This window comes from Lepeophtheirus salmonis, chromosome 9 (genome assembly GCF_016086655.4).
Source record: "Lepeophtheirus salmonis chromosome 9, UVic_Lsal_1.4, whole genome shotgun sequence".
In the NCBI taxonomy this organism is placed as follows: Eukaryota; Metazoa; Arthropoda; class Copepoda; order Siphonostomatoida; family Caligidae; genus Lepeophtheirus; species Lepeophtheirus salmonis.
Genome location: NC_052139.2, coordinates 839,279 through 983,457, shown reverse-complemented (window position 1 = coordinate 983,457; position 144,179 = coordinate 839,279). Strand labels below are relative to the sequence as shown.

Genomic DNA, 144,179 nt, shown 5'->3' with positions numbered 1-144,179 from the left:
TTTTATCTAGTAGACAGAGCTCCTTCTATTTTTGGAGTTAATTTTTTAAGACGTCACGATTTAGCATTGACGTCAGGAGTGGCTCCCTATTCGAAAGACCGGTGTGCCTCTACCTTAATAATCTCACCCTTGAGGAGCAAGAGTTCTCAGAGCAGTTCCTTTGCTCTTCTCTTCCTGGGATTATCCTAGACCTGTATGGCACTTGGTGAAACACTCGATAGTTCCTCCGGGTCGCCCTGTTTTGCTAGGGGGCGGAGAATCAGTGGACCCAAATAGGCTTATCTGAAGAAAGAATTGGCCGAGCTCTTGGAGCTTGTAGTTCTACGAGTATCCTTATCCTTCTTCTCATCGGCAGTGTACATCGTACACAAGCCAAGTGGAGAATTCTGTCTTTTTGGGAACTTTTGTAGCCTGAATTGCATGTTTGAGGAGGATAGCTATCCCCTTCCCAACATGAGGAACTTTTCTCAAGGTCAGGGCTACCATCATATCCATGTAGTGAATCAAAACGCTCACAAGACGGCAATCATTACTCCAGTTAGCCTCTTCGAGTATAGTCGAATGCCTTATGGGCTCAATAATGCAGAACAGTCTTTCCAAAGTTGCATGGATTCCTTATTCAGAAATGTGCCGATAGTTTTTGTTTATTTAGACGATATCCTTATCACATCCAAGCTCAGAGAGGAACATAGAGGATTACCTTTTATAGTGCTGCTGAAGCTCAAAGAAGCAAGTCTCCGTTTCTCAGAAGATATATGTAAATAGGCTGTACACTCTTTAGATTTCCTGCACCACCACGTCTTGGCAGAGGGAATGACACCTCTTTCAAATAGAGTCGAGGCTATACCAGTCTTAGCTCCTCCAAAGTCTTGAAATAGCTTCAGGCCTTTTTGGGGATAGTTCAATATTATGCAAGGTTCATACCAGGCATCTCTAACTACAAAGGAACCACCCATCCTCTATGGCGAAAGCATGCCAAGTTTGAATTGTAAGAAAAGCAGCAGGAATCCGTTCAAAAAAAATTAAAAAGACGCATTCATTCATTCAAGAAGATAGCACCCCTTTGGCACTGACAACAGACGCGTTGTTGATTGGGATGGGAGCTTCTTTAGAGCTATGGACAGGAAGTGCTTGGACACCATTGGCTTTTGGTCCAAATCGTTGACTCCTGCGCAACAAAAGTACTCGGCATTTGATAGGGAGCTGCTTGCAATCAAGGAAGCCCTAGCAAATTTTTGCTAGTATTTGAGAGAGGTTGACTTTACAATATTTTCCGAACACAAGCCTTTTGGTTCGGCATTAGAATCGAGGAACCCCTCGTAGACGGCAAGACAGTTTATATATTTTTACTTTATATCTGAGTTTCATAGCCAGATTAAAGACAAGTTGGGGAAGAGAACCTCATGCCTGACACCTCGTTGGGAATGATAGCTCAAGTCAGATCTGAAATATTTCCCCTCCTTAAAGAGGTGTTACAGAAACAGTCTTCAAATGCCCCACGTAGCTTGGATTTTAAAGCAAAGTCTTTTTTTATAGGAAGTTTGGAAGTGGTGTCCTGGTCGGTTTTGGGATATAAAGAAATTTCAGAGCTATAGTGTCATCAAACAAGTTGAGTAAAAAAATATTTTATTAAGCTCGCGGTCTTTCACACCCAGGTTTTACAACTACTTAACCCAAGGTCTCCAAGTCATTCGCGTGGCCTAGTTTGAGAAAAACCATCAAAAAATGTGCCCAAGAGTGCCTATCTGGTCTGAAGGACAAATCATAGCTCACCCAAGGCCGTCTGGTCCTACTTTATTTTCTTCGGATCCTCCAAGATTTTGTACAATTCACATAGATATTGTTGAGCCCTTACCTCCGTCAAATAGTTACAGGTATCTTTTAACAGTTTAGGATAGGGCTACAAGGATTCACTGAAGTTATTCATATTTGTGATACTAAGGCTAAGACCATTGTGGAGCCTTTTTTTTCGGGGTTGATATCAAGATTCGGCGTGCAGAGGAGCTCAATTTACAGGAGAACATTGGAAGACTTGGCTGCAAGGATGGACCAAGAGGGCGAGTCGTAGTTTAATGTGCTTCTGTTTGTATTCATGGGGATTAAGGCATCCATCCCATCTGTACCAAGGTCCTCATTTTTGCATATGCACCATTTTTTGGGATCAGCTCTCCGCGTACCGATGTTGTTGGCCGATTCCTCTGATGCTCCGGAGGACACGGACCTTTTCAATAAAATAAGAAATATGAAGCACATTCCGCCGATAATTATTTCTTAACCTTCAAGCCGAATCTAGACTTCTCTAGATGCGCTCAAAAAGGCGATTTTTGTAATTATTAAAAATAAGGTGATCAAGCCAGCTTTATCTCTTACGTACCTTGGTCCATTCAAAGTCTAAATCCGACAGGACTTTCAAAATATATCTAGGTCATCGGTGCGACATTGTATCCGTCGACCGTTTGAAGCCTGCTTTTGGTGTTCAGCACATTTTCCCTATGTACTGAATAGCATAAGGTAGGGACACTTTGTAAGGGGAATGTTGGACCATATATCAACATTTAACATCCTCCTATTCTGCATGCACAAACAGTAGGTATGGAAATGTCATTTTGACCTTTCCTTCTCATACTTCACATAGAATACAGCCACTGGATGTTAGCTGCTATGGTCCACTTAAAAATCTTCAATCGTAGCATAGACACCTACCAACGATCTCATCTAGAAAAAAGGGTCTCAATCTATTAGTTGGCTCAGCTTTCCAGCCAACCAATACTCCATTAATATCTGAAGTGAAGGGTGAACCTGCAAAATTACCTACTCTACTCTCAGTCAAGTGTAACGTTATTATGCTTTGTATCAATAGAGTAAAGAATCATTACAAAAATACATCTCTCTAACTGTTCTAAGGAGAAAGTTACGCTGAATGATTATCGTGCATTTTATTTTAATGTGTTTAAGTACAAGGGTCAAATAAACAGGAATATAAAATATTACGCTAAAGTGGCAATGACAGTTATCCTTCTAATTCTGTGTAAAAGGTAACTTAGTGGCACATGGCTAAAAGCCCCAGACTTCACACATAGATTGTGCTATCTTTTTTAATTCTCCTCATTTTGAGTTAGTACTAACCTTCAAACGACTGTTGTCAGACTTTCATGTTTCTTGTGAGTGATTGTGATAAGTGTAACGCTACTCAAAGTATAATATTATAACTTTTTTAGAACCTTGATGGAGATCTATGTACAGTCTACATACATACCTATTATAAATAAACCTAAAATATTTTTTTTTCATTTACAATAAAAAAATGGTTAGGTTTTAATTTCTGAAATTTTTTCTTTTTATAATTAGTTACAAATTATTCAAGCTATAGCATGAAATTATTGATCTTATAGAAGACTAAGGCAAAGGAAAAATATGAAAAATTGAATTTTTAGTAAGGTAAAAAAAAAAAAAAAAACGATTCAGGCAATTATGGCTACTTTCGCATAGAGACAAAGTTTATAATTTTTTTTTCAAAAAAAAATGTGTAGCAAAAAAAAAAAACAACAACAAAAAAAAAAGAAGTCATGTCATAGAAGAGATATCAAATGCTACAGGTGCTTTCGGAATAAACATATGATATTTTATGAATGTAAATAAAATACGTATGATATAGAATATGTTCATGAAGCCGAGACGAAGTATTCCAGAGTTAACAATGATCAAAAAAACCATGTTGTCGAACAAGTACAGACCAATTATTTGGATAATCAAAATGAATTTTCTCTTTTATAGATAAATGTGCTAAAAGAAGATGAAAGAAATATTTGTACATGAAATGAGTCTCCAAGTCAAACTCGAAAAGAATGGTGAGACTCCTAATTCCAATTCAAAGAAGATTTCTTCTTCTTGTAATAATAATTGTTCCATTTGCTTTCCTAAAAGATTTTATGGTTTTTTAAAAGTAGAAATATATCTAGTTGACTCTTATTTCAAATAAAATCCTTAATTTTTCCTTCGTTTAAAGACTGGAGCTACGGCTTTTGGGGACAAGGCTACAAAATTGATTGGAATCAAATTCGAACTTCTTCAAATGAATGAGTTTTAGTTAAGTAAATGCCTATGAATCGAATGAAAACTCTACTTTCTTTTTTCAGGCAATTGTTAATAAACATTCTAGATATCGTTCTTCGTAAAACAACGATTCCATTCTTCTCTAAATCATATAAAATATCCTCGGTATTTGTTCTGGGATTAATTTGACTTCCCTGACCACTTTTCTTTGATATAAATCTTCTGAGAAGCAGTTTATTTTTTGGTATCTCAAGATTAAAAAAGAAAAATATTAAGGAAGCATGTCCATCACAAATATATGTCTTAGTAACTTTTGTCAATTTTAATAACAATGTATAGAAAAAATAAAAAGGGAGAGGCTTTGTCAATGAGTCGTTTTTTGGTGGAATGTAATGCAGAGAGGCAATGAAAACCTAAGAAATACTATTTCCACGTTGTTTCTTCTCTATTGTACTATTTCCATTTTAAAATTTTTACTGGACACACTCAGTGATGCATACAGCATGTCCTGCCCGTATGTAAAACAACAGTAAATTAACGTGATAATTCTCACAATTTGAAAAAATATTATAGAGGAGAGCACCTTCGAATATCAGGAAGTTTTATTAGATCAGCTGCAATCAGCGGTCAGAAGGAGAAATGAAGACAAATAATAAAAATCAACTTTTCAAATAAAATAATTATTAAATCTATTTTAACTATCCTTATTCACTTTTTATATCATTAAATATACAATTAATTATATATGGAAAATGATAGATAAAAACCTTAATACATATCATTCGTATGGATCAGGAACATCATCACATTTTTTAAATAAAGTAATTTGAATAATATATATAAAAAAACATTTATTTTGTATTTTTCGATTTTTTTGGGTCATCAGTAAATAGAAGGCCTCTTTTAGATCTTAACATCTATAAAAATCCGATGATGCAGTAATCTGTAATTGATCAGAAGTAGCCAAAAATCTTAAGTAGCCTCCGTCAACCTCAGCTATTTCAACCGTGAAATATGGATTAACATCCTCGTACTCTTGGTAACAACTCATATTGAATTCATTGCTGTTGTATGAGGATATGAACCAAACATGAGTTCCAAAAAAATATTTACGAAGACGTTGATTCTGTTTTCTATAAAAAATCTACTTGAAAAGAACTTCCAATAGGATCTTAAAGGATGCAAATAATGTTTTAATTATTTATCGTAAATGCATATAGATAATTAATGTTTTACCTTCACCACGGATGACTTGGGTTTGATTTTTTATATCATAATCTATATCTATAATAGTAGGTTTGCCATAAAGATATGCATTAATCGATTTGTTTGAGAAACCTGAAAAAAAAAAATTGTAAATAAAATGATCGCAGTGTGGAGAAGAAGTACTTATACCAAGGTCTGTCATAAATTTCGAAATGTTATATCGTGCTATTGCATGTTCACACCACTTTCCTTGAAATTGAGAGCCACTGAGCAAAAAATAATTATATATGCATTTTAGGTATGTATAGTATACTTACAATAAACTAGCAGAACAATAGTCTACAACAAGTAAAGAGGTTAGAATCAAAGCTATGTGATTGGTAAGCTTCATTGTTTTCCGACGTTTATTGAATTAATCTGAGTCCTTTCATATTTTATAGCATTTTGACAAATGATAAAAAATGTCTAACAGAGGAAGGAAGATGGCCAATATATTTTTTGTCAGTTGTTGATGTTTCTGCTTCTCTTCCTCTAATAAGTGTTCTGTGCGTTGATTGGTACAAATAAATTTAGCTCTTTTTAATGAATGAATATACAACAAGATACAATAATGGTAACGACGTGTGAATCCGTAAAATATAAAATATATATATTGAATTCTTAATTTTATTATTCATTTTTTTGTACAGTCAAATAAATACATTTTATAAAAACAATCCATTACAAACAATCAAAAGAGATTGGAGTTTCCAATATTTTATGAAACAGATTTTGCAGTATATATCTACTGTAAAGTGTTAATAAATATATTATTTTTGATGTAATTTTATTTAAAAATTGAGAAAATTTATGATCTATTGAAATGTTTGATTCCCAATAGTATACATGCTATCATTCTTTTGAAATAACAATAATTGAAATACCATTTATTTTTTGTTTCTGAAAAAACTTAGGGTAACTTGATGGACATTATGGCCGAGAAGCTCCAAAGCCAGATTTGGAATCTCCAAATTAGTTCAGAGGCCTTTCCTTCCATTTCGAATGAAGGCCTGTCTACTATCAAGCGTGGATATGAGAAAATGTGGAGAGAGACGAACAATCCAACCGTTTCAATTTTATGTCGAACAAGAGAAATATAAAAAAAGACCCAAAAGACAGTATGAATGCCGTGTGAAACAAATATTAAGGAGCACTTGAGAAGAGGTTTAAATACAGCCTTTTATGACGAACTTAGAAGTTGGAGCTAAATTTTTGAAAGGCCAAAGACGTTTGTGCTCATTTTGCAACACAGATATGGAAACAACGAACCTCTTTTTCTGGGACTGGGACATATTAAATGCCCTGTACAAGCGGGGCTCGCAGCTTCTTTTAGAGAATTTTAAGGCAAAGACTTATCGGGAATATATTTTATCACATTTTAAAGGCAAGGAAGTAGATTTTAGTAAACACTATAATAACAAAAGCCCAAGAGATTCTTTATTCTAAAAGGAACATAAAAGATACTTGGCCACCCTAGACGTTACTAAACTTATCTGAGATACAGGATCGAATAATATACAAACTTCTCCACTACAATTATTGTTGAAAGTATGTGTGTATGTAGTCTTTAACATAGTTGATTTTATACTGGGTGCGGTGAAAAAACCTTTGCACTTCGTTTTTGCTATCTAGGTTTTTGCGAATGCAGTAATATTGTTCAAGTCAAATTTGGACAATTTGCAGTTCTGGCCGAAGAAAATGTGCCCCCTATTCAACAGAGGCCAAACCATTGGACTTCAATTTTTAGGTGAATGTTGAGTCCAAGGCCTGCACTGTCCGTCACCAAAATAACAACAACCTCAAGAGACACTATCAGCATGCACTAGAAAGCCATGCCTGAGGACAATATCTTCAACGGGTACAAGTGCTTCTGTGGCCACGGCAGTAGAAATTTTTTGCATTTAAAAGTGCATAATTTAAGGCCTTAGTTTTGTCCGAACTATTGGTCACAGGTCCAAATAATAAAATTGATCTTTAGAACTTTTCATTCATGCCTTTCATATATAAAATAATAAAAGTTTTTAAAATCCTAACAGATTGTCAATCTGTGAATGCATATATGGTTAAATTCTACATTTTCCTATAGTCTTTTGCAAGGAGAGTCAAAATAACTAAGCCCATTGGCGATTTGGAGCTGAGCCGTGAATTGTTTACTGTCTGCGTTTCGATTCATTGACCTTAAGATCCTCGTCTTCCATGATTTCGGCAAATCCAACTTTTTTTAGATAATTATTGACAATTTCATCAACCACCTCTGGAGTATCTACACCAAAATCCATTTTCAAGTGCCAATGCATGGGACGGACATGCTTGTTTGCAGACCTCATTAAGTAGAATTTGATTTTTTTAAGGTTCCTTTAATTGGTTTGATGGAGTTGCACTGATTAAGTATAAGTAAACATTATAGTATTACAATTACTCCATCTAACCTAGGAATCTTTTTGTGAAATCCATATACATACATAAAGTATTTTATATTTCTTTCTCTAGGAATCATCTTAGATCGAACTCACATTGAGTTCAAGATAACAATATCTCCCGAGCGCCTTGTCACAGAGCTATGGCGATTCCATTGAATTTTCCATACCGAAATTGACTATTCTCATTGATATCGTGAATAATAATTACGTTCCGTCTGAATGCTAAAAGTTCTAGTTGTCCCTTTAAATAATTATTTCTTTCCACAATTCCCCGAATAATATCCACATTAGAGTTGGAGTGGAATCGAGGATTGACCTTCCATAAAAATTCATTGGTTAGCACCCCAGGAGGAAGATACGGCTGAACCATATAAGTCAGATCCTAACATCAACCATCCCTACACCGGTCTAGGAGATATAGCCAAGCACTACTCACTATTCGAATTTGTTGTCAGGTCAATAAAAATCTTATGATAATTTTTGGTTCAAATTCTTGATAAAAGTGTCAGTCCTCCTCCAATTTGAGATTTAAGCCTTTTTACTGCTTCTATGTAAAATTCATAGACACTTTTTTCTTCCTTCATTGGAACTATTTACTAATCTGAGTGGAGAAGTATCCTTATAAACTACCAATGGAATCATTAGGTTATTGTAAATATCGATTCTTTTTTTGCATATTGAAAGATCTTCAGCCTCTAATTCAGGGTCAACCAATCGGAGCCCCCTCACAAAGGATGTCCCATTGTAAAGCATTGCACAAATGGGATTAAAATATTCTTTTGTTAAAAAACTTTTCACCAATTTAAAGATGAAATAATATGGTAAGGAGTCAAAGACCTTTCTAAAATCCGTCAAGCATAGGGACTCAAAGTGAAGAGAAGAATATATTGACTCAGAAAGAGAAGAATATATTGACTCAGGAAGAGAAGAAGGATCTCTAGTCATTCTACTAATTAGCACTTCGAAGTATCACGAAAATAGATCCAAGGTCTTATTGTGTGGAAGAAGTTGTGAATTTGATTTTTAATAAAATTTTCTATATGGATAAAGATTGGTCGACGAAGGATTTATCTTCATGTCTTTCAATAGAAACATGTTTTACCTAAGAACATAGTACTTTTGCACTCCCTAAATTAGCAACATACATTCTGGAAGTAAATTTCTTTTGAATATTTTATGATTTGAAAAGTTCATCTGGATCCATTGAAAGCACATTTTGGGCAATTTATAATGGTACTCGTCAAATTATAGAATCTGAAAAAATCATTCGTATAAATAACTTTATAAAATAAAATAACTTGTCTATAAAAGAAAGTAATAAGTTAAATGGAGAAACTGATATCCTAATTTCCGAAGGAATATAACTGGAATGGGATTTTTCTATATAAATATAATGCGATTCTAATGTTTTTGTATTGATACTATTGATTTTAACAGCAAAACTTTGATATTTTATGTCCGTGGATATATTTGATACTCTATTTCAAAGAGAAAAAATGCTCTATTGTCTACAAATGTTAATTTCAAAAGAAAAAATACGAATAGATTACACGGAATCAAAAATTCCACAAATGTTTGAGAATAAAGAAGCCTACCTGAATAGAATTTCAATAGGATGATTCACTAGTCTAAGCAACCTCATTTATACACTAGGATTTCTTATGTATAGTTTGTTTAATTTAATTGTGGGTAATAATATTTATAAGAAATTCTTAATCAATTCGAAGAATCCACGAGTTGTTTTTTCTAAGTTCATTCTCGAAAATATTAAGGAGACCAATGACTTAGAAAATCTTTTGTATATCAAATGTTATTATTCGATTGAAGAAATATCTACGACAGAATTTCTTAAAACTTTTTCATTATTTTTTTTTCCTTCCAATCATAATAGTTACTTAAGAAATAATAAAAGAAGCATTATTCACGATAATCCATCTACAACAAAACTTTGAAATGATCTTTTCATCCAAATGAACGAAATTTTTTTACTGGCCTCCATAATATTAATTCATTGTAAAATTATATTTTCTTATATTCTTTTTAGATAATATTAAATATCAATAAGTATACAAAAATACGTTGTGTATATATTTATTTGCATTAATAACTCTTCTCTTCTCTTGCTTTATTTAGTTTCCCCCTTGTGCACACCTGAAAAAATAAAAGCTTGCTGTCCTTCTTTGTAATTGTCCGTGGTTGAGCTCCTTCCCATTACTACAAACTATTTGCTTTTGTATATTTTCGACATTTTTACAGGACCTTGAGGAAAAGTTTGCAATTTTTATTTAAACGGCATTAACATCCGTTTGAAATTCATGAATCTCATTGCTTTTAATCCTGTGTTTGATCTCAATATTTAACTGTTCATTGCTATCCTTTTCGTGTCAATAATCTTTGGTCCTATTTTCATCATCCTTGGAAAATTCATCATATTTGTTAGAATAACTAAGATAAGGTTTGCATTTTTTTTCAAAAAGGTTTTTATTAACAGGCGAATGAGTTCCACGTTTTTTTTTTTATTACATTGAAGTTCTTTAAAATAAGTTTTGCATTTACTCTTCGTATGGGTGTCTGGTGAAGTAACTCCGTAGTTAAATGGCTTGAAATGAATGAAGCAAACTCTTTCATGTTGACTTGGCTTTCAAATAGATCGTGGAATTGCTTGAGTCTATTCATGATGAATATCTTCTTTCTTCGGGAATACATGAAGAATAACCACTGGATACTTCCCTTCCCACAACATATTTTAGGCATTCTATTGGACCAGCGGAACTCAAGAGGACACGATACTCGATATTATTTACTCAAAGTAATTATTAAAAAGAACAGAATAATACAATTTCTTCTCTCTATTATACCCACCGATGTAAGCTTTCCTTTTCTGTAAAAATTAGTTTAAGTCCATGTATATATAGTAGCCCTTGGATTATGTAGCTATTTAATTCATACAAAATAAATAATTATTTTGACAAATTTCATACCATTTAAAGATATGTAACGAAAATACATAATATAATATATTCGAAAGGTATCATTTACTAAAAAAACATGATAAAGTTTAATTGATTTCCGTGTTAAGTTATTTTTCAAACTTTCATGAAGTAATTCTATAAGCATTTAAAAGTCCTACTTAAAAATATTAAATAATTTTATAAAAGAAAATAATTATGAGGAAGGAGTTAAAAGTTCTTTGCTTCAATATGGAAATAACTGAAGCTTCTTTTTGATTAATCAATATGTATTTATTAAAAATATCTATATTATTCAAGTACAAATAATTATTTTAAAAGCTAGAAAATTGTTCAAATATTTTTTTTTCTATTTTTTAGATTTATTATAACATAATATTTTTTCAAATTTACTTAAATTTCTATTACATAAACCATACATATATATTATATATACATATATATAAATGGTGAGGTTTAGTTATACTCTGAAAGTTCCGTTTATATAATTATTGCTGTCTGATATTATGTCATATGTGGTGCGTCAATATAAAAACAATATTGAATAAAATTTAAAAAAAAGGAGAAAAACACAATTGTTTTAAACTTTCATTTATACCAGTGTAGTCTGAAAATGTTCACTTTCAACGTGAAGATGGCAGTACATAAAATATTTCCACTACATATAAATGTAAAATTTTTGTTATGATAAACAACATCTTTAACTTTAGTTTATAACCTACATTTGATTTAAGAAACTTATATTGGCCCCGATATGACCTTTTCATATAAAATCTATTAATATAAATTGTTGATGATTTGTCAAAGAATACAATCCTCCGAATTTGGAAAAAAATCATTCTGGCTTGCTTTAGTGTTGATAAATTTTCTTTTATTGTCCTTTTATGCCAAATAAATATCCATACTACACATAATTATCATTTTGAACCACAAAAAGTATCTATTAAATGCTTAAATAAAGGACCTATTGAAGAATCAAAAAAACAATTATTCATTCATAGTTCCTTTTTGAAAGATTATTAGAAATTAAAGAAGAGTGAAAGGTTTTTAATGATTGGATAATATAAAATCCTTAGAATATAAATACATAAATTAAGATAAATCAACACTAGAAATGAAGGTAGAATAAGTAAAAGTTGTATTTTTAAGAGTTAACAAGACAGTTTTTGTGGTCCAAAATGATAAATAGTTATAATAGGATTTCTGATTTGCATCAATTCATAAAAAAAGTATACTTTAATATAATATATTGGATACTTGTTAAAAAAAATGAAATGAGAGTTGAGTGGAAAAGATGAAGAAAACAATAAAATTGCTAAAAAGGAAGTGTCTGTGAACCAAAGAATAAATATCCCTGAATGTACATATAATTGAAGATTGTAAATTAAAAGATGCCAAATTAGAAACTGCTGTTTCACTTTCGAATACTTTATTATTATTAATGTCAAAAAATCAATATTTTTCTAGCTGTATTCAGAGGATTTAGGTTCCAAAAATAATCAATATTTAGAGAAAAATTGTTGTATAAACTATTTTTTGAAGGGTAGAACAGTATGATATAAATAATTTGCAGATATTATAATTAATTGTTCACGGTATAAAACTAACTGAATTGATTGTTGTATTATTCACCTCTTAAAGAGATATCGAAAAATAAGTAACAAAGTAACCATATTGTTCAGTTAATTCTAAGAAAAAAGTAATATAAATAAATTACTTTTCCTACAGAGTAATATGTAAGAAGTAACTCATTACTCAAAAAAGTAATATTACTTCACAAATCATTCAATAAATATATTTTTATTAAATATTTTGGTGACACATGCATAAAAACCAAAAATTAATAAATATATTTAAATATTTTCATTTATTGCCCTTTTTAATGATTTATGAAATGAAAAGGTTAAATCCTCTTAAGGCATTTTATAATGATTTTTACATAAGAAAACCAATATATCAAATGAAAAAAAAAAAGTTCATATTTCAATGTTAATTCTTTTTAGAACATCTTTGTAGAATAATGACTAAAATAAGGATTGTTGTAACCATTACGGTACCGAAAGATTCAAGTTCTTATTATTCATGAACGTGACAACTACTGAGTGTCACAAATATATAGTACACTTTTTAAAATTGATGTAGCATGTAACTGATTAAAACAATCGGATAAATCCTTTTTTTTTTTTACGTAATTGCATAATGTTTAAACTAATTACTCTAAAACGTTAGTTTAAATTGATTTTATTATTATTAACTATACTATGGATGTCTTCTGTAGGTTTAGGGTCTCCAGCACCAACGTCTACAAGCTCATGTGCCTCATTGGAGGTTATTCCAAGTGTACAAAAAGAGCAGTACGGCCCGAATCTGTCTGTTCTAAAAGATTTGTGCAAAATGTCCAAATCAAAGTGCATGAGAACCCAAAAACATAGATTCACCAACTGAAGAGAAGTAGTTGATTAAACCTAAGATAGAGCCTCCCCTTACACCCACTAGATCGTCCAAAGCTAAATGAAGAGCAAGTTGGAGTCCAAGGGATTCTCATCAAATGACTTCTGGTCACTGTCAAGTCCCAACCTGAACCCCTAAACTATATTTATACGAATGTTGGTCAGAGGCATGTCTTATCCAACACCTAAATGTGGAGTGTCTAGAAACAACTCTTGATCTCAATTGGAACAACATGTAGACCGACAACTCCAAGTTCGCCTGGATGTTTTTCCATCACCATTTTGAGGCATACATCAGTGAAAATGGTGGAATCTTTGAAAAATAAAGTGATGAAACACATGTTTTACTCTAAAAAAAAAAAAATATTATTATTAATGCACATCTTATTACCACAATAGATCTGGATAAAATTGTATTAAAAAATGTATTAGATATTTAAAGACATTCCATATAAATTATGAAATTGAATTACAACTGATAACTCTTTCTTGTTCAATTGAAATATACAAAATGGTCATTTATTTTACGACTAAGAAAATTAATCATTAGTTTTCAAAGATGAAAGAATTGTATCTTTTATTCGGTTTCATTCTTGATTTGATTCTATTTTTTACCTTTTGTATTTTTAAGTGTTTATCTAAGGATCCAAAACAAGACTTGATTCATCCATTTGGAATAATATAAGAGGGAAAGTTTACAATAAAGCTCTTACGGGACTTTAATGTCCACTTGAAATTTTGATACTAAATTTTTTACAATAATGAACAAACATCGAAACAAAAATATAAAGGTTCCTTTTTTTCTAAGCCTGGTGGCAAAACGTTATGAAAGATTAACTTAATATTCCGTTTTAACCCGATAAAGCAAATTATTAACTGTAACATGATTGATTATGTTCTTTACAATTTAGCAGCTCAATAAAGCCCAATTGATTAGTCAATTATTTGCATTCCACTGTTATTTAAATAATTTAATTGTTTTTTTCCCCCAATATTTCTATGATTATGTTTGGCAAGATATTCCTAACATTTTTTTATTTGTCTAATGATGGAAACGTATTTTAATTATGAAAATCCGACCAAAAAGGATGGGATCGCCATAGCTCAGGGACAGCACGCTCGAGAGTTATTCTCTTGAACTTGATGTGTGTACGTTCACGCCCCGGTGATTCCTAGAGAAAAAATATACTACACGTATATTTATGTATATGTATATGGATTTCACCTAAAGATTTATAGGTTAGATGGAGTAATTGTAATACTATAATGTTTACTTATACTTAATTAGTGCAACTTCATCTAACCAATTACAAGAAGAAAAAAAAGGACGGGTCGTAAAAACAAGCCTGAGCTCCCACCCGCACTGCTCGCGTCAAAAGAGAGAGAAGTCTTCTCATCAAAATTTGCCTTCACACCCACTACCACTTTAGTTTCTTATTTATCTAAGAAAAACAAAAATGTAGTTCTTCTAAGCACACTGCACAGAGACGGGAGCATTAGTAATGGTGACGATATAAAGCCAATCATAATTATGGACTACAATCGAAACAAAGGAGGTGTGGACAATCTAGAGATGGTAATTGGAGTATACAGCTGCAGAAGGATGACTGCCCGCTGGCCCCTGGCCATATTTCACAATATCATTGACGTTTCCTCTTACAATGCCTTTGTAATTTGGAGAGAGATCAATCCGACCTGGATGTCTCACAAGAGCCACAAGAGAAGAGTGTTCCTGGAACAGCTAGGAAAGGCACTTGTAGCTCCACTCATTGAAAGAAGGGAAAATGTTCCCCGAACAGAGGCCTCAGCTCAGATTGTGAAAGCTTTTCAGAGTTCTGGACTTCCGGATCGACCTGATGATCAAGCCTCAACTTCTACTTTCAAAGCAAGTAAGAAAAAAAAGATGGCTGTTTTGCCCTAAAGAGAAGGACAATAAGACGAATAATACATGTTTTAAATGCAATAAATACATATGCAAAGGCTGTTCCTTATCATACTGTTCATCATGTGCTCAATAGATGAATTTATTTTACTATTTCTATTATTTTGTCATTGTTTAGTAAGTATTTATAATTATTTAGAGGAAAATTGAAAACAAATAAAGAAAAAAATTGCTGTCCCATATTTTTTTATTATTATTTTAGCTATAAAGTTGATTTGGGCAGGGTAAAAACAGTCATTCAATGATATTTTTTTTCTGAATTAAAAAGTGGTTCTTCTGGCAAACTGAATTATAGTCGTTAAAATATTAAAAAAAAGTCCAATAATTTTATAGCAAAGTATAGAGGGGTCATTTTGACCCAAAGGGCAAAAGATGTGTACAGAAAATGAAGACAACTCAAGGGGTAAAACAGTTTATTTCACCTCAATGGATGTTGGAATTATTTTTGTACCGACAGATTTTTACTTGTTCAAACATGTACTAAGACATATCGAAATTTATTCTTTTGATATATTGGAGCAAATTAATTCTTGTATTGTAAATAATTTTGCAATATTATATATCGAATAAAAAGGCCAGCAAAAACCTCTTAAAGTTGGTAGCATTTATCTTAAACTATTACGCTCCAATGTGGCTTGCAATTAAATGTCAACCAAATTGCTATGATGGTTCGAAGCATTTTCAGCTTGAAATTTCACCATCAAGATTGATCAAGATTTGGCCCCTATTGTACAAAAATTTTTATCCCGAAATTCTTTCTTCGCTCATCATGAAAATATATTGTTAGCAGCATTGGTAGTTGAAGACTAAGAAGTTCGTAAATTTGCATTGAACAGAGTCTTGAAAGTAAAAATTTTATATGACCCCATAGGCAATTCATAATTCCTAATAAAATAAACTATGAATCAAATCATTGCTAGGCTATTAATTCCATATATAATATTGCAAAATTATTAACTTATATATACTAACTTATATAAAATAAAAAAAATAAGATATCGGCAGAATTTTCTCCTTTTCATAAGTAATTTTTATCTTTTATTTACATCAAACAGAAACCTTTCCAGACAAAAAGGGGGGTATAATTTTTTTTCTCCCGGATTTTCTTATAAAAACAGATTTCTATTTACCCTTCACAATTTTTGAGGGGTAAGAATGCGTGATAGCTCAATTTTGGGCTCCTGTGATACCCCCCTAATGTACATACTATAACCGTAGCTCCAGCGTTAATAGATATCTTAGAACTTATTTAATTAAGGAAGGGAGAGACTTGGAACTTGAACAATTATATTAATTTTTTTGAATGCATTTCGCGACCCCCACTTTGGGAACCCCTATTCTAGAGCAGTGAGTAGCTTGGCTAATATTAAATATAAAGTGTTATAAAGGTACAAAATCTTTATAAAACTTCCTCAAGATTAAAAAAATAAATGTACATATTCTATTTTTTACACGGCGTTAAGATCAAATCGGTACTTGGGTGTGCCAGCGATTTTGTTATGATGGAACAATCCGATGATATCTCTTATTTGCTTACAGAAACGATCTTGTATCAACAAACTGTAATTAAGTTTTGGGCATCATAGTGACAGCTGCTCCAGATATAAAGAAGATTTAAATGACATCGACTTAGAATCCGGCTACAAGACTCAGCACCTTACCGTGTCTCAGAAAGGTCGGTGAAGAGGTTAAGTGAGTACTGCTATGAGTTCTTCGGAAGGAAATATACCCCCAATATATATTGGTATATGGTATACATCAGGTAACATAATATACTGTGAACCCGGTGATTGTTTTTCATAGATACTTACCTACTGATAAACTTTGCTTTATAAATATATAGATTGTACACATAAAAGCAAAAAATACTCATATGGCAATAGGATAGATGCCATCTTTATAAAAAATATCTAAAGTTCCATGATCTAACGAAGAACATTGCCCTTTCTCTATTTAAATATTTAAATAATCATTAAATTTGTGAAAAACATGGATAATCATGTTATCAGCTATATTTTATTTTTCAATATTTTATAACTTTATTAATTTATAAGTTAATACCTATTCAAACTTATTTCATAATTTTTTAAATAGAATGAAAATAAAGTTACATACTTAAATTTATTTTCAATAAAACCCTTCATTTGGCATATTATAAAGATTATAATATAAATATTGAAATTTTTAATTCTAAACTTTGTTAAGTATGTCAAGTTTGGTAAGAAAATCCTTTCCCAACTAAATATTTACAGATAAAATTAAATGTTTTGATACAGATTAGTTATATTAAACTATTTACATCTTTAACTTATTTAATTAATGTTAAAGTGACCGTTAATGACAATTGCTTACACACATTTTTCTACAGAGACTAAACTTTTTTTTTGTTGAAATTCTTTCAATTCTTTTTATATAAAATGAAAGTACTGTTATAAAAAACTATGTTGAGGCTTATGACATGTCCTTCTAAAATGTATTTTGTTTTTCGTGTGGTTCTCTTAGAAAAAATACTTACTTCAAACTTTTTTAAGTATGTAGAATAATATCTAATTGCAACCAATGCTTTTATGACAAGGTTCATCAGTAACAATTTTTAATTCCCATTGAAAATTGACTATCATAATGGATGTCGTCATTGGGACCCCAAAATATAGGAATATGACGATGAGTCATAATTAAATAATCTGAATATAGCTTAAATAGATAAGGAATCAATAGAAGAATAATTTTTTTTTATTATTTATGTATTACATTTAGCCAAACAAATGCACACAATGACGTCACTATAAAGGGAATGAGAGAGTTACTGAATAAATTTACTATCTAGAAAATGAAGCTTTATGAAAAAGCAAAACATAAAAACTTAGTGGCATCCTCCTTTATATTCTTCTCCAAACTTAACATGAACATCGTATCCCTCTTTAAATTATGCCCTTCACTTTCAGACATCCTGGAGAGGTGTTGTCCATATTTTTTATATTGACCAAATTAAAAACCAGGCTCCTGGACCACCTAACAATGTCCGTAATTTTCACCACATCAACTCCAGCATCTAAGAGATCTGAGATGTGCACCCTTTTTATTTGTTGCTCGCTAATGATGATAAAATGACTGAATGATTAGTATAGTTTGTTTATGTACAAAGAATGGCGGAAACAGAATATTCAAAAATAATCACTAAATCTTTTCATAATAATGAGAAAATAAACATAAATTAACAGTCCACGTTTTGCTGCCCTACCCTGTGTATAATCACTTATAAAATGTTTTGATACTATAAAATTCTGGTAAAAAGCTGCAAATCATCTGGTAGTTAGCCACATAAGTCAATTACACTAAATAGTATTGATTGAATTTCGACTTTTCACGTATGCATTTTTTAATACTGAGATAAAAAGGATGACGTGCGGTAGACATGGACTGCTGTCAAAATATTTTTAATCTGATCTGTTATTATAAAAAAATATATCGTATGATCCGATATTGGAATAAGAGCGGAATTATATTAGGTAGCTAATTTTTTATTTATTTTCGGAAGAAGAAAATTAGATGTAATATTGAAAATACTTTGCAGGGTATACTTATAATTTTTCCCACATCTCATACTTTTTCTTTTTCTCTCGAAATTGGAGAAATCGCCGCCAGCGGAAAGTTGAAATTCAATGATCGCAACCTCTTAATAATAAGTTCATAACTGGATGAGATTATGCCTTATGGAGTATTTGGGGGAAGAAAGGGAATTTTAGTCCATTTGTTGAAAAAAGTTGTATTATCTTACCAAATGAGAAGCAATCTCCTACGGCCTCATCACTCAGTCCTTGGATCTACAACGAGTCCCTTCCTCCTGATACTCCCTAAGAAACAAGCCATCAATCTACTTTGATGGTGTAACAACTTGCTAATTGTCCAAATACCTCGAAAAAGATCCCCCTCCAAATCAAGTTACATCAGGATTAACTGTAGGGGATAACCTAGAAGGGCTTAAGCTCCCCATACATCAAGGACGGTTTATGGAAAATATTCAAAATTAAAAAATGGGTAAATAAAAACTTTTATAGAATTTAAATTTTGTAACACAAAAAATTTCTTTCCTCAAGTTGAAGGCTGCCCAAAAAACCTTATTTTTAAATCTTTGTAAAAAAATTAAGCATCCTGTTGGATCTTATATCGATGTTTTTTCCTTATTACTAAAAAGTTGCAATAATTGAAATTCAACTTTCCCCTTATGCGTTCTCTCTCTCTTTCTAAATACACTCAAATCAACAATTTATTTGAATTGTGATATTATCCTAAGTGAAGAAAAAATTCCCAGATTTTTTTTTGTAATCTGGACAACGAAATTATACAATTTAGAGCACAATATAATCAGATATTTTATTGATAAGGAAGATTGATTATACTCATATATAATTTTTTTCAATGTCTTTAGAGTTGTACATATAAATAAACAATGAAAAGATAAGCAGACATCCAACCCATAATACCACCAAATGGTTGTTCAATACAAATAAAAAAAAAAAAAAGATTTTTTGGAATTCAAATAATATTTTCATTCTAATATATATTTGATTTTTCGATGATTTCCTAGGAAAAAAATTATGTCTAAAATTTACAAATACGGTAATATTTTAGCGTAATTTTTTTTGTATGCGAAGAAGTTTATCAAGTATTGAATCTGTTTTATTTTTTGGGAAAATATTACTATTTCTCTACTTTTTCTTCAATTTCTTGATTATTAGATTATTTATATAGCTCCACATGTTCTATGAAACTTGCAAAAAAAGTATACGAAAATTATATACAATTTAAGACATTGTCACATAGGCAACAATTCGACGTTTTCGGATAACACCTTTAAAACTTTGATGGGTCTCAGTAGAGCGCAAATATCCCCCTAAAAATATTTCCCTTAAATTTAACATATATTTGAGTTATGTATCTCATTTTGTTCAAAAATGATTGTCGATCATGCGTTTTTAACGTTTTATGTTACTTTTTTATTTTTTCGTTCTTACACTTAAATACTGAAGCTGTTACATAAAATATATACATAAATAAACATTTTAGTTTAAAGTTAAAGCTTGGGGGTAAGATTTGCATATCAATGCTACTAAAATTTACAAAAAAGTACGTACCTGTAAAATTAATACTTCGGAGGTAAAAAAATGCGGCATTCACAATAAAACAAAGATAATTTATGAAAATACTAAAAAGTCTCAAATTTAATTTTAGAATGTTGTAAAATCTTTTTTAATGTATGTAAATGGTGTCCTGAAGTTTATGGAAGATACTTAATTTCTTCTCCAGCCAAAGTACGTAAATTATTTCTCAGAGACGGAATGATAGTGGAAAGAGCAGTATATTTTGCTACTGCTGCAATAAAAATTGCTCTCAGATCCTGAGTATGCAACACATCAATATTTGTTAGCTATTAAGGCTTTAGAGTTTAGTAAAGCAAAATCTAAAGCATTGGTGTCAGATGACACTCCTCTGTTCCTTTTGGAAATCCCAAACTAAACCATACCTTTTGCAATGTCAGTATTAGCATGTTCTAATCCTTTTATATTTAACTTTAATAGAGACTTTAAAATACCCACATCCGGACAATCCAGAAAAACATGTAGATTATCATAAAAATTATACCTCAATCCTTGCATGGAAGAAAAACATAATTATTCCGGCGGAGATTTGGAATTGAGTAGTAAGCTTTCTGTCATCCTTCAATCCTCTCAGATAATTTAATATTTTCTTTCTCCAGTTTTCTGGAAGCCCTAACAGCTTGATATGATAATCACAATTTTTTTCCCTACATCTGATGAATTGGGAATTTTCGTTTTAAGATGACAAAGTTAAGGTATAATGTGAGCATTTGCTGCTCTTGCGAGGGGAAACTTGAATCTTCCGTTCCTAAATGGAACCAAATTATTAATATCATGGGAATGGTAAGAATTCCATTATTGATTGCATATTCCTCCAGAGATGCAGAATTTTTGATGTTAGTGAAAAAAAAACTTTTCCCTAAATTTTACAGATTATATCTATTAATGCAAACTTTTTGGGAGTAACCTCCTCATAGCTTGAAGAATATAACTATGACAAATAGAGTCCAAAGCTTTTTTGAAGTCTATCCCTATGATAGCGCAATTTTTTTTTCTTGTTTTAACAGAATCAATCACAGCTTGAATATTTTGCGAAATATATGAAATTCGTACGTGATTTAAAAACCCATTCTGTGCCATTCCAATTTTTTTATTCAATATAGATTACGAACCGTTATTGGTCTCTAGTTTTTAGAATCAGTTCCGGCACCTTTTGTAGGAATGAGGACTATTCTTCCATTGGTTATAGATTTTGGCATTTACCAAGCTTTTCCAAAGCTTTACTAAGGTGTAGGAGATAAACTGCACTTTCCTCGGTGGAAAGAGTAAAAATTTATGTTACTTTGACCTTAGGTTCGGAACTCACAAAATGTAATGACCTCTAACTATTTATATATAGGGTGAGACCAAATAATTTCCTTTTTTATAATGGATGGTTTCGTTGTCGAGGCAATATTTTAAAGCTTTCTTGGAAATACAATCAGTCGCTATCATGTGTTAGAATAGAAAAACACGTACGTTTACCATCGAAATAAAATTTGTTTTGGTACAATAATTTATATAATTGAACTATTTGTAATAGGATTTATGAAGATAAGTTAATTACTTCAATTTCTTATATATTGTATACTTTATATACAAAACACGATTTTTTCAATTTATTTTCATTATTTGCAAAATTTTTGAACGCAAATAACTACATGGGGGATGAATTTAAATAGCTGAAACTGTTGTTATCTGAATGTAATGTTATGCCAAAATTATAAATTGGTGCAGTTTGTTCAAATCGGGTAATAGTAACTTGATTAATTTAGAGCAAACCAACATTTTAGAAATTTGCAGAATCGCCAAAAGCTAATTTTGTTAATAAACTAATCAAACGTATGAAATAAGATATCTGAATGATTACATTCTGCATCTTTTTGTATCATATAAGTATTACTCTAAAATCCTTAATTGAAAAATTATTAAAAGAGAAACAAAAAAAGGAAAAATCAAAGTGATAAAATACAGAAATTCGATTCATTCAGTATATTGACAATGGGGCATGTCAACCCATCTGATATTATTCCTGCTAAACATTAAGTTTAAATCTGTACTATCCTTACGAAAAAAAAAAAAATTGATTTATAAACTTCATTTTATTATCGTGTGGAAATAGAATGTTTTGTTGCCGCACCCTGTACATACCGAGTGGTCCATTAAAATATGAACACTTTGTATGTTAAACTTTAACAATATATAATTTATTAGTTATTAATGTAATTTCAATAAAATTTATACTATAAATAAATGTGTGTCTAAGCACTGTTAATAATTTATGTAGTTGCTCTTAGCGGGAATGATGTCTTACAGTCTGCAACAGAAGGCCGGGCACCCACTGTAGATGTAGTTTCTATCATGACGTCCCAGTACAGACTGACAATGGTAATTAAGGCCTCGGTGTTTGGATGAAGGCCATTTTTGTCCTTTCCCTGGGTATACACCGAAAAGGTAAAGTCAAGGGGGTTGACATCATGGCAGTAGAAAAGCCCAAGATTTCAAAAAAAAAAAAGTTCAAAATAACTCAAAAGACTCATTAAAAAGACTGTTGCAACTTTTAGAGATGTGGTTCTTTCATTGTTGGTGTTAAAAGTGACCTCTCCACCCTCAGAAGGCTCTTTTCACCCACTTTTTTTTAATGCTTTCAGGATAGTCTGGTGTAAAACCCTGAGATCTCTTGCATGGACCCTCATGGATTGAGGGGATTGACCTAGGCTATTTTTTTAAGCTCATCCAGATCCAGTTTTGCCTTTTTGATAGATATCTTCTTTCTTTCAAACGTTTCTGACTTGCTGACGGCTTAGACGTTGGTCCTAGAGACCCGTAACTCCTTGTAGTCCGCAAATAGAATTTACGGTAACATTCAAGTGTCATTTTTTTTCCAGCTTGTGTGTTAGCTAGAGAGCTCTGGTTGGTTTTGTTTTGTAACTAACTGATTATACTTTAACATTTCGATGTATAAATTAATTTTCTATCACTCAACCTTCATTAATTATTGAAGTAGTAAGTGGACAGATTTCAATGGAACACCCGTATACAGGGTGTGGGATATTAAATCTTGAAAATTTATAGATAATACTTATTATAACTTATTTCCCAAATTTAATTCAGCAATTCAAAAATCTTTTGCTCCTACATATGTAGGGCTCCATCGTGAAATAAATTACTCAAATACCACCTCCAGTAGTATCGAACGTGACTCAGAACTGGGCACATGAACTGATAAGAAACTTCTTGTCCATGTTGGCTTCTGCCGCGAGAATGGAAGCCCGCAAGGAGTCAACCGTCTAATGTACACGTTTTTTTGACTATTTCTGTAAGAAATACCACACAAAGTAATCCAAGGATTTTAAATCCAGCGAGGAAGGAGACAACATTTCCTCTTTCCAAAACACTTTAGGAAGTCGGGAGTGTGTTTATTTTCTGTCAGAAAAAGCATGAGTCTTCCGCGCAGGCGACCCCAACCAATCAGACTCCCAAATAGCTTTGGTAACATCATAAACATATGAGTTGGGCATCTTCTTAAACTGAAGAATCTCCTTGGGGGTGTAAGCCCACAAGATTGGCCTCTTGGCCTTCGTATTTGAGGATATTTCAAAGATTTTGTATTTTTTCTTATACAACTTTGTCATATAAATCTCATGGGTACACATTCACAAACATAGAAATCTGGCAAACCAAGGTATTCAGCTCAAACTTGTTACAGATTTCAATTCCCTCCCAGTAAAATCTTTTTAACTTTTTCCGTAATCCTACCCACAAACAGATAAGCAAATGACTTGGACCTAGGAAAATAAATTGTCTTCATATAGTTAACGTATATAATCCCTCTACAAAGTTGTATGAATATAAATTCATAACTTTTTCCGTAATCTACTTACAAACAAACAAACCAAAAATGATTTTTTTAAGGCTACTCCTTTATATACTTTGTTGTTAGCTACTCAGAAATTAAAAGAATCAACAACTTTCCTCATATTTAATAATATTATGTCACATGGATAATATGTAAAGTGTAGACATATACATTTGTAATTATAATTTGTAATATATGGAGAGAGATGATGTCTCTCTGGGAAACGTAAATCATGAGCTAATGTATGTATATTTGTAGTTACCTAAGAGCATCATTACACTAATTTGATTCTATGTGTATACAAAAAAATGTTTTATATGAAAATAAAGCCCCCCTTCTCTAACTTGTTTATTTAATTATGTAAAAAAAAGGAATGATATATTTGTATTTGTTCTATACCTTTATAGGTATATCCATATGTACATACAATATCTAAATAATGTATGTAATCTATGTACTATAGTAAATTTACAATAACATTAACATCTAAACTCTATTTATTTTGCAGAATTATAACTCATATATGATCCAAATATAAACATATATAATACCATTACTAAACTACGAAAAACGTGATTTTTATGGAATCAAGATAAATCAACTCAAAAACAATTTGTGTTATGTTGAAATACTATTTTTAGATACATTTTTTATACATAACGTCTTCCTTCACAAACAATACTAACCTTGGTAAACTCTAGACAATATTAGGCCGTGTCCATGGGAAAACACGCTGCTATGAAGATAGCTCAGAGCAAATTTGGCTACAATTCTTCTCCAAGACGCCATAAACTGCGATGTTCCAGGGGTGTAGATCAGGAGGAGAGTCACATGGAGGCAGACAATGTAAGTTTTGGTTCATTTTGCTCTAAGGGACTGTAATGAACTGATTAATGTTGTAGACAGTCCGAATAGAGAATCCAACTGTCTCCTCTTTCTTCTTGTCACTGACATTGGCCTGGAGGCAATCGCACAGGCTTCACCATATTTATTGTTAAAAATCCAAGTTTGTTTGAGAGGAGTGTAAGATATTATTTTCCAATTCGTTCAAAACTCCAAAGTCCAGTGGGCTAGGGCTGGAGGAGGTCTATAAGGAGACACCTCAGAATTCAGCATATTGTTGTATTAAAATTATTGGTTCTTGTTGGTTGTATGGGATGTAATAGACTTCTTGACCTTGTAGGCTGTCCAGATAGAAGTACCAATGGGTACTAATGACACTGCTGCGGTCATAGATCTCACACGAGTTGCCTTTTTTGATATTGCTCCGACGTTTATACACTGAGCGATATGGTTAAAAACAAAACTTGCATATTTTTGTTTCAACTATCGGTTGGCTCCGTAATGAAATCTCATTCACCAAATATACATTGAGCACAATATTTTATAAATATATTTTGGTCAATTATAGACTTTGTAGTCAAATTTATGATATTTAAAACTCCCATTAAAAATTTTCAGAGATAGAGAAGAAGACTATACAAACACTGCTCCATAGATTGACGTTATTTGAGTTATTTGATCCTGAGAAGGAGTCTATGATATTAATTAAGGTGGACACGCAGCTTTGGATTCGAGTTGAATAATTCTATTTGTATGCTTTGCCACGTAGAGTACTTCCTGGACCTGAGAAACAATGTTCTCTTTTTCGAGACACTCGACATATGAAGGGGACATGACGACTAGCCAATCCATTTGGGGCATTCTCACTCCGTAGTGCCGCCATACCATGTCCTCCACATCTTTTAACATATGTACAACCATTTGGCAAAAGTAAAAAAAATATGAAATGATGTCTCCGCCTACTTTTTACAGAATGAACACTTTCTATCCATTTTTGATGAAAATTGCATACGGGGTTTTTCAAAATTACTATTGGTTTACATTTGTAATCGATACTTGATTTTTGAGAAAAATTGATTTTAGTTTCTTTTTTATATAAGGCTATGAATCTTCATTAATATTTTTGTATGTAGTTCAAAGAATTTACCTGACAAGGTTGAAAGGTTAATGCTGAATGTTGTCAATTAATTAGTAATTCTTTTATTAATAATAACGGATTTTGTAAGGTTTATTACTCATGGCTCATGTTAGTTGAATATATTTCGATTAAAGTATGTATGGAAACAAAATTTTAAACCCTTGGATCTTTCGACATTAAACATTCATATATATCATTGTGGTTTTTTTAATAATGAAAATGGGTTAAATAAATTATTATGATTATAAAGAACGGAAGGGATTATTTAAAAAATACATTCAGGAAATAATTTTTTAACTTGAAACAAATACTCGTAACTTGAATAAAATGGAAAAATCAAGAAGGACTCAAGCCCAAATGACGAATGAATATTATTCACTATGTATTTGATTTCGAAACATTATCCTCATCAATCGGTGGTTTCTTTAATATAGAGGAAACAGAGTTCTCTGTCAATTTTGTAAAACCCCCCGTTAAACATTTCTTTGCTTCAGCTAATTTTCGAGCACAAATATTAAGTCTTTTGTGAAATTCTCTCTCAGTTATTCTTTTATACTCATGATCTTCCTTGGAGACCATCATTAGAGGATAAATCATCTCTTGCAATATAGTACCTCTCCACTTTGTATAACCAGGATCCACACGTCCTAAAGTTTCTAATACGGACATACAAAGTTGAATCTTTCTTTCTTTTTCAGGTCGAGTTAAAGTCTCTTTGGCTGCATACACGTGGATAAGGTTATGCATGATGTCAATAACGATATAATGGTTGGGATGTAGGAGTTTTTGATAATGGTATAACATTTCCTCCAACTCATCAATTGTCTCATGCTCTATGGAACGAACCTATAATTATATGAACAAAAATTATATAAGAAAAAATAATCTAGTCATAAATTTGTCAATAAATACATACAAATTTGTAAAATAATGTACAATTTAATTATATTTATACATAAATATCATCAAGAAAGAAATGAACAATTTATTATACTTAAAATATAACCACATCTGCCTTTACTGTGTCGAGTTGGGACTCAAAACTTGACTAACTAACGAAAAACTAATTTTTATGGAATCCAGATGAGACAACTCAAAACCAATTTGTAATATATTAAGCTATATATTTTATTCAGTATGTCCTCTTTAATCAGCAATAACTGCATCGACAATCTGACGAACAGATTGGCAGCTCTTGCCGATACATACAATTGCGTTCTACATTGGCATCATGGCACTTGACAGCGATTCCAAATTTGTATGAGAGTTGTGGTAGACTTTATTCTGTAATACACTCTAAGCGTCAAAGTCAAGTGGGGCGAGGTCAGGGCTGGAAGAAGGCTACATGGAAGGAGGTCAGAAGTTAACCATATTGTTGTTTAATATGATTGTAATATACTTCTTAGTGTTATAGGCAGTCTGGGTGGAGATGACAAGAGTCTCTGCAGCCGTATTGTTACTGACACTGGTGATGAAGAGGAGATCATCCACACGTTGACTTTTTGTTGTTGCTCATATATTTTTACAATTAGAGACACGTGATAGAAGCAAAACTATTTTTTCCCCCGGATTGAGGTATTTTTGGCTGTATATTGTAATTAAAAAGAATGCACATAAAATCGTAGTTAAATGCTACAGTATGTTTTGGATCCCCAAATCTGTCGTTCTTAGATTGTTCAAAAATATGTTTATCTAGAGTCATGCTACAAAATATTTTAATATTTAATTAAAAGTACCTGGGATTCAATTGTATCAATAATATCACTAATTGTTTTGTAGTTAACAATTACATCACAATTATTACAGGACCAGTCAGATTCATAGTTCAAAGAATTAATAGGCAGAAGATAGCCATTTTTGCAATGTTTACAATTAATTCCGGACATATATGTCCCCAGTTCTGTTCGATCTATACAGCGCTGGCATTCACAATCAAAGAACCAATACTGTTTGATGTCTTGTCTCCTTCGCAAATTTCCTAAAGTAAAGAAACATATTTTATAATACCTTGGTGAAGGATATTTAATATTATAGATCCTTCATTTACCAATTGTTGAAGAAACGTAGCGAGTAAAGATTTGCTCCCCTTTCTTTATAGGGATTTGTGATCGTAGCTCAAGATGAAAGTCAGGGAACTTAACATAATTCGTATTATTGAAACAAGCATGATTAATCAGGCAGTACACTGGATAAAGAGCCACACCAGGACAACCTCTTTCAGGACCCAGCGGCTCAAATTTCATTCCGTTGGTTTTTAGAATCCCAAGCATCCGTTGAATTTCTTTCTGATCAAAATCATTTGATGTTGATACTTCATTTTGATTAAATTCCTTGGATGAAGATACTTCTTTTAAAAATAAAATGATGTTGAGTAGTTGTATGTTGACTTGCTTATTGATTACGACTCGCTCTTCAATATGATCCATGAGCATATCTATTTTTCTAAAAGTATTCGGATCACTTTTCTTCATTAAGAGCATTCGTAATGGAGTTACACATGCCTATTAGTTAAAGAAATACATAACATTAAAAATACATCATTATTGAGTTACACTTTTTACTTTAAAAAAATATTTTTCAAAACCCCATGATAATGAGTATATTTTTGTATAAAAAAGGATAATTATAAATAAATTCGAATATCAGTATGTGAATAGAGAGTTTTACATAATAATATGCCAACCTTTTATTAAACTAAATAAAACAATTTAGCTGCTAAAATATACCTCTTAGAAGCAAATACACTTATGTAAATAAAAGCCAAATAATTTAGGCTTCAAATGAACTCTTTTAAAGTAAAAGCAACTGAAAAATTGAGGCGTTATTTCTTTTCAAACAAAACCTTCAAAATATAGTGTTTTTTACTCTATAAATAGTATTTTCTCAAGATTGAATAATTGCATATAAAACTCAAGCATTAACATTTAATTTTGCCAAGAATACATTTATTTTGATTTTGGTAACTGATTTTTTTTTCTTACAAATATAATCCTTTCAAATAATTAAAAAAAAGATAGAATAGACATGTAAAAATTGGAACTTTTCGAAAACTGGATTGTATATAAAAAACTAACTACGGATTCGGAATCAAAGTGTTAAATACTATTTTAATTCTCTATATACTAATAGCTAATAAATTTCGCACAATATAATTCTCACATGCAAATAATAGCAATATTATACTTAAAAAAGTTAATTCCACACAAAAAACTAAACGAAAATGTCCTTTCACAACTTTTACTCCAATTAAAAAACTATGTTATTACTCAACCATTTTTTCATATCCAAACGGTGATAATTATTTAGTTTTTTGAATGATAAATTTTTACTTGTCTCTCATGTCTGTTTATTTGAAGAAACATACCCCAACTAAATAAAAACAATAGTAATATTTGCAATTATGACCTAAAAGTGAAAATATCCTGGTTGTCATTGAATTTAGCATATTAAATATATATTTATAAATATATCTTGAAAAGTTAAATGTGAAAAATCTATTTTTCGACAAAAATCATAATGGGTCCTCAAGAGAAATTTTTTGTCATAACGTATTTAAAATTTTACATATACATTCAAGTAGATACTATTTCAGGATATTCAATGAAGAAATTTTTGAATTTACTTCATCTTAACAAAATTTATTTAATGAAATAAATTATAAAATTATAATTTGGATTAATTAGGACATAAAAGTGGTTGTAAGATTCTCTCTTTTTCACATTGTTTTTTTTTACCATTTATAACATTCTTGGTTTTCAAGATTTGCAATTTTTATATTTAAATTTTATAATGAAAACTGTATTTTAAAATCTATTTTTATATTTCTAGTTGTAATATTTATCGTTAAAATCAAAGAGAAAACTTGAGAAACCCTTTCTCCTTATTTTATCAAAACATATTTATTATTTTACTAATTTATCCTAAATCCTTCAAGATAAAGTTTCTTTCATTGTTAAGCATTTATTTTTTGAATGGATTATAAAATACCTTATTAAATAATGTTGTATTTTAGCTGACTTTTTTCAAACAATCAACAGTCTATTTACCAGATGTTCCATTAAAACCTGAAGGCTTGGTAATTCAATGATTAGTGAAGGTTGAGTGATTGAACTTAATTCATATTCCGATCTATTAAAACATAAATAATTACTTACAAAACAAACCGGAGCTATCTAGCTTACGTACAAGACAATAACAACACACTTGACAGTGATCGAATAATTTCCATTCGGGCACACCTTAACACTGGGGAAAAACTCGGACGGAAGTATCGAAGCGGTTTGGTGTCTCCAGGACCAGCATATACGCTGTCAGCAATTCAGAAACGTTGCAAAGGAACAGGGGCTAATCTGGATCCAGACGAATTAAAAAAGACAGGCCATGAGGCCCCATGGAAGAGATTTCGGTGTTTCACGCCATACTGTACAGAGAGCTATCTAAAAAGAGGGTGGAAAGAGCCTTGTGAGGCTGGAGAGAACCCTTTTGACACCAACAATGAAAGAAACCCATCTTCTCTATTACAAGACCCTTCTGAAGGACGTCAAGAAGGCAAAATCCAAACATGACATCATTTTCAGCGCCAAGAATACCAGGACCGTTTACCCCGCCAACAGGCAGAATGACAAGTACTCAAACATTGGAGACATTGATGAATCAATAAAGACACTTAGTACCACAAAGCATCCTTCCCGTCCTTGGCCCATGTCCTTGGGCTTTGTGGGCTCTGACGGCAAGGAAGCTCCTCTGGCATGGTTCCCACTATGTGACTGCCTGGGAGGAAAACGCTTTGTAATAAGTGCATGTAAAATATCCTGATGGAAATATATTTTTTCCAGCAAAATGGTGCATCTTTACATACCTAAAAAAATACAAACAAATGGTTAGCCGACTCTAACAGGGGTATCGGTAGGAATTACTCATTTATTGATCCTCAATTTTACTTTTAGTCAAAAAATGACTTATATTCATAGCTCCTCAAATAATCTTAGTTGTTACTCTCCGACTTTCATGAGCCCACACTCTCGTAGAGGATCGATATTGGATAAATTTCTGGACATGTCTTTAGCAGGCCTGTAAGCCTTCCTATATTTTGGCGTTCTGTTCAACGTTCAGCTATTTTTTCAGTTCTGTTTTCCGTTCTGTTCCACGTTCTAATAATAAGGTAATACCATTTACATTGTACAACAGCTAATCGTGTCTTCCAGTTTGATATTGTGAGGGAGGCCTTATTTGCAAACTAAGTTTCAATATTTTTAACACAATAATCCAGTGAATATTGTCGTTTGAATGAGTTACAACTGAGTAAAATCGGTTAATTCATTGTCAAGATGGAGGCCAAAAGGGAAAGTATAGCTGATTTTATTCGCGCCCAGCTTAACAACAAGAAAGACAAACTGGACCATGGGCTGATTGAGAAACTCCGAAAACTACTGTTAACCTGCTTACGCGGTCTATGAGGCTTTGTCCATCAACAAAACTTACTTACCAGCCTTTGCAGTGATGCTGGTAATTGTAGCTTCAAACAGGAAGAGAATGCCCCGTACTGGTTCTGGAAAGACCTAAAAATTAGGGTCAAGGAGTAACAAGACGTTTTCAAGGAGGTTGTCTTGCCCTGGGCAAAGTCCAACAATCCAAAGGCAAACTATATCTTCCCTCGATACTCCACCTCGTGGCACAAGGCCAGGACCACGCAACAATGCCTCGAGAAAATTTTTTCCGATTTCTGGAAACACGCAATCGGTATCCCTCTTCACCCGGAATGAATCCTCTAGAATATGGCTACGTCAAAAGTAGTACCTGTGTCGTCCTCCATCCCAGCCTCAAGGCTCTAAAAACCTCTGCTGATAGGCATTTTGTAGCCATGTCCAAGCGCAACATTCTCAAGGTGTGTGCAGCCCTCTTACCCAGGCTGGAGGCCATGTAGTAGCAGAGGGCGGCCATTTCTATAAATAACTTTTATTATTATTGTTATTTTGAATAATATACATCCCACTCATTCGTCAAATGTTGCATTTTGCTGTCGCAAACTGACTATAAAAGAGAACCAAAAATAGGGAATACAATGTAACTATCAGAAGATACCTAGTTATCCTGGGATAAGAAGCTTATAATTTTATTAGGGGGTCCTCAGGAATATTTAGTGACTCATTTGCTTACATTCACTTCCAAATGATAATCCTCGGCCCCATAATTCAGAATTATTGAACTGGTGAAGTTTAAATATTCGAGTTAAGGTATAGTACTATAAACTTTCATTTTCGATAAGAGCCGTCAAAAGTGGCCCCCTTCCTCCTGTGTCACTGCCACAAAATAGGACTACAATGCGTTATCCTTTGCTTTATCAGCCCTTTAAATCATATTTAACAAAGTAAAAAATTATCTTTACTTTTATTTATTATATTTTTGTAAGTACTTTAGAACCGAAGGCTGAATTCTCATTTTTAGCGTTCAACAAAAAAAAAAAAATCCTGTTCCGTTCACAACCCTGGTCTTTGCTATTTACCCAAAACATCATTATTTGGTCATATTTTAAACCAGTCTATGTAAAGTTCTAAATTACAGGCATTCTTCATTGTGGGATTTTATTTGTCGTTGGTAATTTGAAGAGTTTTTTTGTTTTCCTAAGCGCATATCATAATGATTTAATTCTTAAAGAGAAAACATCTAAGTATATATTACTCACCTGTGTTGGTGGTCATGAATTTCGGAGAATAACATACATGATATGATAGAGAGATATAAGTTTAAGTTTTCGTAAACTTAGAGTAGAGTTGAGGATTGACATCAAAGTAATTCTTACTTATGTTCTTTCTAGATACGGACTAAAGTTTGTCTCTTATTTTCTTCCTCTTTAATTAATCTAAATAAACGTACTATCAACTTATCAGCTCACCTCAAAAAAAAAAATTCAAATTGTCCGGGTAGTCATACAAATTAGCTTTTTTTTTGTCAGAAACCGAAAGGGCTTAGAGTTTACAAATTATATGATGTGGATCGTTTGTAAATTTTTATTCTATTACAAACACTTTTATCCTTGTTTTTGTTTTCAAAAATGAAACATTAACAGCTCAAACCAAAAAAGGATAAAACACTCTCTGTTCGTGTTATGGAATGAGTCCTTTATAAATTATCAAAAGGGAGGAAAGAAAGCACTATTCATAACAGGGGATATACAATGTATCATATATTTACAAAAGGGTAATTACCTTTTTTAAACTTTATATGTTTGAATTTTTTTAGCTAAGTTTATTATAGTAGATAAAAAAACTTTAATTTTTAAAGTGATTTCTGGAAAAAACGTCACGCATAATATGATTTCATATTATGCCTTAGGGGGTAGTCCATTGAAATCTGTATTGATTTTGCTAAGAATCTATAGTTAATCTATAAGTTACATCTTGTTGAAGTTTAAAATTGAAAGTTTTCAGATTGTAATGAACCACTCGCTATATAAAAATACTTTAACTTTTCTGGAATCTAATTGAGTTATAATTTAATCAACCATTAGAAGTGCGATAATTAAGAAGAATACAAATCTTGTTTTTAATTTTACATTTTGAAATTTTCAGCTCCGGGGAAGCAATAAGATATTATATTTATATGTGTGATCCGTCTCTACGACATACCTATAAGAGAGCTGTGATGCACTTTGGTTTAAACGTTTGTGTATGTGGGAACCAGGGATGATCGGGGGTTAGGGGACCCTCGATATAGTTTTTTTTATTTATGAAACAACCAAATTTCGAGATGTTTTTTTTATTGGAGTCCCAAATATATAAAAAACTATGCAATGAAATATATTGAATATTTTACTAATAAATTTGTAGACTTTTAAAGTAATTTATGCGTGATTTTTTATATCTTTAAGTCAAAAAACAGGTAATTGGTGCAATTTTGTGTTAACAATCTATACTTTGATGTTAAAGGATATTAATAATAGATATCAAGTCCATGAGGCATTACCCTAATATTAAATATACACACATATATTTAGATACATGCATGTATACACGGTAAACGACGTTCTCTAGAGAATTTAAGGGGCATGACAACATTTGATAAATGGCAAATATTCATATAAAATAAACTGATGTTTGAGTAATGTTCATATTTTCCGTTTCATTTAAAAAAAAAAGAATCTTTGTAGCATATGCTGCTGTTTTTGTTTGTTTCACAGGTAGAGAGTTTCTCCTATCTGAAATATGTGGAAAAGCAATGACAAGTTTTCCAAATGGGGTTAAATTAAAAGAGGGTAAATCTTAAGAAATATCTTCAATCCTAAAAATAAATTTTAAGTTAATATCCCCCATCAGCAACTATTTTCTAAATAAATAAAGAAACAGAATATTTTCAGTCTAACAAGACGCATATGTACTTTTGACTTTCTTATAAAATTTCATGATATATTTCTTCTTTATAATACATTTAACAAAATGTTCAACCCTTTATAAGTGAAATGGACCGATGTTAAATCTACTTATTAAATATTTGTATATGTTTAGTTTTGAGAAATTTATTGTCATTCTCATTATTTTAATATGGCATGGATACCTATTAATGTAGAAATTGTGTCAATTTAATGAGGTGTAACATTTTAATGAGAGGGAACTATTGATTATTTTTTAGTAAATTACTCAGCTAATTGCTTTTCGTTTATTTCAAAGAAATATAAAATGCTTTGACCAAAATCCAACCCACATTCAATATATGGGTTAACTATTTAAATCCATTACTCTAATAAGAATCAATACAAGATTTTATCTTCCGGAGACTTTGGCTTTGGCCAATGAACATGTAACCCAACTCCTTCTCAATAAAGGTTTACAGGAATTCAACATTGTGATGGGGGAATTTGTCGGTCTTGCTCTCCAAAAAGCAGTATATTCCATTGTTCAGCGTTGAAAAGTCCGGTGATTATGTGTGTCCATCAGCTTGGATGCCAGAAATCGGTGAGGGTTTCCTTGCATAAAGCTTGAGTTGTTCAGACTTATGGCTAGGTGTTGAGTCTTGTTGACAATAGTAACCCCTTTTGGAGTAGTTGGCATCTAATCTGGGGTTCACTTCCTCTTTCTTCACATCTAGATACTCCTTGGCTTCAATTTGAAAGGCCACTCCGGTCAAGAAGTATTCAGTTACAATCTTGTTCTGTCTTCTACTTCCAAGAAAGGTTCTCACCGCTGTAAAATAACATTCTAACCCTATGGACCCATTCACAATGCTTGCAACCTCCATAACAGAAGATCTGCCTTTTTGCCTTCATTGTTGTTGTTTGTTGACGATTTGCAATCAAATATACGATAGCTAATAAATTTTAAAACAATTTATTTTCCTACAAAAACACCGATTGCAAGTAATATTGGCTTCATGGAACATAAATTGACGGAGTACAATATACTTACGCAGACTGTAAAAGCTGATAAAGTTATCAAAAAAATAGCTTCAACAATAATTAATGAATAATAATTTTTTAATTTACCTTCAAATGTAGGAAACATGAAATAATTTTTGATCTTTCACAAATATATGGATATGCTAGCCAAAAATGTATTTTTTCTTATTTAATTATAAAATAAATTTCCCAACAGTTATTATTTATTTTATCATTTAGAAATTTCCTGAAAAATGAGTAACTATCATTCATATTGAGTTTATTAATACTTTGATAAACTTAGTTTTTAATATTTAATTTTTTTTGATATATAATCATTTTTCTACGTTATATCAGTACTAAAAAGACTTATTTATGCTCAGGATTCTTCAAAAATAAGAAAAAAACGTTTAACATTGTATTATAAATTAAAAGAATTCTCTTTTGTATTTGAAGCATCTGTGGGTCTATTAAATATACTATGATACCCCAAGTTTATTAACCACAACTCTTTGACCTAGATGTGTTTCTATTGGTTTTTATTTTTAAGTTACACTGTTGGTTTGCCGCAAAGTCCCATGGGTTTTCCTACAGGATTGGGCAGCATAGCGTGGATTCAAGAGGTTACTTTGGAAATAATTAATTTTTTTTTAAAATTTCAATAATATCTAAAAGAATGAAGACAATCCCATGTCGCCCTTTACGGCACTCATGATTGCCCTATCAGCCCCGGAGATGTTGTTGGCCAGGTGATTCATCGATTTGATGAGGTCTTCATTACTCTTCTTCTTCAAGCTGAACAGAAACTCCTGATCTCTCTTTAAATTGAAGTATCAACGTACTGCTTTCTCCGAGAGTTATTCTCTATCATTCTTCATCTGGGACACCTTGAAAACTATGCTCTGGGAGTACTTGTTCATAATCCTCGCCACCTCAACTTCAGCATCTAAAAGATCTGAGATGTGCTGCATTTTGGTTACTTACTAACTCATGGAGACGAGATGACGAAATATTTATTAATGTTTGTTAATGCACAAAGAATGGCTGAACCAAAGTGTAAAAAACTAATCAGTAAACCTTTTTATATGAATTGGAAAATTAACATTCCACTTTTTTTCCCCAACACTGTACAGAAATTCCGTAGGTCGGGGGTACAATTTTAGGAAATTAAGATACTTATTTTATGGTTGCTCATCTATAAATGAAAAAAACAATCAATGGATCCTTAAATTGGCCAGACTCCGTCTGTAGACAAGATGGATTGTTTAATGAATAACTATAAATGTAGTATAATAGTTGGCAATTTTCTGCAGATATTAATTTTCCGAAACGCTATCAAACATTTATTCATCTCACGTCACATTTATCTCCTTTTTTTCGATGCTTTACATAAATTATCATGTTGTAGCTATCTAACTGATTGGAACTTTTTTATCGATATAATATATGTATGCTAACATACAAAATGATTTTATGTTTTAATATTTTCGTACGTTATATCCACTAAAACCATTTTAAGTTGAATGAGAATTTGCAAAAAAAAAAAAAAAAGATAAAAGTATTTTATCTAGCTCATCTTATTTATGGGATATACCAATATATTTATGTGAAAAAGTATACTATGAAACAAAACAATGCAACATGTAACTAATTGATGACGATTAAAACTTTTTTGAAATAAAATTATGTGGAGCTTTCTTTAAGATCTTTGAAAATATATGAAATTACATTTATATTCTTAGAAGACAACAAATTTCACTAAAATATTCATGATATTATTTGTGTGTTTAAACATATTTAATTCCTTGCATTTTTATATTAAGCAAACAGAATTGGCTTCATAAATATCTCATTTCTTAGAAGATGCGTTATGGTATGCTCTTCATAACTTGATTTAGAATAAGTAGAGCAATTTACATTGGTTTATTATGCTTGAATTATAGAAAAAGTGCATTAGAACATATTTATTACAGATATCTGCAAAAGTATAATTAAGTATGAGCTGATGGGAATAGATAACTTTTGCATACATCAAGAAACAAACAAATTAAGTAAAACAATAAATTAATTTGATATATTGACTATCTGTACAGTCGAATCTTGTTGATATAAATTTGTAATTACTTTCAGCTTATAATAATGAATCCGTTTGGGTGGTTCCAGGGCTTGATAAATTACATTATACCTTGTATCCCTTCAGATACTCTTCAGGGTTTGATAGCTCGAAATGAAATGAAAAGGCCAGGTAAAAGGTGTGTGAGGTAAAATCTTGGACTTTCGGATTACATACATATATGGTAAACTCTTGTAAGAATAAAAAGGAGTACAGGATAGAGGCTTTTATCACAGATTCCTCCTTTGATATATCCATCTACTTTTAAAGATGATTCATTTTAGCTGCTACTTTGGCCTCCAACCTGGTCCCAAAGACGCCTTAGCACATTTTGATGAAGGCCGCCTCGGACATGACCACTCAGTGTTGTTCGATGAGGGTAGAGGTCATCCAAATTTTGGTGAGGGGTAGAAAAGGCTCTCTTTTCGATAATGATCTAAATAGAATAGTTGAGGGGGGAGGGGAAAGTCTGTGGAGGAAGGTGGCCAATCACGCCATTATACATTAACCTAGTTAACAGTTTCCAGACTCTCTTGATCTGGTTGGTCTCGGTTGTTATTCAATGCAGTTTTAATATCTTGTACATAAGAGGCCCCCAAATTTTTCATATACTTCCTCAGAGTCCAATCACTGACAATGATAGCCTTGTTATGCTGCCTCATCAACATGGCAAGACATCTGATGATCTCAGTATCCACGTCCTCCATGGTCTCGATTTTACGGCGTCTGCCGCTGTTAGGGGACATCTCAAGGCTCTGACCTAAAGCCACCATTATTATAGTCTTTTAAACAAAACTTTGGGAGTACCCTAAAACTTTCATGATCTCCTTGACACTCACATGGCCGTGGAAGAAATCGGACAGCCTTTTCCTTTTCGCTGCCAAGTTGGCAACTGTTGACTTGTTAAAGTTTTCAATTCTATTTTAATGAAAAAAATAATACTAATAATATAAAAATTATTCTTTTAACATTTTTGGAACTTTTATAAATACAAAACAAGAACCAGGAAAATTTATAAAATATCTACTATTGATGAAGGAATAGTCTCGTCATCTTCTGACATTTCTTCTCGTTAACGTTTTCATTCTCTTTGCACTTGCAATTCTACATATTTTTAGTGGGTGGGCAGATTGCCGAATGGACACTTAAATTTATTTGATGATGATTCATACTTCGAATCTATGTAACTATGCAACACAAAATTTAAAGGATAAAATGTGTATTGCAGTTATTATTATAGAAGTTGCGTGAATATATGAAAATAAAATATTTAAACATTTTTTGCTTCATTGCTTTTAAATTATTCAGATGAGTCTCTTATTGAGAGTGTAACTAAAACTCAATGAACATATACAACTTTATAATTTACTTCATAATCAAATTTAAAGGGAGTTTATACCTTGAGATTAGTACAACTTCTTTATTATTGGAAAAAGTTTTCAAATAAGATGTCTCTTCAAATTTCACTAACAAGGTACTAATAAAGTTTGTATATTTGGAAGAGATGGAAAATATCTTGAGTAGTACTTGATAAAAGTGTTCCATAATTAAATGTGAAAATGTTACTTCAATAAATTTTTAGTCAATTTATATTTGAATCAAATATATATAAAGTATACAAATGGCACATATGTAAAGTCATTTGTAGATCTAAAATTTTTTGGACATGCCCTTATTTGTCTAACATAATTTTATAATAAGTAGCAAACTTGATGCATTTAATTAAATCCATCAATTATTGAATATAGTTCAAAACTAGTTTAGCCGACTCAATTTTTTAATCATTTGAAATAAAAAACGATTATTATTTTACTAACCATTTTAATATTTGACTATACAAGAAAAGAAAAACTATTTTTTAAACTAAAGCTTTAATTTTAATAGTACTTGGAGTCCTGATTTTCAAACTTTATTTAGTTTTTCCGTATCAAATCTAGTTTTCAGTACGCCTGCTACAATTGAATATAGAATATGAACAATTCTTGAAAAATTAAACTTTTTGACTTGATTTTATTAAAAATGTTATTACTATAAGTCGTAAAATAACTTTATTTTGATTCTTAAGTAGATTTACGTCTACAAACTAAGCATACACCAATCAAAGGCCTATCGAAATGTACATATCTAGGAAAAATTAAAAATCTAAAGATATAAAAATTTAATTACCTGACTTGAATAATGATTTTCCTTTTTGATTACAAAGTTATTTTTTTGAAAATAACCGCATTCTGGACGATGCAAATCTCCAATTTCACATTCTTTGTCACAGACTGGAACTCCACACTTGGAACAATGGTAGGAACCATCCACGAGTCTAAAACAATTTAAGCATCCGGGAAGCTTTTTTGAGTATGGTCCAACAACAGCTGGCTGTTCGCTGAGAATTAATTCTAAGGGATTGATGTCTCGAGCTGCTACCATGTATCTATAATCAATAAATTGATAGTTATACACTACTTCAATACAAACATTAGTATATGTTAATAGTTATGAGTTAAAACAATCTTGAACTCAAATTAAGTAAAATAAGAAACCTTATTTTTTTTACTTATCAACATATAGCAATTCGTAAATGGCTATATGTTTACTAATAAAAATATAGCCATTTACGAATGAAATTTTATTTCAAATTCTTCATATCAAAATTTATGGGGTGAAATAATAAATTAAAATAAAGATTGTGAGGAAAATCGCAACCCCATTTGCTAAAGGGATAAATAAATATAGGCTTGTGAATATCAAATATGTGGTTGTCGCCAGAAAAACAAGTTAAAATGTGTTGTTTTTTCCTCGAAATTGAGTATGGATTATAATTGTACTTTTCGAGTAGTTATCGTCGATTTCCATCATTAAATCATTCTTATTTACCCTTTGGAAGATCCTCAAATTGAACTTATAGACCATTTTAAAGGAACAATGTCGGGGCCAATTTAAGTCATTTCAATAATAAAAAAAAGTTTTATACTATATCTAAAATTCTTGGTTATTGTAACTCATTACATAAATTTATGTAATAAGCATACAATTGACTCTTTTACGTCTATGATATATTGGGCATTATGTAATAAAATAAATGGAATCGCCGTAGTTCATGGACAACGCACTCGGAAGAAAATTATTCTCTTGAAATCAGTGTGGGTAGGATGCACCTAGGTGATTCATAGAAAGAGGAATATAAATACTTTTTATGTTTATGTACTTTGCCCAAGATTCTTAGGTTAGTTGGAGTAATTGTAATACCCTAAAGTTTACTCATAATTAATCAGTGCAACTCCATCTAACCAATTAAAGGAACATTAAACAAAAGGGGATTTTCTCCATTTTTTGATTTTTGTTCAAAATTGTATTTATGTTAATGCACAATAATTGTCCGTATTGCTTTACTTAATTCCTATCTTTTTTCAAAGCTGTAAATCAGAATTGAGCTTTTCGTATTATAAATATTTAATTAGGTAATAAATAAATGTCCGTTTCGTATAAATAACTCATTTATTATTCTATTAATTATTTTCTTTTTAACATTGTCTCATTTTTATCTTAAATTCCTTTACGAATACTTGTTATATTGATAAGTATATAATTAATATTAATTCTTTAAAACAATCTAATACTAACCTCAATAGCAAGTGTTCGGAAAGTAAAAAGAAAATTGCAAAAATTATATACTTGAATGATTTCCTTTCATATTTGGTGTGAATTGTACATATATGTATTTTTATTTGTTGCAGCATGTGTAAAATAAATTAGGAAAACATTGGTCAAATTTATACATATATTAATTTTATTCTGAAATAATTATGGGGTTTTTTTGTCTATTTTTTTTTGCAGCCACAAATGCATGTATTAAATTATTTAAAAGTATATTTATTTTCAAAAAGTGAATTGAATATTTACATTTATAAATTAAGAGGAGGAAAATTGTAAATAATTTACTTGATCTTAGAAATTTGTTGTATTCAGAATAATTCCAAGACAATTTTCACTTAAAAAATATAAATTGCATTTAAATTAGTCCTATTTATTTCAATTTAGCATGTACTAAATACATTGAACTACCCGGGAGATAAAACTCACATTTGTCATTGTTATTTATGCCGTAGAACACAAACATGATCATTAAAACCTCCAACCTCTATGGATTTGTCCTTGATTGTTTTTCGAAAAAAAAAATAATCAAATGGTTAGGCTTTATAGGGTGATGAATAAGTTTGTAAAGTTATGTTTTAGTATAGAAATTCATATAATTTTATATACATATACATTTTGTTGAAAAGGATCATATTGTAATATAAATTATTAAAAAAACAAAAAAAAACTTTTGTTAGAAATAGCCAGATTAATTAGTGAAGACAGTACAAACAAAGTTGTTCACTTTTGAAGCCAACCAAACCGCCAAAAAGTCTCCTTTTATTTTTCCTCAAATACTTGTGTTTATATCTGATACTTAGATGTTATCTCCTCAAAAATGAAAACAATCATTACAGCTTCAAAATAAACCTGTTCAGATTGCCTAATACAAAAAAAAAAAAAAAACCGCATGCTAAAAAAGTCTTAGGATTGATAACCCTAGCTATATATTTATATTGCATATACCTACTACAATTTTTTTGGTCAGCTCAATTACCAAGAGTTGGTTATCAATCACGTTAATTGTCGTTCCTTATATTTTTTCCCCGTAAGTAATAGATTAATATTTCACGTTCTTGTTTTTTTAGTAACTAATAATAGGAGATTGACTCAACCATACTAATACAGGGGTACACAAACAGTTTTATATGCCCTACTTAAATTCTTGTCAAGATATATTCATCACTTTACGGAATGTGAACTTATGCAATCAAGAGCAAAACTTTCTTTTAAAAATAAATACATTTTTAAGAATCTTATAAATATTTTTTTTTGTTTCTTTCATAGAGTCCAAAACGTTCTTACAGATCAGTCTGAAATTTAGCAAGTATATTTATGAATAATAAAGCACATTGTTATGCTTATTAGGGGTCCTCTGAAGTCGAAAAAAAGAGGCTGTTTTGACCAAAAATGAAAAGAAAAAAAACATCATTTCCCTTCTCTCTTTCTATATGTATATCTCTATATTACACTTGCCCATTCCTTTCAATGTAATAATCTTATTAGCCTTTAAGATGGGCAAAGAATTGCATTTAATCTAACAAAAATTGGACAATAAAAGTATGAGAATTTGATACACTTTATTTGAAGTGCAATATCAGGGTTAGTATAAATATCTTTTATCAAATAAAAGTTATAAACTAGAGGCAAAAATTTTGTATATCTTGACTCATATGACAAATTTGAATACAATGCCTATTTTTGGGTCAAATATGTCTATGAAATATTGGTTTGTAGGTATGTCTGAAGTAAAAAACTTGGGATATTCTCTTTTTCTCGCTTTTTGAAGAGGAATGTTTCTATGTTGACACATCACAATTCTGAAACTTTTCTTCCACAATTTTTTTTGGGGGTGGGGGAACATTATTCTACTCTAATCACATTGTTATATAAATCCTAATATATGCAGAGGAGTCGCTACAAAAGTTCTAAATCATAGCTAAAATTCTTTGCTATCTTAAAAACTTAGACAGCCAATTTTCACAGGCCTCTGTTGAAGCCAAATTTGTACCCCCAAGCGCGTTGGTAAGGGACTGGAACAGGTCGTTGTCGCTTGCTGTCAGGTCCGGACTGTAGGGTGGATGCATAGAAACTTCCCATCAGTGTTTCTGACACGTCCTTGCAGATATATTGGACCGGCGTTGCTTTGATGTCTTTATTGTCACCAATGCTGGTGGCTTCTGTTGGATCACCAGTTTTAAACATTCGAAATGTCCACAGTAGAGGGCAGAATTGAGGGGTTGATCATAAGGGAACAGCTATAAGTAGATTATTCCCTGCTAATCCTAACCAATACATAGCAACACCTTCCTGAAATGTAATCCTGGCTTGGATAAGGTCTGGGCCGCTTTGTTGGCATTCGACACCGATCTCTATCGCTTGACATTCACTTACGTGATCCATTTTTTATCACTAAATCTGCATCTAAAAAACTGTTGGAAATTTTTTTGATAGTTTATCAAAGGATACAAATTATTCCTTGATTGTTTTTATGTTGACTGACCACACGTAAGAATATATATTTCAGTAAATATTTAATAATGTAGCTGCTTTAGTATCGTTCTATTTTTATTCATATATTTTACATGTGCAATTCAAGTAAATATTCATTATTAAAAAAAAATCTTACATTGCCCTCAAGTCTTAAACTATTTCACTTAATTAAAAAAAGAGACAATTTTTCAAGACATGTACAATATACATAAATAGGTACATACTCAGACAACGCAAAATAAAAATACCTAGAATACTCAAATAAGTTGCAAATTATAACGGCTAATTTTCTTAGTTTTTTTTTCTTTCATGGTAAGGTCTGTGCATATTAACAAAATTTTATTTCTTAAATTGTTGAATGGAAATTATTACATTTCTTTTGCATCTCTTATTTTGCTTGTTTGCTTTTTTTTTTGCAGACTTTATGCATATAAATATATGTAAACTACATTATTTAATCTTGAAATATATACATTTGTGGCTCAACAGCACAAAAACAAGTAGGAATGCTTTTCCTACTAAATTAAGCGTGTATTACATTTATATTCTTTTAGAAATTATTATTCGTTGATTTCTTTCAACAAATTATTATTATCATTTATTTTTATATGTTTTAAATTGCACACAAAGTAGCCAAAATTGATTCTTACAACAATTGAATGATAAATTGACGTATTTTATTCTGAATTTATATAATCGGGGCTAATATAAGTCACTTAACTCAAAGTTAAAGTCTATATACAATATCTTAAACTCTTTTTGTATTTATAGTACAGCAGATCACTTTGCTTTGAGATCCATATTTTCAATTCTGTTACTTCAATTGAATTTTTTAACAGAATGTCAATTAATACATTTTTTTAACAGAATGTCCATTAATACATTTGTTTTAACAGAATGTCCATTAATACATTTTTTTTAACAGAATGTCCATTAATACATTTTTTTTTATAAATAACATATCTTATTGAATGTTTCTTAAAAGAGCTATTTTAAGTTAAAATCTATGTTTCTCTAATTTATCATACCTAATATGTGTATATGAAGTTAAAAACTGGGATTTTCTTCTTTCATTGATTTTTGTTCAAAGTTGTTTATGCGTTGACGCACTCCATTTGTAAATTAAATACTTTATTTGAATCAATATTACTAATTTTTTTAATGACATAAATATACATTGTGTTCATAAATCAAATTATTAAGTGTTTTTTTTTTACATAACCCGTACATAATATGTACATTATTATAATAAATTATTTAAATAATTTTAAAATCCCCATATGTAGTTAACGGTTAAAAGGTAAATTAACCTTAAAAACAAAATATTTGGTTACCCAAGTTATTTGTTGGTGTATTTCAAGAAAGGTTTTTTCTAAAATTTTTTGTATAGCCACAATTAGAATTGACACAGGGGGGAAATATACTCATAGTTTATCTTCTATAACGAATGTATATCTAAAGAATATCAAGTTTACAAGTAGATAGAAAGTATTTAAAAAATGACAATTGCTTTGTTGCACAAAATCTTTTTTTTTCTCGCAGAAACACACAAACAAATGATTCATTTATAGGGTACGTCATCATAATAACAATCTTAAACAAGAATGAAGAAAAGTCCCCAAGAATTTAAGCTATACATTAAAATCTTTATTTGTTTTGATAAACTCATGTTGGTCAGGATATGACCCCTTCAATATAAAATCTTACATTTTTGATTCTTTTATTGTGACAATCAATTTTAATTAATATAAGAATAAGTACAATTTCCGGTGTCTGCAAAGAATACAAGAATAAAAATGTAATTAATACTCATTTTTGAGAAAAATAATTACTTTTGTGTCGATGGATCATGTATGTACATAAAAAACAGTGTCTATTAGCATTTTTTATCCCAAATAAATATATCTATGTATTTTTAATGGTGATCAAAATCACATCTGTATTTGTCAACACATTAGAATTATTCTTTTAAAAATAGATTAATGTGTTTAAATAGTTGATTAAGCTTTGTATTTTTCATTTTTTGACACACCTTTTGATTTGTTGAGTGGAAGCCACGGGTTTTAAATAATTTATATTGAAATTTAGATTTAATTTTATCCATATATTTCCTGATACAAATGGTCATTGATGACAATGAGCGTAGAGAGTAGAGGAAAAGAATAACAGTCGTCCAATATCATACTACTTCAAATGATACTTAATGTTTAAATATCCTTTTTTTTTTGTCAATTTCTTATTTAACATCACAGGCTGCAGTTATGTTGACCCATCACATATTTGACCGTTTTACTTTGTAAGTATAAAAATCAGGTCCAAAAAGTTAGATTTAAATCCATTAACAATAGGACATTTGCGTGTTGTTTATTACTTTGAAAATAATAGATGGAAATTACAAACTAAAAAAGAAGTATTTACAACATATTAGAAGTATACATAGCCTTGAGTATAATTTGATCAGCTTTCTCGTCTGTTAGTTGATTTTTTTAGCTACATTTTTATTCAAGATTGTTTTTATGTTCACTCCTCATTTATGATTCATATTTGAATATGCTTAAATAAATGTTACCTATAAATATTTGGTCCGTGAGCACCAAAATACAAGCTAAAATGATTTTAATTAGTATAAAAAAAGAGTGTGGATTACTTACTTATTTTTTGACAAATTATAGTCAATTTTTGTAAACAAATTATTCTTTTTAATCCTTTAAGTAGCTGCAAATTGCACTGATAGCTGCAAAAGCAGATTGTCACACTATTTTTTTAATAGATTTTAAATAGGCGGTAATATCGGGGCGAATATAAGTCTCTTAAATCAAATAAAGGTTGTAAACTATATTTTAAACTCTTGGGGGCATCTTATTTATCCCACAAATAAAATAAAATGCCTTTAATTGACTTAATTATATCTATAAAATGTTAATCCGTATGTATATAAGTATATGAAGCAAAAAATAAATTAAAGTTTTCTCCTATTCCGAGTTGTTTTTAATTTGACCCACCACATGTGTTCCACAGAAATTTCCATTAAATTAATATTTATTGCAAAAAAGTACAATGCAAATTATACTATTTTATGCTTGTAAATATGACAAATATACATAAAATTTTAGCGCTTTTTGGGAAAACAAAGAAAAAAAAAAAATATATAACACTACAAAACATTAATTCATTAGTAGTTAGCCAAAGCATCACTCATACCAACTACTTTTTATCTCTTAAGTTCACCCAGTCTATTCTTGACAAATTGTTTATACACAATTTCAAAAATGCATTACATTTACATATATTTCATAATATACAAATCCTATTTATAGGATTATATTCAAACCTATATTATAATATTACTTAGTAATTTGATAAAAATAGCGTATCTGTACATTTTTATGATTTTATAATTTATTATAGAAATAATAAAATGAACAATATATATATATATATATACGACAAGGAATCGACAAGAAATTGTATTCTTGTCCTTATCGAAACGGAGCATATTATGTATCAAACAGTTTATTATTTCATTTTTTCTCTCGAAAATAATTAATTATTAAATAGACATAATGTATCAAGTGAGATGAGTATATCGACAGCTACAACAAAAAACATATGATATTTTTGTGTTACCGAAGTAAGATTGTTTATAATTTATGCAATCCTAATCAATGGTATACAACTATCTTTTTAAAAAATGGACGCAACTGAAACATAAGTATAAAAATAAATGTAAAATAATTTAGACTAGCTTAGTACGGTCTAAATTTTAAGGTTAATAAGATTAGTTTAACTTAAATCTAACTCAATTTTCTAAGAAAAAAAATTCTTTTTGTGTGAAATAGTTTCGTATTATTTCATTGACCTACATTTGTTAAGTCAATGATGGATTTAATGTTATAATTTCTGGGATAGGTTAATACACATATGAATATTTGCCTCAGTGTGATAAATGATACTTTGTTTAGTTCCGATATGGTCTAACTAACATATAATCTGTTGTATCCATTTTTTTATACATGATCTGTATGTGTAAAGTGAGATGCTTCTGGATGATTGATCAAAATACTTTAAGACTATAAAGATTGAGTTGGGAAAAAAATTAATTTTGTATCTCCCACGCTTTTTTTTAAAACTAAGTATATCTTGATCATTTTTGATCACATAGGATCATACGATATGTCATTGTAAAGGTGTTAAGAACAAATGCTTTTGGACAGTATTGCGCTTGGTTGGTTCAGTCATTAATTATCGTGCGTCAAGTTATGAGGTCTCAAAGAAATATATTCGACATAATTTACATTTTTATTACCTGAAATAGAAACACGCGTCGAAATCGACCAAGAAAATTTGCAATGTGTAGGGTACCAATAATCTTTAGTTACGTGTTGCACAACAGTGGTTCTAGTGATTCCCCCCTCCTCAATTCTGCCTTCTACTGTGAGTCACTTGAACGTTTGAAGCTGGTGATCGAAAAGAAGCATCCGTTATTAGTGAATAGGAGACAACAAGATGTCATCGAGACAACACCAGGACGAAAATCTCTGATAACACGCCAAAAGCTCCGTAAGGTCGGATTGGCAGTTCTTATGCATCCAACCTGCTACAGTTTGGCCTGGCACCAAGTGACTAATACTTGTTCTTATCTAAGACCAACGCGTTTGGGGATACACGTTTGCCCTCAAGAAAGGCCTGTTTAAATTGGTAGTCTGTTTTTTTTTGCCATTAGGAACAAGGGTTTCAAAGAAAAATACATTTTGAAGTTGTATTCTTGTTATCAACAAGCTTTAGAACAGAACGAGGAAAAATTGGCATAAATCGAATAATTGTAACAATAACCTATAAAGCATTGAAATAAAGCTAAAAATAATGCATTACTTTCCCCCCTACCTATTATAAGGTTCTTAGATTCAAAATACATTTGTAATACAGGCTAATATGTGGCAATTTTTTAAAAGTAGAGTAAATATTTTTAAAAAAGAAATAATTTAACAAAAATGAAATTATTTTTTTCATAAATGCTGTACACTTTTGGTCAGTTTACTATTCACCCATGTTCTATGTCCTTCATAAGACTCTACTATGTACAATAATAAGTCATTAAAAAATAGTTTACATATTCTAGGTCAGGGTATAATCATATATCATACATAAATATATGAACTTTTTGGAGTGTGAAAGTATTGAGGTTCGACACTGAAACATTTTTGATATTGTTTACAATAACATTTTTACTTAGCATATTGATAGATTTTAATGACTTTCTATAAAAATTCAATGACTTCAATATTAGGTTATTATGGATCAACGTACATAATCTCAGTACTCAGTAGTAATATATTATTATCAAATAAGGGGAAATGGGGACTAGTTGGCGTATTTTTCACTTTTTGGAATATTACGTAGTCTAGACAAGTTAAATTAAAAACTGAGTTATTGTATTTTCATTAAGTTTCTAAACAAAATCCAAAATTTTGCTAAACTTTCATATTTATTTTAAAGTTAGCAACTTTTTGAGCCAACTTGTCCCATTTATGCAACGTTTTAGTCCCCCAGGTTCAACGTGTAGGCATCCATAAAAGACACAAATAAACACTATTATATGTATATACATACACATTTTCTTTTAATGTTTTTCAGCAAGTATATTCTTATAATTTAAGTATATAAGTCAGAACAGACTCAAACATAATTATTCAAATCCCCAGCATAGTTTTAAAGCATTGCTAAGACCATTTTTTATTTGCAAAGGAAGTTCCATTTGATTTACTATTATTTGTTAAAAAGCAATTTAGAACCTTCATTTCACATTTATTTTCATTTGGATATAATATGTGTCAGAACTAAGAGTCAATTTACTTTAAGTTCTTTAAGCTCCAAGCTATAAAAATTCGTAGTTGACAGTGATAAAAGGCGTCACGAATTAACCTATTACAAGCAATTGATTATTTAAATTACCTCTACATATAAGTATAAATTGTTCAGTCTAAATGTACATTCATTAAAGTATTTTGTGTTTATTTGTCTTCTGGAATACTTTACTTAATATTATACGAGTATAAAAAAGAAATGTGTATATCATTGAATGGGGTGCCGCATTACTCAAGATTCTAGCTCGAATCAAGAGTGATGTTCAATTTAAAAGAAGGAAAAGAGGGATATTTCCTATACGATTGACATGTTAAACAGAAAATAGAAATATTTTTTTGTTCCATGATGTTGCTCAAGATCAATGTTTAATAATTTCCATTCATTTTTATACACTTCTATTTTTTTTAAATTGAATGGATAACCACTTTAGAAAGAGTTATGAGACTAGGCATAGAGATTTATAAGAACACATTGTTTTCATAGGAAATATCTTATTATTAATGAAATTTTAGAGCCAATTTCAAATATATTTTATTTTCAAAAGCAAGAGTTGAAATAAAGTATGTGAGCCTTACATTTCCCGACAGTTCCTGAACAATTTTGAATGTAATCATTAAATGTAATAAATATCAGAAGGAGGTTAACACCTCAATTTTTAATTATATCTGCAGTTATATTGTTTATGTTATATAATTTATGAATAAATAGTTTATGTTCTCGACCAAAAATGAAAGACACAAACAATAAGTAAATGAAAACATGTCAATCTGTACATATGTAAAAAATAATTTCTTATGGGCAGCTATTCCTACTTACACGTCTTGTCAATAATTTTATGAATAAATAAAGATATAGAAGTATAAAAATATACATTATTTACAAAGATATGCCATATGTGGGATGTCAACACGAAAACAAGCTAGAATGATTTTTTTAATAAATTGGGTCGTGATGACATATGTTATCCTTGAAAAATTATTGTAAATTTCTGACGAAAAATATATTCTTATTAACCTTTTGAGAGTAGCAAATTTGACTTTAATTATCCGAAATGAATCATCACAATAAAATAATTATAAATTCATAGATTTTATTTAAAAGGATCATATCGGGCCTAATATATGCAACCTAAATCAAATAAAGGTTTTAAATTATAGTTAAAACTTTTGGGTATCTTGTATCATCCCAGAAATTAGAATATAATACCTTTGACTGACTCAAATATGTCTATGAATAATTGGGCTGTATTTATACAATGTATACAACATTATGGATTACGAAAATAAATTTGTATTTTCTCCTTATTTGATTTTTATAAAAATTTTACTTTTACAAAACGACAATGTTAATTATATTTTTTTCCCCTGGAAGTATAGAAAAAACAATTACGTTAAAAAACAAAATTTATGTGAGCATTGTCATTCAAATTCTTGTCCTCAAACAAAATAACCAGTTATTACCATGAAAAATTGACTATTCTCATGTAAATGCTTTTTTTACAAACGAAAAAATTCGTAATAAGTTCAGTTGAATTGAATTGATCTCGTAAAAACGAATTTGATGAGACACCCAGTTCAAGACAAAATGACAACTGAATTTTGATTGATAGGACTAAATACCTAGTTGCAATATTTATCATGGTTGTTCTTAATTCGGACAAGTATAACTTTTTTCTCGCTGAAATATTGTTTTTATGTTTAGTGATGCAAATTCACATATTCAAGACAGAACATCTAAATATAACGTAATAGGTAATACATGTGTCTATGAAAGACGCAAAGTACCACTGTGAATTTGTTGAGAAGTTTTAAGTCCTTGTTGGACTCAAAGTATAATTAAAGATTGACATTGGAGTAAATCCTGCCTATTCCTTTACTAGATATGAAGTGGGATTTGTGATTATTTCCTTACTTGCAGCTTATGAAATAAACCATCATGACCAATAAAATGCTCTTGTCTAAAACATTCTTCAAATTGTTAGCGTTTTGAAGTTATTTTTTGATTTCACTTCTTTTTACTTACCGGTTGGTTATATTTTATACGGCTCTATTTACATCATTTCGAATAGAATACCATTTAATTATTTTTTCTCAATAAAATATATTAGATCATTACGGAGTGGGAATCCCGTCTTCTCACGGCTGCTTACAGCTGATTAAATAAAGCGTTATGAGAGCTGAGTTGTTCTCCCTCTAAATATTTTTCAAAATTGCCTTCTTAATTATTACATACTGGTTGGCCATATTTATTTCAACTCTAGATAGAAAACAGGATTTGGTTTAAAATACTGCCAAAAATTATAATCTTTTAATTGTTGATGAAGTAAGAGATGTCAGTATTTTTTCAGGTTATACGTATTTTAATTAGTTTGAGAACTACTAATTTAATCTAATTAATTTAGAAAGGAACAAAGAAAATATGTGAATGATGAAGAAAAAAAATTACCTGCAAAAATGTGTTTACTGAAGCAAACAAAAATAGAAAGGCATATTTTGATGATGGACAATGTCTAGAGCAAATGTTTTTTCATGTCAACGTTTTAACGAAATATTTATGTTTCTTAGAATTTTTTCATTTATTTTAATTTTAGAGTTGAGTACTTGTAGTAATTTATGAAATACTACAAAATGTTAAATAGATTAAAATTAATTATCGAAGTAAGTATGTACAATCTACATACATACGGCAAAGAATACGACCCCACAATGAGGGAGATGTGCTAATACAGCCGAAATTGATCTTAAGACCTTCTTAATTTTATAGTTATCTTCAATAGTTTGTTTAATTTTTTGTACATTTTATAAATTTATGAATACGAAGATCTTCATCCTCTTCTCGCATGGCTTGGTATCTCTCATATGAGAGAGATGGACAACTGTTAATAGAGAATTCTGGAACAAGCCATACATGTAAATAATTAGCAATTCAAATGCATGCACTCGGTTTTGACCCATGTTTGTAATGGATAGTATAACCACATAGAGGGATGCTTTTTGTTGAGTCATTACTGGCGTATGGCTTTGTTATTAAGGCTATCTGTGATTTTTTGAGTTTTAATTCAGAGTTAGCAACTTTGCAGTGCTAATTGTTGATATAAGAGCAACTAATCATTTTGTTTTCTTTTGTTTGGGTTTATCCAATAATAGGGCTTCGGCATCCAAATCGAAGAACTTATCTATTTGGGATTGCTTTTTGACATGACAACTTTTTGAATAATTATTACAATTTTTTCAAGCGTCTTAAACACCTGTTTCTTGATTGAGAAAGTCTTCTCCTGGCTGACCTGGCATTCTGTGGTCCTCAGTAGCAGTTTCTCTGACACTTCCAATTTCCTTGGCCTTTGGCGTATCTTTATAATTATGTTATTATTGGCAGCATCAACACAGGGGTATACAATTTCCTCCGTGCAACACAGTCATTAACAATGGTAGTTGTTTTGTGTTGATTAGACTTATCATCACAGGGTTCACAATTTTGATCTTGGTCTGTTACCTTTTCCACAGTTTCCTCACTTTTTTTGAGTTGGGGATGCGTTACGGGGGTCCTGAAAGCACACCTTTCCTACGGAAACCACTTTTATGGTACAGTCAATAGCTTGTAGACCTTCAAATTCTGCTTGATCTACATCCAGGTATAGGGTTTTTCCTAATAGTGTTATTTAAGATTGGGTCAGTTCTACCTTACTTCGAACGCTAAGGGAGTTACATTGATATGCAATGATTTGAGCAAGTATATCATCGCCAATGTTTCCTGTAACCCCCCTGATGAAGCCTGTGAGCCTTTTCTTGGTTTTTTTTTCTCTCTCATTTTCTCCACCTCTCCAAAAGAGGGGACAAGAGAGGTGTATGATTCAAGATTTGTTGGTGTAGCGGCGACCTTCAAAGTCAGGAAACGGTTTTGTGGAAGATTCTGTGGTGGATAAAGGGCGTATGTGTCTAGTATTTTTATTACTTTGTTCCACTCAGCAAGGGAGGTGTGATCACCATTTTTTCTTACAATAGTGATTTCTGTGGCCTCTTTTGCAATTTCTGCATCTATAAATTTACGCTTAGGCTTCGATTATTGAACCTTTTGTTGTTCAGGAGCCTCCTACTTTGAATGTTGAGGCCTTTTGGATGGAGGAGTTTCGTTAGAATGTCCCTCCCTCTCTCGATTCTTACTTCGAGGCCTTTGATTTATTGTTTTTTCATGAGCAGAGAGTTGCATTTTATGATTAATATCCTTGTATGGAGCTAAGCTTTCTGACTTCGAGTTTGTTATTTCTCTTGTGAGGTTGTCTCTTACCCCACTTGATATATGTGACGGTCTCTCATTTCAGGTTGACATCATTTTATTCGGCCCTGTCTTATTACTATTATACTGTTCACTTTCCAACATTGTTAAAGGTTGAGTGACAAATAAGCAAAAATGTTTCTCTCAACTGGAGAATGCTTCTTATTTGAAGAAACACCCCTATTAAATTGCAGAAGAAAAAGAAAAGAATAATGTCCTAGCTTTCGAATGAAGATCCAGATAATGGTAGAATGAAGATGGTCGAAGTTCAAATCTGGCTCAGAAGAGAATGGATGTGGACTAATAACAATTTTAAATTAATAAAAATGTGAAAATGAACGTTAAACCCCTCTAAAACGAATTAAACTCCAAAACAAAACAAGTGACGCATTGATAGTATAATGTAGGAAGTCAACCATAATTCCATATATATATATATATGTATTCTTTTAAATAACTTTATATGACATTTTGGGTGCTCGTAAAATTAATAACCCGACGTTTTGTAGCTATATAATTTTTCCATCGGACTACTAAAATTATACACTATTTGCCGACCAGCTAGCTAACAATTTATCTGATATCTTGGCTGAGGATGAAAGGAGGCATCACCGTTCTATTCATTTTGGAATGTTGCCCACACAGGGTATATATAATGTACACAAAATAGGAAAAACAGAAAAGAGAAGACCGTGGTACAAGATGAAAATAACAGAAAATTATTGTCTATTACTTCAAAAAAGAAAAAAATAATAATAATAAAGATAATAATAATTGGCATTTTTAATTTACCAGAATAATTCCTTCCATAAAATATAAGTAAACATTTTTATTAATGATCAAAAACGTATGTACTTTCCGGCATCAACATAGCTTCCCTGACAATTTTCAGAATTTTTGGGAGGATATTATATATTAATCCTCAATTCTACTCTGAGTCCAACAAAGAAAATGCAATTCTTCCTATTACCAATTGAAAAAAAAAAAAAAAAAGCAAGCTAAAAATGGTACCAGATTTTTATAAATAACTTCAGTATTATATTTACTCTATTTGAACTTGGGATTGTCTTTGAAGTTCATATACAAAAAATATATTTCCTTCTCTTAGAGGGATTGTGAATGGAAACATTGAGTTTAAGAGAATAATTAATCCTGAGCACGTTGTCCATTGAGTCCAATTTTTTGTTCATATTCCATGCGAATAAATGATCCAAGAATGTTAGATAGGTTTAATGTGTTATTACTTGCATTAAAACAAAATATAGACCAGCTCATTTAATTCCAGGCTATCAAAACCGGAAGAATATTTACTTGAAGGGTTATTAGAGCTGTTTTAATTTTGCAAGCCCTGTTTATTTTGAAGGAATAATTTCATTCTTGAATGAAAATAAGTCTTATTCAAGATTTAATTTCCTTTATTATTAGACCATGAACACATAAAATACAATTTTCATATTCAGAATGTCATAAAATGATTTAGTAATTATAATAATTTTATAGCATGAAGTACCAAATCAAGACATAAATACTACAATATTTATATATTATAAACTAAATTTTTATCTGAATTTGCAAACATTCTATTTTTATAATGCTCTTCCACTAATAACTTATATATATTAAAAAATAGACGATAAATCAAAATGCTTTTTTAAAATTGTGTATTTAATAGGGGATCTCTCATGGGATTTCTTGAGGTTTTATCCATAGGGGAAATTCTCATAAAATATTTTTAATAATTCACTAATTAATTAATAACATTTTTATTTAATTATTATAATTTTATATGCATACAGAGTGATGCTTTAGCTCAAGATCGGGGTGTGTATTTGACTATTCTACAGAGACAACTCTTATTATTTACTCATCTCTATTATAAAAAGTTTTATTGGTTAAGAGTCATATTTTTATAATTTTCCTTTGATCAATGTTATAAAACACATAATTAAGTATCGATTTCTAAAAAAAACATTGTCCTAATCGCCAACATGAGCACACAATGCGAGAAAAGGATTTAAATAGCAGCACTCCTCTGCGTGGGATTATCCTATAAGGTCTTTAGGTATCAGACTTGAGCCTCGAGGAGGACAACCTCGATGCCTCTCTCGTGCTGTGTGCTGATGGTGGCAACTAGGACAATATTTTTTTAGCAATCGACAGCTAATTATGTGTTCCACAACATTGTTCAAAGGAAAGTATTAAAAAATTACACTTAATCTCTTAAAATTTGCAGAAATTAAAGAATAATATATCAATTTTTTTTGAAAAAATACAATAATTCTTTTAAAAATACATTTTACTATTACACAATACTTAAACGTGTAAACATGAAGGGCGTAAAGCAGTTCGTACCGGACTGTGAGTTGAGCAATCCGTACTAGCTTCAATATTTAGCTTCTTTTTTTTTTGTTATTTTCTCCTTTACAAACTATAACAGACTCGACAATCTGGGAACAGATTTACACCTCGTGACGATGAAGGCCGTGATCATGGTGCCACAGGTTGGCATAATGGCAGCTTGGAGGGAATCCAAATTTGGATGAGAGGTACGGGAGAAATTTTTCTCTAAGAAGCCTCAAACTGCAAAGTCCAGGGGGTAGAGATCAGGGCTGGAACAAGACCAATGGAGGGATCCTAGAAGTCAGCTATATTGTGGCTGTAAAAATTTTATTACTTCTCGGCGGTATGGGGCTGTACTGGCATCTTCTCGTTATTGACAAGGGTGTGGAGGAAATTGTACCTTTTTGCTGTTGCTCTGACGTTTTTAAACTTAGATGTACGGGATGTTTTTTTTTTTGTGTTTTTTTATCTGGCATTTGATTGTGCAACGAAGCCCCATAGTTTAAAATAACCTGGATAACATCACAAATACTAATGTATGTTTTGAGTCCTAACTCTATCAATCTATGAATCAGTGTAATCATTCATTTTAAGGTACAATACTTCATCTTTTAAGGATAAATAACATTTGTTTTATGTTAGTTCATGTCTGTTTAAATGCTTTAAAACATTTCTTATATTGGTCAACAAGTGAAAGTATGTGTGTTTTTTTTTAATACTTTGAAGTACTTAAATGTAAAAGTTCAAATAATTAGTTTTTTTTTAAAAATAAATAGTTGTATATTTTCCATAATAAGAAATGTAGAAAAAAAACAAAAACAAAAAAAAAACTCTTGATGAATGAAGTTTTTTTGCAATGCACAATGTACAAAAAAATGAAATAACTTTATTCGGATGAGTTGTAAAGTATACTTTTTATAAAAATTAAATTTTTTAATTAAATCTCGAGCTATGAACGTTTTTCAATTTTTATTGGGAGATATGTGAAGAGATACAGATAAATTAGGTTATTAAGATGTTCATGGACACAAGTGCAAACTTTAATAATTTTTCTCAAATGTGAGAGAAGATTAAAATCGTATTCTTCAGCAAATTATTTTCAAATTCTATGAAAGAACTATTCTTGTAAAGGAATTATTTATATAAAGGAATTATTCATGTTAACGCATTCCTCTTATTAATCCCTTGTATCCAAATTTAAATTGTAGTAGGTAGACAAAATTGATTATCACAATAAAATAATCAGAAATTTCCAGATATATTTTGAAATTCTTCAGCAAATTAAAATTTTTCTAGAAAATAAAGTCAGTTACTATCGTGTCTTTGCCGTCGAAAATATATTGCCACAAAAAGGGTTATAGCAAAATTATTTAATTTAAAGAGAATATCTTTTGAAATGACCTAATTATAATTGAGCTCATGAATTTTCATTGCTGTGATTTCAAAAATTCAGTAAATTTCTTCAATTTCTAACATACAAAAATGATTTTTTAAACAAATTCGAAATTTGTAAACTCTTCGACCGCAAATAACTCCTTCACAAGTTGAGATGCTGGAAAGTTAAATTATTGCAATCAGATTTTGTGTTATGAAATTTTTATATATTGGTGTAATTTGTTCAAATTGATTATTTGAAACCGGATTTAAAACCAACTTGGTAAAATTTTGTTGAATCCCCAGTAGCAAATTACCACATCAACTAATAATCTATAATTACTAAAAAATATATGCTTCCAATTTAATTTTGTATACAATAATTATACATCTAAAAGCTCTAAATGATAAGTTATTTAAAGAGAAACAACAAATTGAGGGTTGAATTGGTATTAAATTACTGAAAATCAGTTTATTTAGTATATGGACTATGGGGGAAGTCACTTATATAATATATTATTTTATTAAATATAATAAACTATATATTTGTTATATAATTGTGAAACATCTGTTTTGAAAGCTATGTTTGTCAGCTCTGTAATATTAAATATATAGCTGATGACCTTGAAAACAAAAATAATAAAAATCGTCGGTAAATTTTCTAGTAATTAAGGGATACAATCTTTAAACTTTTCCAAAAGAAAAAAAGATCATTTTTAAATATTTTAGTCAAGCTTTTGTCCCCTGTTCTCTATGACGTCTTTTTTAACATTTGGAACATTTATGTTGACAAGAATATGCTTGGCTTTAGATTCTACATCCCCTTTCCCCCTAAGTGTCTACATGGGTAGTGAATGTCCCCTAACAATAACATTTAAATATTATTTTTAATCATTGACTTATCTTTTTTTTTAAACACTTGTAGTCTTTATTTCTTTATAATTCACTTTCTGAGTAACATTTAAAATATACATAATATTCTGTATTGATCTTAATGGAAAATGTCAAAGATTTTAAAAAGAGAATATTTACAAAAGAGAAAAAAAAAGATTGAATAATATCCTATTTTATGGTATTATACATATGAACTGCTATTAATATTTTCTTTACAAATGGAAATGAAACAAAGGATTTATTTCTTTATTTTTAAACCCATTAACCCACTGCTTTTATGAATTAAAATTAGAAACATACAAATATAAATCAGCTTTTTAAAAATGTTTTCCATTTATTTAATGGATAACATTTTTATACGAATAATTAAAGAATTTACATATATTTAACGTTGAGTGTAGAAACGAATAAATATATACTAAAAGTATTTGAAAGTCAGGGTCATTTCAATATTCTATGTCAATATATTTTTTAACTAAACGTTATGTATTTGAAGTTTAAATATATACTTCTTATACTCGGTATTAATAATTTTAATAAGATAAGGGAGAAGTGATCAACCAAATCAAATCAAACTTCAACAATACTCCCCCCTAGACGAGAGAAACAGGAAACAAAGAAAAAAATTCTTTTTTTTTTCTTTCTGGTTGCTTATACAAATGAAAAAAGAGAATAAACAAAATTAATTAAGGTAAACAACATTAAATATGAAATAGATCTTGCATAGCGTACAGTTGGAGTTTTTGGAAGGATCCTGGCGATTCCAAAAGCGGGAGGGACTCTATCTTTGGAGACATTATCGACTTTGGCGCCCAAATTCAATTGAAAGTAACGTTCGTACTTCTTCAGGATTTTAAAAGGACCAAAGAAGGTTGGAGAAAAATATTCTCTGATGGGATTATTTTTACAAAGACGTAGTCAGCCTTGTTCAGACAAATTTTAAACGTTTCTCCTTGGGTTACTCGTGGGGGAACGTATGCCACCTTCTCCATCGTCTCAAGGAAGCGCCCCACCTCTAGGGTGCTTCTTTCATCTGCTATAGGAAATGAAAAAGCCTGAAGCCAAAGATCCCGAGCAACCAGTTAGTAATTGGGAGGGCCAATGCTTATATCCTTGATACATTAGTACTGAATTCCTTATTCACCACATGACCTCAACTGGTAATATTGACGCCATAAGACTGCATTAAACTTTGGTATGCAAATCCCCTTCAACACAAAATAAAGTTTAATTCTCCGGAACCAGTTCTCAACATTCGAAGAACATAACCTAGAAAGGCGGAGTTCCGCAACGGTTATTGCTAAATTTGTCTCCTTCGTTATAAGCAACCCAGCTTGGTTTTGGGGAGACACGGGTAGTAAAGTTAGCTTTAAGGTAATTTTTCGAATCACGTCGGGGTCACCAATGTAAAGTACTTGAAGTTCAAATATCTATTGCTTGCATTTCAGATTAATAATAAGAAAAAGAAAAAGTAATCAAAATGATCAAATCAAAGTTTTCCTTTTTCTTATATTTTGTACGACTTTGTTCAAGTTGGAACTTATTTTAAATGAAGGATCTACAGTACGTGATATAAGATGAAAACACTAATTGAATATTCCGTGGATGATTGATATATAATGATGTAATTTATGACTATTTTAATACAAAAATACAAGTATCATGTATCACATTATAAATTTGAAATCCCCAGAGTTATTAAACTCATAAATACATAACAACCATGTAATTTAATAGATCAAAATGAAATTATTTTTAGATGCAAATTAATAGTTTGTTAATAGAATGGCCCATGTCGTTATTAAACTATGCATTTTTAAGACCAAGAATTTGATAATTGTACAGAACATACATATACAAAAAGTAAATTAATAAAACAATAATTCATCAGTAGGGAGACCGAGGATATTTGCGTCGTGCGAGGGTTGTTGCAACATGCACCTTTACCAAAATTCCTCGAAAGTTACAAAATTTGTATCACAATTGTATGATATAATGACAATTGTTGTGTCAAAAGTACAATCTGTTTTTCACCCTTTTTTAAGATGTTTGATAAAGTTGAAATTATTGTTAGGAGTACAAATAAATTTTTTTGGAGAAGCAATTTTTGTTTCGTTAGTTTAATTGTTTTTGCAGTAAATCAATGTTATTTGAATAATTGATTCTCGTGAGCCTCGTGAGGATCCACCATTGCCATCGTACTGGTTTTGTACTTTTAATTTACATTCCCCAGTTGGATCGATTAGTCTAAGGAAGACCAACAACACAGAGTGCACCTACCAATAAGCCCAAAAAGTCTAGGATACAAAAAATCATCACTTATAGAGGCCATATTTTTGGCCTGCAAACAGACCAGACCCGACCCCATGCATTTTCTATCTCTGGAAGAGACCTGTTTCAAGAATCATTCGTCTATGGCGGCCCTGAAAAAGTCCTTTAACCATACAATAATTAAGCTAGATCCGCACGAGTTCTCCTAGGCCTGCCAAAGCTCAATCGCCGTGTAGCCGAAGTTATTAAGAGAGAGACGGATTTCATTATAAATAATTGAATAACATTAAATGTGGCTTTCCAATAATAAAAATAAATGCTTTCTTCCCCATCTTATTTGTTCGTTAAAGCCTTTATAGATTTTCACAATTTATCTAGACCAACCTATATGTCAAGTTTTATTGACAACCAGAAATAAGCCACGGAGCATCAACAGTTACCTTAAATATTTAATCTAAGATATGTACTTGTTGGTTAATAGGTAGATGTTATATGTTGTGTTAAAATAGGATACCAACCTGTTAATAAGCAATGCAAATGTGTAAATATGCCTAAAAAAATATTTTGAACATAAAACAGAATAGTTGATAAACATTCTACATTTATTTCTCATAAATATTGGTAAATATGCTATGAAGAACGACGGTGGTGTAGGATCTTCCTTCAAGAACTTACGGTATCAAAAATGATATTGCCACAGTTTTAAATCTATGCCCCGCAACAAAAGTATATTACATTGATTTATTGATTATTATCATTGATACTATTTTAATAGAAGGGTAGGGTTGAATAGTAGATAATATCAAAATCAATGTCAATATGGTATCATCGTTGTTCTAGTATTCAATGGTGGCTCGTCAAAGTCAAAATCGTGCCAAAAGCTACTAGTGTTCTAACTTTACCCAGCCTCCCTTACATTTTATATGGATATCTTAATGCTATTTATAAAGACTGATAACAATACGTTGAGGATAAATTAGAGACTTGCCTTGTAGAATAATGCAAAAGAAACATACGTACTTAAAATTATTTATGACATTCATAAATAAATCAAAGACTAAAACAAATAATAAGATGTCCATATATATATTTTCATGGACTACTAAATGACTATCTTATTTTTTCTAGGGTGGAAAGTATCAGAAAATATTAGGATTCGATTTAAAATTCTCAAGTTCGGTCGAGTTAGAGATTTTGATGATTGAAGTGGAGTCGAGTTCATATTTTACTTTGAGTTTCTAATAACAGGTTTCAGTTTACTATCAAGAAATAACATAAATAAGTGAAGTTAGTTTGCTTATTTATAAAATATATAATTGATACGACTGGCTCACATTTATGCACAAACAAAGGAAGTTATTTCAAACTGTTGATGTTTCAGTTCTGATAATTATTGAATTATCTACACTTTGATACTTTGTACATTAATCGGAGTTAATATAAGGGCTACAAATCATAAACTATAAGAGTATCACAGCCCTTATAACAAGTTATAATTCGTATATTAGTTATAATCAATAGGTTGTGACGTCTTTTGTACCCATGATATGAATAATTACGTAATTATTTATTTAAATTTTAGCGTCATATAGTTCTTTTATTTTGAATAGTTAATTATAAATCTATATTTCCTAAGAATGAGATATTCCTTGATATGGGGAAAAAATTACATTTTACTTGATTAATCGAGACTCATATAATTTTTTTTTTTAGTTTACGTGAGTCGAGTTCAAACTATGTCAAATTTTTCAAAAGATATTTTAGACGACTTCAAGTAATTTACCAAAAAAAAAAAAATCGTCTTACTTATGTTTTGTATTTTTCGGGGTTGAGTAATACTTGAATCCAACTCTAGCAAATATCCATATAAATTATACTCTTTAAGTTAAGACAATTACTAGTACATAAAAGAAGAAGGTAAATAATTAAAAATTAAAGTGTTTTTGTCGCACTTAGTTGCATTGATAGTTACTACTTGACTTTTTTGAAAGCTATGTAATGGAAACCCTAATTACTTTTAAAATATGTGTTATATATTTCAATAATATAGCTCTATTTGCATGTGCTCTTAAGAATTAGAGTGTGACTTGAGATATCTCACATATTTTGCATTTTGTCACTAGATATTGACAATATTCAAAACAGCAATTTTTTTTATTTTGAATCATATTTGACAGAAAAACTCAGTCCTTTCCTACTAAAAATGTTATGCCTGATTATATGTGTCGGGTGCATAGTGAAGTCATCCTCTACTAACTCACTCATGGTATTTGATGGAATTTCTAGCTCCCTTAATAGCCTACTAGTTGACGTTGACGCCATCACCTTCCTTGAACTGCTCTGCAATTTTTGTGGGAAGAACCTTCATTTTTAATTGTTCCCGAAAACGGCTTGTAATTTGCACCAAGCTACAGATAAAATGTCAAGGCGAAAAGATTTATAATAAATTTACACAACTTCTCTCAAAATTTCAAGGCAGTATCTTTACTCAAACTGGAGCGTTGAGTCTGTAAAGTCACATTCATAAAATTTGAACGTACCTGGTAATTATCAAAAAATTCAATTCAATCGGCCATTTGTAATCAACTACAAACATGTTTGAATCTATGCCCTTAATAATTGAGAGTTTTATTCATCCTACGTTAGTAAACCTCCTTTTTAAAACAGGGTTAGTGAACTGAGTAAAAAGTAAACTCCAAAAATAAAAAGTATTTAATTACATGATCAACAGCTGAACGATTATAATAACTACATCATTTAAACTTTCTATCATTTTTTTAGTATTTCCATTCAATTATATTATAATTCTTTTATGAATATAATACATCGGCAAAAAACAAATTCTTATTTTAAAATAAATTTAATAACTTGAGTCTGGAGTTTCAACATGATAAATTTTGATGTTCTTATTATAATAACTTTTATTTTTTTTTGGGGGAAAACTTACCTGATAAATGTTTTACATTATGCGAGTTTTTATTATGTAACGAGTACTTTTTAGTTTTAATGAGGTTTGGAGTAGTTTAGAAAATAATTGCTAGCAAATAATAATTTTTTTAGCTGCTGTTGTGTGCCTGAGTCCTCATTTAAAAAAACTTAAAAATTGTAAATTCCCTAAACCTTGAACAAAATTGACTAAATATAAAAAAAAAAATTATAAATAAGGGATTATCCAGACAAATAAAAACTCCATAAAAATAGTTTTAGTATTTTAGAAGGATACTTAAAAGTATTATCAATAACATAAAGAATTTCAGGAATATAAATACTCTTTATAGTATAAAATGTATGTAAAACGTTCACTAACGGGAATTGAAATATTTGTATTAACATATGAACAATCAAGCTAAATTTATGTGTCATTCTGGACCGTAAATGTTTATTCAGATAAAAAAAATGGAGTATTTAATATAGTTTTCTCAAAATTGAAATGACTCACCTGAATTATTAATGTAAAAATTAATATTTTTTTATGTTAACAAGTTTTTTTATAATTAAAAAAATCCTTTTGGAAAAATACATTTATAAGTTGATTTTAACTTGTTCTTTTTAGAATATGTACATATATATTTAAATCAAAACCTTGGTTCATTTTTTAAGTAATTTTTCTTTTCTCTATATATTTAAGATAATGATTGTTAGATCATAATATTGACATAATTTACAAACATCCACATGTAAATAATTGCTTATTTTAAGAGTTGGCTCGTAAATAAATAAATGTAATGTTTTCTAATAAACAAATAAATGTTTAAAACTAGACGTTTCGCTTAGCCAACTTATGACTATTATCAAAGGTGTAAAATCGATAAAATAAATTGTTACTCAATATATTTAGATTGGAAAATATTATTTAAATGCCATAGGAATACATTTTTGTATTAGATGTAACCTTATTTTCTTTTGAAATCTTATACTCTAATGAGGAATATATAATTAACGCTGATGCATTTAGGCTTTGAGATAGAACATGCATTTAAATATGATTTATCGATCTTGTATGAGCGTTTGTGATGGAGAAAAAAAGTTTAAATATTTATAAACAAACCACTACAAAAATTTCACAACAAAACAAAAATATCTTGAAGGATAGAATATGTTTAAAAAAATTTAACAATAGAACCTAGTTTTATTTATTTTATCTTCATATTTCAATGTAAGTTTATTCATAACATACAATGACATCTAAATGGAACCAAAATAAGATTATATTTGAAAATGTATTAGAATTTCTAAATTTTTCCAAAATTCTACAAATATACAAAGTTATCAAACAATTGAAATATTTCTACACCTTAGAATGGAGTAAATTTATATGTACATAAATAAGCCCAAAAAAATAAACATATTTTTTAAGTTCCACATTTAGGCTCAATGACACTTAGACCAACACCATTTTGCCGAATGATGATTCATCCCAAAATATATGTTATTCCAATTTGAAATGACATAACATTTAATTATTGCCACGAATTAAAATCATTATGTGTCCATTTACTTAAAATTGAATCATTTCACTATGAGGGTGCTGCAACAGTTGTTTCTAACGGCTATTAGAGCTGTTGTAACAAAAATTGGTATGCAAAGATTAATTGTGAGGGATATACCGATATCAAAACTTAAGTCAATTCAGATATTATCTTTATGAAAGTTTCTGATTCCAATACCGAGTCCGTATTAATATTATGTATAAAGGAATAATTATAACTTTCCTTAATCTACTAAGAGTATGTGATTTTACCCAATCAGATAATGTGAAATCTCTGAGTATTTCTGAGGGAGAGGGATGAAAGTTATTTCTACCCAGAGCTCATAAATTCTGGAAGAAACTTTTCTAAAACATCTTGATTAAAGCGAGCAGTCTTTTGTTTTTGCAGGTCGAAATGGAGAGCTGTTTCAAATATAATAGACCAATAACTCTTACATCTCAATTTGAAAAAAACTAAAATTTTTTCAATTGGACTAGAGATGTATAGATACAAAAAGTTTAGCCGGTTTTGATACCGTGTTTATAAACGATTCCTTATTAATAGTATGCATATAGTAATTACATAAACAAATAACCAAATTATTTACTTTTTTTAAAGCTTTACTTTTTATTAATTAAGGGTTGACGAGAAAAGGCGTTCATATATCAATCATAATTATGATTATAATTAGTTGTTTTTTCTTAACCAGTATTCATTTATTCTATTGCTCAATTAATAACAATATAAAAAAAGTAAAAATATCTAGTACATAGGAAAAATTTGAAGACCATATAAATTTTCCAAGAACAATAAAATAACCATAACAAAAAAAACAAAATACATAAAAATAATTCATTAATTTTTTTTTAATAATTTCTTGCAATGTTTAAAATAGATGCATCACAATTTCCATTTTCTTTCCCTTGATTGCATACGCACAATACTGTCATTTTACGATTACTGCGTGCAAGTTGACCTGACCTTTTGATATGAGGATAAAAAAATCCTGTCCTCTTATTGGCCTTCCAAAACCACTTCTAGTTCTGCTGCCAATGTGTCATATATTGACCGTAGTGTTTTAAATTCAAATAGAATGTGAGATGCTGTTTCTTGCTCTTTCCTACAAAAGTAGTCGATTTTTTTGTTGCTAAAAAAGCTGACACATTCAGGGTTCCAGTAATCACACCGTAAAAAAACAAAACATTTTTCAGATGCAGTTAACAATGAGATCTGAAAACTATTACAGGCTTGCCTTTTAGTTAACTGTATGTTTCTCCTCTTTAAAAGATTTTTAATCAGTTGGCAGTGATGATTAACACCATATTTTTAGTAACGATACAACTTTTATGGTAGTGAGCTGCTGTTTTAAACAATGTTCCATAGTAAAAAAACGTAAGTATGTCCTTGTTGTATCTTTTGCATTAAAATTTTTTTTGTATGCAACATCATAGCTAAAAGATTATCTCTGTAATTTAGAAGATCATCAAAGAACAAAACCGGTATTTTCTGCAAGGAAGCGAGAATTTCTATCAAGGCACCTTTGAATGGAGCATACCCACACATGACTAGTTCAAAAGTATAAAAAGTATCCTTTACTGCGTTAAGGAGGGAGCACCAATATTTGAGTTTACATAAATAACTTATTATTAAAGATATAAGATGCTGTAGAGTTCCAAAAGTCCTTTCTTCTTAAACAATTCAGAATCCGTTTAGCTAAAAGAGATTTCCAATAACTTCTTAAATCTATTACTCCAAGCCCATCAATACATTTAGGAGTAGTGGTTCTTATTATAGAGTTATTCCTTTTTCGTTGAAAGTCTAGGAAATTCATCATTGTACCATTTATCTTTGAGCAGATTTCTCTGTCCTACATACATTTAGTAAAAACCTTTGGAAATTTATATGAGTTCCAAATTTGAACTCGCTCCCATCTATGAAAGTTAAGAGATTGACTTAGATTTTTATTTTTTTATATTCGGGAAAATAATTTCTTGCTTATTGTACTCCATTGAACCCATCCAGGTACCACTCCAAGCACCTTGATTTAGCATCCGGGGAATATACTGAATTGATGTTATTATTATTTGATACCAGCTCCGATTTTTCTTTATTAATTTTCCGTACTGACAAAATATCTAACCATGGCAGACGCCTATCTATATAGATTTCAATGATGGATACCATTATTAAACCTTTTCCAGCCGCTATAGCTGCTGACGTATTATCCTCATAAAAATAAATGGATTCACAACCACTAATCCTTATTTTTTTATCAATACTTCGTTATCCCTCATTTGCATCCACGTTCTACATGGAAAGATCTTAATATGGGCCTTGACCTATAACTTGTATTGGAGTTATCAAGTATTGTAGAAACAGCTCATATCATGAATGTTCCAAATCCTTTGCCTTTCAGTGTTCTTATAATGTGAGTATAACGGGCACAGTCAAAAGCCTTTTGACAAGAAAAGACATTAACATATCAATTATAATTATGATTATAATTAGTTACAAATAATTTGAAATTAAAATGATTAAAGTTAGTTCATCTTCGTGCTCAGGAGTCAATTTTTTCTTGGTTGTCTCCTATATTTTTCCCTCACTAATGAATAAACTTTCTTTTTAAATGGATGGACCTGAATTATGTTATGATATGTAAAACTTAAAGAAAAATATTTTTATCTGGAGCCCTACAGATTGGAGGACCTAGTCATCAACCTAAGAATTTTATATTTTGGTCCTCCCATTTATTTTTTGGTTCACCATTTCAAATAATATAATTATATTTTTTATTAATAATGTAAATCAATAAGTAATCGTTAATCCCCTATTATTAATTTAATATTCCAGTATGAGTCAAAATCAAATATATTTATCATTTTTTCGGCAAAGTTTTTTTTTTAGTATAGTCAAATTTGACTTTTAAGACATCTGATTAGAGCATTTGAATAATTTTACTGTTTTCTTATGCTTCAGACAGCTTTTGAGTCTTATATAAAACAGTAATTCAAATAAAAATGAATCAATTCTCTGGAACATTGGATTTAAAATATGGGTTTATATTTTATTTGGAGTCATCCAAACCTGAGAAATGATTTTTGGTAGTTAAAAAGCTACCATATTGTAGATATGTGTCTTGAAAGGAAGTGTGTCTCTTTTTTTCATTCTGAGTAACATAAAAATGTTTATTTAAAGTGTAAACAGTTGATATTATATTTACAAAATAATATTTACTAATAAAAATTTAGGCTATCAGTAATATCGATGTGATTTTAATTTTATTGAGGAAAAAAATACTCAAGGCTGATATAATTTTATACTCGTATGTGTTTAACTCAATTATTTATCATTAAGCTAAATTGTTCTTCAATTTTATGTTCATTTCAAAATTAAGTAGATATTTGATATGGAATCATCCAAATACAAGAAAATTGCAATCTAAAGTTTAAAAACCCACTATATTTCAAGGATTTTGTTTAAAAAGAATCAGAAATAAAATTTATTGATTGTTTTTATTCTAAGGAAATTCATTTGAAACATAAATAATTATAATTTCCTTTCCTATAGATTATTTGTTTCCCAAAGATTTAATTCAGATAAAATTTATTAAGGTTAAGTGTTGAAATTTTTAAAATATCCTGATTATGAATTATATTTTATAAAAAGTTAAGAAATAAGTTTAAATATAACTGGGGAAAAAATGGAGTGTTTATCAATTATATTATTTTATTAATCTTTTATTGACTCATTCCTCGATAAATCTTTAAACAAATGATATTGCAGATGAGTTAAATCTTTAAGAACCAAATATTCTTATTCTTTGAAACTATAATTATTTACACTTCACATAAATTAAGGGTGTAGTAAAAAGAATTATCGTAATTTTTTTAAAATCAAGTTTTTTCACTGATTAAGACAAGCTTAAATGGAAAGGTCGGCAATAATTTGTGGTTAAATTGAAAATAATATTTCCTTTCAGTTTTCATTAGGAATTGGTTTTTATTGAAATCGGATGATTCGTATAGGAGAAAATCCTTTAAAAAAATCTTGTTTGTTAGTTTGTTTCTATAATACTAAATTTAATGTAATGCCTCTCTGCGTACGTCATGACCCCACACAAGTTTTCGTGGAAGGTAAATATTTTATTCATATATGGAGCATGTATTTAGATAAAATAAATTTTCTTATAACCGAAAATAAAAGCCCTTCAAGCCACCAATTTGTGTGCATACAAGGACTAAAAAATATATTATTACGACAGTTTTAGAAGCTTTCAATGCTAATGTAAATATAAGTGGAAAACAAATCTTTCAAATTGAGGTAATAGGAAGGACGTAAAAGCTCTCATATCCACTTTTGTATATATAGGATATATACAATATATTTGTTTAAGGTGGCCCTTAAAAATCACAGTTTTGCTTTTACTTGTCTTATCTTTTCATTTTGTTATCTCTATATAAATACTTCAGTTTGCAAAATATTTTTAATTTAATGAATATTAAATAGGGACCTCGCCTGTAAGACGACAAGGGTGAGAAAATAGGGATTTTATGTTCTCAGTATGAGCCTCTCTAATAGAATAGTTTTAGCTATTGATTGAATATGATAGAATGTAAATTGTTTAATGTAAATAGATAAAATATTTTATTTTCGCTTATTTAATTTGTACATTAACGAGGGATATTTGTGTACTTATATATTTTTCATCTCAAAAACGACAAGGTTATTATTATAAGCCTTCTCTAGTGAAGTGGGATTTTATAAACAACAAGTTTTTGTAAAAGTGCTTTTAATTCTATTAAAGCTACATTTTATTTCCAGAACTTTTTAGTATCGGAAATATCTAGTCAGAGTAAATGCATTTCTGTAGTTGTTGTTATGTCTTTTTTATGGATTATTTAAATAAATTTGTATGTTTTTATCAAGGTTTTTATTTATTTATTTAACTTGTTTACCTCAAGGTCGTTGTTCTGTTTCCCCGTTTTATTTTTGTAAAGGGTACGCTTTGGTACTAATTATTATACTTATTGTGTTTAAAAAGTAAGATGACTTTTCCAATTTCGCAAACAAGTTATTTTTGGTATACTCGAATATTTTATGCTAGCACACTCGTCACAAACATATATTTACTGTTTCAGCTATATAATATGTTTTGTTTGTTTGTGAGAGGCATTACGGTTAGAATTGCTTTGCATGTTCAGCCATTTTTTGCCATTGAAAAACATGGATAAAATAATTTCTATTAAATTTTGTGTAAAAAGGAAATTTAGTGTTCCAAAAGACTTTAAATGTTGACAATAAAATACGGCGAAACTATTCTGAGTAAAAAAATAAATGTTTACAATTGGAATATACTCTTCCAAGATGGCGGGGAAGATGCCAATGACGAGGATCGCTCTGGATGCCCAACCACATCCGCAATAGCTGAAAACTTTGAAACAGTTGAGGACTTTTTTTTTGAAAACCGTTGAATCACTATCAGAGAAGTTGTTTAGGATTATGATGTTGGGTCGTCCCATAATTTTTTTTCCTAACATTTTGGGCATGAGACGAGTGTCAATGAAGTTTTTTACGAAACTGCTTAGTTTTGACTAAAAGAATCGTCCCATTTATTGGCCAAAAATCTCAATACAATCATGCCTCAGACACAATATTCAACGGATTTGGCAGCATGTTCCTTTTTATTGTTCCCTACACTGACGAGACGTATAAAATTCCGGAGATTTACAAATATTGAGAAAATTAAGACTGCTTCGCAGGAAAAGCTTAACGGTATGCCAAAAAGTGTTTCAAGTATTGAAAAAGCGTTGGCACAATTGTATTGTATGTGAAGGGATTACTTTGACGAGGACAACATAAATATTGATGAATAAACATGTTCCGTGCGTACTAACAGTGAAAATTAATTTCACTACTAAAAATTGAAATATATGAACGATATTTAGACATGGTTTAATAGAATTGTAAATTTTGCAAAATTTGATGATGTTTTTATTTTAAAACACAAATGAAACGTAGAATAGATAAAAATGTAGAAGAGTGCAACAGATAATTTTGTGCATAAATTTTGTATTTTATCCAAATGTAATTGGACTTTATAGAAGAAAATACAACAAAATAAGTGAAAGAGTGGCAACATTTATAAAGGTGTTTACACTTCCTTCTTCTTCTTTTGAATTTTTGATGGCATGTGTTACTGACAAATTAAAAAAACCTTGTAATATCCTTGTGTCTTTTAAAAAGCCAATTCCTTACTTAAGATTAATTGACAAGAGCTAAAACAAAAAACGACTCTTCAGTAGATCTATGGGATTTATTTGCCCATCCATTATACAAACCAGTTTAAATATTTTAATTTAGCTCCAAATTCCGATGGCCACATTTAGGCCACTTTCAACAGGTCTAAAATTCGAAATCATTTTTAAGGATTGAATAGTGAAACTATACCAAGGCAGTAAAGATATTTGCATATTATTTATTGAAGTTCACAAATAAAGATAATATTTATACAACATATTATACAACAGTTTATGGGGTGAGAAAAATGTGACATATCGGTCTTCTTCCGAGTAATATTTCAATACAGGACAAAATATGGAGAATATGCATTAAATATTAATTAAAGTCAAAATTATTTAGGACCCCAAAGTTTAATTATAAGGGGAACAAGATAAAAAGGCGAGGGAATGTAAATTAGAACATTGATTCTTAAGAGCCACCCTAATTTACAGACACACAACATAATGTGTATATCTCCATGCCTAAAATATTCCAAGTCTTTAAAATTCTTCAAAATACTAGGAAGTAATTTCGTATTTTTCGCTTTATTTCCATGTTTTATAAGAAGTGTTACAATCATCGGATTTAAGGCAAGTATGCCCCGTTTCATTTGAATACTTGTTGCCAACGAGAAACCAACTTCATAATGTCCTTCTTATATAGGCCATCCCCCTCCCCCTCTTGGTGCACAAACTCAAACAACCAATTTTCACAATCCTCTATTGAGAGCAAATTTTTACTCCTTGAAGCCAGGTCCAGACTGTATGGTGGATGGATAAAAAAACCCTATCCGAGCTCCGGGAGCTTCTGTCCCGTCATAAAAAAGGTGTGCTGTTCATCATTATCTAGATGATGTCTTTTTGTCTCCTATTCACAAATAATGACCGCTTCTCTTCGGTTGTCAGCTTCAAACATTTGAATTGGTCAACATAGAGGGCAAAATTGAGTAGAGGAAAAAATGGCTCAAACCACTGTTGTGCAACAAGAATCGAACCAAAATATTTACCGGACCATAGATCCTGTAAATATTTCATATTCTCTTTTGACACGTTTTTGCTTTCAGGTAGTAAAAAGGACAAATATGACGAATTCCTTCCTTTGACAACTCCATAATCGAGACACGATAATTTACTACTGAACTGGTGAAGTGTAATAGAGTCCTAAAAGATTTTGTAGGAAACACTCACTCCTTTACACCGCCATATAGTAAGATTCAATATAACTTATGATGAACAAAAAAAAAAAACAGTGCTGGAAATAAGAAATTACTTTTTGCCTAACCTAATATGAGAGTAAAGAAATAAAGTGACATGAAGCAACATAAAAAAAATGTTGAATATATTTTCAGTAGTGCATTTATAATTTAATCATGAAGGCAAAAAATAAACTATTAACATACATAGTTTGTATATAAAGAAAGAATGAATTAGTCTGTTCTTCATATTTGCTTTTGTGATAAATTTAAAATATGTTAGAGAGTGTAGTAAATATATCTATGTACTCAAATACATACATTTAGGTTTTTTTATTTTAAAAAAAATCACGGCAGGATAGTAAAACAAAAAAATAATAAACATACTGTTGATTAAAAGATTTTAGAAGATTTGGAAAAAGAGTTAAAAATAAAGATTGTCACGTTTTTCAATTAAATATATAAGTTCATATTAGTATCCTAGTTTTGAATCTCCGACCTTGACGAAACACAGTAATCTGTTCATTGTTTTAGACGTTTTTTTGTGTGTTTTATCATTAATGAGTAAGTTCTATAAAGAAAATGAAAAATGATTTTTTTGCCCACTTAATTACAAGAGATTGTTTTTGGCAAAAACGGTCCATTAATTTTTTTTCTTTTCAATCACCTTGAGTTAGAGGATGTTTTTAAATAATATGTACAGAAGTTCTTATGTGGCCTGTAAACACATAAGCAAGCTAGTATGATTTTTCTCAAAACTGATTGTATTCGTTGACAAATTATCGTCAGTTTATATCAAAAATACTTTTTATTAACACCTTGAGTGTTTCACAAATTCTAATTTACAGTAGTCAAATATTTTATTTGGAAGGGGCTATATCAGGGCCAATATATGCCATTTAAATTAAACAAAGGTTCTGAACGTTTGATAAAATCATGGATTCTCCCAGATATTTAAGTACAAAGCATGTTTTGTATTCAAATATTTATATGAAAGATGGGCTCTATGTAGGTAAGTTTGAATTAATAATATTATTGGGAGTATACATTTTTCTTGAAAAAAAAGAAGATAAATTCCTAGACCAATATCAGTCTCTTAACTCTAATAAAGACTTCAAAAAATAGCTAAACTTATTGGGTATTTCCAGAAATTTGAATAAAAGCCCAATAAATGACTTAAATATGTTAATAAACTATTTAGGCGATTGTATGTGTCAAGTAAAAAAAAAAATCCTATTTTTCTTCAATATTGTTTTTATGTTGACGAATATATAAGTTGGTATGTACAAATTCCTTATGTAAATAAAAAATACAAGTAAATTAATAGATCAATATAGACTGTATATATTTAAAACAAATTCGTTGAAAATTCAACATTAAAGATGTCAAAAAAGTACAATTACTTGACAAATACGTTAATACTCAAGAAGAAGGAAAAGTCTATAGGGAAAAAGAGAAAGGAGTTGACCAGTGACGTCATTATAAAGGGGGTAATATATTGTTGCCGGTAAGGAAAGAAGGAGGTAATATATATATAACTCTACGCGTATTGAATATTACAGTATTCTAATAATGAATGGTTTTTGAAATGCCTTACCGTCCAAATCTTTTTGATCTCTTAACGATAAATGGAAAACAACGATTGCTATGACGATGAATAATATAGTGCTCTTCAGAGCAATAGTATACAATTTTACAAAAAGGACAAAGAGTCAAGTGATTATCCTCTTCTTCCTCATTTCCACAGAAGAAGCAGCACATATCATTATCGACTTTAACATCATCTTGTGTATCAGTGAGGCCGTTTATCGGTGATGCACCGTTTGAGTCTTTACTAGAAGCCGCTGGAGACATGACTAAATGAAAAAATGTTTCATGAACACTATTTTGCGGGCGTTGACTACGTACACATACATACAAATATATTATATCGTAAAAAGCTGGATAACAAAACATAGAAAATATATAAACTAACAATAAACTCCTATTAGAATCCACGTGTGTCGTCAACATGCCTGTACGCGCGTTTACAAGTCATTTATCTTATATTATAACATTATGTAAGCATTATAAGTACATGCTATGTATATCTATTCAATCAAAGCATTTCCTTCAAAATACTTTGAACATACAGGGACCTCTGAAATTAGGGTAATTGCAAATATATTTGTCGATAATTCGTTGTTGAAGTTTTGTGATATCAGCCTCATCTTCGGCGTATTCATTCATATACTGGTTGATCTCTTAAAATTCATGAAAACATTATTTTACCAACATGACCCTGACTGGGAAAAAATGACAATTGAAAGTTTAGTTAATTCCATACGGAAAATACCTTGGAACCAGTATATAAAAATAACTCCGACAATTTGATAAATATTTGGGAGGAGAGCGTTTTAGCTTTCATGCCATTTTAATAGATTATTTACTAGCAGCCACTGAAGGAAGAAATAAAGACAAATCTAAAAGAAGAATGGCATCAAAACTACCTGATTTTTATCCTATGGGTTACTTTCTGTTAGTAAAAATACTTTTTTTTGGCGTATTTAATGAGCTTGGGCTCAACGTTATCTTAAATATTCAGCAAATTTTACTTATTATAGATACAAAGTTGATATAGACTCAAAATAACAGTAATTAATAAAAACATTATTAAATTTGGGTAGCGCATGATATAATTTGTGATGATTGTAGTTCAAATACTTTAATTTAATTATCGATTAAAACTTTTATGAAATATTAATCACTTTTAACGAACTTTTCCTACTAAAAATGTACTCATTATCTTTGATGAAATTGAGTTTGATAAATACAATAAAAGTTGATATTACATTTGAAGTAATGCATATACCAAATATACACAGCCAAAAAACGACTTAAAAGTAAAAAAAAATTATCAAATTCACAAAACTTTGATTAAAAATTGCACAAAATGCGACTAATATCAAGAAAATACATTTTTGCAGTAAAAAAACTTTGGATTTATTCTGAAAGATGTTTGAGGAGTATACTAATGCTGTTTCCATCATCAAAATCTATTTAAAACATATTTGAAGCAATTTGAACACAATTAGAGTGCAGAAAATATAAGTTCACTGACAAATGGTAAAGGCATATGCAACTGCGAAGCCTCATACGAACTTTTGTATATATTTTTTTATTATAAAGTTTGGACTTTAAAGATCAATTGTTTAGAGGTTGTGTAGAGGGGTAATCAATATTAATAACTCAGAAACCAATGAGTTCCCTGTCTAAAATCATCGATGCAGGTTGTAGGAAATACCCATGCGTCATATTTAAGTTTATACTCAATAACTTGATTATAAACTAGTTTGTGAAGACTGTGAGAACATAATTATGTTTAATGTCTGTAAATTATAACAGAAATTTACATATTTTATTCGAGATGGCCTCCCTTAGACTCAATGACGGTCTCCAAACTCTTTTCCTTTGTGGCTGTCGTAATGAGAATGTTCTTCCTCCTTGATCTTTATTCTGCTCCCAAGTTATTTGAAATGCTCCTTCGTAATTTAATCTCCCTTACATTAATCATTTTAAACATTATGCAAATCGTCCTTACTGGATTTCTAGCAAGGCATTTTTTGACACGGATAATCATTGCCTTTGTTGTTACTGTTTATTTCGACCTTGCCCAGACTTTCTGGTTATTGTTCTTTGGATTTCATGTTGCTAATTAATGTCTTACACGTCCATCCGGTTGATCCTGAGTTCATTGGCAATTTCAGTTGTAGCCTTCTGGGGCGCGAGGATTTCCAGGCCAAGATTTTTTTTTGTGTTCAATTACGTCGTTTTTGAAGATAAAGCCAATATTTAAAAATAAAAATAATTGCAAATAATTATTAGAATATAACACAACCTCACTTTTGTGAAAAAATCCTATAAAAACTTGAGCTGTGAGCATGTCTTTAAGTGTAAATTTATATATGTAAAATTAAGTAGTTACAAAGGCTGATGGTAAAATATGATATTTCAATCAGGATGTTGTATAAAAAGTTGATTATTAAATATATTTGTAATATAAATATGCTTAGAGTTGTTTGAAAAACAACTACAAAAAAAATAAAAAAATTACTTGCTAAATATGACCATTTGATTCTTCAAATGGTCATATTTAGCAAGTTATTTTTTTATAGTTTTTTTGGGAGAAAGTAGCTTTGCTTTAATGGCGTATTATTAGATAAGTTGTATTTTGCAACATGCGGACAAGTTGAAATTTTATTCAACTCTACATATGCTTGAATGTATGTAGAAAATTGTAGTCTTTTAAAGGTTTATTTATATAATAATTTAAATTATTCTTTTTTAACCGCACATATCAAAGTTTTCTTGGATTTTGATGAATAGATTAATAATGAAGTTATCGTCTTAGTTCAAAATAAACAAACATTTTTAAAAGAAAAAGCTGATTTGACTGATTTTTCTTAAACAACAAAATGTTTTGACACGCCTTATTAAAAATAATATTTTCATTTATATTCTTTTTTTATCTTGGAGTTGTATAAATATGAGAGCATCACGTTTTGATATGAAAAACTTACTTTTTGAATGTTTTTAACATACGTGTTCTGTCAACATAAAAGCAAACTAATGTAAAAATGAAGAATTTAAGGAGTAGGGATTTTTCTTTTTAAGCCATTTTATTTTTTCAAAAAAGATTAAATATTTTTATTTATTTTAACAGATGCTTTATTTACTTATAAGATATGGAAATATACCCTCTAAATAAATAAAGAAAAAAATTGTTCATTATCGCAGTCAATTTAAAAGAATAAAATATAAAAAAGAATTATTATGAAGTAAAATATCAATAATATGAAATATTAAAAAATTAGTTTTGATATAACATTTCAATAATTTTGTTCTCATAAGAGAAGTGAAGAAAGATACAAAATGAGAATATTCAGTTTTTAATCCGGGAGTTGGCAAATGGATTCTTCATTTTTATTTCGTGTTCTTCTTCAGACCCTATAATCATCTTACTTAATCCCCCCTCACAACTTTCTCCAAAAACACTTGTTTAAATTAGAGCAAGCAAAACTGCGTATGGGATATACATTGTCATATATTGTCGCAGAAAATATGCACACTTATTTATATCAACAAAATGCTATATGAGGTTATTATATATAAGAATTTTAGCTTCTTTCATGATAATTCTCTTTTAAAATTTAAGCCCTTCGATTTTTTATATCAAATACGATTAATTTTTATGTTTAGCTTTGTATATTGAATATTGGTCACACGTAATAAAATTGTTCAAAATTGTAATTTACATCTAACTAAAAATAACCAGTCACTATAATTTATAGAGAAGATCTTAATACCAATATTTTAACTTACTGATCAATTTTCACAAAAACATTTCTGGCATGATTATCTATAATGTACATGAATAAATGGGTGGACGGAAATTTGCCCTCTAAAATATTTATAAGTGTCGAAAATAACCTGCTATTTTGTAGTACATTTATAATAACTTTTTTTTGAAAAATAAGAGGGTAACAAATAGATTAAAAACCACTGCCACCACTTCAAAAACATTTAAGCCCCCTTTGAATACTTCAAAAGGAACACTGCCTCAATAGGTTTAAAAATATATTAACCAAGCAGTTCACAAAGAAAAAAAAAATATTTATTTTGTATAGTATTTTTAAATGGGACATTCACGATAAATCAGGGACTTCTGGTCAATCTAAAATAAACCATTGCAAAAAACCACATAAAAATTAACATATGTACAATAAACGTAGGCCTGAAATTTATTTAAAAGTATTCAAAGGGGGCCTAAATGCTTTGTGAAGTTGTGGCAGCGATTTTTTTCCTGCTTTGTAGCCTTGCCATTGCACAAAACAAGTTTTGTGCCGAGGTATTCTGATTTTGTCATTAACTGAACAGGAATGTTTCAATTAGAAATTATGCACACTTCCAATTTTCAACAGGACAATTTTCCTAGAAACGAATAAAGGTAAACAAATTCGGATATTTACATTGTTTTGAGAATAATTTTGACCATAATCTAAAAGATAAAGTCACTTTAACATATTTTGTTTGTACTTATGTATGTATATATGATTACACGATATTAGATAATTTATCAGTTATATTGATATATATTTACTCTAATAACATTTAAAAAAAAAAAACTAAAGATGCCATTGAAATGTTCGACCCTTTGATGTTCTTTTTACATGCTTCATAATTAATGTCTGAAATGGGATTTGAAAGCTTTTATAAAATGTTGTCATTCAAGGCTTTTTATTTAAAAAAAAAAGTTTGATATAGTTTATTATTTAAAGTAAAAAAAACCCTTATAAAACGGATGCTTTTAATTTTATATAAAACCTTGATAACTAAAAGTCCATTTTCAATCTTTTATAACTAAATAGTGTAGTATGATTAACTTTTCGTGCTTAATTAATTTTAAAAAAACAACATTAAGTCAACATGTAAATGCACATGGTAGATTTCGCTTTTTGGAGTATTACTCATCCTGTACTTAAAAGTGATATTTGCCCTACCTAGCGTAAACTTTTGAACACAAACAAAAATATACAGTGTGTGACGTAACAACCTGGACTTCACTTTAAATCAATATGTGTTACTTTAGGTAAAATATTCTAAAATACACAGTTGTGTAGTTAGAAGTAAGGACTATTCCGGTAAATGAAAAATAAAACTAAAATAAAATCAAAAGTTGTCAGCATGGAGGCAAAAAGGTGTCTGATTTGACCTGGTGGCCTCAAGCAGAGAGCCTAAAGAGGTCAACTAGCATTGTCAGAAAATGGTGGAAAATTTGGGTTATGGAGGGCATGCAAACTGCGATCACCAGGAGTTTCGGCCAAGTTGATGAGGCATCATGCCAAAAATTTAAATATCAGTAACTGGAAGATGTATATAAAGGATTTTGGGAAGACCTCTTTTTCACAACAATATTGACAACTGCTTTCAACAGCAACTAAGGCGAGAAAGGCTTGAAAATGTTAGTTTGGGTAAAGCATAATCACATAATTTGTACACCCTCCTCCTCAGACTGTTCCCCTCGACTATAACATTAAGATAGTTAAGAAGAGAGCCTGCACTACTCCTTACCGAAATTTGGATGAATTCAAGGCTTCCAGTAAGCAGCTGTGGGTGGACATGTCAAAGACCTGCATCAAGAAGTGGTGCAGCGCCTTTAAACCAAGATTAGAGGCCATGGTAACACCCAAAGGAAATAATTTTGAAAAATAGAAATATATATCTATAAAAAAGTATATGGTAAAGCTTAAATGTTTTTTTCCATTTCATTCTTACAAAAGTTTACCTTATTTGTTCAGTATCAAAAAGTCTACGATTTTTCCTCAGATATTGTATACCTGAACACTTAATCTATTAACTCCATTTAACCTCTTCATTAGCAACAAATATTTTTACTTTCAACAGATAATAGATAACCTTACATACTAATGCTATTGCTTGAGCTTAAGAAGAACATTATTGAATATAAAAAAAATTAATTTAAAATTGATAATTCAGAAAAGAGGTGACAGCACAAGATATAACGTACTCATCCTTAGAGTTGTATTAAATATGACCTGCCATATGTAAAATAAATATACCAATAAATTACATGGTAACCCTGAAAATATGATTTTTTTTTTTTTTTTTTTAGGAAGAAAGCAGCTTAACTGTCAGGACTATTATTGTGTTGATCCTTATTTAGAACTGAAGGCTTCAGTCCTGTCCAGTTCAGTCTCGGCCCAATCCAGTCCAGTCCTACGTATCAGTCCCAAAACTCATAAAGTTTGGATGTTGATGACATCAATCAACATTGCTTCTTTTAAAATCAGTTCTAGTACAGACAGTTTGAAGGATCGACAGTTTTACGGACCAATCCTGAGAACTGATAGAGCTGGTCCTAAGACTTTTCTGTAATTCAACAAATAAAGACTGTCACAACATTAGTTATGACGTTTAGTTAGATCAGCTGCAAACAGCTGTGAGAAGGTAAATGCAAATCCCACTCGATCAAGGACATATTAAGGAATTACTCCAATGTCGATACTGTTTTGAGCAAATAAGACATTACACAAATAACTCCCCAACCAACCAACCATTACAGTGTTACTATCCGTCATTCATGAGCACACAAACTACTGAGTTTTTTATTCTTAAATGTTCTCTCTTCAAGAATTTAAGAATAATTATAATAGCTTTAGAAAGTTTAAAGAACACTCTTTAGATTACGCAATATGGTTTAAATTGCACACTTTAAGGTCATATTTTATACAACTTGACCAATAACACTTAGAATGTACCTGCCAATGCTGCACTAATTGATAGTTATCCCACAACAGTTCTGAAGTACAGATCATTATCCCTTACCCCAATCACCAACAGGCTTCAACTATCTCTCCCTTTAAATCAAGGATATGCCCAATGTATAAATAGTGATAAATGATTGTTTTAGCTATACGCATAATACTTATTGAAATTGAATCAAGAGTAGAATAGTAAACTTTATTATATATCTATAAAATATTTATTGAAATGCTTATACAAAACATTAAGCTTTGATTTGCTCTCCTACTTAAAAAAACAATTATATTATAGCCAATCCTAAATCTATTTTTTCTATTATTTAAAAAAAAGAGATAAAGATTAGATTTATTGGATCAATATATTGAGGGGTATAAGACAGCAATTGAAACGATAAAAAAGAAAAGGATATTATTATATAATATTTGTAATATAATAGAAAGATTTATCAACTTCTTATATACGTGTATTTGAAAGATGAAAATTATATTTTGATGTTTGAAGGAGAGATTAATTGCATTTAATGTACATGCTTCAGCTTTTTAGACATTTTAATATCATGTTTTGATATCAAGTATATACGAGATCAAATAACTGATATATTTAGTTTGACTTGTGGAAATAATAAACTAAATAAATTAACCAAAATAGACAAAAAAATAAATTGTATTTTCCTTCTTTCAAAAAGGAATGCCATACTCTTCAATTAATGATATTTAACTATTTTTTAATTCGATCTATTACAGATACACTTTAAAATTTCATATAAAAAAGACAAAAATGGGTCATTCCATGTGGAAGAGTCAAAGTTCATCCCATAATTTGAACGGGAGTCAAGAAAAAAAAGAAGTGATTTTTTATCGATTCTTGACAGTCATTAATTACATAAATATAAACGACCATAGAATAAGAGATTTTTTATATTTTTGACAATTAAGGCCTTTATAAAAAATAATCAGAGTTTGAAATCCAATCCTCATTTCAACGCAAATGTATTTAAAATATCGGATATTGTCAGGGGTAATTTTTACAGAAATACATTTTAATGACAGTTGGCCACAGTGTGGGGATGGCAATCAATAGAAGACAAGTTATCACGTATTTAGGGACTTAAGGACTTTGAAAGGCATCGTAAAAGAACATAAAAAGTGGTATGAGAGAGAAGATTGAAAGAAATCCTGATATATAAACCTGATCATATAATTTGATTTAATGTTTTAGGAGCATACGTAAAATAATTGGTGATAGAATGTAGATTCAAAGGAATAAGAAACATTTTTATAAATATCTGGATATATTGTATTCCAGTTTACTAACGAAGGGTACATGGGATAATATAAAAATGATTTTATTCACTTATTTGGGCACTTTTTTTTTATCCTCCATCTTTTTAGTAGTCATTTTAGCTTGCATATTTTAGGTGTATTATCATTTCGGTTTCATTTAAATGCTGGCAATTCTGGTTAGATTTAAATATCATATCAGAGCTATAATGTGTTTTAGAAATTAATTGTAAGCAAACCAATTGTCCTTGTATTTATATTTATTAAATTAAATGACGTTTAAAAATATCATTAATTAGTTTCAACCAAATTGACAAATTAATAAGAGCATAAAAGCTTGCAATATAAATATCAATAGAAATGACTTACAATCAAAATAAACTACATCAATAGGTTAGGGAAAAAGTAATTTCGTTTTTTCCCCACTATACTTCAATACTAATAAGAAGTGCTACAATCATCAAATTTAAGCCAAGTATGCCTTGTTCTGTTTGATAACTTGTTGCCAACAATAATTCAATTTTATAATGTCCTTCACGAAGAAGCCCTTTTCCATATTGGCAAAAAACTCTGACAACCAATTTTCACAGGCTTCTATTCAGACAAAATTTTTAATACCCTTCTCGTTGGTCATAGACTTTCTTCTCTTAAAAAATTTTTCTCCCTTAATTATATTTCATCATTTTTCCGTTTACGCCTCATCTCAGCCATTGACATTATATTGATAAGTCCTTTGTTTCACTATCAGTTCTGTTTTTAATCCTAAGAATCTTAAAGCAGTCTTTCTATAGATAAGTCTTTTTAGTTTTCCATTTAGTTTATGTTTCAAAATATTGATATTTAAAAAGCAGAGAGCAAATCACATTTTTGAGCTATCATCGAATTAAACATTTATATAAACAATAATAATGCTATATAAAATCTCATCAGATATCACATAATTAAATGTTAAGTATTTTTTAACAGGTATCTAATTTATTGGAATAGCTGATTTCCATTTATTAAGAATATCCATATTTGATGTTGAAAATTTAGGCAAAAAGTTTTTATTTTATTATCATTCAGCTTTCGACCAGATGTTTTACTAGTGTGACAACAAGAAACCACGCCATTTGAAGGTATATTTCACGTCTAGGAAGACTAATCACTTTCTATCAAAAATAATATTTATTTATAATTAATTGACAATAAAAAAATACAGTTATATAGTTTATTGAATCAAAACAGTAGTACTTATAATAGTGAAATTGCTTGATTTTAAAAGTGAATTGTTTAATTTTAGTATAATTTAGATTATTCTTTTAGTTTTAAAAGTTTCCTTTTTTATAAATCAATATTTGTATTATATTCATGATTAAAAGTTGTTTTTGTTTAAAAGAAGAATATTTCCAATTAATGTACAAACAACCACATTTACTCCTTGTGGATTCTTTGCACAAATATGTCAGTCCACATTTAGACATATGAATTTTGATGGTTTCCCTCTCCAAAGTTCTCCACACAGCAAATTTCAAAAGTTTCAAATCTGGCAAGGAAGGGTGCCACATCTCTTTGCCTCAATACCTCTCGAGCCTCATGCCCTTCATTACTTCTGTCAGAAGGTGACATGGTGCTTTACAGTCCTCCTTATGGCTCAGGCAGCCACGGAGAAGTCGTTGGTGCGGTGATTATTCGATTTGGTTGGGTCCTCCTTGATTTTCTTCTCAAAGTTCGACAGGAACTCAGTATTCTTCTTTTAATTGTGCTTTCACTTCCGGCTTTCTTGGAGAGGTCTTCTCCATCATTCTTCCTCTTGACGCTACAATACACCAATCTTTAGTATAAAAAATAGCATTCCGTGTCTACTTTTCCACACTTAACCTTTGACAGTCTGAATATTGAAAACAACAGAAAATGTTAGAGTTCTACGGTATTATAACCATGCATTTACGAAGGAAAGATCAAGAAGGTAATAATAAATTATCATGTCTCATCTTTTTGCAGTTGATATTAAAGGTACCTCAGGACAAGTCGAAAACATATGAACATACTTTTGTCAAGCTATTTCAACCCTGGAATATTGTGGCTAGACTTGGGAATCCATTTTAAATCTCCATAATCTGGTCAGAAAACAAGTCTTAAAATCTAAGATTAAAAAAAACATTTATCTTGCTTTTTCAAGCTTTTCCGCATAGAACTCTCCATTTTAATAAAAATATCGATTCTATAAAAATGCAGAGTTATTAAATGTGAGCAATACCAAAAATTATAAAACAAAATTGTGAATAAAATGCTAAATGTAGCCATCTGGCAACAGAAAAAAACAAGGAAATATCCGTATGTTATGTCAATATATAATATTGTAAATATATTGATAACAATTAAAAGGTATAACAATAGTAATATTTACTTAAAATAATATACACTGTTTAATTGTTGACAGAAGGATCTGCAGAACTTTGAATCCAAATATGTTATGAAAGAAAATTTTACTTAATGCACCTTTGACTCATTTAGATCTAGCATGAATAGTACAAGTACTTTGTATCAAAATGCAGTTGAGAAGCTGTGTAACAAATTTATTTAAATAAAAAAATACAAATCGTTTGAAAATAACTTATACAACGTTTATGTTGTCATATGAATACGTATGTCTTTATAAGGAAAATTAAAGTCCAACACACAATTATGCCATTCAGGTCAACGACAATTTCTGTCTTATTGTTAAAAAAGTGTTCAAACTTCAGCAGAAATTTATTGCAAATTATCCAATACTTAGAAATTGGAAGTAAATTTTACATGGACCAAACGAGGTTAACTCAACTTTAGGTTTACTTTTGTTTGTAGAAGTTTGGTTCAGAAAAAATATGGCCTATTTCTTAAAATGAATTAATTTAATTTAAATTACATATTTAATTACAAAAATTCGATTTTGTTCTTAATCCCTGTAGATTTTTTAAATTTATTCACTTCAGTTTCAAAAACATTAAAAAAAAGTTTAAAAAATCTGCGAACGCCCCTGATATAATTCAATTTATAAACTTTAACCTTACTTACTTCCTCTACAAATGCTGATTTAAAATTTAATTTAATTTAATTTATAATTTTAGTTTATAATAAAAATGATAAAAGTACAAAGTATTTAATTATTTTTGAAGTCAAGCCAGTTTCTTTTTGGCATAGTAATATATAATATTATTTTATTAATCAGGGTTATAATGCGAGCCGTATATTTGTATAAAAATAAACTTTTTAATATGGCTGTATAATGAGAACAAAGACAATGTATTTCATTAAAATTAATGTGCCTTGTCAACATAAAAGCAAGCTACAATGATTTTTCTACAAATTGAATGTGAATTTAATGTATTTTCTTGGACCAACTTTCTACCCACACATGATTATTATTAGCCCTTTAGAGTCCCCACAAATATTATTAAGGCAAAATTGATTATCCCAATAAAAGAATGACAATTGAATAAATTATATTGGTGAGACTCTATTCAAGACAATATAATCATCTCATGTCAAATAAAGGTTCTATATTATAGCTAAAATTATCGGATATCCCGAAATGGGACTAGTAATTTTTTCATTATCTTAAATATGTCTATGAAATATTGAACTGTATATATCAATGATGTGAATTAATTTAGTTGTATTTTCTCCTTTTATTACATTTTTTTCAAGATTTTTTTAATGCTGATGACATATCTGTTTAGCTATGTAAATGTACGATTATTTTCGAAAAATAATATTTTGACTCTTTGGTTTTGGTTTCTATACTCAGAATCACTTAGTTAATTAAATTACAATTACTTAGGAAACAGAAATGGAAGAAAACATACTAACATAGTCGGCTAGTCAACACAAAAGTAAACTTTAATGTTTTTTATTTTTTAAATTAATTGTTGATTACATTGTTTATTCGAATACAAATTATTGTAAATTTATATTTAGAAACTATTCTTATTTATTCGTCAATGTGTGTCGGAAATTGCAGCTTATGTAGAGCTAAAATTGATTTTCGCAACAAAAGAATGAAAAATAGAAGTATTATATTTGAAAAGGGATTATATTGGGGTCAATACAAGTCATTTAAATCAAACGAAGGTTATAAACTATTACTATAATTATTAAGTACTTCAACTCATTCCCCAAATTGAAATACTTAGTCTATAACTGACTCAAATATGTCTATGAAATATTGAGTTGTACATATAAAGTGAAGTATAAATTTAGATTTTCTTCTTTTCTTGATTTTTAATCAAGATTGTTTTTACGTTGACAAACTACAAAAATCGTTTTTGTTATCATGGATTTGTATTGGCTATTTATGCCTCAAAACCATATAGAAAATAGGCATTGCATTTCAATAGTATTAGTCCAGACATATATTTTTTAACATTTAATTCAGTGTCCACGATGCACAAAAACCATTTAATCTATACTTTCATAAAAATAATCTATATTATTTAGAATAAAATCAAGCAAACTTCATTTTTGTCAAAGTTACACCTCATATTTATTTTAAGGGTTGATATATGCATTAGCTAAAACTGGAGCTTCAAATAAAAATAAAAAGTTACATAATTAAATGACTTAATTCTGATTTAGACTGATTACGGATGCATTTCATTGAAAATAAAGTAATAACTAAATAAATATCATAACACAAGTGTGTAATGTGATTTATATTAAAGTAATTGGTTACACCTAGCTCTTGATTTTTATATACGTTTCATAATATACATATATATTTCAAAATAGAATAATTATATGTTGTTGTTTTTTGAACATAAGGGATTTATTGCGGAGAATAAAGATTAAAAGACCAACTTTTGTACACGATATCTTTAAAGTAACATTACATTTAACTCTATTGAAAATTAGTAGAAAATTAGATGAAATGAAAGTTAAACGTACACACACGCAAAGAGTATTGTTTAGGCACGAGTGAAATGCTTTGAATGTACAGGGTGGTACATATAAATTGGGAAAATATTATAACGAACGAACTAGATGGGTAAAATACTGATTTTTTTATATTATGTGACAGGTATATTTAATTATTCATAAAAATATCCGTCTTTCTAGATAACCTTGGCCATATGGCGGTGAAAACTTTGGCAGGACTGTGCAACAGTATGCTGAGCAAGCTTTGCTATTGGACGTGTAATTTACTTCTTCAGGGCCTCAACAAGGGAATGATAGCTGGTAAAGGCCTCATGCTGGACCTTCCTCCATAGATAAAAATCGCATTGGCCCCATCCATACAGGGAATGTAAACTAAAAGTACAAATTTAGAACTATGGCAATGGCAATGCTAGACCTGCACGAGATCGCCCGGACCTGCAAATTTTTCCAGCGGCATGTGGGCAAGTTTATCAAGAGAGGTGGAACTCACTATATATAATTGAATTACATTTAATGTAGCTTTCTAATAATACAAAAATGATTTCCTCTATTCGTTCGTTATAAGCATTTAAAGATTTTCCCAATTTATCTGGAGCACCTTGTATGTATTTTTTAGTAAGTTATTAAAAAGAAAGGAATTATTGTATACAAATAATTGACAATTTTGTCTTTCCTTCTCTATCTCTCTCTTATTCGACTTGACCTAGGCAGCAGTGTCTAGTTTTTGTTTTAGTTTTTTTTTTGTACAATTTTATCATGGTGGCTTTTTATTTCTTTCGCTTTTGATACACATTTATTTTCTCTCATTATGTTTGCCTCTTGAAAACTAAGAAACACATTTACAAATTACCTCCTTAATGTTAATATTGTTGTTTTTCATCGGAATATTTGTCCAGCTGATATAAACCTTTTTTATTTAATTGAATTAATGGATTAGGACAATGGAATGAATACATTTCTTGAGAAAAGAAAGATATCTTACAACTGGTGTTTGAATCAGGAATCTATGTATTACATAAATAGAAAGCATACTCATTAGTACAGAGCATGATGTCCTTTCAAATAGTTCAAAAATAAATATTTGAATTATGTGTAAAATTTGTTTCGTTAAAAATATATATTTTTTCCCCATAAGTACTGTTTTTCAAGAAAATTATTTATTTTTGTGTTTTCTTTTCTGAGTGTTTAACGCGTATATAATAAAGAGTCATCATAAAAATAGGACTTTTTTTTATTGAAAATCGATGATATAGATAAAATATTTTATAAAGTTCTGTTTTTTATATTATATTAACAAACTTTTTTATTCGTTTTTGGGATACACCGTTTTTAAATTCTTTATTTACTTTTTTACCTTTGCCTAAAAAACAAATTTAAATATAGAAATATATTTAAAATAAATGAAAATAAATAAAGTCATCTAAATTCGTGAATAAGATCATGAAACCACTAATTTATATAGTTATAATATGTATTTATGGCATCAACAGCCATTCTACGGAGGGCAGGGCTAATTTTACACGGGTGAGTTGGCGTTCCTCCGTTTAAAACAAGTTTGTACGAGTTGTAACCCGTCACTTTCGCGGAATAATCACCTATTAGTCTTACAAAAGCAATAGCTCTTTGAGGTTTGCGAGTATACCAAATCCTAAAATTTCTGTGTTATCAGCCTTGAGTAATTTTATGTATGATTATTAATTTATTTAAAAACAACAATAAAAATATATCGGTGAGCTTCAATAATCAATTAAGTTCTGTTTTTTTAATTTTATAAACAATTTGTTTTATTCGTTGTCACGTTATTACCTTTATTGTATCACACAAAATTATTTCCGAAAAGAAACAAAGAAAAGGCCCAAAATTTTGTGGTTGTAATCCAAATAAGTAAATCCCACAAACTGCTGTTTACCTCTGTGCTACTCCCAGACTTTGTTCTATTATTTTCCACAATTTTTAAAATGAATTACATATTAATATTTCATAATATTATTAAACTAAATAAGAGATACTCTCTATTATATTTTAATATTGCAAAGTATGTTTGATTCAAAGTAATACTATAAATTTTTATTTTTTATATGAAATCTAAAACTTCTCCTAAGAAATCATCAAATGGCCAATATAAATATATATATATATATACGACAAGGGATCAGCAAGAAATTGTAATCCTATCCTTTTGAAAACGAGTATAAGTATTGAAGGTTAGAACTTATTACTTCATTTATTTATCAAAAATAATAAGTGTTGTTATAGCTATGAAGTACAGGGAGCCGGGATCAGATTGTCGCCTACTTTAAACCTTGATAACTTGAAGACGATATTATCAAATAAAAAACCGGTTACCAAATAGGAAAGCTATTCTCGTCAGCTGACGATATGTAGTTCAGTTATCATCATGCCGCATCATATGAGGAGATAAAGAGCTATTAGTGGAACGAGGAGCTTTCGAGGTCCGCCGTAGTCATGGCATTGGTTAATAATGGAGGGGAAATCTCCAATTCAACGATTGCTTCAACCTTAGGAGTGAATTTACGGACTGTCCAGCGTATCCGTAAGAAGCTAGAGGACACCTGGGATGTTGATGCCACCATAAAGGGGGCACCCAAGGAGGAGGGTGCCGACAGGAAGGTCAGGAACACCGACTTTGTCGAGAAGGTGAAGAAGATGGTTGAGGATGATCCTACCAGGTCCATGAAGGCCATGGCGAGGGATCTGGGATGCCAGGATAGTTGCCTGGGCGTGTCAACAGGACTCAGCTCCCTGCCATTTGTCCAAAATCTCCATGCAGTGGTTAACCGAGAACTGTTATGACGTCGTAACCAAGGATTTGTGGCCTCCTAACTCTCACGACCTTAGTCCTTTGGACTATTTTGTCTGGGGCTATGTCGAGAGATATACCAACATACATCTTCATAGCACCAAGGCCAGCCTGATGGACTCCATCAAGGGGGTATTCGGCAACATGGACAATGAGATGGCCACAAGAGCCTGCGGCCGATCAGAGGCCGTACTGAGGCCGTTATTGATGCCAACGGTGATTATATCGAATGAGTGGCTACTTTATACCTATATGCCCGTCATAGTTTTGATTTTCAATAAAAAAGTTATAAAATGTATATTTTGTGTTGATCCCCGCTCCCTGTATCAAGTGGGCCGAGGGAATCGACACCTGACAAGAAAATACAGGTATTTTTTTGTGATAGAGTGATTTTTGTTAAGCTATAATTTCTATCTGACCAAAAAGTTTGACTGAATTACAGTTATTTGAAAGTACAAATAATTGAAAAAGTAACTCCAAATACGGAAGTGATGAGATTGACAAAAGAAGGAGAGTGGATTCGGAAATTTAAGACCAAGAGAGCAGGATTAAAAATAGAAAATCGTGATGAATGTAAAACACTACTGAATATGGTTTCTTTAAAAAAAAAGTATATTTTTTAATTGTCAGATTTTGAATTTCTTTTATTTATAATTATCTTCATCAGTTACAATTGAAAAGTCTCTCAAAAGAAGGAATGAAATATAATTTTGCATACTGACAAATAATTATTTTTTCTCCTTCGTCTAACTAGGAGAATTTTTGCTTGTCTTACTCCAAAATTAATCTTCAATTTAATAGATTAACTCCTGTTTATTTGGATTTTGAGACCATAAATCATGCAATCTTATTTTCGTATGCAATTCTTACTTATCTACATACATAATTTATATTTTTACATATACTGCAGTAATAAAAAATAAAATGATCAAGATAAAAATAAACATCAAAGTAATGTTAAAATCATTTTCAATCAATTCTCATAGGACTTCCATTTTCTTTCTAATAATAAAATATGAGTTCACTCCTCTTTGCATCTCTATTTTTTTCTGTCATATTATTCCCCTGTGACCTTAAAAGAAATAGCCATATGGTATTCAGTTAATGGTGTTTTTACTACTATATTTGTAAGAAAAGTTATCAAAAAACTTATATATAGATATTTCACAATAGTTTTTTTGACAAAAAATGCATCTATTCAACAAAATCAACACATTTTTCATTATTTATAATTTTTGATTATTTAATGAAATCCTTTGACAATTATGAAATAGAAATCTCTTTGGAAAATAATTTAATTAAAATTAGCCGTGGTGCGTTACAGCTTCCAAATTGTTAGGATTTTTTTTTTTCTAACATAAAATAAAATTTGCATAACCTAAAAATAAGTAAAATACTTTTCCCCAAAATTGAGTGCGGATTACATTTGTATTATTTCTAAAATTACCTCCAATTTCTACGAACCAATTATTCTTAATAAACCCCGTGGATGACTCTTAAATTGAGATTATAATATTCAAAATTAATTATTAAAATATAAAATAAATAAATCAATTTATTTATTTTGAAAGTCCACATCGGGTCCAATATATGTAAATTTTAAAGCAAATAAAGGTTCTAAACTAGGCATGATATTATTGAACGTCTCAATTCATTCAATTAATTTTAATACAAGGCCTATAATTGATTAAAGTATTTCTATTGTATGTTATAATAATTTTTTATTATTTAATTAATAAGGATTATAATAAAAACCAAATATTTGTATAGAAATATAATTTCAACTATGATTGTATATTGCGAATATATTTCACCATGCTGTACCTTAAAATTAACATAAATGTGGCCCATCAACACAAAAGCAACCTAATAAGATTTTTGGCTATTCCATTAGTATATTTTGACCAAATATTATCAATTTCTATCAAAAAATTACTCTTATTTACTCTTTGGTTAAGGTAGTCAAAATTAGTCATCACAAAAGAAAAAAAAATTGATAAGCTTTTTTTTAAAAGTTGAAATCAGGGTCAATATAAGGTTCTTAAATCAAATAAAGGTTCCAACCCATAGCAAAAAATTACCTAAAATTGATTCAAATATGTCTATGAAATATTAGGTTGTATGTATATAAAAAATAGCCGAACAAAATTATATTTCTTTCGTTAAAGATTGTGTTTATGTTGACGCAAAACATATGAAAATGGGACTAATTTAGTAGTTGTTGCTCTGTGCAAAGTTTAAAAAGTTAGTTTTTAAAATATTTATCAAATAAAAAGGTTTTTTACTAGTTTTTTCCATTCAATCAATATTTACTATTTCACACAATCACAAAAAAAATAAATATATAAAAACATTAATTCGTAAATTAATGATATAATTAAGTTATATGAAGAAGAAAAAATTAAATCATTTTTTTACTGTTGAAAAATAATTTATAAAAGAATCAAGAATTGAAGTGTGATAAAATACCTTTATTCGTCAAAACAATGTCATATTTAATAGAAATAACAAATATTTATTTATAAAGCAAAGTAAGTATGTCAGTCTGTCTATTTTCTTGCTTTATTGTAATAAAATAAATCAATTTAACAACGAGCTGGTGTTTAAAAGTATAAGAAGCGTGAAGTATATATCTATATTTATAAAGGAAAGTTTCTAGATCTGTCTCTATGAATTTCTGAATATATGATAACAAGTCACCGTGCGCATGTTACTATTTTTCAATCCATGTTGTTTGTATAAGATAAACATATTTTTATGTGTAAAAAAAAGAACCAATTTAGTCTTATTAATGATATATTATATTGCAGGTGTTTGTATATAGCATCGAACGTATAAATAGTGTAAGACTGTAAATTGTTTTTCTTGATTTAAATCCTATTATTAATGGAATATGGGAGGACTATAACAGGAGGACTGTTTATGGTCATTGCTCTCTTATTTATATCATTCATATATTAAAATTTGAATAAAATATAAAAGTAGATAGATAATCAAAAGTCGCTGATGTTTCAAACCTTAGGTGCTGCTTCAGGCAATAACGCAAAAGATTTTTACCCCCATTTCCGGTTCAACAGATCACATCAAAACTTTTGCCCATTTATTGGCAAATTTGTTTAAGATTGAAACCCAAGCTGTTCAACTCTTCTGGGGTACTCACAACACTCTAGGATTCAGTTTAGCTATGGATAGTGACGTAAAATCGTGTGATTTTTTTAGTTGGCCAATATTTTTGGAATTGTTAATTTGAAGAATGAATTTTAATTTTATAAGGATGCTCATTAACAAAGAGTTGATCAATTTTTTTTACAAATAACCAAATAAATTCAAGCTTCTATGGGGTTTCAAGTAATTACTCCATTGAAAATGTATCTGAGTTATATTAAATCGATGAAACACACACCAATATTTGATATATTTCTTTATTAACATATCTATTGAAATCCATTCCAATTGGTGAAAACATCTGCCATTTTTTTCTTGTTTTTACTGCAGGGATTTGTTTTATACACTCTTGGCCCGACGTAATATTCAATATTTCTTTCTAATTCAATACCATCCTATTTATGAATAGCTCAATCAAGTAAGTTAATTTTTTTTAAATATAACTTTCGAGTTCATCAAATACTTTTCTCTATACCAATACTATAGGGAAACAAGAAACACCCATCTCATGGGTATACTAAATACAATTTCATTATAAAGTTCTATGTTTATTACATTTAACCTTATTAAAAAAAATTGGATTAAATTAAAAATAAAGTCTTGAGAATATATTTCAAATAAATTGCTATAATATGATTGATTACTCCTTTGTAATGATCAAACTATTTTTTATATATATATAAGAAGATGAGGTATGCCTGCAATTCAATTTATTTTACAAAAAGCATCCATCTTCGTAAGTACATGAAATAAAATACCCATCCCTCCCTTCATCCAAGGAACAAATAATTAATTTATCCAACGGTCTTTGGAAATTGAATTATCTCTATTCCTTATTGGTTATAGATTGTGAACCTTGGAAGGACTACTTTATTCACCCTTAGTATGTCCTTTCTTTTATTTCACTTATGCAAATCGGCGTAATCTCGGTAACTCAAAAATACCATATGTATTTTGTTGTGAGCTGTCAACTCCTTTGCCCCACCACTTGATACCTCATGCCTATATCACAATTTATTATTTCCGATAAATAAATGAAGTTCTACCTATATTTTACTCAGTGATGTAAATCGTGAGTATTTTTTTAGCTGTGGTACGTTTTTATCCTCACTACGTAAATGAATTAAATATATTGATGGTATAAAATTTTGGTAATTATTATATTATTCATATTCTAAATAAACTGGAGCAATTGCATGATAACTATAGGAACATTATCCAAAAGAAGTGAAAAAAGAGATAATGACTTACAAAATGATAAAATGAGGAATAATTTAGATTAATTACCCAATTTTTCCAAGTTAACTTCATGATACTTCGCAAATACAGGTACATTTGTATCAGGCAAAATGATTTATTTGTCTACAGTTGGCGATATTTGAACTACTTAAGGGTCTTGCTATTCCTACAAAAAGATTGACAATTTCATCTTTTTGCGAAAACAAAAATTATGAATTCAGGAGAATTACTCTTGTATATTTTATGTCCACCTTTGTTTGTTAGAGAAATAATGCATATTTAGGAGTAACTTATTTTTACAGAAAATAAATTATTGGAGAATAAAATATCGAAAAAACATGAAAAACTACATTAATTATATAATAATTTTATTTTTTACGATTTTACCGTAGCAAATTACATAGCGGGAAAGATTTACCATGGTTTGTAGGGTACCGTCCATCCTAACCCTTATAAATATATGTGCTAAGGTTTCTCATTTACTCCTATTTAAATAATAAAAACTGTGAAATCTAAGTATTTTATATGAAAAATATTTTCCCCCTTTATTATTAGATTGAGTAGAACCAATTAAGTATAAGTTGACATTTTAATACTTAATTTAATCCATCTGAAATATCATGCAGTTAATATACATATTATTTGTCAAATAAATCATAAACACTTTCAGTTTGTAAAAATGGTATCCCTGAAAATTTGAAGAATATTTGAGTATTGAGTAGCCCAGTTGTTAATACGAATAATTAAATTTTCTGAGAGCAACTATGAGTTAAAATAATTATACATAAGTACCACTCCATATTAAACAAGGACAAAGATAGGAAATACTCTATTTTCGATGCTCAATTCTACTCAAACATTCTGCAAGCACATAATAGTTGCTACACTTTATACTTAAATATTATCTCTTCAACAATACAAGAATAATGATAACATAATTAGAAAATTTGAAAGTTTTAAGTTGGCAACAACAATAAAAACTGGCATTCTACAAACTGATTAGGATTTACAACATAATATATTACTTTGTGGAAAAGGTAATTTGTATTTTTTTTTATGATTTATAAGAATTGATACAATTATCTGATTTAAGCCAAATATAAACTGTTCTACTCGATAACTTGTTGCACATCAAAAATCCAACTTCACAATGCCCTTCTCGTAGAAGCCATTTTCCCTAATGGAAATGAACATGTATAACCAATTTTCACAGACCTCTATTGACCTTAAATTTGTACCCCTAGTGACTTGGGCATGGAGAGAAACAGGTGGTAGTCATTTGGTGCCATTTCTGGACTGTAAAGTAGATGCATAAGAATTTCCCAGCCTAGCTTTCTGAGCTTTTGGTGCGTCATCAAAGATTTATGTAGCTTGGCGTTGTGTTGATGATGTCTTGTTATCTTCTATTCGCCAATGTTGGCCACTTCAAACGTATTAGTTGGTTACAATAGAAGGCATAATTGAGGGGGGGGGGAAATCGCTCCAAACACTATTGTGGAACACGAACTGAAATATTATCGGCCCTGTATATATTGTCATTTTTCTTGATCACTTTTAACGCATTTTTCCCTTTCAGATAGTATATATGGCTAATTTCTTCCTTTACAACCTCCATACTCGACGCACGATAATTCAAGAAAGAACTGACCAAGTGCAATAATATCCAAAAAGCGTTTTGTAGTATATGGCAACCTCACACCTTTACTATGTATTATCGCATGATCCGATGTGTCCAATAATAAACCAAATACAATCATTTTAATAAAAGTGTGGAATTACGTTTCCCTTCCTAAATATTTTATTGCTTGATTTATATTCCTGGCGCGATATTTTAGATATGAATTGCTCTTTATGGTGAACCTAGTGAGAGTATAGACAAACATTATAAAATTTAACCGACAGAAAAAGTTATCAGAAGGATCTACATCAGAAACATACTGACATAAAATCCTATAGAAAGAAGTAAGCCAACTCACAGGATTTACATTTGATGGATTTTTAGAAGCAATATCATCCAAAACATGCCCTTTTGTAACTTTTTGATAATATATTTCATAAAATTTCTATAAATTTAATGATATTACACTATCTTGTCTATGACTCTTTTCGCAAAAATACAGCTACAATCACACTAATTTGTTTCAAAAAATATTTCTCATCTTCACATATTGGCAGTTGAGCTTTTCTTAAGGCACAAACACATTCAAAAAGAGGAACATTAATAGACTTTGTTTAATTGTTTAATTTTTATTCATTGATTTGTACTTTCTCTAACCAGTTTGTATTGGGGTATGTAGAGAATATCCAGGAAATAGGTGAAATTTACAAACAAAAGTTTGTATTGGGTGGGGAATACAAGGTTGAAAATATATTTCGAAGGTTGTAAGTCAATCAAAAAATTTTGAGAACCATTACTTTATACTGTTGAATTACTTTTTAGCAGCTAAAACGTTTTCCCATCCATCAGAAATTTGGTATGTATACTTGTTGTTATGGATAACATTAAAATATAACTAGCCATATTCGATTTTCCAACTTTTTGGTTTTCATTCCACCCTAACTTTCATGTTTGAACCGTTTCTATATGTAAATATAACTTTAAGCCATCATAATTGAAATTTATATTAATAAAAAAAAAACTAACTTTCGTATTATTATTAATGATGGTGAGTTGATATAAATTACATTTAGTCTATTTGTCGGCGTGGTCTTGACAAAGCTGTGAGTTTATACTACCAACACTTTTTAGATAGTATGAAGAAAGCTGATTCTGTCATGAATTGTTGTTAGTAGAGTATGGAAGTCCTAACGGAAGAAATTTGCTGAAATTTACATTTTTGCTACATCATGAGGAAAACGCGTCGAAAGTGAACAAGAATTTTTTGATATGTATAGGGACAATATTCTTGTTCGTGTTGGACAACAGTGTTTATTGCAATTTTTTCCCTCACTCAATTTCCCTCTCTTCTGTGAATAACTTGACCGTTTAAAGCTGGCAATCGAACAGAAGCAACCAGCATTGGTAAGATATCCTCAAGACAACACCAGACTTCATACATCTTTGATGATGCGCCAGAAGCTCAGGGGGATCGGAGGGGCAGTTCTTATGCATCCACCCTACAGTTTGGCCTGACACTGAGTGACTAATACTAGTTACAGTTTATGACCAACGTGCTTGGGGTACAAATTGCACCTTAATAGAGGCCTGTGAAATTGGTTGTCCGAGTTTTTGCCAAAGGGGCAAAAGCTTCTATGAAAAGGGACATATGAATTTGGATTCTCGTTGGCAATAAGTTATCGAACAGAACATGGCATATTTGATTTCCATCAGATGATTATAACAATCTAACACTTTATATAAACCATTGAAATAATGCAAAAAAATAAAAGATTACTTCTTCCCCACGTAAAATTATTTTCATTTTTGTACCATTTTAAGAAGCTAATCCTATTATTGAATAATGAAGTGCCCATATCCAGTTGTTCAAACTCTTTGTATGGAAATCTTTATTACAAAATTCATCCTCATTTCATTAGAAGATTTGTATTCCATATTCGGTGTGAGTGAAAAGTACCTTTGATTTTTGACTACATAGACTGACAGCGTATAATACAAACATGAACTATATGAACTATACAAAAGTATTGATTCTATTTAAAGTTTATCTATTTTCGCGAGTCTTTTCCAAATTTTTGCTGATTCCCTTCACTTCAACTTCTGCTCCAACCTTTGACAAATAAAACCCCTTATTAATAAAAGGAATATGAATTACGATCAATGCCACAGTTAGCTTTTGGAGATTGAGGAGAACGGGGATCCCTTACTTCTAAGCTTGAAATTAGTGTTCCTTTGGTAGCTGAGAGGATGTTTCTACATTCATAATTTTTTTGATATCTTAAATATCATATTCTTCATTATAATATTAATAAATAATAATTTTTGAAGGAAGAGTTTTTTCCTTTGGTTCTTAATGATATTAACAATTCCCTTTAGTTTTACGAAATTACATACAAACAAATATTGTTCTTTAAGTCTATCTAAAATGCATTACAACAAACAAAATGCATCGAAGGTATAACTTAATACGGGTACTAATATAGTCCCTCTTGAGATTTACAGATGTTTTAAGAGTATATTAAAATGTTATATCGATATTGTACATAAATATGCAACACAAAACTTAGGACCAATTGTTTGATTTCTTCAAAAAGGCATTACGACAAAAAAAAAGCAAGTTATCAATGTTTTTGATTTGATATTTAAATAATCAAAACTCTTTTTTAAAAAATAAATATGCCCACGCTTGAAATGTGTTTAATTCCTATAATTGTAAGTGACAGTGGTCCAGGGAAAATTTGTAAAATCTTTAAATAGCTTACAACGAATGAACTAGATGAAGTAGAATCATAACTTATTTATTATTTGAAACTACAATTAATGAAATTCAATTATTTATTATGATATCTACTTTTCTTGATAACTTCTACCACACAGCGCAAAAAGCTTTAGCAGGCTTGGGCAGATACAGGTTTGACATTGTACGGATATTGGACTTTTTCAAAAAGAAGAAAATATAACGATTTAACTTTGAAAAAAAAAAAAAAAAATAACTGAGCATTTGCTTAAAGACTGTCCCTATACTTCTAATGAGAGCTTTTTATTAAAAGTAATAAATTTACAATAGTATATATATGTAAATTATCGTAATTTAAATTTTGGAAGAAAAATATATTTCACAAACGAATGATACTTGGCACAGGCCTCATGCTGAACTCTTTCTGACATATAAAAATTGCATGGGTTTAGGTCGAGGCTGTTTGCATGCCATAAACTAGGACTCCAAAACGGAGGACATTTTGTGGCCACGACATCTTGCACTTTTTGGCCGTGTTGGAAGGTGTCATTTTTTCCTTGGGGTTCTCTATCCATCCCGGAAATGGGGAAAAACGTGCAAAACAATGACGACGCTGGATACTGGCCTGGCAAAGCTCCCAGTTCCTTGTGGCTAAAGTTATGAAGAGAAACGGATCTCATTATAAATACTTGAATGCAACTCAATTTAGCGTTCAAATAATAAAAAAATATTGTGTTACTACCCTTCTAGTTAATTCGTTATAAGTCTTTAAAGATTTTCCCTATTTATTTTGACCACCTAATTGAAAAACTTAAACAATAGTCTTTTGTTGTCTTTCCCGAAAAAGATTACTATATTTTTGGTGAAAACAGTTTTTATGGGTTTTTTCCATATATTCTGTAATTATTGTATTTAACCTTAAAATACCAAGAAATATTTATAATTTGATAAAGGTGTGTTAGTCAAAATATAGGACTAACTACAGTAAAACATTCTAGTCCAGTCTCATTACGCTCCACTTGTCTGCCCTTCAAAAAGTTAGAACCAATCCTGCGTGACTTTATATAGGTTATTTTTCCTTTTTTGAATAATTTTGTTATATAATATAATAATTTAAATAACTAAATTAAAATAAAACATATTTGTATTTCAATATATTATATTTTAATGAAAATAGGAATATTTTTTTCAAGATATATTCACTAGTCTTTATACATATATCATATATCTTATTAGGCTCAATTAAACATCAACATTTTTAGGCAAAATTCAACGGATCGACAATTACGAACCGGTTTTAAAGACCGACAGTGCTAAGGCTGGTCTAGACTATGCAAATAAGGACAAACACAACAGTACTCAGAGAACTTATCAAATTCTGTTACCATTTTTTACATATCATGGAAAATTGTATGCTTATAATTTATGTCTTGGTTATATTTGTGGACGTGTTCAGATGTGGAACATGTTCAAAACTAAATATGGATTAGTTTTGTATTCTTCCACAATTATCCTTAATTTTTATTAACAAATTATTCTTACAAACTTTTGGGTGTGTCGGAAATTACCCTTAGAGTAGTCAAAATTTATCGTCAGGATAAAAAATCAAGATTTGAAAGTGTCACACTTATGGGGTATATTAACTCATTCCACAAATTAGAGTACACCCATTATAGGTGACTCAAAAAAGTCAATGAAATATTCAAATGTATAAAGATATGATATAAAAATGATAAAATTGATTTTTTTCAGAATAAAACAGCTATTATATATTTTATCAAAAAAAAACCAACATGTTTCTGAGTCTTGTTAAAGGGTCCATATTGGGACCCCATCGTATTTGAGACCACCCAATTTCATATCTCCATACTCGTGTGTAGAAAAAATAATTGTCTCGGCACAACTCAGTTACTTCTCTGTAAATTCATTTTTTGTTCTATTTGAATCAGCTGTTGTCATTATGTTAAAACTTATATAACGTTTGTTAATACAAAAAACTTTTCTGCCACAAAAAAAAAGGTACAAATAAACAGCTGTATGATAACAAAATTGCCTGCACAACCAAGCGTCGATTTGATCTTAAACCCTCTATTTATAGATGTATGTTTGTCTATCGGTCTCCTGTGCCAAGAATACGAATCTAAAGCAATAGGGTTTCTGCTATATTACCTCATTGGGATCTTAAATAAAAATTTGTTAATTAATTTGTTGGCCTGGTGTCTTTGGCCTGTCTTTACATTTTTTGTAAAAACTATTTAAAAAAAGTTTTAGTACCTATATTCTATTCCAAAGGCTTAGATTTTTTTGTTCCATACATAAGAGCATTTATATAGCCAAGATATTTGCTGAAGACATATTATTACAGAAACAGTAAGATAATAGAAAAAATAAAGTGTGAACAAAAATTAAATTTTTAAGAAGCCTCTAGCCTGCTTTGGGGCGGGAAATAAATATTTTATTTTATAATAAACAGTTTTTCAAAATTTAATTTATTCATCTTACATTAGACGAGTGAAGCCGGAGGTGGGCTCAGCTTGTATGGAATAAAACTTAATATTATGTACATTTTGAAACATGAATATTTGTTTATAGTTCTACGATATGTTTTGTGTCAACATAAATACAATTTTTAACAAAAAGGAAAAATTTGTATTTTACTTCATAGATACATACAGTCTCATAATTCACATACATTTTTGAGCTCATTAAAGGGCTTGTGATCAACTTTTCGGATTAAGGGAATATATTCAATAGTTTTAACGATATAATAGAACCTTAATTTGATTTATGAACTTTATAAGAAAGTAGCCTTCGATATAAAATCTATCAATTTATCACTTTCTTACCTTGACAATCAATTGATATTACTTTAAATGTAGATTAATAAGAATAATTTGTATATAGAAATCGACAATAATTAGACAAAGAGTACAAAAATAATCCAAAATTATAACAAAAGTTTGATTGATATTGATGGGGAATGTATATAAATTTAATTAAGCAGAACATTGATTTTGTACGTTAAACTCTTCAATACGAATAATGTGGCATGGATTCATTATATTCTTTCCAATTCATTTACCACAGAAATATCTATTTTAACCTTACGTTAGGGAAGATCCTTTTTAAAGCACGGTTAGTGACTTAGGTAAAAAAAGAAACCTCATATACATAAAACGTATTTAATTACAAGATAAGGACAGTTGATAATTTAATAATTACACAAAGAAAATTATCTTGAATACTTAATAGAAGAAATCTTTTTTTTCTTTTTGACGCTCTTTTTTCCTCGATACCAATATTTTTGTACCTGTTTTGTAATCGAAATATGTATTCGTACCAAGATAATTTTTGATAATTCTTTCGTAGAAAATAAAAATAAAAATACAATTAACTGAAATTTGCATGCACTTATATGGTTTAGCTACAAGATACTTGTTGAGGACTGGAGATAGTTATAAAATTTTTGGACTTTTGGAAAAATAAAAGTCTTTTTCATCCTTTTTTTTTATACATAAACTTTATTTATTTAAATGAGAAGCTGTTTTAAATTTGTGGAGTTACCTCATTATTGGACCATTTTTTACATTATTTAGTGCACTAAGTATAGTTTCCAATCCAAATTTAATATTATATTGTTTTAAATGCACTTATAATACCATAGTTATAATTGCTATGAAGTATCGGAACGTTAACACCCCAAAAAAAAAAAAAAAAAAAATATGAGAAAAATTGAGTAACCAAAGAATTTCATTGGGTTTCAATTTGTTTTTCTTCAAAACGAAAAAAAAAAAAAGATTATACTCTTATTTATCACTTGAGAAAAGGAAATTTAATGTAACTTTTGAAATTAAACATTATAACTTTCAAATTAAAACTTATGATTCCACTTACAAATACAGAATATTGTTACAAAATCATTTTCAAATGACCATAGAGGTCAAGAAACATTGGGCACCCTCGTACGCACCTTAAAATAAAAATTAAGAAAAAATTACCTCCTATATTATCTTAAAACTTTGCTTCATAATTTTAAAATCCTTTATAATTATTGCTCTAAGCGTAAACACCATTTCAGAGTTTGTTATTATTGCTTTGAAAATTGATTTATAAAATTAAAAAAATCATTGGTGAAAAATTAATTTTACGGTTAAGGGGTGGGGGGTATGGCTGGTGAGTGCTGTAAATTATAATTTTTTATTCAAAAGTGCTGTAAATATACTTTTCTATCCAAAAAGGTGGGCTAAAACTTAATTTTCTTATTTTCATGAATTAAATCCCCATATTCAGCGAACAAATAGGGCTTACATATATAACTCCGCAACAAATACTCAGTTATTTTTCATTTTTCGAACACTAGTGATTATACTTTTATTTTCTGTTCTTAAAAATAAAAAAAATTTGAAAACTACAAAAAATATTGCTGTCATATTTTTGACAATTCTAACTATGATACCAGTATAGCGAACATCACTACATTGGGAATATGTGTTTTTTAAGTAATATTTTGTCATAAAATAAATGGACTATTGTATGTTAATTTGAAGGAATCAAAACTGAAGAAATTAATGTTGTAGTGTCGAAAGTTAAAGATTTATTTGACTTCAAGGAATCAATATGCATTATTTTTGTTGGACCACAGAAAGATGAGAAAAAAGTCTAAAGTCTAACAAAGGCTAACGCTTTAGAGTAAAGCGATTAGTTATAGAAGAGATGCACGTGAGGGTGATCCAATCTCTCCCTATCGATTTAATCTAGCACTCATCCGTCTAATGGACAAAATAAATCGGTGTGATTTTCTTGGAATATAACTTGGGGATAAAAAAATCTCATGGGAATTTTATGCTGACGACAACTACATTTTAATAGAGGCTCCAAATGAGGCAGAACTCAAGAAAAAAGTAAGGTTTTGCATAAGGATGTACGATCACTTCATAAAGAAGTCTGATTTGGGAATTAATGAAGAAAAATCAATGATAATATGTAAGGTAAAGAAGGATATAACTTGCCAATATATAACCGGATGTAATGTTGTTAACTCAATTAAACGATTGGAAAAGGAATAGGAAAAGTCGGGTACCGACATAGTGTACATGATTGATAAAATGAAGAAAATTGAACATGGTGCAACATTAGTTCAAAAAACGAACTTGAGTTTCATAAAAAGAGTATGGTGGTGAAATTTTTATGTAAATTCAAAACTTGTATATTACTGGTCTGGAGATTGCTAAGAGGTTGCAAACTATAAGAAGAGTACTATTACCAAAAAACAATTTAGAAAAACTGGAAAGAAAACTGGGAGGATTTGGAATGAACACTATTGAAAAAATAATTTCCAAAATCTTTGTGAAAATGCTTTTTAGAATTTTAAACGAAAATGGTCCATGGACATTAGACAGGGGTATGATTTTGGGTGTTTACTTTTCTGCTCAAAGAATATTATAAATTCTGACGAAATAAAAGGTGATGCCAATAGGTATTTTGGAAGAAACATGTATTTGGGAGGGGATATTGGAGATGACAGCTATCCTATTTGTGCCAAAATGGAAGTACTATTGAGTCACAGAAGGGGAAGAAAGAAGGTGTTATCCGCAGAAAGGGCAGCTATATAAAAAAAGAAAATCATCAGCGACATATTGAGAGATTGTCACGTGTTGGATGGATTAGCTGGAGAAGGAGTATAATGTCAACTGTTTAAAATCCATTGTGGACGACTGGAGCAGGATGAAGTAAAAAAATAAGTTCAAGTCAATTTTTTCCTCACTAAAGAGCATAAAGAATATCACATGTAGAAATTTGCAAACGAATATAAACAGCAGAAAAATAGCTTGCAACAAGTTTGCAGGGAAACCCCTATTAGACCAGCTTTGTATCTTTGAATGGGGAGGAATTGACACCCAATTTCATATGTTTACTTCATGTCACAAGACAAAAATATTTAAGGAGTTGGGGACAAAAATTTCCAGTTTGGACCAATAACTTTTAGAGAACACCTATATACACCATTAAGATTGTTCATAGGGAACTAATTGTATGTTTTAATCATCCTAATCGAGAAAGCGTTTACACCTCAATTTATGTCAGTGATACTTGTCTTGTTTTTTTTTTTATTTGTTTGTTAAATCTTATATTGTAGCTGGAAATTGGATGACATATAGAAAAAAAAAAAAAACTGCAAAAATTTTGGGAGACATATCTGGGGACTGGAAAGACCAATAATCACAATGAAGGTATTTGTATTTGATGAAATTTTGGATCTTAATGGCTTTGTGTGGTGTAGTTGGATCTTTTTGTACTATACAACTCATAAGTCATGAAGATGTATTAGTTCTAAAGATATCCAAATATTTACAACTGTCTGAACTCTCTTCAGGCCTATGACTATCGTTTTCTAAAATTGCATTACTTTTCCTAATAGATGAGACTGCAATGTTTCAGGAAAATCCTTTATAATAAGTTTTTCCTGTCCATTGAAATGTTTGTCTAAATATATAATTTTAAGTTTTTCTAAAATTAATATCTATGTATACTTACAGCATTTGTCTAATTCACCCTTAGTTCTTTTGAATAATAAATGAAATCTGATTTATTTAAATGAATTCATATTTTGATATATTAAAACATATATAATTAATCCAAGCACTCCAAGCAATTTGGTGTCCCTAGGGCAACCATTTATTCCGTTATCAAATCCAAAACGTTCGAGAGGAAGAAAGACTCGGTAAAAAAAAGCTAAACTGGGTCTGGAAGAGATAAAAATAAAATTCTTAGCTAATCCCCTCAAGTCCGCGAGGACACATGCAAGAAATCTCAGGGGTTCACCCCAGACTATCCAAAGAGCTATAAAAAGTGGGGGGAGTGTCTACTTTTGACATCAGCCAAAAAAGAAACCCATCTCTTTCTCAAAGTTTATATTGAACTTTTGCCCCCAACAGCACCTTATGCAAACCACTTCAAGTACATCTTTTGAGTGCATATTGAGTAGAAGGACTGCTATGCCCACTTCCCCTAATCAACAAGACTATCAAAGCCCTAATTGCAGCAACATTAATGACTAAGAGAGATTAGACAAACATCTATTTATAGCACTAACTTTGTTGATATTAAAATTGTTAATTATTCAATTGTATCTTCTAGAAGTTAAAAATTCCATCTGTTCAGATTTTAATTGTCCACTCTATATGTTTTTTGAAACTTTTTTTTTTCTCGACACATATTCTGCAAACCATTTGCAGAGCCACAACACCAATAGCAAAAATAGACTACATCCTCAATTTTTGAGTCAGCTCTTCCTCCCACATTAAATTGTTCTTTAATAGAAAAAAAGAAGCAAGAAACGTCTTTTATTGAAAATGGAATTCATTTCCCTTCTTCAAAATAAAAAAAAACAACTTAAGGAGGCAATTACGGGCATGTGAATGGCCCTTTGCGAAAGTTCACGACAATTTTTAGTCAAAAAGTATCGAAATTCTCAAAACCAACTTTGGATCAGAACCGGTTCCAAAATATAGCAAAATGTTGATGGCATTACTACATTTTCACCAAGTTGTATTGAGTCGAAAGGAACTTTTTTTAGTTGTAAAACCAATTTTTTGTTAGTCCAAGGAATGTTTTAATGCATTGTCCAAGTTCCACCAATACCTGCATAAATAAGAGGAAAACATAAAATGAATGAAACACAACCTATCTAATCGATAATTCTGTCAATATTTATATTCAGTGGTATCCTAATTATAATAATCTGCGTATTTCTAAATAATTTGAAAATATCTAAAATCAACCGACAATGTTAAATGAAAATTTACCTTTAAAACTTAGCTTCTTCAAAAGAGGTATATAAGGTAATAAATTATCAAAGAAAGCTCCCTGGCAACACTTTCGCCTTATTGGCAAGTGTCATCACCACATTTGGACCCTGAAAACTCATGACTTTTTCAATGTAAGTGTAGCTACCAGAATAAGGCTCAACAAACTCAATATGACCAGAGCTACTGCAAAGTGGCCATACCTTGAAACCAAGTCTATAAATAATTAGAATATTTTATAAAAATCAAAAGTATTGCACATAATATGCCGCGAATATACTGCTTGTCTCCGTGTGATCCATAATACAGTATCATTATCTCATCCACGCTTAATGATTGGGACACAAGCATGTACTTCATATTTTTTTGTTAATATTTGAGGAACTTTGAAAAACCTATCATCAGACTATTGTCCAAAAAATGAATCAATGACAGGACATTTTTGAAAGTACCACGCACCAATGTTTTCAGAAATTATAGAATTATTGCAGTTCCGAATATCTTTCCAATGCATTAAAAAAAAAAATATTATTGCCATTCTTAACAACAACATCTAATGCACATTAATATAAACGTTATAGACACAATAAGAAAAAAACGAAGAAGATAAAAGAAAAAAAAAAGGAGGGAGGGTTGATGAGCGAGCGCTCATCCCCTCCCTATATAATTCACGGTTGAGCGTAGATAGACTATGTAAATATAACAATAAAAAATATCATTTTAAGAATCAATAATTATTGTAAAGTAGAAAAATATTTATTCACAAAACATTTTTATAATATATATTTTTTCCCACCATCCATCCATCATTTTCCATACACATTCGTCCATCCATTCTCTCTATCCAAGCTGGGATCCCCTTCCTATGCACCGGATTGCGTAAGCTATTGAGAGGACACTTACAACCAAATTTTCAATTTTTCTGCAGTTCACATGGCGGCTCGATGTCGTTATGAACAAGTCTATGACATGTGTCTACTTGTCTTGGTTTCCAATCAGCATATGGATCATCTCCTCTTCGTTGAATCTGAGAGTGACTTATTTAGAAATTATTATGAGGTTGACATTCGATACCGGAACTATTTTATGCCAAAGTCCATAAATGGATTCATCATACTTATTTTGGGAGCGTATTCACAAAATTTCCCCGAAGATTCGCTAAGTTTTGATTCACTCCGCAACTATTGTGGTGTGAACTTGAAGATTTAGTCCTTGACAGAAATGAATTTCTAATATCACATAAGAGATTTCAAGATAATGCTCGTAGGAATAAATGAACTGTATGTGGAGTGGATGTTTTTTTAAAACCTTTTATAATTCTCTCCTTAGAGTTAGAAACTCTCTGGCACTTGGCGTGAACATTCTTCTCCATAGCTGTATCACTGAGGTCAATCTGGTCGATTTATAGATCTCTTCGCCACTGATGAAACATGTATCATAATTTATCAGTTCGTTTGGACCCAGAAGAGAGAGGACTGAAGATATGGTAGGGGAACAAGACCTACCCATGTTCGACCATGTGGCCTCTATTCCCTTGACGACTGGAATAATTTTGGCTGGCCCCATGATGCCCTTTCGCTATATTAGATACCTTTTTGTTGCGTGAATTTTATTTTTATTTGTAACGCTCAAAAATCTTTGCTAAGATGTAGATCTCAGAACCAGGATAAATTGAGTTTCCAGAGTGCTTCGGTTGGGATAACTCCCATACCCCAGTCGCTAATGGGGGTGTTCATTTTCTTTTGAGATAGCTAGTGTTTTATTGTGCCTCAGATCAAATGTCGTTTTTATTAATTGTATAACATTTGAAATCTATGAAATACAGTTTTATGATCATATAAAAGTTCAACTTTTTCTAAATTTTTATTTTAGTGTGTGAACTAGGGTTTCCAATTTTTAAGGAACCGGTTAATTTCATCTTCTGTTGTATTTTAATGGAAAAGTTATGTTTGTAATGTTTCAGTCTTCAAAGAACGTTTTTCAACCTCTATAATAATTTGAAAATGATTTTTTTAACAACATTCTCTATTTGTAAATGGATTCAGAAGTTTCAATTTGAAAGTTATGTAGTTGAATTTCAAAAGTTACATTAAATTTCCTTCTCTAAAGTGATAAATAAAAAAATATATATTTTTTTTTCATTTTGAAGAAAAACAAATTGAATCCAATGTTCCAAATTCTTTTGGTTACTCAATTTTTTCTTCTTCTTTGTATCCCAAATCTGCTGGCAAATAGTTAAATAAAACTATATATCATCTAAACTCTTCTTCTCCACTACATACTTCAAATTGCTATGATACTTCATAGCAATTATAACTATGGTATTGCAAATGTATTTAAAACAATACAATATTATATTGGGATTGAAAACTATAATTGCAGTGTACTAAATATTGTACAAAAAAGGTCTGATAATGAGGTAACTCCCCAAATTTTCAGCTTTTCAATTCAATAAATAAAGTTTACGTATAAAAAAAAGCATGAAAAATACCTTTTATTTTTCCAAAAGTCCACAAATTTTATAACTATGTCCAGTCCTCAACAAGTATCTTGTAGCTAAACCATATAAGTGCATGCAAATTTCAGTTAATTGCATTTTATTTTACACTTTCTGATAAAAAATTATCAAAATTTATCTTAGTACCAATGTATATTTCGGTTTCAAAACTGGTACAAAAAGAAAAAATGGGATCGAGAAAAAAAGATTACATTCTGCTATATGAGTATTCAATATATTTTTCTTGCTTTAACCCTCCGTTGATGAAATGGGTATTTACACAACCCAACTGTCAGATTGCCAGGCTGAAATAGTCTCCAGAACTCATAAGACGATTTGTAGTCCAGGTCCTCTTCATACTCAAATTCCTTGAGAAATAGAGAAAATTGATCAATGTTGCTACTAACTCCAGTTTCAGTATCGCTCCAAACACGATTATATTACATATTTCTTTTGTTCGATTTTGAGGCATTTAAGATTTCAGGAACACTTTCAAAAAGAAAATAGGTATTTTTTTGCAGAGGTCCTCTAGCTCTATTTGCCGTTCTCTTCCTGGAAGGTGGAGTAAGTGCGATTAAAAGGTAATTGTTTTCAATATCAGGTTCTTGCTTTGTCGTTGATTTAATTTCTTTTCTATTAGGAATGGAGGATTTCCTCTTCCTTGTGGATGAAATAAATTAAGCGGTATCAATTCAAAATTTCGTCACGGTCATCCTGGTACTTATCTTTGTCAATCAACTCAACTGCAGACTTCAATACTTTCCAAAATATCTTAATAAAGTCTCCTGCTAGATTTTCTTCATCGTCACTGTCTCAATAACTTTCGAAGGGATAATTATTAGATAAATGGACAATATAAATCCCGAATAACTTTAAGGGCTAATTATGAGACTGGCAAAGGTTATGTGATATATATTTTAATACTTGCAACAAGCTAAATATATTACCTGTCGATTTTAATGATATGTCTTTGAGTATCTTGTCGTTCAAGCATGGAAAAAGTCATGAGAATTCCCATCATCAAAGCTCCCTGCATGATAATTTCCTTCTTCAAATATATAAAATAAAAAGTTTATGACGTGATTCAGGCCTTTGATAGGGATGGAAAGACTGAGAAATCATCTCATTCAACAAGATCTGATAAAATATGGACAAAAAGGCTCATAGCTGGCTTGATACGACCAATAAAAAATTATCCAGACACACAATATGCTAGGCTGCCCAACCGGAACTTGATCAAATGACCATCAAAAGTGCCATAAGGATTGACTTGAGTTACTTGACCTGGGTCAAAGCCTCAAAGCATCTGATAACAGAGCAGATTAAACAGATAGAATGAGCAAAGCCAATATTCTTATTAACCAAATGAAGAGCAAAGGTGTTAACGTGCGTTTTTTTTTTGGACGAGAAAATCTTCACCATTGACGCAAAACATATCTGTAGGAGCAATAGGTGGATCTGTTTGGACTATGGTAAGGTCCAACCGTTGTAAAAACAAAGAATCTGGCTTTGGTTATTGTCCGGGCATTCATCAGTACATAGGGATAAGTTACGCCATAAGGTGACCAAGGAGCTCTACAAGGACGTTGCCATGCCATGGATGAATGAAGTTTTAATTGGAATCCATATACAATCCAGCAAGACTCAGCCCCTACTCATTAGCCCAAGATCGTCTAAGAGTTCTTAAAACAAAATGTACCGGATTTTTGGTCTCCATTCTATTGGTAAGCCAACAGCCTGGACCTCAATCTCTGTGATTTTTACCTGTGGTGAAGGGTAGAGAGGATCGCTAATAAGAATAATCAGGCCTCAGTTAGGCCTTGAATAGTATCATCAATACAATTAAGGACCTGTACTCGCATGAGGTAGTAATTCCATGCAAGGCATTCATGTGCCATTTACAGATTGTGATTGAGTAAAAAAATATTGCATGTGGATTGAAATATTCATACTTATATGTAGTGGTTAATTAATTAACCTATCGCCTATAATGGGAATCTTGCAATTAACCAATTTATACATTGTTTTAATGTATACTTACGAGATTTTTGACAAGTCTCACATCCTTAATGATGACTACTCTAGAAAATAAAAATATTGTTCATGTTACCAAGAATAAAAAAAGTTGCACGCAAAAAATGCTTAGGATTTACAGCCCTAAATACAAATGTATTCTTGAAACAGTATATTTTAAATATAGATAATGAGAAACAAAAATACGTATTATTGTTCAGTATTTTTACTTCTTTAACAATTTTTTGAGCAATGCATCAGGCTTAAAGAGTTAACAATTGATAACAAACTTTGTTTTACCACATTCATAAATTTAGTTAAATAATGTTTTTTTAATGCGATAAAATGATTAAAAGTATACAATCTTTCAAGATGTTATCATATAATGATACATCTTGATTTTTCTTTCAATTTGCATATTTTTATGGCTGAAATGAATTAAATATAAAATTAATGGCGATTGACGCTACTTGGCTCTTAAATCGGCCTATAAATCACTATATACATTTAAAAATGTGACTTTATTTCTTCTTTTGCTTCACAAATTAATCTGTTTTGTTTATTTTTACCTTTACATTAGAGTAGTTAGCCAATTCTTTTCAATTGTGGATTTGTTTTTCAATAATAGAACATAATTAATTATTCATAGCATCCACAAATGTAATTTATATACACAGAATAACAAATTACGACACTTATCCGCAAGGTATAAAGTTCTACTCCAATGAGAGGAATATGTTATTTATAATCATCTGCCATTTTTTATCAATAAGAAGAGTAATTTCTTCTTTTAGAGGTGTATTGTACTGTGAATGCCTGTACAAATCCCTCAGATGTCCACTATTTCAGTTTTCCAATGCAATAATTGAGGCTCCAGTGCCTGTTGGTTTCAAATAGTAAAAGATCGGACAAAGTAATTTTAAAACAAGGGAGGATTTGTGAGCAACTCTATTCTCCTGAAGATTTTGAAAGAAATATTAAAGTGGAACTTTAAAAATTGAAATGCATGCAAAAATTTAAAAAGAGTGCATTAACAACGTGCAAACAATCTAGGGATTAATTGCATTTTCACATTTTAATAAAATGTGATATAGATCGACGTAGGAAAAGAAAAACGAATGAAAGGTTTTGGTGCAAGAAATATAAAAATCAAATGGGTGCTTTGAACGAAAGAGACGGCCTCATGGATACTGAAAGATTGCAAAAATGTTATCTCTGAAAAAATTTAGCCTTTCATAATCAAACCATGAAATGATTGCTACTCTTTTTTTCTTTGCATTGAGTAAAATTAATTATTAATTTACTATAAACTTAGAAAACTTCTTGAAAATCTTTACAAACAAACCAGCATGATAACTAGCAAGCAAATACATCTTTATTAATAGTATCACATATTATTGTTGTACTTCAGATGTTGATGAGATTCACCAAAGTATTGCTTTCCTCCTTCTGAAAAAAATTTATAAACATTCATGAATAATAATTGTTAATACAAGATCAATTTATATTTTTACTTTTTATTACATATTTATATAAATTGTGTTTCACAAGAAATGTAATAATTTCTTTTGTTACTTCCAAAACTGAACTTATTTAAAAAAGAAAAAAAACTACATCGATAATAGTCCTGTACAAGTCTAAAAATGATTCAATATTGATGTTACTGTCGGATAGTCAAAAAAAAAAAAAAAAAAATTGACTAGCCCTGCTTATATAAGTTTGATTATTTATATTTTTATGTTATTACACTCGCTCCTACCATATATTTACTGTTTCAGAATATAATATGTTTATTTTTTTTTGTGAGAGGCCTAACAGTTAAAAATATTTTGCGTGTTCAGCGAGTTTTGGCTATCTCCCTTGAGCTCTTCTCTTGAGACAATTGGCTTCGGTTTCGATATCATAACACTACAGGGTGTCCACGATAAATTGGAACTTCTTTAAACTTCATCCAGATCCATAATGTGGATATTCAGGCTTAAATCATACTAATATAAAAGGTTGCGTGAACAATACACTATAACTTACAAACAATAGGCGTCAGGGAACAAGCAAGGAGAGTTGGCTCACGCGGGACACAAGCACTCTGCTATCTACAAGCTTCTTAATTACCCCAAGACCACGGTGTACCGGGTCTTCAATGCCTGGGAGGTTGAGGGGAAGGTATGCCGCAAGGCTCACAACATGAGACGTGACCGAATCCGCACTCCCCGCTTCCTTGAAGGCTTCGCTGGGGACTTCCTTGTCCAGGTTGGCCAAGAGCCGTGGAGTGAGCAAGCAGCTGGTCTCCAGGGCTGTAAATGAGGACCTCGGGTACAGGTAATACCGAATGGCCAAACAACACATCCTCACGGCATCCTTGAAGGCCACCAGGCTCACCAACGGTAAGCGTCTCCTCTATGACCTGAAGATCCATCGAGGAAGAATCATCTTCTTCTCCGACGAGAAGAACTGGACTGTCGATAGAGGCTACAACGTCCAGAATAACAGGTGGCTTGCCAAGGAGAGAGAAGAGGTCCCTGCGGTCTTCACGACAAAGTTCCTGGCCTCCGTGATGACCCTGGGTGTCATCTGCAGCACCGGTGAGGTGATGCCTCCTTTCTTCTTAATCCCAAGGAAAGGGTTAACGTGATAAGGTACTGCGAAGTCATGGAGGAGTTCGTCATCCCCTGGATGAAGGATACGGCCGCTGGGAGGGAGTTCATATTCCAACAAAACTCAGCGCCCGCACACATCGCCATGAAGACCACTAACCTCTTTAACTCCCACGACATCACTTTCTGGGATCGCAACACCTCGCCCTCCAACTCACCCGACCTCAATCCGTGTGATTACTACTGGTAGGGATGTTAGAGAGGGAGGTGTGCAAGGTCAGCCACAAGAGCATCGCGCCCCTGAAGGGCTCCATTAGGAGGAAGTGGAATGCTGTCGATTCCGCGGAAGTCATCAGGGCAGGAAAATCCTTTAGGGGCAGGATGGAGAATATGGTGGCTGCTGAGGGAAGACATGTGGAATAAATTTATTGATTAATATCATGTCTAACTTTTTCTTATTAACAAATACACTCCAAATTCCATTTTTATCAAGCAGGTTGAATTTTAAGATAGTTTCAATTTATCGTGGACACCCTATATACCTATGATTTGTCAACAGTTTTGACTATTTTCAGCAAATCAAGATTATCATAGACGTCTGTTAACAGCTCAGGAGTGATGCTTATGCAACAATTATTAAGTCTTGGAACCGACTTCGCTGACACTCGTCCTTGCCCAAAAAGTTAGAATAAATTTTATGGCACGAGCCAAAGGAAATGTCAATATCCTCAGCAACTTCTCTGATGGTCATTCTCTTCATACCTTCAACGTTTTCATCTACTATTGACGTGCTTGGGCATCATTGGCATCTTACGAGCCATCTTGGAAGAGGTTGTAATAATGTAAACATTTTTTTACTCAAAACAGTTTCGCCGTATGTCATTGTCAATATTTCAATAGCTTTTCATTTTTTAAACAAAATTTGATGCAAATTATTTTGATCCATATTATTCAACGGCAAAAAATTGCCGTACACGCAATATACTTATAACTGCCATGCCATTCACAAGCAATCTAAATATATTTTATAGCTGAAACAGTATATGAATGTTCATGGCGAGTGTACTAAAATAAACAAAGTGACTGTACCAAATGTACGTTACCTGCTTATTTTAAAAGTCGTCTTAATTTTTGAACACACCTCGTATAGTAACTAGCTATTATTTAACTACATAATTAAAAATTGACAGCTTCCATAAAAGGTAAACACTAGTTAATGGTATTTCAGAGATACATTTTAATACATACAAAAAAGAATAACACAAGAAACTTGATATTTTCAAAAATTCTAAGTAGGTTTATTTAAAATTACAAGGAACAAATTTTTTATTATATCACGCAACCTCATTCGATATTAAAAGTGTCATTTTTTACTTTATGCCCAATGTTTTGTTTTAAAGAATAAAAAGACCAAATTATATTAAATGAATAATCTAAGATATTCATCAATAGTAAACAAGATAACATATTCTCACATAAAATATATATATTTATCTTGAATAAACTATTATACAACATATACATGCATTTTTGTATGCGTGCTCAAAACGTTGAGCTTAGTATATGCATTTATCTACATAAATACTTAGTAAACAAATACAATACGATAGTATATATCCTCACATTAACATATCTGCTACTTTAGATAATATGTATTCATATCATAATGAAGACGATATAGAATATAATCCCCCATATAACTTATTTGCATCAACGTATAACAAATACTTTGAAATTGCACGTTGAATAAATATTTAATTCTTACAAAAAATAATAATTATTCTAAAAATCAGAGCCAGGAAATAAGTTGAATGCAACTGATGCAACCGTGGATGCTCCGTTGAAAGAGATTTGGCTCAGATGAGGAATTGATTGTTGGAACAGAAGCATATTTTGAAGGTCTCGCTGAATCGTTCTACACCCGTGGCATGGAAAACCTAGAGAAACTTTGGAATGATTGTATCGTTCTAGAAGGAGATTATATTCATGAATAAAAATGTTGTTTTCCTATCTAGGCCAAGGGCTTATTGACCGATGTTTTTGATAGTTTTTTCATAGTTTTCAAGATTAATATAAGTATATTTCTGTTAACCCTGGAATGTATTTTTATTGTTTTCCCGCCTCATGAAGGCAGTGGGTTGCATGATATTTAGATATTTGACTTATTTCCGTTCTACAAGGTCTATAGAAACTAAATATACCAGTCATTATAATTTTGGAGCGCGGCCATGCCTGCCGCATGGGCCTTGAAAATTTATTGTCGGTGGCTCTAAAAAAGGACCATTATTTTTACAATAGCTTCGCAATGGCATATCGTATAGCATTGATATGGGTATCAAATAAAAGCTAATAAACTGTGCTTCAATTTGATTAAAAAAAATGTTATTAATCCTTTATTTGTGCCATGAGTAAATTTTACCCCAGATATTAAAAAATGCTTGTTTTTTATATTTTTCCCCCTGCCTTGTTAGGTATTCTCTTAAGTTATTATTATCTTATAATATAACATACTAAAAAAACAATACAATATAATATACTAGAAATAGTTTTAATGGTTTAAATTAGATTTGTTAAAACTTATATATTTATGTCTGTGGTATTCCACATGTTGTAGTAAATAGATTCTCTGCTCTTGGTCGATGGTAATCCTGGTTGCAAAATCACTCATGAGTTGTACCCCTCTTTCAGCAACATCATTGGCCACTTTTACGGACTTAACCCACTCCCATGCTGCTCTTCGATTTCATTTTTCCCCATGTATCAACCGGTGTTATAAACCAGTCACTTGTCATTCCGAGAGCGTCAAAAAGAAAATGTGAGTTAGGTCCTACCAAGTCTGTGAGAGATGTAACTTGAGTGATGACTGGAAAAACTGGCTTGCCTTTTCTATAACACTCCGGCTTTTCGGTTTTTGATAGCTTGATTGCCAGCTTTTGTTTTATAGTCGTTGTCATGCTCTCATGTGAACTGAATAAGGTAAAGGGTACTAATTTCCTGAGTCAGATAACAACAGTGATTTTTCATTTTCTTCAGAACAGAGGTTGCAAGTTCATTATCAATATGTTGATAGTGAATCATGTTTTTAATCAATTACAAATCGTGGATAGGAGCATCGACGGTCGATTTTGTTGTTATCCAGTCCTTTGTATAATATAAAGCCAGGAATTTATTGATTCCCTCTAGTTTAATGATGGTGTCCTTTCCCTATTTTAGTCCATTTAAAGACATTAAAATTTTCTTAGCATATATATTCCTATCCATCCAACGAGGTTAATGAATTGCACTGGGCTTGGCCCAATGAATACCTTGACTAGGTTTCTTACCAAGAATAATCAGGCACAGCTACGCTTCTTAGATGAAGTCTGGTCTTGGAGATGCCTTCTCTAGAAAATTATTTATGATAGAAATTGTTAAGATCGTTCACAAATCTTAAGTCTAATTATTTATAATCAAATCCCATCTACATAAAATTTTATCAATAGAATCCATCATCTATCCTATCAGTGAAATACCTTGAGTTTTAAATATGATGATAGGTGAAGCATAGTTCTAGAAAGATTCCCCCAAGGAATACAGCCACCCGAAAAGTTGCCCTTTGTTGAAAATTGCTTATTAAATAATTGCCATATGTGGGAAATATGTATTTATTCATTTAGCGATGTGTCCCATTAATAGATGGGACTGACCTATCTCAGAATAAGTAGATAATTTTTCCATATGCAAAAAACCCTGTAACAAATGTTAAGGTAAAAAATAATTGGGAAATTGCATGGTGGTCCAGATAACTTGGGGAAATATTTAATGCTGAAAACAAACGATTTATATGGGATAAAACTATAGCTTATTTTTTTTTTAAATATAAATTTAATGGCATTCCATTTTTCAACATAAGATCTCCTTTTCTAGATGATCTCGGCCATACGGCACCTGAAGCTTAGACAGGCACGTGCAATCTCGTGCAGATCTAGCATTGCCATTGTACGGGCAATGCACTTCTTTAGGGGCTCCGCAGAGACGAATGATTATTGGCACAGACATCATACTCGACCCTTCCCTTGAGATATAAATATCATGAGTTCAGGTCCAGGATGTTTTTGAATGCCAAAAATCTGAGCTCCAAAATTGAGGACATTTTGTGGCCAATACAGTCTGCACTTTTTTTGGCCTTATAGGCTAGAGCACTCTCTTGTTGGAAGGTGTAGTTTCTTCCTTGGGCTAATCCATCCATCCAGGGTATGTTAATTAAAAGTGAAAGCCCAGTACTACAACAAAAGGAATGCTGGATCCACTGCCATAAATGTAATATATTGGCAAACAATTTTCCTGAGGAAAACTGCCTTCAGAAAACTCTCAGCCAGTTTGACGACATATTTATGTATGAAATCCTATTAGAGATAATTTAATGTCTTTTAAACTAAAAATGTAAAATGGGAATCCATTTGGAAATAAAAACAAAAGAGTCATGCTTAAAACTAATAAAGACAATTGTTAAGATAGGCAAATATACGTACATGTGAGGGGGAAAACCCCATTACTGATGTCAGAATTGCTACATAGTAAATGGATCCCGTTATTAAGATAAACATCTTCTCGTATAATTTCAAACAAAATCTGTTTCTCTTTTGTGAAAAATACCACAAGGAGGAACAAATATTATGAAACTTGTATTTACTATTTTATATTATCAAACACAAACGTCTATGTTACCTTAAAGATACTGCAAACAAAGAGGTGACAAGCATATTAATGGAAGAAAAAAATATAATTTTGAATTATGAGATGGGATTTTTGTATGGAAAAAGAAGAGTTTTGTTCTATTCATAGTCCACATATGTTGCATTTTTATCTATTGTTATTCTAATTTTTGATTGAGCTGGTGTGAATGAGTGAACATAATTTAGGTATAGTTTTTTATTATTATTATTTTAACTGTCTTGTTGCCTTTTTTCTTAGACAGAATATACTGTAAGTCAGCGTTTTTCAAACTTTCTTCAGTGAGGGCATCTTTCCAAAGTGTAATAAGTCTAAAGGCACCCTAGTTTAATATATTATTAAAAATGACACTGCATAGATTAAATTCAAATTTAATGCATAAAATAATTGTCGCTCTATGTCGTTTTTTTTAACTTGACTAATATATATATTATCAATCTTTGATACTGACTCAGAGCCGGTTGAAAAAACCTCGTATGAAGTATACTGAAGTTCCATTTCACAGTCAATCATGTTCAGTTTTTGTAGGGGATTTCTTTTTAGAAAACGATGCACGAGGCTGTTATTTGTATCTTGCTATTTTAAATTAAACGTATTTTTGAAGCGAATGACAAAAATATTTTATGAGCCGCAGTCACGCTGACCCTGTTTCACTATTAATATGACATTTTATTGACAATATGTACTTTAGAAAAATTTTATATGTTTATTTATCTAAAATGAATTTATAATCTTTAAGACCTAAGAGTAGTTTTATTTAAATTGATATTTATGTAATTTCAAATTCGACATAAAGATAAACCATGATAATTAGTAGTGTTCTTATCAGAAGTTAACCAAAAAGTGTTTAAAATGTAAGAAAATAAATTGGTACAATTCCTAGTACCGTTAAAAAGTATTTTTTAAAGATTTAATAATGGAAAGCTTGGAGTAAACACCATTTTGAAATATGAAAAAGTTTGATTGTTAACTATCCGTGGTTTTAAGATAAGTTATTTTCTTCAGAATAATACTAGAATAATAGATTGAATGTATCCAGGAATGGAATTTGAGGGGGTTTAATAGTTTCAAATATTTCATATTTTTTATTCTTAAAACAGCAAAAGTATTTTTATAGCGCAACACTAACAAAGTGCACTAATCTATCGCTCATCCTTTCCCTTGTTTGGGATAGTATGTCCAAAAACTCATGACCGTCTCAAAATGTTTGCTGATTTTTTTTTAACGTTCCTTTCATTGGTTAGATGGAGTTGCACTGATTAAGTATAAGTAAACATTATGATATTACAATTCATCCATCTAACCTAGGAATTTTTTGGTAAAATCCATATACATAAAGTATATTTCTTTCTCTAGGAATCACCGGGGAGTGAACGTTGATTTTCAGACTCAAACCCAACACCAAAAGCTATTTACTCACTTTTTATTATAATTATGCAATACAAACTTTAATTTTATTAAATATACGACTCAACAAATAAAAAAACAGGAGAGGGGGGGGGGGAGAAGTCATTCTTTTGTTTTAAACACGCAAGGGAACTACTCAGGTTCTAATTTGAAAATTAAGTAATGGAGGGTTAAGAATTTACAAGTAAAAGTTAGTAAATTTTAAAATACTAAATGTACAAAATTGAAGCCATGAATTCCTATTCCAAATTTCAAGCTGATTAGTTAAACTGTTTGCCCGTTCATTCCATACAACGATGACATAAGTATTTAAGGTGCGTTAGTTGGTAATTTTTATAAATAAGGATGACGGAAATATAATTTCCTGGAGTTTTCAGCAAAAGAAAGTTACCTATAGTCCCGAAAATTAACCCTTAATTAATATTACATCAAAAGTATTTTATTTGAATTAAAACCTAATAGTTAAAAATTTCATATCGGCATAAAGTTCTGTTATCACATTTTTATAAAACTTTTTTCCTAATTTAAAATCCAGAACAAGTTTGGACCTTAATATCTTTGCAAGCCTGACACCCATGAAAGTTTGCTCATCAAGTTCAGCTGACAACATTGTATAAGAAAAAATACAAAATCCCTGTAATATTCTCAAAATATGAACGCTGTGCCGCTATTATTGCGCCATGTGTATCCCCAAATCAACTTTTTACGATGTTGCCAAGGTTTTGAACGAGCAGAGAATGGTTTTTTACCGCGAAATTTTTTGTTGACATATTCGCCACCTTTTCATGTTTTATAATTTTTTGGATTTAAACTCCTCTACTTGTAGAATCTCTTATTTAAATAGGAGTAACAAATAGTGTTAAAAAAAATTAAGTGTAAAAAGGGTATTTTTCCTTGAACTAATGATATCTATTAAATAGAAAGATACCACTTTCTTCAAGAAACCTGATACTAATCTATAGAGACAACAATATGTTTTAACTAATGATTTGATTACGTGGAATTTAAAACAACATTTTCCTCTCCTTTTCACAATTTTATTCTACAACTCAATTCAAGAAGTAAAAAAAAACACAAACAAAGTGATACGAGTACAAGTTTCTAAAAAATATATCGACAAAAATGCAGAAAAAAGTGGTTAGCAGTTAAATTGAATTACTTAATCAAATTGAAAGTTACACTCAACTTTTGTACTAATATAATTAGACCTCCATATTTATTTTGCACAAAAATGCAACGCTTTTCATACAATGCATGTAATAAACTTGAATGGAAAACCAGAAAATATATTTTTTTAGTGCTTCTTCATAATTGAATAATTCATTATGATCACTTTAATAGTGTATAAATGTAATTGTATAAGGTATACAGTATTAATGATATGTATACCTATTGCCTTCATTTAAGTACTATTAATGGTTTACGAAAATTACAATACATGTTGTTCAATATATTTATTTAGATGTAGCTTGCAACCCCAAGTTTTGCAATCCTATAAAGTTTCATAGAAATATAATGATATAATTTTTCCTATAATCATTACAAAAATAATCCACAAAAAGAAAATTAAAAGAAAACATCAAATACTATTTTTTAATTTAAATTATAGAAAATCAAATAATATTGTTTTTGTGAACTTGTGATACCCTATAGGTAATTGCACCATAGTGTTAACATATGATGAATCAATTTACATTTACTGGAATGGGATCATTATAGGATGCCAAACTTCCATCTAAAATCAGATAGAGTTATGTATCTCAATTTTCTTCCAAAATTATGGTCGATTATGCATTAATTTATGTTTTGTGATACCTTGATCTTTAACCTTTACCTCTCAAAATTTAATGCCCTTTTACTGTGATCATATATAATTTTCACTCTTAGTTTGATCATAATCCATAGATAACTTTGGCTGTAATACGGGTGACTAACAAGCAAGAAGAAGCAAAAAAATAAACTCTGTTAACTTTGTTTGCAATGTTTTATGTTATCTTGACCTTTGACCACTCGAAATTAAAAGTTCTTTTAGATTGACCTTATATAATCTTTGCACTAAGTTTGATAAAAATAAACTTTTGCCATTATTCTTTTGTCTAAAAAATACAGAGGCAAAAATATAATTTTGTTGGTAAGTTAATTATTTTTTTAGGCATTACAGTTATATATTATTATAGGTAGGGCTGAGTATATCAGTGAAGTCGAGAAAAGAACGGGAGTAAAACATATGGTGCTATTAATTAATGTTTATTTTTATAAATCAGCTACTTATTATGTTATGATTGTGGACGATATAAATTGATGTGCTGCCACTCTAGAAAGAGGATTCTTTTATATTTAAAATAGCATTAGGGAAGAGTTAATATAAAAATGATTTACATTTTTAATTTCAAGAATAATTGATTTACTTTGTGAAACTCATTTTTAGATTGCATATCTATTTAGATTGAGATATATTCAATTTCTTGCCTTAAAGTTGCAAATATGATATGAGATACGTTGAAAAATCCAAAAACTAATCATCATAACTTAACCCCAGGCAATATAAAACATTGATAAATTAATGTAATCTATATATTATATGTTAAATGTATATATATATGTGTGTGTGTATGTCCTTCAATCACAGCCACACCAATGAATGGGTTTGGATGAATTTTTTTATGTAGGTTCTTATGTCTTCTGAAACGGTTCTGGTAATATTTTTTGAGTTCTTGGGGCAATGGAGCCCTTTAACCTTTTTAGGACTTTGCCATTTTGATTGAAAACTAAGCACTGAACCTTTATTTAACCCGTGGTAGCACTTACTTATACAGACGTTTGATGTAAACATCTGCATTGAGGCATTCCACTCTCTACACAAAAAAAGGAGGGAAGACATCCCCTGTGCTATCCACAACACTCATGACCATAGTTCCGGCACGATTGGTTGTTCTCAAGACATGTCTACTAAAGCTGCACCCGAGCTTCATACCAAGTAAGAGAAGTTTCAAAATTCAACTCCATTGTTGCTCCATTTTACTCGTTCTAGTTTTTGTCTTTTGTTTTTAATCGAGTAGAAATTTTTGCATTATGAATCGTGAGTCACAAAACCTATAATTATTTAACTGAGTTTGAAGATAATCAACATGTAAATTTCTCATTAACTGAAATTTAAATTAGTTATATCACTTAATAAGATCAACCCAGTATTTTTGAGCTCAACCTTCAAACATGATTAAAATATAGCTTACTCACAATAGCTATATTGATAAATACTTATATTAAATTGTTAAAGCAAAATTATTTGAGTTAGAAAAAATACTTTTATCCAACAAAAGAATTTTACTATTAAATGTATACCATATCAAATCTAGAATATTTAATTATTGATAATTCTTAAATATCCAAATACATGATTTGATATACTTTTTAGTAGGCATGTGTCGCAATCTGAATTTTGCTGCATAATCATTTTGAGATTCTAAAGAAAACACTCCATGATTTACGAGATATACTGATTACTTCCTTGAATATTTGTTACTTGCCCTTACACAAACAAACTCGTCAGTCAAAAATCATAATTTTTGAAAGAATGATAAAAAATTTGTCATTTAAGTTTTTCTTACTTAATTTATGTTAAACGGATTATTAATTTTTTTTTTAACTTATCTAAGTTCTGGTCTTCGACGTTTTTATAATCAAGACGTTTATTTTTTACTATTGCCTAGTTGTATATACTGTTACTGACACTGTTGGTTTTAAATATGAATAAATAATGATTATGCAAAAAAGTAGTTTTTAAATAGGTAACATTTATTTTTTGAATTTTCCTTTTTAAAGAGATTAATTATTCATTTAAAAACCATATCTAATAAGTAATAGTTAAGATTCTCATTAGATACATCAAAATTCTTACTCGGATGGGATAAAACAGATTTCTTCGTCTTGTGGACGTAAAACTTTTCGAATTTTAGTATCAAAAATGCAAAAAAATGTTTTAATTACGAGTCTTTTGTGTCATTTTTTGAGTTCTTTACAAAATTTGAATAATAATTTACGATCTTTCCTTTTGGAGCATAACTATTTTTAAGTATGCAAATTCTTTGTTTTCATATGCATATTTTTCTTCTTTAAGAAAAAAGTATTATAATTTTTTTACATATGTTGTACGTCTGTTAACTTATTGAATTTTTTTTAAAATTTTATATATATTTTTCTTTGAAGCTAAATGCTTCTTGTGCAGTCCTAGTGTATATTGATTATTATATTATGTATAGAAAATGTCACAAAAGTAACACAAAATTCAATTTGATCAGTAATATTATTTATTATCAATAGAAAGCAAAGTTTTGTTACAATTTTTTTTTAACAAACGAGATATTCCATTAAATAAAAAGTAATCTGTAAAAGGATAAAACTGGGATAAAATGATCTTTTGGAAAAGTAATATCTTTGTTCATGCCTTACCTTATAATTTTTTGAATTATTACTTGTTTTTTTAGTATCAGTTGATATAATGTATCAAAATTCTGTACCAAGAAAACTACCCCGGTAAAAATGCTAGTGGAAAATTGCCCTGGAGATAATTACCACGGAGGAAAATTGTCTGGGAGAAGATCGCCTGTATTTTGATAAAACTTTATCATGAATAACAACACATTATAAATGTGATTAATATTATTTATTACAAATATCTAAACATAGGTATTTGTTTTTTCTATCCCCCAGGGAGTATCTTCAATTATGAGTAATATTATTGCATTTTTTTAAATTCAACCCAATCTTCTAAGAAATGGATCAAGGGATAGGTACGGAGGAGCGGCGAGAGAATAAATGGCTTGTGTCGTTTTTAAAATATGTTTGAATTCCCTCCAACCTCGGCTAGACGATAATGGGGGATTGCACCGCCAGTTTGTCCAATACATACAAGGAACCCCTCTAATACAAAAAAATAATATCCAAGCCCTCGGGTTGTGCGTGGTACTTAGTGGTTACCCCTGGATCCTTAAAAACTACTACCAAAGCATCACATACATCCAAAGAACCTCTATAATACCAAAGAATAGTTTAAACCCTAAGTTTGAAAACTGAAACACCACATTTCCTGTTTTTTTAATGGCATTTAACTCTCTTCTCTTTTGGACGCTACTTTATATGCAAAGAAGATTATTTGTATTTCTATAGTCATATCAACAATTTTTTATTCTTTCATTTTGTATTTTATAATGTACTATTATAGATAATTCAGTTTGAACAAAATTGTGTTTATATTGTGCATGTTAAAAAAAGAAGAAGCTGTCAATCAACATGTTATTTTGAATATTTAGAAGAGAGCAAGTTAGCTGTCATGACCTTTTATTAATTCAGCTAAAATTAACTGTGACATGGGAGAAGGACATCCCCGATGTTGATCCTCAACTATACTCTGATTCAAACAAGGACATACAATTGCAACCCTGCAACAAATCTTCAGGGTTAGTCTCCGTCTTTTATGAGCACACCCAAATGATCAATCCTGTTTCCTATACATCAATGTTAGCTTGTAAGTAGTAGAAAATGAGGTAAATAATAAATTCAAGAGCTTAAGAAAAGAAAACTCACTCACTCTGAAGCATGCCAACTACAATAAAAAGAGCAAGCTACAAAATGCACACGACATTCATCACTATCAACAATATAAAGCAAGCTAAATTTTATGGAGCGAGGTAGCTTAATGGACAATTTACACTGGAGAAATTATTGTCTTGAGCTCAATGTGCGTCAATTTCTCCTAGAGAAAGAAATGCAAGCAATATGTATAAGGTTTCAAAGACAATTCTTAGGGTCTGACAGAGTAATTGGAATATTGTTCTATAAACTTGTACTTAATCAGTAAAAAATTTTATCTTATTTTTCAAAATATAGTGAAAGTTAATAATTCAAAATCTTGAAAAATTTAGTTTAATAAATTTTTCAAAAATATCAATTTGTTTAATTCTGCTCCATTTCTAACTTTCTAACTCAAAGTTGATTTTTTAACTTCTGCAGTCATGCTCAAGTATTCCACATACTTGTAATATTATTCAAGTCGTATTTCAATGTATTACTTTTTTTTTTTTTTGTAAAAACTACAGCATGGTATAACATATATTTAATTGTACAGATGTATTTAAAACTATAGAACAAGTGCCTTCAAGTATACAATTTTTTTTCTTCGTTTATCATTTTTTGTAATGACTGTGTCCATAGATAACCTGGAACATCAATTACTTCCATTACAGACGTAATTTTTTTAAAGTATTTTAATTTCATATCATATATTTTCTTTTTTTTCAAAATATCCGTCTCAAGTTTTTCTTCTGCCATTGCAATTTGAACCAATTGCTCCATGATTCCGATGAGTAAAAAGTGATTTGGATGAAAATATTTGGCAATCTTACAACTCAATAGCTCTTCCAGCTTAAATTTGTTCTTAATGCACTTTTGAAATATAATATTGAATTCCAAAATCAAACCAAATATTGTTTGACTTTTTCTACTGATTGGCATTCCAAACAACTCCAAGACGAATTGAGATCAAGTGGATTGTTTGAAATCATATAACCTGGACAGTTTTTACATTTCATTGAGTTTAAATGTGTTTCAAATTCTGTTGGATCAGAACATCTTTGACATGAGCATGCAAAGTGCCAATTTGCTTGAAGTAATTGTTGTCGGCGAAATGTTCCTAATTGAGGTGTCACATATCTAATAAAATAATAAGAAAGTGATTAATTTATTTTATTAATTAATTTATGCATATTGTGTTTCATATGCACGTGTTGATAAATTATATAAAAAATGTTAATGGTAGCTCTTGAATATTTTTTCTGGACAAAAAATGATCTCAGAATAATGGCATCGGAATCCAAATTGCGTTCAAGAAAGTGCATATGTATGTAGTAATTCATATACTGATCAGTCCCATCCACAGATGGGATTCACCCATTCTATGTTTTCTTAAATACTTTTTTCATTTCCTTATAAACCACCGTTGAACATAGATAATAGCTAGGAAAGCAAACACTATAAAATAGTATTGGGAAATTAGAGAGGACCCTTTATGGTTCTTCAAGGGTGGGGGTTATTTTTAACATGTTTCGAGGTCTCATGGTTATACAACATCGATTGATCGACTTCAAAGAGCCCTCTATAAAATCCCTTTGCTCCAGATCAATAGGTTGTACAGTATAAGCTTGGGGCCTCTATACATACTAAAAACCACCACCTCCACTTCAAGAACTATAAATGATCCTTTATAATTTCTCAATATCTTTAAACGACAGCTCAACAACCGGTATCTATGTTCAGTGGTTTTTCTGCAAATGGAAATACTATTGACAGATCATTAGATGGGTTAGTCTGTAGATTACTTATTTGGATATACCCTACACATACACAATCTTGTAAATTGAGCCTTGCAATAAAAAAATAAATATTCCATCAATTAACAATTTAAAAGATAATAATTAATTATTGTTAAAAAGTGATGAATCAGAACGCACAGCCATGTACTTTTAAAATTGTCCATTGAAAACTTTCAATTGTTATTGAAGTAATACATCATGGAGATGTGGAAGTACGCAAGATTTTATTGGAATATTTCATTTCTTGGGATGAAACTAGAAAAAGTGATCCAAACGTAATAATCAAGCGTGATTCTGATTGGTCAAATTAACAGCTAATTTTTTTAAAAAGAATTTCCTTCTAGTCCTTGCAGATCTAACTCCTAATCCCATTTCCCCATATTCTGGAGGGCAATTTTCAACGTTTTATACATCAACCATATACGAATTAAAAATAATAATCATTCCTTGTAAAAATTTCCTCTCCCTTTGCAATATCAGAGATGGCAAACAACTCCAATGTACCATCGGCTTTTTTTCTTGTTTTCGTATTAGCTACGCAGCTATGATTAAAAAGACTGTAGTCTGGATAGATTGCCATTCCAACTAAGTGACCCTTTTTGCTGTCTAATTTGACACTATTCGTTTTAATTATTCCAATGACTTCGTGAATTTGTTGTGCAGAAAAATCTGATAGTCCCAATGTTTTTTGCATAAAACCTACTACAATGACTTGGTTCATCATGCAAGACTTTGTATCAATATTCCTAGAGGCATCCACATGCCCCATTAATGATTTGATATGTTTCTTATAACTTTCTGGATCCTTACGTGACTTCAAAAGTAGTCGCAATGGTCCTAAAATGATTTAATGTTAACTCTGAAAAATAAATATAAATTGTATCTCAGATATTAAAAAGATTGTGAGCAATATAACATTTAATGGTAAGTACTTATTTTTAATTATGTAAAATGTACATATCATCCCATAAGTGGGGGCAAATACTCAAGAATGCAAATTTAAATGATTGATGGTGGTTTTGAGTTACAAAATCAAAGTTGCATGAAGTGAATCTAATTAAATATTAAGTCTTACTTATAAAATATAAAAGTATCATTTTTTTTTTTTGTGATAAAATTTAATATTATTTGGCTCTGATTTTCCTTATTAAAAAGAATATATGATAGTTTTTGAAGTATGAGATTTTTAAATAGAAGAAAGGACAATTTAATATGAAAGGTAAATATTTAATAAATAAACTTTTGATAATCACATTATCATTGTTTTAACAAGGTATGCATTGGTTTGTAACATAATTTAAAAAAAAGAACATATAGCTATCATATTTACTTCTTCAAATATTGTAACACTACCTACAGTTTTGCAGGTAAAATTATAGTCCTAGCTTTAAATCAACTTTGATTAATTTATGGTGGAAATTTTAGAATACAAGGCTACGTTATTAAAAGTAAGAAATATTCCAGTGAATAAAAAATAAACTTTCAAAATTAAAAAGTTGTCGGAATGAAGGTAAAAAAACAAAGGGTGTCAGATTTGCTCAAGCGAATATTAAGGAGATTATTTTGATCATAGGGGGCTCCTATAGTCTTGTTTACAAGATTAAAAGCATGGTGGCTTCAGGTGCGAGCCTTGAGAGGCTTTTGTCTGCGATAGACCCCTGAAAATTGGGATCATGGACGACGTGAACATTTTGATCATCAGAAGAACGGCCATGTCGATGAGGCAGTATCAGTTATTGACTGTGAAGAAATATGTGTGAGATTTGGGGAAGGCTTATTTGTACGACAACATCGACAACTAATTCTAATAGTAATCATGGCAAGCCGGCTCAAAATAAGGCAGAAATTGGGGAATTGATAGAAGGATAGTGATCAATTTGGCCGATCTTCTACCCTTATCCTTAACTATGCCATGTAGGGTGCAGTCTAGAAAAGAGTCTGTGCAGGCTATTCCAAAAATTTGGATTATTTCAAGGCCTCTGTGGCGCAAAAGTGGGCGGCCATGTCTAATGCCTTCATCAAGATGCATTGGGGCGCCTTTAGGGCCAGGTTAGAGGCCATTCAGCAGATAAAGTATATTATTTAAAAAAATGGAAAATCTATCTATAAAGAAGTCTGTGATAAAGCTTCAATGTTCTACTCGTTTTTATTTTTGCAAAAAAAGACACTAATTGTTTGTTATCAAAATTTCACAACTTTACCTTGCACAGTGTATGATGTTCACTAAAGAATTAAATTAATAAATGAAACTGTATCTTGCCTATGGCCATATAGAGTGGTGAAATAGTATTATTTACAAAAATTGGTTTTGCTCCAATTTTACTAAGAACCTCACATTCCTCTTTCTTGTGGTCGAACAATTTCAAAGAATCACACTCCTCCTTTTCTTCACACAATGGAAATCCACAGCTGTCACATTTTGGTATTTCCTTCATAGCATAGGATTTAAAGCATTGAATACAAACCGGTAGACTTTTCATAGACGGAACAACAACAAAAGGCTCGTCCTTAACCACAATTTCTCCGGCCTTGATATCCCTCAATGCCAGTACATAGCGTCCACGAGTAGGATCTTCAGAGGATACAACTTCATAGATTGGACACATTCTTAACAAAGATATTTACATATACTTGACAATATATGGACTATTAAATGCCACTATGGGAAGAATAAGTTTATTTTGTATTAAATAGAACAACAACATTTGTACAATACTTTTTTGGATAGCATCCAAAAACGAGTGTATATTGTAAAATAATATAAAAAGTATGGATACAGTGTCATTAAGTGTATTTTTAAAAAGTATGAAAGGATTAGTTATAAACTAGAGTACCGCATACTAATATATTTACACTCTAAATATACCTACGGGCACACATACACTCAGTTGCGGTCATACCAATTATGACACCGTGGACAAACCTCGTCTCTGTCCCAAAAAAAGTAAAATTGACAGATTAAATCACAACAGCTATACAGACAGTAGGGCATACTCGTTGCTTGAATTAACTCATGTTTTTTTAATTACTTGAAGCAGCATTTCCTATCTAATTAAAATATTAGCCCATTAAGACTGAAAGATTGATTGTTTTTCCCGAAATGGAAGACATTCTTCTGTTGAAATGGTAGTTTTTAAAATAAAAAATGAATCTATAAGCCCCAAAAATAAGTACATATATTCCCTGACTTTAACTTAAAAATGCAGTAACGTAATACAATCATTTCAGAAGACTTTTTTGAACCGACAAGTCTTAAAATAATAACTTATATATATTTGAGATTCTTATATATTAGAGTATCACATTAAAAAAGTACCAACTGTAAAAATCAAATCGGTGTTTGATGCAGCTGTCTGATGTATATCTTATTTTGCAGATGAAACGTTGTTGAATAAACAAAATTAAGTGAAGTTTTGGGCAAAATGGTGAGAGCTTTGCGGTCAAAGTCCGTTTTATTTTTGTCTGGAGCTACTATGAATCTATAATAAAACGAATATCAATGATTCTCTGGGACCTCAATCTATGAGACAATGATCAACAAACCAAGGAACTATATTGTCAGCCTGTGATTGATGCTGGAGGCAAATTAATCAAATAAGATCTTTCTCAACATTCAGAGTACTATTTAACCAAATTTTCAAGTCAATCAGCCGAAAAATGTGACTTCAGCGATAGTTTACATTTGTAGACAGTGTGAGGAGGAAGATGAGGATGATATTCATTTATTCATGAAGTGTCCTTATTCACAGAATGGAAGAATAAGAATTAGACAATATTTAGGATTTGTTGATGAGGGGGAAGGGGTATCTACTTATCGTCAGACTTAATGAGAGCCAAATTATGGATGGATTTGTGCTACAGTTTATAGACTATTATCGATTGAAAAGAAACAAAAAGCTCCGGATGGAAGTTTTATGCCGAGCTTTTTGTTTCTTCTTTCTTTTCTTTGTTTGAGATTTTTTCGTGCTCACAAAACCAAAAAATGACCCTCGATAATTGTTTCATTTTTGTAAATATAATATAACTAAATGCTCGAAAAATTGAAATTAGTAGTTACATTCGCTTAAGTTTTTACATTTATGTGCCAGATGCATTGATTATGGCATTTACTCTTAAAAATAGAAAATTGACTTTAAAAAAAAAATTGAAAAATTATTCAAAAAAGGAAAGATATTTCAGTTTAACATCCCTTTGATGTTTCAAACTATTGGAGAACGAATCTCCAGACAAATTTATACACACTTTATTTCATCTACGAATCCAATATTGCATTGGATATCCATTTTTTTTGCACCTGATAAAACAATGTGCAATTTCCACTGTTCTCTTTATTTGACCATCACTTTTTTATTTTGAATAAATTTAGAAAAAAAACATATCCATATAGTTTTTTTTTTTTTTTTTTTTTGAAACACGAGTATTTTTTGATTTATAACTTAATCCCTTATACCTATATACTCTCCTAGAGTATCCAAAAAACGGTTTTTTGTTTTAAGTATAAAATAAGCCATATTACTCTTACCAGGTTCCAAAGAGGCACCCAAGCAAAGTTTCAGTCTCTTAGGCCCAACAGTAGGGGCAACCATAAAATACTTCTATACATTTATTTTCTATGGGCACATTGGTGTGCAAACTTTTTTTTCAAAAATAAGACAAGACCCCAGATCTGTTGATATTAAACCAGTTTTTTCAAACTATGAAATAAGCATTCTATTACTCAAGGAGGGGTCTGTGTACACACAAAAATAAATATAATTATAATATAATAGACAGATGATGATATTGGTTTTGTTATCATTTTTGTGATTGAAAAAAACCAAATAATAGGTAAACATACCTATTTATATTTGTATATATATATATATCATATAATTAATTATCTCAGAATATTAAGAATTCCAGTTCAAAACATCATTAAATTTATGTTTAAAAAAATAAAAAATTAATATTGTAAATATATATTTTTGTTGGCTTATGTAATTGTTAGTCAATGTTCCGAATCATCACTAAAGTTAATTCAAATTTAATCCATCAACATTCAAACATTAAAAAAATCGATAAATAACTAAAAAGTATATAGTAAATTGATATTTTGGGGGATACATATCTTCCCTGACAGCTTTCTGATGGCATAACAGTTGGTGAAATTACAATCTAAGATCGAAAATTATACTTTGATTCAAATTACAGCAATAAATTGTAAACTAGACTACATAGATGTATTTAAATAAATAATAATAAAATACGTGAAAATAGTAAAACTCCCAGTGAGTAGAAACTTTAAAAATAAACTATTTGTGCTCTTAATGCTTACCCCTTTTTCATAACATTTTGACTTTGTCGTTTAAGGAAAAAGTAATTTCTTATTTTCCGGCTCTTTTTTTACAAAATTAAGTATATCATGTTCATTATTGGTCTTCAGATCATTCGATTTAGTGTGATAAATCAGTGAGTGTCTATTACAAACGTTTTTTGAACAGTATTGCGCTTGGATGTACCCTCTACTTGCAAAGACATTCTTGTGCCAAATTATTTTAAAGTGATGTTGTCAGAGTATCAACAGTTTTTTGGGGATAAGTAGGTAGAAACGTTTGTCTTTCTTGACAATTTTGATAGAATAATTGTTTATATAAACACCAAATTTCACTAAGAGGCTTCTATAGAAGAAATAAGTAATTTTTTTCCCAAATTTTAGAATTTAAAATTTTTTGAAAGAAGAATAAATTTGAACAAATAGTCATTATTTTTTATACAAATTTAAGGTTTAATTTGCTTATGGACAACATTTTGACAGAGTATACAAATCCTACAATACTGTGGGTGGGGGGATGACCCCTTGGCCCCCTTGGTTCTGGTGCCACTGCATCAAACATTTTCCTTTTCTAATCCCTGAAATAATTTAATCCTTATTTTTTTTTATGCAAAGAAACTCAATTTAATTTTTCTCGAAGAAAACAAAATTAACTTAGTAACTTTTTTTTTTCAAATTTAAATGAAAAGATCTATAAATAATTCTGTTCCCATGGGCCATAAATATATATTATGAATCGTATTATTTTATATTTTCTTCAAAATAACTTTTATAATTATTATAATAAATTTCTTTTTTAATTGATTTTATTATTTTGCCAAATAATTCCATATAATTCATTGTTATTTAACAATCTTTTTGTTTAGTCGTATGTCTCATGCCTCTTGGGAGAAAAAGTATTTGGTCGTTTTCTGTATTTCTTTGAACAATTATGATTAGGTATATTCTAGCATAAGAGACAAGAGAACTTGTGTTATTACATGATTTTATTAAAAAAATAAAAAAAGTTACTTACATAAATATAAAATGATTTTCATTTTCTATAATTTTATTTAAACTTACGTCTTCAGTCACCATAAAAATTTATTATTCTCTCTTCTTTTGAAGATTATACAATTCTGATATTTTAGTCTCTGATCTTTTGTTTTTTTTTCTTCTTTAATTTAACAAGGAAGTATTCATTTCGGAAATTTTATGCTTTCTCCAGGGTTATGAGATCAAAGACATTTTCTATGAAGCACCAACAACAGAAATTGAAATTTTATAAATTAGTGCTCCACAAAAACCATATGCATATTTGTGAGTGTATTTTTTGTTTATTTAATCCTCAGTTAAATCACTAGACTGTTTTATTCATCCCAGAGACTTAAATATCTTGTGTATTGGTTCTATCAGAATTGAGCCAAACATATACAATTGTATATTTTTATTGAAATTAAAATGATTGTATAATATACACGCTTTTGAAGCAAAACGTGGACTGTTAATAAATGCTAATTATGTAATTAAAATAGAGAGGTTTTGTAATTTTTCCCTGTATATTCCGAATCTCCTGTTCTTTTTGCAAAAGTAAAAAATAATAAACATTTTTCAATTCTTTCATCATGAGTGAGGAAGAAGCAAAGGCGTGTCGAGGTTGTTATTCCTTTGAAAGACGATATTTTGAATAAAAAACGTAGTTAAATATAGTATTTAAACCTATCAGTTACTGATTTTGAGTTTCCTTGTCTTGATTCCATGGAAATAACTTTTTTGTATTTTAGCCATACTACCGCAAGTTTTGGGTCATCAATCTGTAAATGTTTACGAAATGCACAATCATTTCCAGTAGTCGTACTGAAATGCTGATTTCTTTGATCTACATATTTTTATCAACTACTATTTTAGATGATTAATTCAAAAGTTTAAAATGTAATTGTAAAAAGTACTTTTCAATTTGTTCACAGATAATTATAGTATCATTATAACAGCTAACAAAGGAAAATAAAGTTTCTTATTTATAAAATATCTTTTTTCATGTTGGAGAGGCTAAACATACAAGGGAAGTACTCATAAAAGGTTTTAGAGGAGAACAACGGAGTATTAAATACAAATGCCACTGTTGATTACTTTTTTCGTTTTGTTTCAATAAAAATAATTTACTTTAATTAAGTTAATTAAAATCCCTGACCATTCTCTTGGGCAACATTATATACATTCTTTTGACAATGAAATATATTTAATCCGAATTTTTGAAAAAGAAAAGCTATTAAGTTAATAAATGTTGAGGGATTTTAAATATAGGTAATTAAGCTATAAACTTATTTTTTTTGTAAATCAAATAAATTGAATGGCTTATAATTGACTTTTTCATTTACTTACTATTTTTACATAAAACCATTTTATTTAAAAAAAGGTAATTTTTGATTAAATATATTTAAGAAAGGCTAAATACTTTACAATTTGTTTAGTAGGATGGTGTTAGTGATGAAAAGAAATTCCTTTATTTGGACAAAATACGCTTAGAATTGTTTAAGTACAGTAGAATCTCCATTTAACATATAAGTTCAATATTAGGGATTTTATAAGACTAATCTGTATAAAGTATCATATAAAGGAATTTTCCATTCAAATTCGATTTAAAGGATTGAAATATAAAATTATATTTCAATAAAGGATGTTTCCAATTATTGCAGTTTTTAGGACCAAGAGAAATCCGTGTTGTACTGCGACTTTTTTAATACCAAAACTAGTAAAATGTGAGAAATTATTTTTCTGAGTAAATTTTTTAATGTTACTTAATTGGTCAAATAAAGGTCACCTAGGAATTGTCTTTGATGTTCATTTTCATATATTGTATTTCTTTCTCTAGGAACGACCAAGAAGCAAAATTTAGCCCGAGTGCGTTATCTTTTGAGCTACGTCGTTTCATTTTAGATTTTACTCATTTTATTTTGTATCATTAGTACAATAAAATCATTTTATATATGAAAAGTTATTTAAAATAATTTATTTCAGATAGGATAATTGTAAAATTTAATCTTAAATTGTGTTTTACTTGATTTTGAATCTGGTCAGTGTAAAATTTAAATAACCAATAAATATTCAGCAACCTTTTTAATTGCAGGTTTGGATAATAAGTAATTACCAAAAATTAAAATTATAAAATCTAATACTTACAGGAACTCCCTTTGGTGTTTTTTCACGTAGTTTCCAAATATGTAATTTTTAAAAAGGTAGGATAACCCAATGACTAAAATGTATACATGGAGTTAAACTAGTTTTTACAGGAAAGGAAAGTGTACATCGGTGGGGATAAGAGAGAAGAAACTGCTTCATCACAGATCAGTAGTATTTTGAATTTTCTTCTTTTCAAAACTTAATTTGCAGAAATGACGATAAGTCTTGTGTCCTCTTGAGTTCTGCTGGTGTAATATAATCCCTAAAATATGTTGTGTCCCTAGATGTAGAACAGGATATAAGAATGAAGGGAAGGATTCAGGGGTTATTCTTCATGTATTGCCGAAGAAAGAAGGTATTCGTCATGAATGGACTCAAGCAATTCCACGATCTAATCGAAAGCCAAGTCAACATGAAAGAGTTTGTTCTATTCATTTCAATCCCTCCAACTATGGAGTTATTTCTCAGGACACCAATACGAGGCAGAAAAATTATTTCTATCTCTGACTCCAAGAAAGACAAAAACCCTATGCGATATCATCAAATTTTCCAGGTTTGAATTTGTAATATATATTCCCATCGGACTATATCTAGGGAATTACACAATATCTATATACATGGGACACTAGAAACACTGATATTTATTCATCTATTCAATTGAGGGACAAACAAAATAAAATAAAATTGAAGTTTATGCAATTCCATTGTCCTTTTTTCAATCCTTAACTCAATACTTCAGTTCTACCGTTGTATTTTTTTTTTTACATTTTTAGATTTACCAAATCATTATTTGATGCATGTTTCTAAAGAGAGATCAAATATGACGAGTTGTATGGCCCGATATGAAGCATAAACTAATGGGTTGGAAAATCGCATAACTGATTTTTTTGAAGCAGAGCGAATCCAATCCATTTCAGAGCTAAAAAGTCATAACGATAGAATGTCTATATCTTTTGATGTACTGAATTATTGAAAGAAGAGTCCATTTTGTTTTATGCCCTTGCAATTGCCCCTTATCCTCAAATAAATTTAGTCTCTTTGTTAAATCACTTATAACCTTTGAAGTGCATGTTAATGGAAGTCCATTGCCATGAAATATTTTTCTGTGTTGGCTTCAGGGGGTATCTTTACATCAACGAGTCAGTTATGCAAATTGATATCCAAGAGAAAATTCCTATCTTCTTAAATAGTTATGTAAAAATATACTTGATCATTGAGACTTCCATTGACTTACTCAACGTTATTGTGGGAAATATGGATAATAGGTTATAACCATAGGTACTTTTTTTTCTGAGCAACTGGAATTTTCTAAATCCAAAAAAGGACCTAGGAAATAATCCCAAAGAAAGCTTGATAAATATTGTTATTAATTTAATGTATTAAATTAAAGTAATGTTTTTAATTTTCCGTAAAGGTATTATTTGGAAAAAGGAATTGACATCTTTTTATAAACTTATAGTAAGCGAAGAGATAGTGAAATTACCATCTATTCAGTGGTTAGCAAAGCTTTCAAGCTGTTTTAGAGTAGATACAGAACTTATTTATCAACCATAAAATATTTAGAATATAGAATCTCAACAATAGAGAAATAATTGTAACCAATATTATGGAAAAAGTATATTGGTAAGCTGCAAGAAATGAAAGGCATTTTTATAAGAAATTTATTGCTTTTTCATTTCAATGCAAGTTTGTGAGTATACAGGAGGGAAATTTGACAGCATTGAATATGGAGGCTAGGGTACATCAGGCCTCCCCCAAAAAAAAAAAAAAGAAGAAATATTGGCTTGCCGGTATTATTAAAATGTTCTAACTATAAAAAAACATTCGGTATGAAATATATTTTTAAATTAGAATAAATTCTAATAATCCTTAATAAAAATTAAGCATATTGAAACGATAATATTATTAAGAATAATGTGTTTAATATTTTTATTGTTATCTTGCACTTCCTCGAAAACATGTTGATTTAATTTTAGTTAGTATGCAATACATGGTTACTAATCTAGAAAGTTGGCTTTTATGGCTTAAAAGAGCAAAGTGAAAGAAATTGCATCACTTCAGTGAGATTCCAAACTTATGGGTAGTATGGTGTATCAAACCCCCCATGATTTTAACACTGTTTCTATTACGTTATGGAGGTATAGCTAAAATGTTTTACCCAATAAACAATAATGTTAATCAAAGTTTGTCAACTTTGTTTAACATTTACCGGTCCACATCAATGTTAAAAATGAAAATATTAGAAAATTTATGTCCATAAACTACAGGGTGCGTGGACAAAATCTGTTTAAAGACAACATTACTCGATCAGCTGATATATGATCTGTCTATTTTTGGTGTTAAATTTTTCCCTCGTGTCATAGGCTTTAGTTATTGTTGACCACTTGTAGCGATAGTATCCTTTTATGTGCCCAAGAAAAGTCATTAACAAAGGAAAAGAAAAAGAGATGTAACTTCTCAGATTGAAATTTGGAGTAAATGGTTCCGTTTGACAAAGATAATTTAAAGTATGTACAAAAATTAATGGTTCTTTAAAAAAAAAAATAATCATGAAATAACCTAAACAAGTGATTTTTTTTTATTTATTTCCCAATATGACGACCTTCAAGCTTATTACATTTTTATGCATTTAAGTATCCCTTCATATAGATTATTTAAAGTAAAAGAAATTTTTTACCAAGCTTTTTTTTTAATTCATCCTCTGAAGTTGTTGTCGTCATTTTATTGAGTTCCCTCTCGAGTAAGGCTCACAAATTTTCAATGGGAGACAAATCAGGACTGTTGGTAGGCCATGTGCCTTTGCCTCAGAAAGAATCCAAGTTGTCTGAACACCACTTTCGTGCCTTTTCGGAGTGGTGAGCAGGGCACCATCCTGCTGGAAATTGGCTCTTGTTGTGCCAGACAACATTTTCCTCTTCAAGGAAGGTCTAGTTTCTTCAGTACGATACAAAGCTGACATCAAAGACTTGCTGCGGATCTCTGTTACGTAGTACTCGGCCGTTACAGTTTGGTTTCGTGGAATCAGGTGAAGATCTGACACTGTCTGGTGGATGATAATGGCCCAAAACTGACTTTACAGAGGAAATTTCACAGTTGGAGTGGGTTTTACATCTCCTTTATCTCTTTCCCAAACCCGATCTGTTTGGGGATTGAGGCATGACATAGCTTAAACAGACTAACATCACAGAAGTGGATACATTTCCAGTCATCTGCAGTCCAGTGTTTCCGCTCACGACAGAATTAAAGCCGGGCCTTCCTTTGATTTTCTGAAAGTTTGGGATGCAGACGAGGTTTGTATGACAAAACATTCAAAGAGTGCCTCAGGTAGTTGTGGACAGATGACTTGGATATTGTATAGCCCTTTGAAGTCAATCTTGCTCCAAGTTTACTTGTGGATTGCCTCTTTTTGGTCAAAGATTTTGAAATTACCAGTTTGGGAACTTTGCAAATTTCTTTCTTCCTTCCTCAACCCTTCTGATTTGCAAGGGTTTGTCCATCCTTCCTTTTCTTACACCAATTATCAATGGTTCTGAGAAGAATCTGTAACCTTTGAGCAACGTCTCTCTGGCTTGATCCACCCTCTATCATGCCAATAGCCTTGGCACTGGTCTCCAAAGAGTGCTGTCTCACCATTTCGGATATTGAATTTCTACTAACATCCTGTAGTGTTTTCTGAGCCACTTTATACTGATGTATGATGCAATCATAGATAATTATTGTATCAAAAGAATTCAATATTACCTAATGATTGTATCAGCCAAATTTCATTTTATTCCGACCAATTTTTTTAAAACTATATAACGGATATTTTTAATACCACCATCAATTTTTGGAGATACTGTATTGTCTTCTAAAATATTTATTTATTTATTGAAAACAGCAATTTCAAACATCAAGCGGCCTTGTATACTGCACCAGCACAAATCCTCGTTCCTGAGGACATCTAAATACAACACTCACATTTCAGAGAATTAATTTTGTAATCATCACGCAGATGTTTTGTAGAGACTTTTGAAAAACTGACGTACTTCATTTCTCCATTCTTGCACTATGGTCTTACTTTCATCAATGAACTTAGATCAAAGATTGGCAGCTTTTCTTTGCTGAGGTAGTCCATACATTCAAAAATGTTCAGAAATATTTAGAATACAGATATTTCTGGTGATTTTGACGTTTCTATTTTCGGATCTTTTAATATCTTCATATATATACTTCACCAATATGATGACGACATGTTGCCCAGAGTAACAGCCGTCCTAAAACCTGTTGAAAACAAATAAAAGCAACAGTAATAAGACATTTGTTAAAGGCATTTGTCTCAAACACCCTCGATACAACTAATTTTTCACATTTCCATGCTTTTCTCAGTTTTAATTTGCCCTGAGCGCCGATTAGACCCTATTTTGTAAGATGGAATTTCAAGTCTTCATTAACAATCTTATTTGTGAAAGTACCAGTAAGGATTGAATCCAACTGAAGTGATGCAATTTCTTTCACTCGGCTCTTTTATGTCATAATAGCCATATTTCGAGATTAGTGACCATGTATTTCTTACTAACTAAAATTATAACACATACTTTCGAGGAAGTGGAAGATATCAATAATAATGTTAAACACATAATAAATGAAAAAAAAATGAACGTTTAGCATTGATTGCCATAGTAATGTAACCATATACTGTAATATTCTCATTTCAGAATGCTTAATGTGGCACCGGTAAAATTATTTCGAATTTCCAAATTTATCATGAAGTGTGTTTTTATTATGCCTCCAAAGCTATATTTTTCACTTAGGAGGGGGGGGGGAGGGTGATACACCCTAACGACTTTGCTTGATGCGAGTAACAAAAACAAAGCCAATAGATTTATTGAGTTACTTGTTCTGGAATTTTTTATTTCCGGTCACGGAACCTTGAGATATAAACATTTAAAAATTAGTCCGCGTATTTATGTAACTACCAGTATATATGTATGTATTAGATAAGCCTACTTATATCAGTAATGATACAACAGGTTTTATAGTTTTTGTGCTATACCCCACCTCATGATGAAAGCTAGCAACATCTCTGCATATAATTAAATATGGTAAATAATACAATTAACCCAAGCCTTAAGAATCTATAAGAGTAAAAGAGCTGCTATATCCATAAAAGAAAAGCAGATACTTCCGAAAAAGTAAATATTATTTTTCCTAAAGGACAAATAGCATTAAACACAGTAGTAATATGTACATTCTAAATTGAGATCTTTCCATCACTGAGCCCCACATTATCCCATTTTGTCTTTTATGTGTATATATGTACTCGTATGTTCAACATAAGTAATAGATTTCTATATTTCTTTTTAGCTCGTTCTCAAACAACATTATATGGTTATAAATGTACATACACACTATGGTACTTGTATTTAGATATTTTGCTTTGATATAAAAAGGAAAGTACGCCTAATGCACAACTGTACTTATTTACTTAATGAAACATTTTAGAGTCATTACATAAAGATCCTCAATAAATTTTTATATACTTATATATAGAAATACTTTTCTCTTAAATATATATACATGGTCCGTCAACACTAAATAAACTGGGATGATTTTTCTCAAATTTGGGGTACGAATTTTCCTCGAATTAGATCAACAAATTATTCTTATTCACCAATATTCAGAACAATGCCCCAATACTTGGAGTAGCATTGAATTTTGAAAAAAGTTCTACGTTACTGTTAATTACAATGTTTCATTACGCAACCAATCTACAAGTAAAAACAAAATTGAATAAGTTTTGATTTTATCTCATGTTTCTAATTGTAAAAATGGCGGAGCAATAACCATAAATGCAATGCTTAATTGATCTCCTCCACTCCTCAGGGCCAAGAAGGGTGCAGAGACTGTTGGCAACTCCACCCCGACTCCTTACAACATTAAGAATTACATTGCAGTTGCATATAGCCAAGAAGTATAGATACTTTTGCATTAACAATCTGGTCGTCCACTTGCGGCTCTCCTCCTTTGACTTGAGGTTCCTGTACCCCTCATCAAAATTTGGTTTATCTATGAACTACAAATATGATAACGTGGTATGCCATGGACACGGTCTTAATTGTGAAGATCCACCTATGTGCTTGCCGGCATATCGAGGCTGTTATTGCTTTTGAAGGGGAACATACTGTAAAAAAGCTAAATATAGTATCAAACATATCATCAATTGGCTTTAAGTTGATTGTTATTTTTTGAAATTTTTACTTATTGATTCTGTAAAAATCCTATTTTCATAATTTAATCATGCTACTACCAATTTTATGTTTCCACTCTCTAATTATATTAAATAAAATAAAATATATAAACTAACTTACATAATTGGGTATCTTAACTCATCCCACAAATTTAAATATATATAGGCTATTAAATGTTGGGTTGTATGTTTATATGAAGAAATATAGAAAATCGTTATTTTCTCATTTTCTTAATTTTAGCTCAATATTGTTTTGATGTGGAAACACAAACCATGTACAATTTCGAATGGAAACTCATTTAAAGAAATGCCTAAAAGTACTTCATCACAATATATATAAATTTGCCTTTTTATCATTATAAATCTGAAAATTTACGAGTGGTTTGTCCCAATTTCCGTAGTATTCGTAATTATACTTTGAATAAATAAGCATTATATTTTGTGTAAAGTACTCTCAATGCTTTTGAAAGATCTATATTAGGGTGGCTCTGAAATATCAATGTTTTTTTTTACTTGTCTCGCCTTTCCATTTTGTGCCGTTCATAACAAAACTTTGCTGTGCAAAATATAGGACTGCCTTCTTAATGTTTTGTCCTATTTTCAAAAAGTAAGCTGGAAAAATATGATATCCCGATTTTTTTTTCTAGCAACATAAAGTTATGTTCAATACCCACTTTTTCTATATGCATAAATACATTTTATGGTAATGCCTTTATTAATATGTAGTTTAAAGTTTCACATCTTCATAAAGGATCAAACAGATTATATGTATATTACTTATTCTGATACAAAGTACTTTATATACAAAACGAACAATTATTAAATGCATTTTCTCTTCTCTGTAGTGGTAAAAATGGGCTATCCACTTATTTCAACGCACTTTTTGTTTTCGTGTATCTTTTGAGCAGGCATTTTTTTCAACACAGATCAATTCAACTGCCTTATTTAAGGCGTAGTACCATTTTGGCCTCATTTATTTATATGTCTCTTAAAGGCTGGTATTTCCGGTCATATCTTAATATCATTACAAAGCTATATTTAGAAAAATAAAAAAAATCCAAGCAAACTAATTATTCATACTTTTATTTACAAATCATTAACAAATCATTCAAACCATTAATGATTGAAGTCATATTACATTCTGTTTGAAATCACCTTCAATTAAAAGTAACTACATAAGAAAGGATCATATCATAGTTAATTAGTTCTATATCATCAGTGTTTTTTGATAATTACATTAAATAATATTAAAAGCAAAAACGAACATTTTTGAACAACCGAATGGAACACCTTAACTCAGTTTTTGCATTAATATTTTAATATTATGCATCCCTAGCCACTTGAAATAAGGCAGTAAATTTCCTAACATAGGCAATATTTTTATTTTACTTCATAATATGGCTTCTCTATTCGTCCTTTAAATACAAATGCTGATAAATTTACGATTATATTCAACAGTTCCATAGCCCTGTGCTACTTTTGAATGTCACTCAAACGTTTTATAACCGAGTAAGAGAGCAAGATAATAAAAAAATGAACCTTTATTTATTTAGATACACAATACAGGACACCCTAGTATACATTTTTTTATACATAAGCACGTATTTTCTCTCTCTCAAGAGCTGAAACTATTAAGTAGAAATTACATTTATATTATGCCATTGAAAGCAATGACTTGTTTTCTATTCATGAGACTATTCCGCATTAGAATACTTTTTTTGTTGTAAAAAAGTTTTATATATATTTTTTATCTTAAAAAAGATAATTATTGCAGTGGAAATTGTGAATTCATTGAAACTTTCACATTTTTCTCAAACCAGTTTAATACAAAACACACTAATGGAGAGTAAATATGATGCAAATGTTACTTTACCGTGTCAATAACTTAAATCTTTTGATAAAAAAACAACAACTATGTCCGAAGTCCTGCTTTGTAGAGGAAAATAAACAAAAAATTGAGAAGAATCCTGGCAAATCAATTAATATTATCGCTGACAGCATCTAGTTAGCGTCTTGTTCAATTGCCTATCGTAAAGGTAATGAAGATCTACAGTAACACGGCTATGCATGTTGCAAGTGATAGCTTTCAACTCCGTCAAACAGGGAAAATAGGTAAATAAAAAATAAATTTTTGTACTATCGACAAGAACTAATATATGTTAATTATTTGTCATTAGATATAACACCAGCTCTATTGCTTAAATTTCAACCTTATTAATGTGTGGATCTTGATCATCCCTTGACCAAGATTCAAAAGAACTATCCGTGAATGAAGTACTATAACCTGAGCTGGAAGTGTCTATAAAAACTCTGTTGAATTCAAACCTCTTCGGACCGGTACACAAGTTACTTCTTACTCGGTCCACCGTAATTGTAGGTCAATCTTGCTCTCC

The 144,179-nt window shown here is 30.3% G+C and overlaps 2 protein-coding genes across 2 annotated transcripts; both read right to left on the bottom strand.

Annotated features, from left to right (window-relative positions):
- Window positions 1-26,161: 26,161 nt before the first annotated feature.
- LOC121124249 (SET domain-containing protein SmydA-8) lies at window positions 26,162-74,515 on the bottom strand. The gene is made up of 5 exons (XM_040719403.2): window positions 74,211-74,515; window positions 39,704-39,962; window positions 28,105-28,558; window positions 27,794-28,035; window positions 26,162-26,903 (listed from the first exon to the last, which is right to left on the bottom strand). Exons 1-5 carry the CDS (start codon window positions 74,465-74,467, stop codon window positions 26,436-26,438), a joined length of 1,680 nt encoding a protein of 559 aa, XP_040575337.1. The 5' UTR covers window positions 74,468-74,515; the 3' UTR covers window positions 26,162-26,435.
- A 51,307-nt stretch (window positions 74,516-125,822) lies between these two features.
- On the bottom strand, window positions 125,823-129,763 carry LOC121124452 (histone-lysine N-methyltransferase Smyd1). The gene is made up of 2 exons (XM_071891095.1): window positions 129,348-129,763; window positions 125,823-127,924 (listed from the first exon to the last, which is right to left on the bottom strand). The coding sequence occupies exons 1-2, from the start codon at window positions 129,691-129,693 to the stop codon at window positions 127,515-127,517; spliced, it is 756 nt and encodes a 251-aa protein (XP_071747196.1). The 5' UTR covers window positions 129,694-129,763; the 3' UTR covers window positions 125,823-127,514.
- Window positions 129,764-144,179: the final 14,416 nt, after the last annotated feature.

Excerpts from the sequence above, each read along its gene's own strand:
- LOC121124249 (XM_040719403.2), bottom strand. The coding sequence starts at position 74,467 with ATGTCTCCAGCGGCTTCTAGTAAAGACTCAAACGGTGCATCACCGATA. Across the intron at positions 39,963-74,210 it reads AGATCAAAAAGATTTGGACG|ATACATGGTAGCAGCTCGAG; the intron begins GTAAGGCATTTC and ends TATTGATTATAG. Across the intron at positions 26,904-27,793 it reads TTGATACAATTGAATCCCAG|GTTCGTTCCATAGAGCATGA; the intron begins GTACTTTTAATT and ends ATATAATTATAG.
- LOC121124452 (XM_071891095.1), bottom strand. The coding sequence starts at position 129,693 with ATGTGTCCAATCTATGAAGTTGTATCCTCTGAAGATCCTACTCGTGGA. Across the intron at positions 127,925-129,347 it reads ACCACTCTATATGGCCATAG|GACCATTGCGACTACTTTTG; the intron begins GCAAGATACAGT and ends AAATCATTTTAG.